Genomic DNA, 138,928 nt, shown 5'->3' with positions numbered 1-138,928 from the left:
TTAGTGTAATATCATGTTGAAACCTTTAGTAAGTAATAATTGCATTTTTTTGCAGGTATTCTTTGTGGAGGATGTATCGCATCTGGTTGACGCTGGATGTGAGGTGAGAATGTTATGTCTTCAAACATGCTTGTTTGTAGTTCAAGTCCGAAGATTTGGAAAAGGTTATTTAGTGAGTGTTATCAGCTGGGTAGTAGCACCAGTATTTTTTGTCTTATATTTGTGTTAGTCTTGTATTTGTTTTCTGATTGACACCAAACGCAGTAACTGTAGAAGACAAATCACAATAGCCATTTTTCATAATTTCCCATGTATGTGATTTTTAAAAGCTAATATATTGTTGTTTATGTTCCATACAGGATACGTTTTTCTGCAAAGTGTATGATATCTTGAATAAACATGAACACTTCAAGAATGCAATGGGAATGTTGGAGAAGAAGCTTGTGAGGAACTTGAAGATATTCATCGACAGCAAAATTGTAAGAATTCCCTTTTGACATCACATTTGTCAAATTAGAAGGTCAAATCTGTTTTATGAAGGTTTGGAGTACCACACACACTGTACCTTTAGGATAAAGAAAGCAAATGCAGCCTCAATTTAGAGTGATAGTTGAGGAACATTAATGAAAGGTTGTACAGTGAACCAATATGATTTCTTTTTGTCTTTCAGCAAAACTGTACAGAGTTACTGGAGGGGGTGGCAAAAACGGGCATCAGCAAACCAATACCCGAACTTCTGGAATCGCTCACCAAGTGTATCCAGCGCAAGAACATTAGATCGCCCTAATAAAGCACCTGCTGAATATGACCCAGACCTGCCAATCAACTGTCAGTGGATCACTTGCGTCCTTGAGTGTTAATTAAAAAAAAATAATTAAAAAATTATATTTACATTTAAAAAAGGTGACATTGATAATTACAAATAGCAAAGTATTGGCGGAGATGATTAGAGACGTTGAATGATTTGTTATAGTTTATTTTATGTAATGGTTTGTTGTTTAACATGTAAAAGAAGTTGTTACTGAAATAGTTTTTCCTTTCTTATGTTATTGACTGTTTTTATTTAGTAGTGTCTATACATACAGTACAATTAAACTTCATATTTGCTGTCCCTCTGCGCAACGCACAGCCAGCACAGTTGAAGACTAGCGACTTCATAAAGAGTCTGGGCTCATGGCGGGTCTCCAACTGCTTTCCAAGTAGAAAATAAAACATGGAAGTTATGACTCAGATCTGAGCACTATCACACACCTGCATATTTATTTATTTTTATTGTATTTAGCATAATTTAATAAGTTAAGACTGCTTTATATATTTGAATGACCTGTATTCATTATACCATGTCAAACAGCAAGTGTCCATGGAAAAATAAATTGTATGGCCCATAAATGAGGTGTGTCTGAAAATGTTTTGCATTGATTCTTGATGATGCTGTACTTTTGACACATCTTTTGTCATCTTTTCTCATTCTCTTTCAAACTACCTACTTAGAGACCTGGGTTGTAACACTGTATCTTAAAACAGAAGAAAAAAAAATGTTTTATTTAACCTTTGATCTTGATCCACATATTTTTGTACATACACAATACCAACAGCAATCCAACTTTTTTGGGCTGATTGACAAATATAGAAATGATTAGTCTTATTTGTTGGATTTTCCTTCCTTTAATACCCTTTGTATCAGATGTCATAAGCTATAAATTCATTGTTGCATATAAAGTTATAAAAACATAACAGGAGGCCAGATAGATTGATCAGCAGTTTTCTGCTCCCTCTCTATATCAACCATATATGGCCTTAGAAAAAGCTGTGTCGGTTATACTGCTATCACTTCAAACCGCTTTAAAGTCTCTCAGCAGTAGACTAGATAAAGGACAAAATGCTTCTCAGTATCCAGGAAAGCAGTACCCAGTTAGCTTTACTGATGTTTTTTTGTCGATGCTTATGATGTCTTTGTCGTTTATCAATAATAATGTATATTTGGTCAAAATAAACACTGTTACTGTAATGCAGAATTTTTACAAGAGGAGTATGCTGACAGTAGCTTATGGTTTAGAGTTAGTCAGACAACCATGCATGTTTAACTTACAACAAACTTCATGATGGTCCCACATTTGTCTCTGGCATCATGATAGGATTACTGTGCAAAGCCAGGTGACCCTGTGGCCCCAGACAACCAGGGACCTCGAATGCCTCATATTCACAGTGTGTGAGATATTTCCAGAAACCCATGGGAAGCACACTGACTTGATAAGGTTCTTTTTTTTTTTGTAAAGTACCTGCTCAATAATCTAAACTTAATTTGTGTTCTATACTATATTATTTCATCCATTCCACCAGGTAAAATGTCTACAAAAAAAATCCATACCTGTACTGCCCAAATGTATCCTGTGATCTGTGTGTTGTTTAAAGTTTCTTTGGATAACATCACAAGTCAAAAACAAAGACAAACTGATACTAGGATCAGGATTAGGACTTTTAATCAATAGCATGAACAGCTTTTGCTGTAAAAAAAAAAATATATATATATATCTCTGCTACTGTGCACTGGTTTTTATTAATATGAAGATGAAAGGTTTTCAGTAGTTTACTGTAATACATAAAGTAAAAAACTGCTAATGTAAATTACAATAGCAGCAGTGTTGAAATACAGTATAATACTTCATGCCTAGCTACAGTATTACTCTAAAACTCACATTCTGCTGTACAATACAGTAATACATTTTACAGTAATGAACTGTTATGGTGAATTACAGTAGTGACACTGCAGAAATAAGAGTATAATGTTGGCAACAACAGCTGCCAGGTGTTTCCTTTATTTCATAGTGAAAGTTGTTAGTGTTATGGATCAAGACTTTTTAATATTGTCATTTTGAGACGTGCATTGTTGCTTGTAGTCTTTACAAAATGTCCAGTAGCCATGTGGTGGACAGCAGTGGCAACAGAAAGATCTGTTCTGCTTAAAAATTCAGGGCAATATTACAATTTGCTGTTTTCTTTTCATGTTTACTCCTTTTTGAGCTCATAACGTTTTGTCATTACATTTGTTTTGAAGGACAAAGGCCTTTAGGTCATTTATGACTGTCTCTCTTTTCGCTGAGCAAGTGATTGCTTGTTAGAAAGATTTTTTTTTTACTAGTATGGAAGTTGATCCTATAGATACAGTTCATAGAAAAAATATCAAAGCTTTGGTGAATGTGCAACCACAGCTTAATCAAAAAAATCTTATCTCTCACACATACTGCAGACTCGCTGCATATTTTGTTTGAAATGAGAGGGAAAACATGGCAAAGGCGTGAGCAAAGCGAGTATAAATCTTGTGTTCTCAGCCAAGACCTCAGAACAAGCTGCAAGCACGACGATTGAGTGATAAATTCAAGGGCCACTTGAAATAGCGTCTTCCAGAGGTCGACATCCAACGAGCTAGTATCACGAAGATGATGATGCTTCTGCTGATTTCCACTGTGGCGATGCTGGCCAGCCCGGCTATCTCCAGTCCTACTCATCTCAGGCCTGATGTTAACCTTAACAATATAATTGACCTGGCTGAAAATTACAGTAATTCTGTCAGAGAGGTAAGATCTCACATGATGCACAACTGTTTTCTTGCTTGTTAACTTGTTTTTTTTAATTAGTGTAATATCATGTTGAAACCTTTAGTAAGTAATAATCACATTTTTTGCAGGTATTCTTTGTGGAGGATGTATCGCATCTGGTTGAAGCTGGATGTGAGGTGAGAATGTTATGTCTTCAAACATGCTTGTTTGTAGTTCAAGTCCGAAGATTTGGAAAAGGTTATTTAGTGAGTGTTATCAGCTGGGTAGTAGCACCAGTATTTTTTGTCTTATATTTGTGTTAGTCTTGTATTTGTTTTCTGATTGACACCAAACGCAGTAACTGTAGAAGACAAATCACAATAGCCATTTTTCATAATTTCCCATGTATGTGATTTTTAAAAGCTAATATATTGTTGTTTATGTTCCATACAGGATACGTTTTTCTGCAAAGTGTATGATATCTTGAATAAACATGAACACTTCAAGAATGCAATGGGAATGTTGGAGAAGAAGCTTGTGAGGAACTTGAAGATATTCATCGACAGCAAAATTGTAAGAATTCCCTTTTGACATCACATTTGCCAAATTAGAAGGTCAAATCTGTTTTATGAAGGTTTGGAGTACCACACACACTGTACCTTTAGGATAAAGAAAGCAAATGCAGCCACATTGTAGAGTGATAGTTGAGGAACATTAATGAAAGGTTGTCCAGTGAACCAATATTTCTTGTCTTTCAGCGAAACTGTACAGAGTTACTGGAGGGGGTGGCAAAAACAGACATCAGCAGACCAATACCCAAACTTCTGGAATCGCTCACTAAGTGTATCCAGCGCAAGAACATTAGATTGCCCTAATAAAGCACCTGCTGAATATGACCCAGACCTGCCAATCAACTGTCAGTGGATCACTTGCATCCTTGAGTGTTATTTAAAAATATATATATTTACATTTTAAAAAAGGTGACATTGATAATTACAAATAGCAAAGTATTGGCGGAGATGATTAGAGACATTGAATGTTTTATTATAGTTTATTTTATGTAATGGTTTGTTGTTTAACATGTCAAATAAGTTGTTACTGAAATAGTTTTTCCTTTCTTGTGTTAGTAACTGTTTTTATTTAGTAGTGTCTATTGTACATATTTACAGTACAACTACAAAGATTGATTTGTATTGAGTTTTCTTCAAGTGAATTAATATCTGCAGTCCCTCTGCACGGTACACAGCCAGCACAGTTCAATACTGCAAACAATGACACAATGTAATAAATACTCATTTTAGCATTTATTTACTTGTATCTGCCCGGTTAGCTGTTCATCGGCTTCATAAAGGGTCTGGACTACGGTCTGGTCTCAAACAGCTTTCCTGATAGAAAACAAAACATGGAAGTTGTTATAACCCAGATCTGAGTACTATCAAATACATTTTATTTATTTTGGGGTTTTTTTGTCATTGTATTTCACATAAGTTATGTCTGTTTTATATTTGAATGACACATTTATTGTAATTATGTCATAAAGCATTGAAATAAGTGTAAGATCTTATTGCCCGTGAATGGAGCGTGTCTGAAAATGTTTTATGCTGTGTGGCATGCTAATCAGCCTTTACAGAAAGACCCTTTTTTCACATTTATCTATATCCATTGCATTGATTTTTGATGCTGTAGTAATCTTGCCCCGTTCTTCAAACCACTTGCTTGTAAATGTACTTTATTTGTCACATACACATACATGTTGCGATATTCATCCTCTGCATTTAACCCATCTCTCAAGGGAGCAGTGGGCAGCCGCTGCACAGCGCCCGGGGACCAACTCCAGATCTTATGTCAGTGTCTGGTCAGTGACACTGACTACTTGGCTACACACGCCTTTGTTGTCTTGCAATATAAAGACAAATGTGAATGCAGCTATATGTAGTTTTACCTGTAGGCTATCTATAGTTCCAAAGTCATTTGTGTTTAATTTTTGGGTGTGTGCAGAGAATTGACCGATTTCTACTACTTTAAATACATACTATTTGTAGCATTGACCTCATTGTGTATTAACTGGCATTACATTTTCTTACTGTTAAATTTAACTAATTCACGATGTAAGGTTTAAATCAAGATGTTTGTAATCAGTCTGAAATGAATTGCAGAATGCAAAAAAATAAAAATGTGAAACAAAGGCTAAATCTCTCTTTGAATTTGGAAACCTCTGGCTGCTAATCCAGTGGATTGTTTTTTATTTTTTTTTACTGTATATTTTTTTTTACTGTATAGGGTTGGGGTTAGCCACACAATAAAACTACTTTTCGATGTGTTGTAAACCCGGTTTTTAAAATGTGCTGTATGAATAAAATGGATTGTATTCGATCTGTTGGATGTGCTGGACAAACAAGTCCGATCCATGGAGGCCCCACCTTGCAATTTAGAGGACTTAAAGGATCTGCTGCTGATAGCACAGCACACCTTCAGAGGTCTAGAGTTCATGCCTTGACGGGTCAGGGCTGTTTAGGCGGCAAAAGGGTGACCTACATAATACAAGCCAGGTGGTCATAATGTTGTGGCTGATCAGTTTGTATATAAAAGTGCTTCCAGTTAAATTGCTATCATTTCTGCTTTCAAACCACATTAAAATTTCTCAGCAGTAAAAGAGGTAAAAGACAAAATGCTTCTTAGTATCCAGGAAAGCAACACCCGGTCAGCTTCACCGATTTATCAGTTTTTATTGTGTCTTTATTATGTATTAGATTTAACTCGGATATACACTGTACAAATGTGCTGATGGTTCAGAGTTGGTCAGGGCTGTATGTGCATCATCATACATGTTTAACGTACATCAAGTTTTGTGATGGTTTTACATTTATCACAGTGTAATCATGACGATTGCCAACTGTGTGATCACCAGGAGCCTTAAATGCCTCACACTGACTGTGTGTCAGTTGGTTTGTGAAAATTTGTCTAAAAAAATACTACGGATGTGGGTGTATACCATTATCTATATCTGTTCAACCAACTAAATTATCTGCATCTGTAGATGTACTTGGAACAGGCAGGCCTTAAACCAGACATGGGCGGGACTAACTGGAAGTTGTTCATTTAAGCCTGAAATTGATATGGGTTGAAGAGAAGTTGTTATATTTAGGCTATTAAAAAAGCTATTTGCATAAGAACCTCAGAATTGAGCTTCAGGTTAATGTTTTTGTTGACAATAGTAAGAGAACTGATATGTATTATTTATTAGAAAACAAATACTGACACATTTTTCTCTGATTCGTCTACTTACAAAAAGTACATTGTCTGTACCGAAGGCGTCTTTCAGCCAAGTACCCGCTCAACCCTAGAATATACACAGTTTAGTTACAACATTGGTGATGTCATCAGAGATGATTACGGCCTAAGCGTGGTGAGTATTACCTGGCCAGTAACATTGTGTTGCATCATATGTCACTTTAAGTGAAAAAATTACAAAGAATCTGATTTGGAAATCATATAAGCCTTTAAAAAAAAAACTATTTCAGAATTGTAGCCATTCCTTTAAACTTGAACTTGTCAGCTGTAAATATTAGGATCTTTCCTTGTTTTCATGCTGGCTAAAGTGATTGTAAATTATGTAACCAGGTCTTTGAAATGGTAATTAGGGATCTAAGCAACAAAGCTGCTGGAGCCCTATTGTTTTTGTTCTCATTCATTCATTCGTTCATTAATTTTTTCTGTCTTCTTCTTCTTTCTTTCTTCTTTTTCTCTGCTTTGTGATGGTTATGTGTGTTTCAGAAAGTGTGTTGTCTTGTATGTGTGCGTACTCTCAGAATGAGTCAGTCTCCTATCTATTTTAGTTTTTCCAGGGCTGCAGAGTTAATTTACTTGTCTGGCAGGAGATGGGAAGGATTGTTTGCTTAGATGGAGTATATCCTAATCTGACATCACTCTATTTTCCATGTATATACTTGCTGATAATTTGCCGCAGACGCCCTGGGTCATCTTTGGAAACGCTGCGCTTTATGTCAAACTCTAGCTTCTTTTGTTATTGTTTCATCAGCACATGGTCTGTTGAAATGTGCACTCCCCTGTCACCTCAGTGACACATACCATATATCAAAGACAATAAGTATTAATTAGTGCCTGGAAAGTAAAAATGTGGGTGTATGATAACAATTATTTTTATGCTATGATGGCATAAACGGTATTCTCAGTAGAGTAAGTTGGAAAAGATTGACAGATTATAGCAGTATTAGTTTTCAGACGAGCGCAAGAGGATGAAATCTTATCATCAGTATCTGTGTAGTCCTACAGGTCTCCAAAAGGAGACCCTCCTCTGTCAGAGGAAGTGAATGAATGAAGACTCTATGTCACTGCACTACATTAACTAATTACTGTGCAGGTGAGGATATTGATGCATAATTAGAGGCTGGTGTTGTAAAAAATGTGCAAGGGGAAATCCATCACCTTTCTGTATTTCTTGTGTCCTCTCTGCAAAGACAAGGCATTTATGGAAATGCATTGGACTTTAAATCATCCTGTTACAGTTCATACAGGTCATTTTTGCAGATTTTCTTTGTGTTCTTTTCCCGTAGAATGGGCCGAACCATAGCCTTTTAAATGCCTCTCTTAAATTCTGTCTTTGTCCTGGTTTTCAGTCATGCCTTCTTTCTCCCAACTGCCTCATGTGCACTTTTCCTGTTTACATTAGGCCTACATTACATTTAGCTGACACTTTTATCCAAAGTGACATACAATTGCTATATATGTCAAAGGTTGCACGCCTCTGGAGCAACTAGGGGTTAAGTGTCTTGTTGCAGAGCTGCAGTCTCTATTCATTCAACTTACACTGTAAATATCCAGCTAAATTGAGGCTTATTGTTGACCCTCTTCTCTCTCTCTCTCTTGCCTGTCATTTACCGGTCTTGTGCAGATTTTGGGTGCTGACAATTGCATGCATGTCGCGATTCCTTGCGGGTCTATTTCAAGTAGCTGGCTACTTTAAAATGATGTAATATTCTTTGTGTGGTTAATCAACCTGATAAATTATCCGAAAGTACCGCAAGGTGCGGACAACTCGGCACAACACCGGTGAAGCTGGGTCTCTTCAGCAAGCACTTCTCTTCTGCCACGATACCGCACTATACACATACACGCTATGCAGGGTTGGGAGGGTTACTTTAAAAATGTAATCCGGTACAATTACTAATTACTTGCTAAAAAATGTAATCAGTAATGTAATCCAAGTACCACAAAATAAAAGTAATGTAATCTTATTACTCTGTTACTTTTGGATTACTTAAATGCCAAATAGGCAAATGAAGACAAGAGAAGTGTCAATGATGTGTTTTCTGCTCAGTGTATTTTTAAAGAAACATAGAACAACAAAATCTCCTATTCCCAAAATCCATATTTAAATGTTTTTATATGATATGCTTTGCACTATGTCACCACTATGACAGACTATCAGATAGATAGATAGATATAGATAGATATATACTTTATGTATCCCGAGGGAAATTCAAGTATCCAGTAGCATACGAAACATACATACATTAAACATACATTAAACCTATATTAAAATATAATTAAAATTAAAATAACTTATAACACAGTAGCCACAGTAAAACAGTGCAAAAACAGTAAACAGTGCAAATGGAGTGCAGATGGAAGTAAAGAGTACAGATTTTGTCTATTGTCCTCCCTGCCATGACTAGGAGCTGTTGTACAGTCTGATGGCCAGGGGGACAAAAGAGTTTTTAAGTCTGTCGGTGGAGCTGGGCTGGGACAGCAGTCTGCCACTGAACACACTCCTCTGCCGGATGAAGGTGTTGTGGAGAGGGTGGTGGGCGTTGTCCAGTATGGACAGCAGTTTGTCCAGGGTACTTCTTTCTGCAACTGTCACTAGAGAGTCCAGCTCTGAGCCAGCTCTCCTCGCCAGTCTGTCCAGTCGACCGGCATCTCTCTTCTTGCTGATTCCTCTCCAGCAAACTACAGCATAAAAGAGGAAGCTGGCCACCACAGACTGGTAAAACATCTGCAGCAGTTTTTCGCAGATGTTGGAGGACCCCAGCCTTCTCAGGAAGTACAGACGGCTCTGCCCTTTCCTGTGGAGATTGTCCATATTTCCTGTCCAGTCCAGCTTGTCATCCAGCTGCAGCCCCAGATATTTGTAAGTCCACATGGACCCCCTCGATGGACACAGGTTGGAGATGTGGTTTCTTCCTTCTGAAGTCCACCACCATCTCCTTGGTCTTGGAGGTGTTCAGCTGCAGATGGTTGGTCCTGCACCACCTCACGAAGTCCTCTACCAGGCTCCTGTACTCCTCCTCCTGTCCATCCTTGATGCAGCTAACTATCACAGTATCGTCTGAGTATTTCTGCATGTGGCAGAGCCCGGTGTTATACTGGAAGTCAGATGTGTACAAGGTGAAGAGGACGGGAGAGAGCACGGTCCCCTGTGGTGCTCCGGTGCTGCTGACCACAGTGTCTGACATGTGGCCCTTCAGTCTTATGTACTGTGGTCTCTCTGTGAGGTAGTCCGTAATCCATGTCACCAAGTGTGGGTCCCTCAGTGTCTCACAGCAGGAGCGGCCGAATGGTGTCGAAGGCGCTGGAGAAATCAAAAAACGCCATTCTCACAGCGCCGCTCACCTTGTCCAGATGTGAGTAGGCCCTGTGGAGCAGATAGAGGATGGCATCCTCCACGCCCACCTTCTCCTGGTATCCAAACTGCAGTGGATCTTGTGCATGGTGGTCTAAGGACATGTAGCAGCAGCCGTTCAAAGGTCTTCATGATGTGTGATGTCTGTGCTACTGGTCTGAAGTCACCCGGCTCCCTGGGGTGTTTTTTCTTGGGAACCGGGATGAGACATGAAGTCTTCCAGAGCACTGGGACCCTCCCCAGCTGCAGGCTCAGGTTGAAGACATGCTGGAGTGGCTCCCCCAGTTCAGCAGAACAGGCTTTAAGCATCCTTGGACACACTCTGTCCGGGCCCGCTGCTTTCCTTGGACAGAGCCTCCTCAGCGCTCTGCTCACCTGATCCGTGGTGATGGTGGTGGGGAGGGGTGTTGAACTGTCCATGTGTGTGGAGGGTTGGGGTTGTCTGCAGTCTGAGGTGGTGATGGACATGGTGGTGGCATTGGGGGAGGTGATGGACATGGGGGTGTGAAGTGGGCCATCGCTGGTGACAAACAGTGTTTTGTAGGTATTCTTGATGATATTATATTTAAGTTTGACATTTGGAAAACCATTTTACAATTTTGATTACTCATTCTGCACTTGTATTAATTGAGCATTCAATGAAACAATATGAAGCTGCTGAAGCAGAATTTTTGGGGCTGGGCTCCACTGATTAGGCTACTGTACAAAAACACAACTTTCTTCACTGACGGTGAAACTGGATCATATTTCATGGAGAAATATTAGAAACTTGCACGGGGAACGGGGGGAGAGTTACTGTTTATCATAGACTGTAACGTTATCAAGGTGTTTAAGTTACACGTGGTGCGGTGCCTGATTGGGAACCGTAGCCGGGCGAGCGGGCAACGAAACCTTGCTCAGCAGCCTCCCAGTGGGACCGAACACAGCCTCAACGACCAACAGTGAATTCAGTAACTTACTGAGATGACTTACACAGAGCTTCTGTGACAGCTTTACTTTTTGCTAAACTGCTAACTGTAGACATTCTGCCTGTATCTGTGGCTGGTTCGGTCCGTTAGCCGTGCTGCTAGCGGTCCTATAAGCTTACTCAGCCCCGGGTTGCCAAGAGCCAAACACGGTAAGAAAACCACATTCGTACTGTATCCCCAGTGGTCAAACTGGTCCCCTCGGTCTCGGAGGCTGTGCTCGGTCCTGGTCCAGCTGCGGTGTTCACTCACTGGGAGCTGGAACCAGTCCGCACAGAGTCCGCATGATGGGGTGAGAGCGTAAACACACATTCGCCGCTACTGGCGACTGTAAACGCCAATCAATGTCTGCAACATGTCCCTCCCTTGCTTTGGGTTTTTCCCATAGACTGTATATAAAAAACATACGGAGGCAAATAACACTGCGTTTTCTGTTTCATGGAAACTTTCTGCTTAAAGTAACGTGTAATCCCCGATTTCACAAATGTACCTGTAATCTGATTACATCTAATTTTTTCTCGGAATACAGTTACATTGTTTTGATATCCTGATTACATAACGCCGTTACATATAATCCGTTACTCCCCAACCCTGACGCTACGCCTACACATGCGCATAGACGATCCAGGATTGCAATTTTGGATTTATTCACGCACTTTAAAAACATTTATTGAAAGTGTTTTTCTTTTCACATGTTTATTTACAGCATTAAACGGTGAAATGTATATTGTAATAGGCTGTATATTAACCTATTGGGAGAAAACTGGTAGTTCTATGTAAAATCAGACGTTAAGCACCCCCATATCGGCAAAATAGCATGATCCTCGGATAGCAGCTGACTCAGGGCCGGATCCGCCTCCAAACCGGCACATCCGTGTAACAGTCACGCCCGTTTTACTGCCCCGTTCCAGATACGGCCCGCATGTAGTCTGTGTACACTCAGGAGGGGGCGTGAGCCTCCATCAGGCGGCGGAATCGTAGTTGTTCTGGCCCGGACTCGTCGGAACGAGCGCGCGAACTGTTTCTTTCTTTGGATCAGTTCGGACTGGAAGCTTTGGGGAATGAGTTTATAACGGTAAGTTGAACGATGTTACAGTCAAACAGTTTAGTGAGATTGTTTTTAATAGTGGTGTAATGCTTGTTAACATCATTAACATCATCACATCGGAATGTTTTGACCGGGTTTTAACTTCTTAAAATGACTAAAACTGTTGAAGAGGCATTGGCTAACTTAGCTTTTTAGCTGGGTTAGCTAAATTAACAGAATGAACGGATAGCTAAGCTAGCTAGCATTAATAAACAACTTTGTGTGCAGCTAGCATAAAACATTAATGCTGTTTAACGTTAGTTAACTTACAACGATGTTGTAACGTTAGTTTCCAACAGCACCAATTGACAGCAACTGTCTCCTTTTTAGGTTCAATCTTTTCTTCACCCTTGGCTGAGAGCCCGGGATTATAGGGTAAATTAAGTTAATTTAAGTATTTTTGGCTTTGATTTGATTATCAAATCTTGGCTATATTTAAGCAAAACGTTATAAAGTTATGATAGGTAACTTAAGTGTTTAAAAAATCAAAGCCATCTAAAGAAGTTGGAATTTTCATCTGACATTAATCAAAACGTAAATTCATTATGACAAATAAGGTCTATGGGCGGGAAATCGCATCTCTCCCTGTCTTTTCATTGACTTTGTATGAAATCACACCACCGTAATATGGTTGAGGAACAAAGAAAAGAGAAAAGAAATATTTTAAAGAAATGCTAGCAAGATCTCTTTTGATCAGTAAGTATTTTAGTATATGTATTATATGTGGAGGTGACTTGTAGATGAGAACAAATTTTTATGTAAAATAAAATATTTAAATAGTATATTTTAATATATCAGGGATGTAACTTTAAAGCCAAAAAATAAAAAATAAAAAATACTTTGATAGCAGTGGTGAAATAGATCTCAGTCATGACAGTACCGGTTACTCACATAATCACTTCCTCTTTGTAGATTTGCCAGCAAAATAAAAGCACGAGAAGCTTGTTTGCTGTAATGTTTTACATGGAGTTGAATTGAGAGCTTTTACTTATTTACTTTTTTACTAAACGTGATTCCCCTAAATGTCCTCTGCCTGGAGATACTGGGGAAATGCCAATGCCTATCCATGACCTGATACAGAATCCACACAGATAAATTTGTAATGATAAGATGCACTGAGATTTAAGGCTGATCCAATACAATCCAGATGTGATTTGATAATTGTTCAGTTCATAATCAGTATGATTTTTTAATAATTAGTTATTCATGAGTGAAATTCTATTTGTTTTGAGTTACTAAATTAAATGCTATAGAAAATTAGGTCTACTGCCACACCAACAATAGTAAGCATGGGCATTGAGTACTTTTTTTAACCCTCTAAAGCATTTCTCAAAAAAGTTGGTTATTAGGTTGGCTTACAGGTAATTTTCAAAATGTCTGTTAATGACAGCTCATCAACCAATTGACTTTCTCTCTTAACTGAGGCTGTACGGAAGAACCAAGCTGCTAGCAGCGCATCGGACAACGAAATTAACCAGCACGCCATCCGCTGGTTCAACCTGGCCTCTGACCGTGGAGGTGGCTGCAAAGAACGTGCCATGGCCAGAGAGGCATTAACCATGGTAAATCTGTATTTACCCTCTTTTTGAAATGCTCCATTTAAGCACCTGTCTCATTAAAGCCCCCATCCTGAAAAAGCCCAGTCTGCTCTGATTGGCTTGCGAGAAAAATATGCCACTGCTTTGCAAAGATGGTACTTAACCTTGAGTGGGGATACTCAGAAGGCGGTGGTTTAATAAAGTTGTATCTTATTTTATCTTATATTCTAATAAGCCTGCATGTGACATAGGAAGGAGAACCAAATCTGAATGGCTTGTTGAAGCACATGTTTTGTGATCTAGGCAACCCACAAAAATCTGTCTGGGTTTTCTTATTTCACAGTTTGATACCCAAATGGGGAGAGAAAAGGGGAGTTTTTCATGATGTCTCCCCTCTAGGGCTGGACGTCTAATTGAAGTAATTGAAACCCAAATTCCGAGCTCTAACGGCTGTAATTTTACCATTTCAGTTATTTAGTTGTTTTATTTCCTGTTAAAATGTCCCCCAGTGTGTGTGTTTATGTACTTTCCTTAAAAAACTGTGTGTGTAGTCAGTGACTCCGCCCTGTCCTGCTCAGCTCCCAGAGTCTGGAGCACAGGGAGATGTTAGCTAGTGCTAACTGCCTTCATTTTCCAGCAGCATTTATTTATGAACACACTTTGACCCACACTGATCATTTACTGCCACACTTACAGCAACCTCGCTCACTTTCACCGTCACTTTCAGCTGTTCACTCTCTCACATTTGGTCACACGCACACAACACTGTTACACGAGATTAATGCACATTGATATGAATTGATCATGTGAAATATTAGTAGCAGCTAACTCATTCAGTGAGCAGTGGCGATATGCCAAATTTAGGGGGAGTACGTCTGTTGTGTGCACTTCAACATTATCTTATCAGTTAACATTTACTTAATCGTTTTTTGACATTTGTGAGTCTAAAAAACCACCCCACCTACAATACAGTGGGGGAAATAAGTATTTGACCCCTTGCTGATTTTGCAGGTTTGCCCACTTACAAAGAATGCAACAATCTACAATTTTAATCATATGTACATTCTAACAGTGAAAGACAGAATCCCAAAGAAAATTCCAGAAAATCACATCATATGAATTTATTAAAATTGATAACCATCTGATGAGGAAAAACAAGTATTTGACCCCCTGGACAAACAGCATGTTAATATTTTGTAGAAAAGCCATTATTGGCCAGCACAGATGTCAAACGGTTTTTATAGTTGGTGACAAGGTTTGTGCACATTTCGGCAGGGATGTTGGCCCACTCCTCCCTGCAGACAGCCTCCAAATCATTCAGGTTCCGAGGTTGTCGCCTGGCAACTCGAATTTTAAGCTCCCTCCAAAGATTTTCAATTGGATTCAGGTCTGGAGACTGGCTAGGCCACTCCAGAACCTTGATGTGCTTCTTCTTCAGCCACTCTTTTGTTGATTTGGCGGTGTGCTTAGGGTCGTTGTCGTGCTGAAACACCCATCCTCGACCCATCTTCAGCTCTCTCACTGAGGGAAGGAGATGTTGGTCCAGAATTCCACGATACATGGCCCCGTCCATCCTCCCCTCAATACGATGGAGTTGTCCCGTCCCCTTGGCTGAAAAGCACCCCCAAAGCATGATGTTGCCACCACCATGCTTGACGGTGGGGATGGTGTTCTTTGTGTTGTACTCTGTGTTCTTTGCCCTCCAAACACGACGAGTTGAGTTGAGGCCAAAAAGTTATATTTTGGTCTCATCTGACCACATCACCTTCTTCCAGGCCTCTTCTGAGTCGTCCAGGTGGTGAATGGCGAACTTCATGCGGGCCTGTACATGTTTCTTCTTGAGCAGGGGGACCTTGCATGCGCTGCAGGATTTCAATCCATGACGGCGTAGTGTGTTACCAACCGTTTCTTTTGTAACTGTGGTCCCAGCTGCCTTCAGTTGATTCATCAGTTCCCCCCTTGTGGTTTTGGGATGATTCCTCACCGTTCGCATGATCAGGGAAACCCCACGAGGCGAGATCTTGTGTGGAGGCCCAGACCGAGGGAGGTTGGCGGTGGTGTGGTGCTTCTTCCATTTCCTGATAACTGCATTGACAGTTGATCTTTTCTCTCCAAGTTGCTTTCCGATTCTCTTGTAGCCCATCCCAGCCTTGTGCAGATCAACAATCTTGTCCCTGATGTCCGTAGAAAGCTCTTTGGTCTTGCCCATGGTGGTGATGTTGGATGCTGGTTGTTTGGGTGTTGACAGGTGTCTTTTATACAGGTAACAAGGTGAGGCAAGTGTATTTGATGTAGATAATTGGTTGGGATTGGGGCTGTGTCTTAAAGAAAGACTAACTGGCTTGTAGGAGCCAGAATACTTGCTGTTTGGTAGGGGGTCATATACTTGTTTTTCCTCATCAGATGGTTATCAATTTTTATAAATTCATATGATGTGATTTTCTGGAATTTTCTTTGGGATTCTGTCTTTCACTGTTAGAATGTACATATGATTAAAATTATAGATCGTTGCATTCTTTGTAAGTGGGCAAACCTGCAAAATCAGCAAGGGGTCAAATACTTATTTCCCCCACTGTATATACCAGGGTCATGGAAAATGGTTAAAATCTAAATGGCTGGCAGTAATCATCTATCAAGACAAACTTATTGCTTGTCGCTAATTAAAACGTTATCTTGTGTGTTTAGGCCGTAGAATCTTGTGTGTCTCCTGGCTTTAGCTTTATATGTTTCTCAGGGAGAAAGAAATCTTACTTTCTTACCATCATCATTATTAATGGTACACTACACTATGCAAGACTGATAGCAATGTCAATGTATTGAGCTTTTTAACTAAGCCACACTGTTGCTATTATTAGAGTTTAATACTTCTGCATTCATTTAAAAATAACACCTGTGTCATAGGTGTGTGGTTACTGTACAGTTACTAGAAACTAATTGTCACCTGTAAGTCAACTGGAGTGAAGTTTCTTGTTCCTACAGTTGTTAAAGACAGAAATGAGCTGTAAAATGTGTTTATTAGATTGATTGTTAGTTTGGCAATTATCTACTTTGTTTTAAGTTTCTGTCCTCTCTTTTTGTCTCAAACATTTTAAATAAAATTTAAAATGTGTCACTCATCCGTTCTATCACTTTCTTTGTTGAAATTCTGTGTAGGACAAATGGAAACAGTCTTTGCAACAGAGTGTAACAGTAGTTTTGACTGTCCATGCTTTTTAAATTCAAAAGAAAAAAGTAATCGAGTTTAAAATGCAAGGAAAATGAAAACGAAAGTTAAACAAGAAATCTTAGTGTACCTTAGTGATATACAAGTCACTATTTGTTATACATTATATAGACCAACTCCTGCCATAACAAAAAAATCCACATTTTTGTATATGTTTTGTGGGTATAGATCAAGGTTATGAAAGAGGCCAGAACTAATAAATGGAGCTGGCCCAGTGCCAGTCCAGATGTGAAAACCGGATCCTCAACAGTATCTTAGAGACTCTGGGCCAGATCCAGTATGGAACTGGTCCAGATCTGGCCCACATTTGGGCCAAATGACTACATAATAATTGTCATCCGTTCTGGAGCTGGAACAGTGCCGGCCCAGATGTGAAAACCGGATCCGCGCCGGCATTGGCCCGTTGTGCTAAAGGACACCGGCCCGGGTCCGTTTTACAGATCTGAACTTATGAAGGATCTGGGCCAGATCTGGGCCGCATGATTTTTGCTATCTGGATCGTTTCGCCGCAAGCTTCAACTGTGAAATTGACAGTCGACATAACATTTGCATCTGCATGGAGTTTTATGTGTTATGTGTTGCCTGTTGGTTATATTTATATTTATAAAGCTAAGGGCATAATACAATTGACTACTAGTCCTGATTCTTACTAATACAACCATATTTTGTGACCTAGAAATAGAGGATGTTTACACTTTTTAAAATCCAATTGTAGGCTACCTGATAATTATAACTGAACCTAATGTTGAACAGATGCAGACATATAAACGGATTCAACATTTATTTATTGCAATATTGTACCACTGTATATTGTACTCATTTTATTGTTTTGTAGTTTGTCATTTGAGTTATTTCCAACTTCTTGTAAACTCATAATGTTGTGTCATTAAATTACTCGTGAAACACCCATGCTATCATTTCTGTCTGACTGTCAGTAAGTGATTGCTTGTTAGAATGGTTTTGTTTCTAGTAGGCTATGGCAACTGCCCTGTATGTTGAGTTCAGAGAAACATAACTCCGTTTTGGTTAAGTTTCTCGACCACACCAAAATCAGTTAGATCTTATCTTACACATACTGACGGCATTGTCTTTCTATCGAGGGGGGAAATGTGGTAAAGGCGTGGGCACTGCAAATATAATGCTGTTCTCAGCCAAGACTGAACGACTTCTTGAAATAGCTTATTCTAAAGATCAACTAACGAGCTAGTATCATGAAGATGAGGATGCTTCTGCTGGTATCTTCTGTGGCTCTGCTGGTCAATCCAGTTATTGTCAGTCCTCTCTACATTGACAGGTCTGATATTCAGCAAAACCTTAACAGGCTATATGACCTGGCTGAAAAATGCAGTGGGTCTCTCACTAAGGTAAGAACTTACTGATAAGCACTGATAAGAACTGTATCTTGCTTTGCAATCTCGATAAATTCCATTTATCGATGCATTATGTTTTAAAAACATTTTATGTCCAAAGCTGGACCTGGAGTAGCCTACTAATTTAATTCATTATTCTGTCATGTGCAGCATAATTCCTTTGTGGAAGATGTATCGCATCTGGATGAAGGCAGATGTGAGGTGAGAAGAGTCCTACGCTTTTGAAAAGTTTTTTGTTGTGGTTCATGTTCTGGGCTGTTTGGCAAAAGAAATGTAACTGTGGCAATTATAGTCGAAAATTCCCCTCTAAAACCGGTTTCTCTTACCCGAAATCTCTCTTATAGTGTACATCGGATTTTGTGTTTACAAATTGTAATACATATTTGTGACTCAAATGTTGTGCATTTACAATGATACCGACTGACTGATTTAGCCCCATAAATGACCAAATGATCATCACTATTTGTGCAGCTTGTTTATTTTATTCATATATGATGAGTTCACAGTATAACATGAAGTCAATTAAACTTCTGGGATATTAGCCTTTCCAGTAAGCAATAATGAATCAATGTCACTTGTTTTAGTGCAAATGAAAGTGACAACAGGTGCACTGGAGAGGCAACAGCAAGACAACCCCCAAACAGGTATTGTTTTGCAGGTGGTGGCCACAGGAAATTGCTCTCTCCTTTTCCTTCCTGACTAACAGTTCTCTAGTTTTGCGTTTTGCTAGTGTCACTACTTGTCATTACTGGTAGAATGAGGTGGTACCTGCAGCCCATTCACGTTGCACAGGTAGTCCAGCTCCTCCAGAATGGCACATTCATACGTGCCGTCTCAAGAAGGTTAGCTGGGTCTCCCAGCACAGTCTCAAGAGCATGGAGGAGATGCCAGGAGACAGGCCGTTACATGAAGAGAGCTTGACAGGAACGTAAAAGGGCATCAACCCAGCAGCAGGACCAGCATCTGCTCCTTTGTGCGAGGAGGAACCGGAGGAGCACTGCCAGAGCTCTGCGAAATGACTAGCGGGCAACTGGTGTACATGTTTCTGACCAAACTGTCAGAAACAGACTCCATGAGGACCCGTCATCCTCTAGTAGGATGTGTGCTCACAGCCCAGCACTGTGGTAGCTCGATTTGCATTCACCAGAGAATTGGCAGGTCCATCATTGGTGCCCGTTCTCTTCACAAATAAGAGTAGGTTCACTCTGAGCACATGTGACAGACATGAAAGAGTCTGGAGACGTCATGGTGAACGTTACGCTGCCTGCAACATCATCCAGCATGACCAGTTTGGCAGTGGGTCAGTGATGGTCTGGGGAGGCATATTCTTGGAGGGTCGCACAGACCTCCAAGTTCTAGCCAAAGGTACCCGGACTGCTGTTAGGTATTGGGATGAGATCCTCAGAGCCATTGTCAGACCTTATAGTGCAGAGGGCCCTCAGTTCCTCCTTGTGCAAGACAATGCCCGGCCTCATGTGGCCAGAGTGTGTAGGCAGTTCCTGGATGACAAAGGCACTGCTGCCACTGGCCCTCACATTTCCAAGACCTAAATCCAATTGAGATCCTCTGGGACATTATGTCCAGGGGCTTACTGATGCCCTAATACAGGTCCGTGGGGAGATCCCCCCAGGACACCTTCCACTGTGATTTAAATTTTTTTCTCAGTTTGTGATATTAGCTTCCATTGACCGTTGTTACGTAATTTTGTTCTCAACAAATTACACAATGTACGGTAAAGATTTTGAGCTTTAAACTATTTTTGTTCTGATGCGTGATTTAAGTGTTCCCTTTATTTTTTGAGCAGTGTACTTAAGAGGACATGCACATGTATATTGTATACCAGTATATGAGATTTTTGCAGCATGTGTTTTGCTGTGGAGCCTTTGCATGGTTTCTTTTTACAAGCTAATATGTTCTTGTTTATGTTACAGGATCAGTTCTTCTGCAAAGTGCAGGTTATCTTGCTTAACCAAGAAGACTTGTGTAAAAGGGAGGACAAGGAGGTTCTTCTGAGAACCCTGCAGATGTATAATAAACGCAGAAATGTAAGAACTTGGTCTTACATTTGTAATGTGGTCTTCTAAACATGTGGGAGAAATCTGGTACTGAGGTTAAATGTTTTTTAAAAAGAGCATCCCACTGTTTCTTTAAATAGGCGAACAATATGAATTGGGTAAGAACATTTATGAAGGGCTGACCTGATTTTTTGTCTTTCAGGTAAATTGTGAAGAGACACTACAGGGGATATCAAGTCCAGGTTACCAGATTAGTTTATGCAGATTTTTGGATCACTTCAAGAGATGTGTCCAGCGGAGAAACTTCCGCGGGACCAAAAAATAGCAGCCCCTTAATACTACCCCGACCCAACAAGAATGCTATTTTTGCATTTTAACAAACTTATCCAACTTATTACTTATTATTAATCACACTTAAGTGGATAAGATGGACTTCCAACTTCCATGTGGTCTGGTCCAAATGCCATCTAATACCTGCTTGTTTATTACTTGTTTTTACTGTATTTAATATGATTAAATTACATTAAATATATTAGAATATATTAGAATATATTAGAATATATTAGAATAGAATACCACTTTATTGTCCAGCCAAGGCTGGAAAATTGTCTTTCACCAGACCTATAAAAACATAACTATACAAACATGAACATATATAAAAATAGCAACATCATATCACATCAGTGCCGTACATATGACGTATGCATTGTGATCATTAATCTGATTTACAGAAAAGCACCAGACTGATCATTTCATAGATATTTATACCTATTTATGTCTTTTGATGGCAGTACTGTTTGACAGTACTGTTCTCCTCCAAGGTCTTTGTTTTTAATAAGATGCTTATTGACTGACAGTTATGAGCTTTTTCACATGTGAAGATCCCGAATGCAATTAAAATTCACCATGTATAGCTAATTGTCTTAGTTTCTTGTATTTAACATGATTAACATGTTTAACTTGTAAAATGTACATTCTTCTATTATAAATGGCAAAACCTTTTCACATTTTATTGAATTTATTTCAAAATGGAGTATACCAAGAGTATTATAAATAGCCAGTGGTGAAAACAAAAATATGAACAATAAAAGGTCAAAATGATACTTGAAATTGCGTGCACTGCCTCTAACTTGGGTGAGAAGTTGATCATTCACTTCTCAATAGCACCAGGGGGGAACCGCACAATAAAAGTATTTTGTGTACGTGTGTGCAGAAATAGCAATGCAGAAACGTTTAGAAGTTCAAATGATTGCTCAAATATTAATGGTTCTGTAAATCATTCAACCCCCAAAGAACTTCTTAAGAACCCTGTTTTCGTGTGGTGCACTCAACCAATTGGTGCCCCCCAGAAATACATTTGTGTAGATGCTCTCTGCTTGGCTGTGGTGAGCTGGTTCCTCGACTGACTGAGGAGCTCTCTGAGAGAAACATTTTTCACCACTCTTTTCCCCCTTGCCTTGGACAATGTACCCGTCACCCAGTGACTTGATGCAATGTGAGAGCTGGGGGGGGGGGGGGGGGTGCTGGTGGTGGCGGTTGGGTCTCTGTGTTGCGTTCAGCTGTGTGTATGTGCGCTGCTGAACCGTGGCTCCCTCATTACTAAATAAAGAGAATCACTCTCCTTTTCAACAATGCTTTTTATAGAACTGTTGGAATATTCCCAATACTTTGTGTAACCTTCCCTCCCATGCTTTTATTGAAGGACTTCAGAGGACAACCAAACTCTTAGATCAGTTTAACATTGTGTAATGGGAAGATAAACCCCTACATGCTCAGTGGGTCACTACATATAGATCATAGACTGATAAGCAGTGGTGGGAGAAGTATTAAGAGGCGTTTAAGTAAAACTCGCACTGTGATGGTTAAAAACACCTAATTACAAGTAAAGCAACTCCTAAAGTACAGATGTATTATCAACAAAATATCTAAGTATTAAGATAAAACTCTGCCTCTGTCACTGTTATTATGTATTCTATAATTTCATTATTATCACTCATGCATTAACATGTAAGAAGTACTTTAATGTTGTAGCAGATCAAGATGAAGCTAACTGCACCAACTATATATGCTGATTTTTATAAATGAGAATCTATCACAATTTATAAAAACAATCATACATTTTGGATTTAAAAGATATCTCAAATACCTCATAATTCGAGACAAATGTAGATACTTTCCACCACTTCTGTTAAATGTTTGTTAAATGTATGTTTATGAGAAGGAAAATATGAACCACAAGGTCAACGTTCAAATCCCTGTGAGAACAAGCAGCTGTCCTGCTGAGGTGCCCTCAAACAGGACACTGAATCAAAATGCTTAATATAAGAAACATTCCTCTAAACGATACCTTTCTGCAATCATATCTTTTTGTGTAATTTGTGGAAAACCCTGACCAATACACTTTGTGAGCAGCATGATTACTATTTATAAAATGTAAGCAGTCATTTAAAGGAATCTACTTAACCAGTAGTGTCATGTGGCCTCATTAAAGGATAAAATAAGATTTGCTTTAGATATGTTCAGACCTGTTATCATGGCTACCAGTTCATATCCCATGTGGGAATGTGTGCATGTATGCAAATGAGCTTGAATCACCCCAAGGCAATATAACCTGACCCCTTACAGAACCACATCACACTGTTCTCCTACCTGATCCGGCAGGTATCATGCTGTCCACTGCAGAATACTCCCTGCATCAAAAGTGTCACAACAAGGTGCAGCAGCATGTAAAGATAAATCTCTTCAGGTGCATAAAATGCCACGCTGATCAGGATTAATACTTGTATTTAGAGTGGCTTGATAAATTTAATTTTGTTATGTTCTTCCCCTTGATCTGTACACGCAGACATACACACTCGGCACTGGCTGCCTCTGCTGCTTCTTTGTTGTGTTCCTGGTCGATTAGCCTCGGGGCTGTCTTCAGGGCCTGGGGCCAGTGGGAGCAGACGGGGGGAAGGCGGGTGGCTGCATCTGCCAGGGGACCTCCTTCAGGGGCCCCACTGTGGCATGGCTCTGTTTTCATGTATGTCTTCAAAAGCACAGCCCTGTGAAGGGAGAAAGAGGGAAGGGAAGGCAGTTCATTGACAGTGGCGCTGCCATTGTTTTTTTCCCGTGTGCCTTCAATTAGTATACGGGTCCAGGGTGAAGGAGCACCAAGCTGCTTTTCACTTCCTTGTGTAAATGTTTTTCACCCTCAAGGCTATTACTAGATTTGTTTCCATCCGATGTAATGATTTTTATAAGCATTCTTTTCATCATTTTACTTGATCATTTGTGACACACCCTGACCTATATACTTTGTTAGCAGCAGAATTATTATTCAGAAAGTCTTAATTATTCATTGGGGTCTAATATGACTTTTTTACTCTTATTGAGAGACTGTTTTGATATTTTGTCCCTGTAGGATTTTAATAAGTTGCCACATTGGTCAATGCAATGTGCTGTATGTTTCCATGTCCTAATGTAATTTTAATAGTGTGAATAGGGCCCGGCAAAATTAGTCATCAAAAGAGTGCCTACAAATCTTCTGTAGCATTCAGTCCATCACATTTTATAGGTTCTTCCCACACAATGTTGAGTTTATTTTAGTTATACAAAATAATTAGTCTGCCCACATATATATTGTGTGTTGTTCTCATCTGCCACCAAGTGTTTTTTTTTTATATAGCTTCTGAGGGTTGACTTGTTGGTGGGACAGTGGGTGGCAGCAATACAGCAAGGTTGTGTCTATATTTTTTGTAAATTAAAGAAACCGAAAAGCAGGCGGGGCAGATCTCGGCATGTTGTTTATTTAATAAAAAGGTTTCTGTGTTGCACACATTTAAAACAGGTGGAGTGAAGAGCTAATTAACTAGCTGTGTAAATGTACATGACTTTTGTTTGGATGATGTCCCTCCTGTGCAGGAGGGTGTAGCTTCCTCGTACCTCCTCTCCTCTTGGCTGTGGGTCCTCTGGGTGCTCCTGCTGTCATAGGAGTTTAGTGTCAGACTGTTCGGGCCAGCAGGGACGCACTCACCTTGACATGATCAACTTGGAAATAAATAAAGAACTAAATCCAGACAGTCAGGATGACAGACGTGCCAACCGTTAGGGATTTAGTCTTTCTTTGAACTCTTACTGCAATCCTCTCCTTTTTCTTTCTTTTCTTATCTCTTGCCCTCTTTCCATTCACATGTCATTGCTCTCTGGCTTCATCCATCCTTTGCTCCTTTCCTTCCTTCCTTCCTTCCTTCCTTCCTTCCTTCCTTCCTTCCACCAATGCATTCTTCTTCCTACCTCATTTCATCCCTTTATTTTCTTCCTTCTTCTTTTTTCTCCTTCCTATTTTACTTCCTTTATTCCTTGTGCATTTCCTGTCACATATTTGTGAGTCCCTTCTTTTTTCTTGATCATTTTCTTTTATCTCCTCTTTCTGGCTGTGACAGCTCTCCTTTTCTCTTCTGTTCTTCAACTCATGCATCCCTCTTTTGCAATTCTTTCCTTCCTCATTTCCTCTCTCTCCCCTCTCCCTCTCTCTCTCTCAGAGAGACACATTTTCTTGGAGAGGATTATTATGTTCACCAGACTGTATGGTGATTATATGTTCATATCATCTGAGTTTGTGTGCAGACCTGCACCCGACTAGCTAAGTGCTTTGTAGAAAAAAAAAAATCACGCCACAGTGAGTTATTTCTGGCTGGGTTAATCTTATTTCTCTGGGCACTTTGATAATGGAGAGGACTTGAATAATGAATGGGGTGTGTAATACTGTTCTTCAGGCCTGCTGAATGAATTAAACAAGTGCCTATAAGTGAGTTTCTGTGAGCATCTCTAATATAGTGTCCCTCCTTTTTCCTCTCAATTCCATGCTCTTATTTTATATTTTTGGAACTAAAACAGAAATATACACTTCAGAAGTTGAGAAAATACTGGAAAAAAATGAAAGAACACTATTAATGTATGTTAAAATATAGACCACATAATTGGCTACAGGACGAATCTCTTTCTATCGCTGTCTCTCTCTCTGTCTCTCCTTGTGCTCACATTCTTCGTGTGTGCGCACATCTGCATAATGCATGGTGTGTTAGTTAGCAGACAGCTTGACCTCACACACAGACTGTGAGACTCTAAATGTTTCTCCGTAGAAAGTTCACTAGTCTCTCTGTAGTATGTTTTTTTTTTAAACTCACAAATCATTGATTTGGTTTATGTAATGATATGTAAGCAAAAGCAACATGGGACACGCTTCAGATTCACTTATTAGTTTGGAATGAAGTGAGGAAAAGTCACACAATTATTAGAATTATTGAAAATACTCAGCAACTGAAAGCAAGTTCATTTTAGTTATGACATTGTTCTCATTGTTTAATTTTTATTCCATCGTATGTTGATTATTTATTTGATTAATGAATTTAGGCTGTAAAATGCCTATCACAGGCCCATCCTCCAGACCAAAGTGAAAAGTCCTAAAACTGTCTGACCAGCAGTCCAAAACCCAAAAATATTTCATTTATAATGATAGAACATAGAGAGAAGCAAGTATTAACTGAAAGTATTAAGATCCTTTACTTAAGAAAAAGTAATACCCCTCTGTAAAAAAAAATCCATTAAAGTGCTTTCAAAGCTGTACTAAAATGTATTACTTTGCATTATCAGAAATACACTAAGTATACAAGTACAGACTTAGCAAGCAAAATGACCTGTCAGATTTTACATCATCTGAAGAGAAACACACACATAATGTGGATTCACACACCAAAGAGAACGGAGAAGGGAACAGGAGCTGGGGATGGACAGCATCTCCTGCTATTCCTTTTAAAAGACATCCATCATGCTGGCCTCAAGTTTCCAGAGAGTAACATAATCTCACTGTGTGTGGGGGTGTGCATGCGTGCCTGTGGGTGTTGGTGTGTGTGTGTGTGGGGGGGGGGGGTTTGCAGTCTACAGGTATGCATGTAGACTTCAGCAGTAGGCTGGTCCTAAGATGGTTTGGCTTCTGATGATAATTGAAGGTGACTAATAGAGAGAGCAGAGGTAGCTGTCTTCCTTTGCTCTGGTCACATTCTCATTTGTTGCTACTGGCATTGGATGAATTATTGAGTTTGGTGTGTTTGGGGCTCCCACACCTCCCCTCACATTCCCTCACTTTTCTCGTCAAGATGACAGCCACCCGTATGTGTGTGTGTGTGTGTGTGTGTGTGTGTGTGTGTGTGTAAATGGAGAGAGAGGCTGTGTATATATGTGCATGCATTCTTCAGCAATTAAACAGAGCTCTCATCCCCATTCTGTCTTCCCGCATTAAAACATCTCAATCTCTATTTCTCTTCCTCCCTTTCCTCTCTTTCTACCAAGCTCTGTCTTTTTTTTTTATGTTTTGTCTGTTTGTTCGTGTCTCTATAATTTTCATTATGTCTCAAACCCCAGTCAAAACTCTAATTCTGGTTATTCGCAGTTGTTTAACTTAAAAAAACTTGAAATCAGTTTGCATAAGGATCTATTCAAAACGAGTTTTCATATTAGACATAATGCACAAATTGGCCCAGCACACCTCCAGTAGCTATTGCATGAGAAAACGCAATATACCTTTCAGCTGCTCCTGAATAATTGAAGTGCCCTCAGTCTCCACATGCCGCTAAGGCTCACAGGCCTTCAGCTCAACTTACCACACAGCGAGTACGTTATGATAGGCTATCAATACTGGTGTTATAAATATGAATTATTCACAAGGCGACGCGGCTTTTTTAACTGTATTTAGCCTACGCCAGAAACACCTCATCCAACACAAACATAATATGCTCTTAAGAGCCCTAATTGTTATCATTCTTAGATGGTTTGATGATATTTCTTTAAATGACCAAACCTCGGCTGAAAATATGACCAGACAAATGTGTCATGAAAGATGTGACGCAGTTTAGAAAGAGGCACATTAATGACGACAATTAACATTTGCATTTTATCTCGCCATCCCCTCTCCAAAAAAAAAAAAGAAAACTCATATTAAACACCATAAATAATAGACTGTGATTATTAACCTCTCATCATCAAAGAGAATATTAATAAGAGCCACAAACGTTTCCGTGTAATTGCAAAAGTATTGATCCCCTGGCAGAAACAACCCACCGACAGTCTCACTGGGAAAAGCACAACCGCAGGTCATGTTGACTGTGGGAGGATTCCGATGGAAGCCTTTAATTTTATTTTATTTATTTATGTATCGAAATATTTGGTTATAGGCTATTAGGAGAAAGTGGCCATTGCTGCGCGCGCATATTAAGCAGAGACTAATCAGGAATTATAGAGTAAGATTTTCGGCCTATGGACTGACAATATTACGCGGAGGAAAAAAAAGTGAATTTAAAGGTGTGCCCGTATGCGCTGAAATGAAAAGAAACATATAATATTTAAAAAATATATAGGCTAGTACACAATAGTCTACAACAAAACAGGAGAAATTACTTACTGAGTCAAACGACAAAAAATAAACAACTTTAATATCCCTCTTTCCTCAAACTGTTGTGTATCCAGTCCGTCTGTCACCAGAGTTCCCAGTCAGACTTTTAGCCAGCTCCCAACTCCTCCACATTACTTCGTTTTATACCAATATATAATTAATGTTGCATTGTCATTACTTAATAATTTCAAACCCCAGCTCGACATAACACGGTGACACGAGGGAATCCATAATTAAAACTTCCCTAATGAGAGAGGATGGGGTCATTAGCGGCGTGTGGAGGACGCACAGTCTGCGCTCCGCCATGTGAAAATTACACTGGAAATGGAGGCCCGTTATTTCCTGTGGTGCTAATATCATGAACGACAATACATATTTAATTCCTGCAGAGGTTTAGGGATTCATGACTAATACAGTCGGGCAAGTTCCCAAAAAACAAACGAAGATTTTTATCGCCCATTGGTTCATTTCAGGGTGGATAGATAGATCGTGTGATTTTTTTCAAAATTATAAATGTGAATGCCGGATTTATAGGCCTTATTAAAATAATGTATTTTAATAAAGCACAAAAATAAAGTCGCTGCTACAGAGAGATTTTAAAAAATAACCAATCATTTATTACGTTTAAACTTCACACATTGTTTTTCAAGTGAAATCAAGAGTGACGAAAAAAATAAATACTTAAATCAGGTGATGTAGGCCTATATACTGTATATATCTGGGCTACATAATAATTATATAACTCCTGTAATGCTCCAAAATACGTTCACATCAAAATACTAAAATATAGCAGCAGCCAAAGCCACACGGATGTGACTCAAACATGACGGTGTCATTTCCATTTTTCTAAATAATTCAAGATACACAGACTCAGTGTGTCATACCTTGTGAAAGTATTAGTGTTATTATTCATATTTGTGCGTAGATTACCATCACACACAGCAGATTCGTTAGCTAAAACAAAAAAAAAATCGTGGTCTAAAATGGTGGGTGAGTTTTTGAACCCCTCTTCATTACACTCACATTAGTCTGAATTTATAGATAAAAAACGTGAAAGCACAGTTAAATATATGATGGTGTAGGCTACTTGTGAGCCAGTGGTGTGGAGGACAAACTCTGATCTCAAGCTCACATCAACACAACATTACAAAAAAATATCACGAAATCATCAATTCTTTCTCTTCCAAAAGAATCCATTTAACAATTAAACAGCCTATAAATGTCGCCTCTGAACTCCATATTTCATGTTAAAAATAAAAAAGAGAAAGGAAGAAGTGAGTTAATATCCCTGAATGTGACAAACTGTCAGGGTGGATTTACTGGAAGTTCATATTTTGTGTGTGCAAGCCTACATGAGCAACAACATCAAAAGCACCCTCCTCACAAATCTATAACAAAGTCCCATATTAATAGCAAAATCGAAAAAAAGTGCAACAACGAAGAGTGAGTGACTTCAACTGGTAACAGTAGTAGAGTCTTTTTGGATATAATCCAAGATGAGACGTGAAGAGTTGTTGATAAATCCCTGTTAGTTAGGCTACTTAGGCTATTATTAATCACTCGATCAAAAATGTAGTAGGCTATTTTATTCATGATGTGTGAAACTCAGTGCACCGCAGAGTATTTCATTCGTTTCTGTTTTTGCCGCTGGTTGCAAAACCACACTCGAACCACATTCTTTTTCAGGTCCAGTTTTTCGGCGATAGCCGCAATTTTTTCCGAGGAGGGCCGAGGCTGGATGGCAAAGTAAGCCTCCAAAGAGCGCTTCTCCGGCGCGGCGATGGAGGTGCGCTTTCTTTTCCTCTCGTTCCCGTTGAAAAGGTCCGGCTTGGCGCTTTTCTCCCGGTACGCAGCTTCTGCTTCCTCCAGCCAGGCCTGGAGAACCGGCTTAAGCGCTATCATGTTGTTGTGGGACAAGGTGAGGGACTCGAACCTGCAGATGGTGCTCTGGCTCAAGGACCCCACTCCGGGGATCTTAAGGTTGGCCAGCGCCGACCCGACGTCCGCCTGGGTCACTCCGAGTTTGATCCTCCTCTGCTTGAAGCGCTCGGCGAAGGCTTCCAGCTCCCTGGGATCCGACTCCACGTCGTTGACGCACGCCATGCCGCCATGCACTGACAGAGAGTGAGGGTGGCCCATGTTGGCCATCGCCTGGTGCAACTGCCCCATGGTCTGCAGGTGGTGGTGAGGGTGCTGGTGGTGGTGCGCCGGGTTGGTCATCCCGGGAGGCTCCGGAGCCCCCATCCCAGTTACGGCCAGGCTGGTGGAGAGGTGGTCCAGGAGGTCCCCAGCCTCCAGGGTCTGTCCGAGGTGGTGGTGGTGGTGATGGTGATGGGAGGCGATGGTGGAGGGGACGTGGGAGATGGGCACGGTGGTGGAGGAAGAAGAGGAGGCTGAGGTGCAGGGGACACTGCTCATGGTATGGTAAGTCACGTCTGGTTTGAACGGGTGACTCTTGCCGTGAGAGACAATGCTGTCAGCAGCCGCCAGAGCCTCTGCCCGTGCCAGCAGGCTCTCATCAAAGCCTCCGAATATATTGCCCTGCAGCTGCAAGCAAGAGTGCGCATACTGGAGTCAGTGGGGAATTCTGTCAGGCAGCTCTCAGGATCTAAAAAACATTTTTCCAAAGGCAAGCAGCGCTGAGGAGAGGAGAGAACCCTCCTCAAAGCGCAGGTCATAAAAATTAATATGAAAGCAAGAGCATTGCTTGAATAGACATGTGGATGAGAGGGGGGAGGAGGGGAGGGGGGAGAAGGCTAATACAGACAGAGGAGAGAGAGAGAGAGCGGATAGAACAAAGTCCTGTCAAATCAACTTTACAGACATTTCCAGTGTGATATTTTCTCCCTCCTCTCACCCAGTATACTTCACAGCCATCCCCCCCCTCCACGACCTGAACGTACCTGCGGGGCGGGCAGACAGACTCTGCGCATGCCCTCCGAGCCTGAGTGCAGGCCGGGATACTTGGGCTCGTGCAGAGCCGGGTGCATGGAGAAATGCTGCTTGCCGTTCATGGTCATCATCCTCCTCCCTGCAAGCACCTCGCAAGCAGTGTGGCCCCTGACATGAAAGCCGGGGAGCGGATAGCTACACAGCTCCTCTGCTCTCCTTCGCCAGACTGAGCTGTTAACATCGGCTGCGCCTCCCGGCATCCCCCTCTCCCTCTTACTCCCCCCCTCCTCCGCCTCCTCTTTCAGCCTCTCTCCCCCTCCCCTCCCACCTGCTCCTCTGCTCAACTTACAAGTTGCAAAATGTAGGCCTCTGTGCGCAAGCGTCAAATAAACCCAACCAGCATTACCATAATATTCTAATAAACCGCCGTCCATTGATGAGCTCGCTATTAAAGATTCATGTGGCATTTTAAAAAGTGTTACGGGGGGGTTAATTCCAGGATATAAACGTTTATATTCACATCAACGTTTGTAGCCTGTGGTTCAGTACACACATCTCGACTTGCCTTATAACTCAGCATGTATTCAACATGTCTGCAATGGGCCAGTAGCTGACATACAGAGTGAATGTATTATTATTATTATTATTATTATTATTATTATTATTATTATTATTACATTAAATGTACTAAACAAGCATGAAAGATATACAAGAGTTGGTCAAAACGTCATGCCAGTCCTCCAATTGTTTCAGCACCATGGATAGTGCAGCACCACTGAGCTTAAATTGTAGCTTGCAGGCTGCTCCATGGATAGATATGTAGATTCAATATAATGTAAAATACACACACACATAAAAAAAAATAATGTTGGTGCTACATGCTTCAAACTGTATCTAAGGCCTGTAGGTTGCTGACCAGCTGACCCGAGGGCCTTGGCCTGCTCTTTCCCCCATGTGAACGCCAATCCTCGGGGCCGCTTTACAAGCTTCTCATGTGGCTGCCTGGTTTAAACTCATGAAGCCGGGGTGGACGGGCCGAAAGAGGAGCCAGACGGGCAGAGGTGCACTGATGACACAGCGGGTCCATCCGATCCTGCCGGCCACCTCTCTGGTTCCCCAGACTCTGAATAATTTAGCTGCACTGGTGGCAGGCATCCATTACCACGCTGGCATGTTTTTATTCATTACACAGATTAAAACAGCCAAGTTCTTTTTCTCACCATGCAAACCTGTTGCAGGCTGGGGAGCCAAGCTCTAAGAGCTAAATGTAGGCTGGCTACTTGCATGTGGAGAGTAAACATTTATAGGCTTAACTCGGAATTTGTGCATTTTGCATTCTCATTACCATAACACAAACAGAAGAAGATATTTAATTTTTTTTTTTAAATTTAGTTGAGATCTTTCATCAAAGATTTAATGTTTTCAGTCTTAGTAGGCATGTAGGCCTACATGAAATGTAACACTATGGGATTAATAAAATGTTAGTCTATATGTAAAAGTGATATGAGGATCCCATTGGATTTATGAGATGTTAGTCTGAATGAAGCCTGAAGTCCCTTTTCTCACCCTCACATCACTCCTCCCTTTTCTTCTCTGCTATATGGCTGGGACCATTCATAATTTAATGCTTATTGTTTACAACTCTGTCATGTCTGCGCTTTTCATATTCTGAAAATTGCATCTGACATGTTTTATAGAGAGTTGTGGTATTTCTGGCCAAATGTAACAGCAGTTCTCTTTTCACCCCCATCTGGCCTGCATACACTCCACCACATGACCTAACTAAAGTCACAGCATCCATCCCTTTACCCACTCTGAGGAGTCATTTCAATAAAAACTTGTTTGCTACACTTTTCTGTTTCTCATCTAATCATAATAGAAAATATGGGCCTGTTTCACATTTTAACAGCATCAAAAACTATAGTGTTTGTAGTACTTATCTGTATTGATGGTTGTTTATTCATAGATATGCAAAAAACTCAGACCTTTGTTGTTGATTACCTGTGGTGAATACTGAAAATTATCCCACATATACAGTATGTCCAATCCACAAACACAAATCTTGACTCACTGGCATTAGATGCTGTTTATAATTTTGACTTCTCATTTAAAAAATTTTTTTTAATTATTTTACTATGTCATAATTCTAGAAAGACTACTCATTCTACTTTGTATATATTTATACCTATATCAAAATTCAATGGAGCCCAATGCTACCAGTGCTTATTCCTTCACTTCCCAGTCGCAACGGATCTGCCCCAGGCCCCAGTTTGGCATCCCTTCCCCTGTGGAGTGCCGACAGTCCTTGTGTTAAACTAAAGAGACTCTGAGTGTTTTCACTTGACTTCCTAAAGTAAGAAACACTTGTGCAAAATTCAGAGATATTTTAATGTCGGTCGCTGGGTGCTGTAATTAAACTGAGCGTCAGAGGTCTTTCCTGTAATGTTGTGGGATTTGTTTGAGGCCATGGGTGGAAGTGAGCATCTGTGACTAACGATGGGCTTATACTCCTTCATAAGATGGACACAATGGAAGGTATTTAATTGTGCTGACTATCCCTATTATAGGTCTAAATTTGTTCACAAACTCCACATAGAATTATACTGTGATTCTAATATGTAAACATCATAGCACATAACCTTATAATAATAATAATAAGTTACACCTGACCTGACTGTGTTTTGATGGATATTTAGAGCCCTGAATTGATTGTTAGGATACACTTTATTGTACCAAGGCCACATTTGTGATTGGCCGGCTAGAGTCCATTAAAATCATCAAGACCACCAAAGTTCAGGTCAGCATAAACTTGCCATTCTAAATCACTGCACAACTGGTGAAGTACCTGAACTTTTACAAATGAAGAACATATTGAGCACAGCTTCTCTTTTTGTCTAGGGTAAGTGGCCATGGTATAAGTGCAATAATGCACTCCCAAGGTAAAATAATATATCAAAATAATGAAAGAGGCAGGGGCTGTAATTTTTGTATATTAGGACATCTCTTCTTAGAGGTTGTGGCTTATGCTTAGTTGATCACGTGTTAAATTATATGTCACACTTTGATTAGACACCAGTGATTTCCATTCAACTTATTATGAAATGACATTTGATTTCATGAAAAAACATTTGGCTGTACCAGTGATTATTTAGAGTAAAGTGCTATTTGTGCAATTATTTAGTTACTATTTAAAATGTGTACTTATGAGTATTTTCTTTTGAACATAATTACATTCACTGCCATTCCATGTTGAGGATCAATAAAATATGAAGAGGTCCAATGGGGTTAACACTTTCCAAGTACAGTTACAACTGGCCATTCTTGTGCAACCAAATGACTGTTAGATTTCAAAAGAGAAAGTGTTATATTTAGATCTATAACATAATTGGTATTTCTGCTCATATCTGAACATTTAACTAAAGTAACAGTCCTAATACTGACGTACTGTATGGCACTGTAGTAATATTTCCACCCTTTGGCATCAATTGACGTTTCTACAAGATAACATGCAAAATAAAAGGACACCACACAAGAGTTTACGGTAATATTTTCTGGAATGCTTTTGCTCGTATTTTTCCCCTTGCCAATGTTGACTTCTTTTTTGGTCAATTTTTCTTTCAACTCAAAAATTTTCTTTTTTGCTCTCCAAGATCCAATTGAAATTGTATTTTTTTCTTTTCTTCTTTTTTTTTGTTATCACCTTACAAGCTCCCCCATTCCTCCATCTTTATTGGCAAAAGCAAACATGCTAGTAAATTAGAAATCCATTTTTTACAAACAAAATACATGAAGAAAATACATCCACATCCTGCAAATATAAACAGTAACAAATCCAAAACTATTATCCAATAAACATTTTACATTTTTTACACTGTTGTGTGATATAGCATACAGAAGATAGTACAAAACTCGGGAGAGAGACCTTCCCTGAATCCTCACTTACACAAGCAAGAGCCCTGCCAGTATGTTTGTCCTTTCAAACTTCCAGTGACCTCATTTAAAAAAAAAAAAATTATTAAAAAAATAAAATAAAATCACATGGCAAAAGTCATGAACTCAGAGGTTTTAATGGGACAATGAGGTCACTGGCAGGAGGCTTCTGACTAATCAGTCAACACTGAGATATGCAATCCAAACAAGAGCGCTACTGACATTGTAGGTGGGAGGAAATCACATAATGCGTTTACAAATTGTTACTGAGGCAAGAATCTTACATGTATATTTACATGCACATTTCTATATACATGCAGATTTCTGCCTGTATGTTTGTGTCAAGTAGTAAGACTGCTACAGTTAACTATTAAGTTATTATCTCTCCTTTGTTTTGGTGCTTCAATCTGACCGGTTAGGTTACTGGATATTATCAGTTTAGTCAAGTTATGACAAGCATACATCAACCAACACTTCATTAGGCTGCATGTAAACAGTTATTTGTTTCAGGGAAGCAACAAAAGTAAAAACTTCTTAATGGTCAAAAATGTATTTTCCTTGCGTGGAGCAGGGTCCATATGAAGTTTAATGAATTTCATTCCTCCCACCCTGAGGATTCTAAAATACATTATATGTAAAGAAGGCAAACGCAAAATAAAACTTTGTCACGAAAGGTGCACATTGCAGATGCACTTAGAGTGGGTTTAGAGCACTGTCTGACAATATTCAGATGCAGGCAAAGCTGCTCTAATGCACAAATGATATTATGAGATGACTCCCAGTGCCTTTCAATAGAGTGTTTTCCAAAGCTCAGAGCAGCTCTGCAATTTTCTACTGAGATGACAAGATTAGTGAAATAACAATGTGGACTGGTTTAACCCAAATGCAAATTCCTTGCAAATAAGCAGAGACGCTAAACACTCTTGCTTGACCTTTTCTACCTGACACAACCCTGTCATTCATTTAAAATGACAGATAAAGAAACAACAAAAAACAGTACAACAGTAATTTCTCTTTCAAGCATTTACAAAATTTACAAAAGTAAATCACAAATCTTGTAAAAATTCAGCCATCCGCTGATTGTGTAAGGCAAAGAAATTATATTTATATATTAAAATCAACTGTTCAGTATTACATTCAAACACCTGTCTATGGATCTCACATTTTGAAATGGCTGATCGGATCCATGTCCTGTCAGGCCCTTTGGACGACCAGGAGACAGAATAAAACAAGTGAACAATGTTACACACTCTTTGAAAATGTAGAACACCTGTGCGGGTGTTTATATTTACACAGAGTGGCAGCGGACATTTAGTGAGTGAGTGAACAAAATACAACTGAGGAAAATTTGAATATTTACTACAAGACTGTATCTGACGTGCATGGACACAGCAATTTGTAAACATAGTTTGGATTTTGCTATTGCACTGGCTCTAATATAGTCATGGTATAGTGTCAGCACCTTTGGGTGCTGGGCTGGGGTGGATCTGTTTATTAACATGCACAAACTAGCATGTATTCATGCCAGCTTATAGAGCCACTGTAAAAAATATTTGGATCCTTTAACATTTTGGGCTTACAAAACAAACTGAGCAAAGTGAAATGGAACACCATACCATGCTGTGCCAATACGGGTACGGCACAGTGCATTTATGCAGTGGAAGAATAAATAAATATCTCTCTGGTAGCAACAGAGAACGTTCTCTTGGTGAAGGAATGGCTGTCCCTGAACTCAGGACAAGATTTTCAAAAACTGGTGAGAAAAGAGCTTAAATACAGTATGTATAAAAATACCTATTCACAGTAGACACAAATGTTGTGCATTACTGATATTAATCATCTGGTAAGCACAGTGAAACTTACATAGGTTTTTCTATCTATAAGAACAACTTAACATTTATCTCTCTCAGCAAAAGTGAGATGTTTTAAATAATTGTTTTGTCGAGGGATACAAAAACTGTCGGCCCTCTAAACTTCCTTTTCATGTACAATAAAGTAAAGATGTTTTTACTTTGATTAGAGTCTAAAATCACTTTGTTTGAAAATACTGGAAAGGAGAAAGTTCCGTTGTCTTTTATCTGCATGTGGGGCGGTGGGGGAACGGCCGATTCTGCTGGAGAGCAGGTAATGACGAATCACAGTGCCTTCATCGCCTCCAAGATCGGCTCTCATACTCGTCATCTTCGTCATCATCCTCCTCCTCCTCCTCTTCCTCCTCCTCACCAGGCAAGTAAGAACTGGCTTCCTTCTATTTGAATGGGGAAAAAACCCCAAAAATGTCATGTTTAGTTTTGAACACTTAAGAATGATGAGATTATGCGACAGATTATGTCCCATTTGCTTTACACAGCAAGCAAGACTGGAGCTGTACTCATACAGATCATTGCGTCAATGCTACATCACATGTGAGAAGGTTTCCAAATGTTTGTGTGACAGGTCATTAATAAGCTGGTTAGACTTGAGAAACGCTGCCACTGTCTATAACTGCACTCCCTAGAGAATTATTGTCTAATTTGTGGAAAAACGATCTTGAAGAGAAGATGCAGACAGTTTTGCAGTTGCTTTGTGCATTTTAAGGTTGTATTCAGGCTGTCAAACTGACTTGAAAAAAATAAAGACAGAAGGTAAAGCCTACCGATCACAGAGTAAAAGTGAACCACTATTACCTGATGATAGAGACAAAAAAAACAACGATATTAAGGATCAACACTGTTCCTGTAAAGCTGGGTAGGTCTCACTATTACTATCATTTAAAAGCAACATTAAATGATTACAGTAGTAAGTTAACTAGCGTTAGCTAACTAACATTTCATTAGAAACAATCCACAGCCTACATTTTTCTGGATTTGTTTTAAGTTTTGGAAGGGGAATTAATCGTAGTTCTCCTTTCAACCTCTCTGGGTAGTGATTGTCACTATTACAAGTGCCCCAGGAACGGCATTTGACCATGTCTTGGAAAAATACGGCAAAAAAAAAAAAAAGTTAGAAAACCACTCCTTTTGCATTAGAGTCAATGGTTGTTCATTGTAGAGTCAATGTTTTTCAGAATGATTATCAAAGACTTCTTAAAATGGTACAAACCATACTAAAGTGACAGGATCGGCACTCAGGCCATAAAACTTACTTGCACACATGGAAGACCACAACCTCAAAACATGAAAATACAGTATGTACAGGATTTCACCTGACAGTAATGCAGTTTTACTCAAAGGGATAAGATGCTCTTAGTACTGAGAGGCTTGCCCTGATTCTCTATTGGGATCTGTGGTGAAAAATTTAGAAGCACTGGAATCAAATGTACAAGTAAAATCCGTGAATGTAACTAAAACACAGAAGTTTCCCCACTTAGAATGTCAAGTTGTAATATACGTGGACTGCCTTTCCTAGTTTTTGAGTGGCTTTATGTTCCTGATGATAATATGAGAAACCTTGTTTCACATTAAGGTTTGTGCGAAATGTGTAATACCGTGTTGTCCTCATCTTTAGCCTCTTCCTCCTCTGGCTCTGTTGTAACAGAAGGCGTCTTGGGCTTGTACCAGGAAATCTGCAGAACACGACCTTTGAACTTAGCTCCCTGATTAGCTGCCTAGAAAACAAAAAACAGGACAAGTGTTGCACTTACAGCTTTTGCTGATTTTGTACTAGTAAAACAAAAACAAAAAACCCCCCAAAACATGAGGACAGAAGATAGACCGAGACCAAGAATAAGGCAGAGACAGACTGGTGTCATTTAGAGTCATGCGACTTACATTCTCTGCCTCATTTCGTGTCTTAAAGGTCATGACAACACTGTTGGCATCTTGGTCACGGACGTCCTCGATCTCACCAAATTTCTGTGATTAAAAAAACAAACAAAAAAAACACAAGAAACGATGAATTTCAGTGCAATTGTCCAATAACCAATTCAATTCTCAGTCTAACTACTGAATCTTTAAATAAAACAAAAAGGGAACAGTCCTCACCACAAAGTGCGGCATTAGCTCTTCCTTCTCCTCCTGAGTGACCCCCAAAATAGCCAGTGCTCTGGGTCTGTGGTCAACCACCATGCGGCTTCGGCCCCTGCCGCGGCCCACATGCATCGAACCGAGCTCCAGCGCCATCTTCCCTCGGCCCCGACCTCGACCCGCTTGAGGACGGATCAGACCTAACCGCGTCGCCTAAAGGAGGTCAGATTGTGAGGTTAAATGTTACAAAAACAACTGACTGGCTGCTGTTTTTTCTGTCCCCCAAATACACACAGGCAAGAATATATGGGCGCCACCTGGCTGTGTTAAAAAAATCATTAGGAACAGATGTGTAAAACTTAAAACAGACTGTGCTCCCTGATGCTGCGCTGCTGTACTTTAGAATGTCTAAACAAACTGGGAAACTACAGTGTATGTTTTTCCTGTGTCTACCAAAACAAACAGATGATCTAGCACAACTATATAATCAGAATTTAATTTATACTATAAAGAAGATAACAGAAAATCACAATAAAAACCCGTACTGCATAGGCAAAGTTTTACATATTTTCGTAGCGCTTAAACATTCTCTACATGCTCGACTCTGGTCTCCTCTGTCACTCACTGCCCTTTACCATTAGCTGGCACTACTCCATTTTTAAAAGTGACTTGCTTTCTAACCACTCCACAGCCTCACAACCACTCTCTTCCATTTTTCCCTCCCTCACTTCTCCCTCTAATTGTCATCCCGCGATTTTCTTACAAGGAACAGCGGCTCAAACTTTAATGAGATGGGAGCTCCATCAGTGTAGGACCTGTGTCTGATTTGGCTTCGTTAGTGGCCGTTCCTCTGGGCTTGCTTAAGTGGCTAAAGCTTAATGTGCAGAAGGAGTGTTGGGTTTGGATGGTTTAGGGGTGGGGGGGATATGCATTTTTAACAGCTAGCTAATTTAGGACCCACAGGGGTAGAGGGGGAAAAAACATGCAAGGCAGGGTGTTGCTAACAAAAGCCATGTTCTTGTAAGGCTGATCTTATGACCCAGTTGACCTTTTCTGTGTTTGTGTGCGCTGCTAGTAGGGGTGGGGAAAAAACAAAACAAAAAAACACAGCATAGAATCGCATTTTTGGTACTATAATAATAAAATAAGTTGCTTTTTCAGTCCAATAGAAAAAGAGTTTTCCTTTGGGGACACAATTTAAAGTTGGAAAAAAGGTTATAAATTGCAATATATCACAATATTTTAAAAATCGCAATAATACCGTATCGTGACATACTGTAAGTATGGTGATAATATCGTATCGTGGGGCCTCTGGTGATTCCCACCCCTAGTTGCTAGGTTAGAGCGGGCAGGAGAAGCAGCCCAAGTCCAAACTGACTAACAGCAGTGGAGGCAGCCAAGTGCAGGGCAACCTTCTCATGTGGGAAAAAAAAACCTAATTCTTTACATATATCATAATATCTGGGTTGATACAAACAACACTGTAAACCTAAATTCAGAAAAGTGGTGTTTTGGTATATTGCCTTGCATAATCCTCCTCCTCCATTTTCTTCTTCTTTTTGCTCATTTGTAACTTGCGTACCAATCACATTGATACCTGCACTTTAATATAATACGCATGTTTAATGAGATATCCCTGAAAGCATGATTTTTATAGGCATCTTTCAAATGCTCAGTATTACACACTAGGGCTACAACAATTAGTTGACGTAACTGACGACGCCGATTATAAAAATTCATCGATGTGAAATTTCATTGTCGACGCGTCGTTACAAAGATGCCGTTTAAGGGAGAGATAGCAATCTTCTTATTAAGACCACTTCTGGTTGTTCATTTCTAACTGCAATGCACATCATGTACTGCCGGGGGCAGTATCACTTCCACTGTCTGCCATGACTGCTTGACTAACGCCGGGAATCCACTGACTCCGGCTACAGCACGTTACGGCTGCGCCACGGTTTTGATGCGTCCACTGCACAGCGTCAAAGTCCACTGGAAGCATCTCAGAAGCTTTTCAGCAGCAGAGTATGCAGCCTGCCCCATGTTTACTTGTTATTAATTTGTCCTTTATGTGCTTCTACTACCTTCTTCACAACTCTATGTGACCGCATTTTGTTCCGTCAACTTCAGGCTGCATTTCCCACGAGGAGCATTTCAGAATCAGAGCGTTTTGTCTGCCCGACTTTGCTGACATGTTTAGATTTTGTTGATTTGGTAATCTGTTTGATTTTTGTGCTTCTACCGTGGTTAAAGGCCCATTTATACTCCAGCGTAGGGTCTACGCCATGCATTTATACTTGTGCGTAGGTGTGTCCGTCATTCTGTAATTACACCCCCAAACGCTAGTCTGCAGTAGCGCTACAGCGTCCACTGTGTTGACTTTTGCAGGCCGAGCAGGTTAACTTCCGGTTTAGCGCTCCGCTAATGTAAATGGGGGTAAAATTGTATACGTGCGGCTGGTGTAGCCTTTTCAAATGTTACCGACTGAATGGATCACATTCTGATAGCGAAACGTTCATTTCGCTCAGATTGCGACAGCCAAATATATTGATTCACTGTCTTACAGCTGCCGTTTTGGCCGCTTGTAAATGTTACTTCAAAGCGCGGGGTACATCTGGTCGGCTCGGAAGCATTGCGAGGCTACCCAGCCAACCAATCACATAGCTTAGGGTCCGCGTCGACTTGACGTGTAGTTACATTTTGGAGGAGGTGCACGTCAGGCGCGTAGCCTATGTGTAGCCTACACCGTCACCTACGCCGTTGATTTGACTCAGAAGTGCACTTAAGAAAGCTACAGTTATATTGTTTCTTTTTTGGTCTGTTTTAACTGTGTTTATTGTTGATATATGATCGGGAGTCTGTACAAGGCGTTTTATTTAGAAGCTCCACAAGCGCCCGCAAGGTTAGCGGTGCCAGCCGGTGTTCCGACAATATATGCTGCCTTGTCGAAAAATGCTACCGTAGCGCAAATCGACAGCAGAGTCTATCGAGTCGCTCTACCGATTCGAAAAAAACCTTGTGTTCCCTTTTCCAATCCCATAAAGTTATAACTCTCACAGTATTATAGGGGTACAACAACTAATCAACGTAGTCCACAAAAATGGACGTCGTTCATGACGTCATCGGGCCGTAACGACACAGTCAGCTTAACGGACTAATGTGATGTGAACAGTAAAGTTAATAAAAACAACTTCAGCCTGCAGTAACACCTTCACCACTTAAACCTCCTGAGTGTGGCAGCACTTCACTCTTCGGTCAGCCGAAAAGGTTAACTGCAGCTCTGCAAAGTTGAGCTTTCCTGGAAACACCGGAACATCTGAAGATGAGGCGCGTAACGTTGTTGCTCTGTGGATGATGAAGACTCGTCTCAGTAAGCTAGTTAGCGAGCTAGCTTCCCATTAAAGCCGTGTTACTCACGCTATGAGCTGTAAAGGTGCGTTCCCACCAAAAGCGAATCCAGCGTTTTGGGCGGCCTGATTACACACAAAGTCAATGCAAAGACGCAAATTCCTTCGAATTCGCTCCGGGCGGCGCGAATGAGGTGTTTGTCGCGTAATTCGCTGGTTTGCACGAGTTAAAATTTTTCAACTTGGGCGAGAAATTCGCTTGACGCGATGTTGCGAAAGCCTATCAGCGGTGAGATTGTCCAAACGTCACCGGCGGCTTCACTCGCGCTTGTCAGCAGCTAGCGCGAGTGAAGCCGAACTCCATTCAGAAAACACGTATTTTGAAAGTTGTCGTCCTGCTGTCTTGCTGACAGACCTGACAAAGTACACTGCTCAAAAAAATAAAGGGAACACTTAAACAACACAATGTAACTCCAAGTCAATCACACTCCTGTGAAATCAAACTGTCCACTTAGGAAGCAACACTGATTGACAATCAATTTCACATACTGTTGTGCAAATGGAATAGACAACAGGTGGAAATTATAGGCAATTAGCAAGACACCCCCAATAAAGGAGTGGTTCTGCAGGTGGTGACCACAGACCACTTCTCAGTTCCTATGCTTCCTGGGTTGGTTTTGGGCTGATCTGAAAATACCCAATCAAGGTTTTTTTTGAGGCTACGGCCAGGGTGCGACCTCCTATCCCTCGCCCAGTACGCTCCAGCGCCCCGCTCCCCCTCCCTAGTTAACTCTAGTATGGGTTGTGTTGCTGTGGAACCGCCGCACTGGACGGTCAGGGTTCCCTCTGGCTGGATGAAGTATGAGCTCTTGATTTTATGCATAATCCACGTGTTACTGCAGCTGGAGGCTCTCCGCAGTGCAGCGCAACTTACTAAATTCTTGTATCTCATAAAGAAAATAAAAGGTCAGGTTGAAACAGTGAAGAGAGGCTGAATGAAATTACCCGAACATAGCTGCAGCTATATAATATTGTCCTAGTTTTTCAAACTAAAAACCCACTAATGTTGAAGTTCAAGCTCATCTTAATTACATTCAATCATACAGAGATTGATAAAGCCTGTTATCCTGGAGCAGCCTCTCCATAGTTCTTTGCATTCTTGGTTTTGAGGTCTCATGGATGATGCTGGCTAAAAGAACGCTGTATTAGTTGTCTTAGCAAACACGTTAAGCGCAATAGTAAATCTGTGAATTATAGGGGAGCCTATCCTGTCTTCTTCCCTGGTTTCCCCCTGGCGTTGATACTAGTGTTCATTCTGAATAGTAAACCTCGTTCACTTAATGGTAACGTTAGCTAGTTAGGCTGTGTGTTGGAGATCAGTTAATTAGGGTTAGGGGGTGACAAAAATAATCGTGATTAGTCGAATATGAAAATAATCATTAGTTGCAGCCACACTGACTAACTCATTAATAAAATATACAGTTATTAGTTATATAATGCATTAAAGTCTACTGATATAAATGTAAATATAAATGCTCCGTATCTGTATAGCGCCTTTCTAGTCTTTTCGACCACTCAAAGCGCTTTTACACTACATCGCATTCACCTTTCACACATATTCACACACTGGTGGAACAGCCACCAGGAGCAATTTGGGGTTCTCTTCGGGGACACTTCAACATGCAGCCGGGAGGAGCCGGAGATTGAACCGCCGACCTTCTGATTAACGGGCAACCCACTCTACCCCCTAAGCCTTTATACATAGCATTTATACCACAGCACTTCTACACAGTACAAACTCGTTTCAAATCTCTAAATGCTCAGTACTACTACTGTATGATGACCTGTACAGTAGGACTGAACAATTAATCGAAACATCAAAATCGCAATATGACCAAGACCAATATCCAAATCGCAGGAGCTGCAATTATTTGATGTCTGTTAAATGTGTCACAACACACCATTATAAATGAAGCATGATGGTGCTACAGAGACGCCACGGCCTACAAATCATATTCTCCAGATGTAATGGGAACATGCTTGTTTGGTACATACCCCCAGCAAATATATAATAAATTACATATACTTTTTCAGTGTAAATGAAATACAAAAATTACTATTCCACCTACAACTGTGACTCTTATTGCAATATGATTTTGCTTATCGTTCAGCCCTACTGTACAGTTGAGTTACATTACAGTCTAATACTGAAGAGTTTTAAAACACCAGTTCCCTCCCACTGAATCTATAATTTAACAATTATATTCGTGTCAGTGAGTTTTTGTGTGATTAGATAAGCATCCACTGACATGCCAATTAGCATCAGTGCTTACAGCAGTAACATTCTTCAGGTAAAGATTCTATATTTCACAATCACATATCACAATTTCTTTCTGACCCAGACATGGGTGGGACTCCTTGTTCACACTCGCTCCTAACACCTTATCTCCTATAGTTATAACATACAATTGATTGTAGAAATAAAATTTAAAAAAAAGTGAACACTGATTTTAATTGTATTATTTATTACCCTCTTGAGATCAAAATTGCTTTATTCTTTTCACTAGCCACATACACAGGGCTCAAATACTGTTTGTGTGCTCCCTTTGCAGTTGTGCTTTCAATCCAGGATCTGTAAAAATGATTTGCATGTGCACGTAACTTCAGGCAGTGCGACATATCCGTCGACTATCTTATCTGCTGACTTCCTCTAAGGCACTTCTTGGTATCACATCCTCAAATTCAGCCCTCAAGAAAAAAATGCTGATGATGCATGATGTTGTATCTGTGTTTTTTTTTTTTTTTTTTTTTTACATGTGGTGTGTCTTTGCAGACCTGTTTGCAGCCGTGGTCGCTATCTTTTTAGATTGTTGGTCCATGGTTATGTACTATGGGTGGATATGCATGTTTCATGTTTTTAACCTGAATGCACACTAACCAATGGGGACAAAAATTGAGGTCCTCTTGTGTAGAGACTGCTTTTTGGAGGGTCAAGACTTGGTTTTAGGGTTTAGGTTACACTTAAGTTAGGAGTAGGGTAAGAGGCTAGGGAATGCATTATGTCAATGAGATGTCCCCATGGGGATAGAAGAACAAACGTGTGTTTGTGTGTGTCTGTAGCGTATTACCTCAACTTGTAGCTGTCCCAGTTTTCTCTTGAGGTCTGTTGTATCCTCTCCAGAGCTCATTTTCTTGTGGAAGTCCAGCTCAGCATCCAGCAATTCCTTCTGGGCCTGGTCACATATCATGTAAGATACATTTTTTTTTATTGAGAAAACATTTTGTTCTATAACACAAGAACTGACATTTTGACTGACAAATGAATAAACGGACCCACAGTGCACGGAACTTTTGTGCAACCTCTGTCTAACAGGGTCAATTATTGAAAATTCTTTTACAAAAATTCAGTCATGAACTGGTAAGGTGTTAAAATCTGCACAAAACTTGTGTGTGCACTCTGTCTAACAGGGTCAATTAATGAAAAAAAATAATTAATCATGAGCTGTAAGGTGTTAAAATCTGCACACAGTTTACAATGCAACAGTATCTATTGTGCAAATGGAGGGAAGCACTGACTGACTGTGTCTATGTAAAGGAGATGATGCACTCCATCACTCTCCCGGCCAAAAGGGCCTTACATCAGTCTTTGTCTTGTGCTGGCTGTGGTTGGGTTTGGCGCTGGAGACCTGGGAAGCAGGGTGCATTTCGTTCTGCAGCTGTGCGATCTTCTCCGTCAGCTCCTTCAGGGTCTTCATGATGTTGGCTCTCTCCTCAGGTTTCATCCCTCGGTTCTTCTCCAGGCGGTTTATCAAGGCCTGAAAGAGGAAATGCAAGCAGTGAGAGAGAAGAAGGTGTAAAAGACAGGGAGTGTAGAGATGAGACTAAAGACAGGGAAGGGGTGTAGAGGCCAGTCTTACCTTCTGACACTCAATCTGTGTCTTTAACATCTCTTGCTTCTTCTTTCTCATGTCCTGCTGGAGTTTTAATGCCTCCTAAATTTAAAAAAAAATGCATACAATAAATGAAATGCCTTCACTGGAGGTGGAAAATACACTATTATGTTGTCGTGGTCATTTCTCAATGGTAGCCTGCTTCGCACTTGTGGCCCCTGAGAGACACAAATGGTTAATCCCAGCTCTGCTATTCTCGTACCAGTCAAAATATGCATAAAAAAAAATTAAGCAACATGCCTGTTTCTTCTTGAGGACTTCCTGTGCTTCTAGTGCTTTTCCCGTTTTCCCAAGGCTCTTTGAGGATGACTTGAGGGCTGTGGAAGAGTAAGAGCCCTTCTGGGTGTTTGTCAGTGCAGGCACCACCTAAGTACAACAAACAGGGAAAGCAACAAATTTAGGTAGTCAGAATGAGCGTAGAAACAGCTCAATCAAGAAGTGTCAACAGCTCATAAATGTAACATCTCAGGATGCATGAAATGATTATATATTATCATCAATTGATTATTTATTCTCCAGTGTTCCTATTACACAGGTTTATCCTATTCTTTCTTGTATATCCTCTTAAGCTGTTTGAGACTGGATGGGTAGATGTTTCTGAGGAGACTAGTTTCATGGTGGTAGTGTTCGCCCATTTGCAACAGCCCACAATGCAGGGCTCAGTGTGGCGATCCTGATATTGGTTTGTTATGAATATTCCACACACACTGTTCAGTCTAGAGACTCTCCAAATGCATGGATACACTGACAGTCCAGATAGTATTCTATCAAAAGAAATATAATAACATCAGTGGTGGAACATTGCTGATTATGTGTGCTACAACAAAAGTTCACACTATCATTAATATCAATGGGCTAATGATTTTCACACGCACTGTGCAAGCACGGTAATGCTCAACGGTTGGCTTCCTCTCTCTCCTCATTCTTCAAATAGACATTTATGTGAAAGGTACCGTTATAAGAGTTGTGTAGCTCCTTTAAGAAACATGGTTACCTTACGCTGCACATGTCAGGTATGTAATGTGTACACACAGTGAGTGTTTGTTTGAGAGCGCGAGCAGAGGAAAAGGTTAGCAGTAAGTTGTCAGGCTGGCATTAAATTTACAATGTAGGTTACAGTCAGTGTCAGTTAATAAATTCTGTAGTTTCCTTACAGTATTATTAACTTTAAACAGCATCTAGAGCCCAAGAGGAAGACAGCAAGGCAGTGTTGACTGCTTCGTAAGGCAGATGGGCCACCACAGAGGGTGTGTGTGTGTGTGTGTGTGTGTGTGTGTGTGTGTGTGTGTGTGTGTGTGTGGAGCGGAGCAGAGCAGGTGTCCGGTGTACTCGAGTTGACGACAACTGGTTACGTTACATAATGCTGAATTTCAACTGTTGTATTCTGTCGGGAGATACAGTTACTTAAACCAACAGTTTGAGCAGAGGAAAAGTCAGCTAGCTGCTAGGATAATTTCTGCAGTGTAAAATGCTTTAGGCTTAAGCTAATAATGGTGACTAGCAAGTTGTAAAAGTTATAATCCCCTCATGTTGACTTGAGCTGAACTAAACATGCAACAGCCAGCAAAAGGTGTTTGGGCTTTAAGGGAGGGGCAGGGAGTGCCGCTGTAAAGGAAAGGGTGCACTGGATTTATAACAAGACAAAACGAGTATCATTGCAAAACAGCATGCGGCACAATAATTGTTTTATCTCGATTAGCTTGTTTTTCTAATATACTAGTATTATATGCTAATATACTATTTGTATGGTTTTGCTTGCAGCCAGACGTGTGTGCACCCCACAAAATGTGTGCACCTAAGTTAGGCTAGGCTTTTGGCTTACATAAAACTAGGGACACTTTAAGCTATTCTCATGCGTGCGACTACAGGCAGGCGTTGCATGCTCATGGAGGCAACTGCACCGCTGCTGAAGAAAGTTCTAAGGGAAACACAGCATGTAACATGTAATGGTGTACAGACATTCATGGTCCTGAAAGGATTAATCATCATGACTTTGGTGATCCTGACTTTTCCTCTAGCGCCACCATGAGTTCGGCATATTTGGGTATTGAATTGATCACCATGAAATTTGGAAAATATATTCATGTTTCCCTGAAGATGAATTGTAATAACTTTGGCGATCCCTTAACTTTTCATCTAGTGCCATCATTAGATCAAATTTTTGATTTATCTGATACTTTGGTTTATGACCAAATACTAACTAATGCCTATTAGCGTCAGCTGTACTTTGAGTTGAGTGCTATTTAGAAAAAGATAGCATGCTAATAAACTAAACTAACTAAATATTATAGTTGCTTAACATCAGCATCTTACACTGTGAGCATGCTGACGTTGGCGTTTAGCTCAAAGCACCAGTGTGTACAAGTACAGCCACACAGAGCCGTGTCATTTGAGCATCTGAATCCACTTTTCCACACAGACACAAGTGCCTGACACCATATGTACAAGTGTGGTTTTCCAAGGCTGTTCATCATTTACTTGAAAATGCTATTTATTATTTCACCCAGGTCTGGAATCGTCTGACTCACACACAAGCAAAGAGACTAAAACGTACAGTGACGGCTTCAGTGTTTGGGTTCAGGCTGTCTGGCTTGGTTGTAGCTGTGGTCCCAGCCGCTGCTAGCAGGCGGTGCTTCGGTTGAGTATTGTTCAACACGTAGGCGGCTGGATTGTGCTGCTTGATGCCCTGCTGATAAAAGAAAAGGGAGAAAAAAGTAAATACGATGAAGGTTTTCACAAACAAGACAGGGCTTTGAGGAATGTGGAAGGACTTCTAAATGTTTCAGTTGTTTACACAAACCTTATGCATGTTGCCGTGCTGTGGCGCCTGGCCGGGTGCTGACCCGGCTGCCAGGCTCCCTGAGCTCTGCTCCTGCTGCTGAAGCCCTGTGGCGTTGGCGCCCGGCTCACGGTGCCAGTACACACGGATGAAGCGGTTGTTGAGGACCGCCTCTGTGCTGGATATGGCCCGCCTGGCCTCTTCATTCTTTGTGTACTGGATCAACGCTGCCTCTGGGTCTCCGCCAAACACCACCTGAATTGAGACCATGCAGGTTACGTAAATGGTAAATGGCTACATTTATACAGCGCAATCATCCATTCACGCAAACACCACTGGCAGCAAGCTACGACGCAGGGTGCTGCACAACAGTCGGGAGCAACATGGAATTCAACGTCTTGTCCAGTGACACTTTGACATCTAGACAGGAGGAGGTAGTAACTGAACCGCCAACTAGGGCTGGGCAATAAAAAGATAACAAATGTTCAATAATTAATTTCAACCACCAACAAATTAGCACTTAATTTTTCTATTAAGTTTGTTTTTGGAGGTAAAAAAGGACTGTAAAAAGATTTTACTTAATTTAACTCATACATATTTTATCATTATACTTGTTTTGAATGTTCTACCTCAGACTGGTGGAATGATCCACTGTTTGGTATCAAGTGTTTCATCATGTTCTGACTAGGGATGGGTATCGCTACTTGATACCTTAATGGTATCGACCGAAACAGCCCAATATCGAGTAGAATCAAAACGTCTCCAGTCAAACCAGTACTTCATTCGATACTTTTTGTAACCAGATCGCGGCAAAAAATTACTATTTGAATGGTTTTGCTTGCAGTCAAACATGCAAGCAACACAAGAAGAGCACGCTTCCCCACCCCCCATGTGTCTGCACCATAAACTGTATAAAAAAAGACCTGCACGCACCGAGTCCATGCATGATTTTAACAGCCGCTCACCTTTGGTTGAGTTCTCGGGCAGGTTCGTCACTGTTGCAAGTTTATCACCACAAGCTTGGCTTTCCGTTGATTTCATCTTCTGGTATCATTTAACACTTCTCTGTACATTTTTTATTTGCTAGCTATAATTATATATATACACACATATATACACACACACACACACACATATATATATACACAGTGGGTACGGAAAGTATTCAGACCCCTTTAAATTTTTCACTCTTTGTTTCATTGCAGCCATTTTCCAAAAATCTAAAAAGTTCATTTTATTTCTCAGTAATGTACACTCAGCACCCCATCTTGACAGAAAAAAACAGAAATGTAGAAATTTTTGCAAATTTATTAAAAAAGAAAAACTGAAATATCACATGGTCATAAGTATTCAGACCCTTTGCCGTGACACTCATATTTAACTCAGGTGCTGTCTATTTCTTCTGATCATCCTTGAGATGGTTCTACACCTTCATTTGAGTCCAGCTGTGTTTGATTATACTGATTGGACTTGATTAGGAAAGCCACACACCTGTCTATATAAGACCTTACAGCTCACAGTGCATGTCAGAGCAAATGAGAATCATGAGGTCAAAGGAACTGCCTGAAGAGCTCAGAGACAGAATTGTGGCAAGGCACAGATCTGGCCAAGGTTACAAAAAAATTTCTGCTGCACTTAAGGTTCCTAAGAGCACAGTGGCCTCCATAATCCTCAAATGGAAGACGTTTGGGACGACCAGAACCCTTCCTAGAGCTGGCCGTCCGGCCAAACTGAGCTATCGGGGGAGAAGAGCCTTGGTGAGAGAGGTAAAGAAGAACCCAAAGGTCACTGTGGCTGAGCTCCAGAGATGCAGTCGGGAGATGGGAGAAAGTTGTGGTAAGTCAACCATCACTGCAGCAATCCACCAGTCGGGGCTTTATGGCAGAGTGGCCCGACGGAAGCCTCTCCTCAGTGCAAGACACATGAAAGCCCGCATGGAGTTTGCTAAAAAAACACCTGAAGGACTCCAAGATGGTGATAAATAAGATCCTCTGGTCTGATGAGACCAAGATAGAACTTTTTGGCCTTAATTCTAAGCGGTATGTGTGGAGAAAACCAGGCACTGCTCATCACCTGTCCAATACAGACTCAACAGTGAAGCATGGTGGTGGCAGCATCATGCTGTGGGGGTGTTTTTCAGCTGCAGGGACAGGACGACTGGTTGCAATCGAGGGAAAGATGAATGCGGCCAAGTACAGGGATATCCTGGACGAAAACCTTTTCCAGAGTGCTCTGGACCTCAGACTGGGCCGAAGGTTTACCTTCCAACAAGACAATGACCCTGAGCACACCGCTAAAATAACGAAGGAGTGGCTTCACAACAACTCCGTGGCTGTTCTTGAATGGCCCAGCCAGAGCCCTGACTTAAACCCAATTGAGCATCTCTGGAGAGACCTGAAAATGGCTGTCCACCAACGTTTACCATCCAACCTGACAGAACTGGAGAGGATCTGCAAGGAGGAATGGCAGAGGATACCCAAATCCAGATGTGAAAAACTTGTTGCATCTTTCCCAAAACGACTCATGGCTGTATTAGATCAAAAGTGTGCTTCTACTAAATACTGAGCAAAGGGTCTGAATACTTATGACCATGTGATATTTCAGTTTTTCTTTTTTAATAAATTTGCAAAAATTTCTACATTTCTGTTTTTTTCTGTCAAGATGGGGTGCTGAGTATACATTACTGAGAAATAAAATGAACTTTTTTGATTTTTGGAAAATGGCTGCAATGAAACAAAGAGTGAAAAATTTAAAGGGGTCTGAATACTTTCCGTTCCCACTGTATATACACATACATATATACACACACATCACTTGTCACTGATCGGTCACCGCGTCTCATCCCATCAACCAAACGCTTTTGTGGCGCAGTAGCGATCAGCTGATTTTACTCAAAGCCTCCAGCTGCAGCTGCTTCAGATGTAGTTGGTTTGACCTTCTTTAGACTCTTTAGTGTAGTTTAGTGACTTAATTTAAACAGACTTGTTACTCGTTTTACTTGTGACTGTTGTTTTTAGAGGTTTGCGACTCACCAATAAAGGAAAAAGTATTTGCCGATATATTGATCAAAAGCCCCCCTTCAGTGTATTTTGACATTTCTATGATATTTCATAGAATAATTTCCTTACAATGTTGATTACCCACATAGTTTGCCAAATATTTTTTGAGAAATAGCTTAATTTTGTGCTCAATGCTGCAAAAGTTGCTTAGTTGTTAAAACGGGGTTGTGACGTATGACTATAGTAATTCCATAAGGCATGGCTTGTTAAAAAACTGTCTTGCAGAGTCAGAGCATCAAACCGGTAAACATCGCTGTGAGCTAGCCAATTTATCATGTAATTTACTTAGAACTTACAGTAGGTATGTCTCTCTGTGTCTGATTGTTGGCTTGTTAGCTAAGTTGTAGTTAGCTAGCATAGTAATTGCAGAAAGTTAGCTAACAGAGGGTCTTCATTAAATTTTTTTAGTTTCCTTGGTTTAGTGTGCTGTTCATTTTAATTATGGCATCTGTGCATGCGGTGTTGGAGGACAGATGACAGAAAATGTGTCGCAACATGCATCATACTGCCATTTTACCAATGCATTGGCGGAGGCACCCACCACACCCCCTCGGTTAAATAAGCGCATCATAACACATAGTGGGAGTTATCATGTGCAGTGCGTGACAGGACCATCGACTGTATGATTGATAACAGCTGATACGCACATTAGTTTCTATCATGGGTAAATAATAGCTACTCCTGCCAGACAGTAAAGTGTACTAAACTTTACAGTGTAGTGATGTTAACACAGCATATGGTTAGTGAACACTCCAGCCGGTCAGTATTTGGTTGTCATGGTAATGTATTACGTCCGACTATTAACCACACCCCATTCTCTTTTTGAGAAAGAACGTTAACCAAAAACGGCAGTTAAAACTGGCTGGTGGGGGGCTTGAACAAGAAAATTTTCTATTGTTTACTTTCAACAAACGTATCAAAAATTACCTTAAATTCGTTTCCCACAACTTATTTGGTCACTAGACTATTTCACTCCTCCTCTTTCATTCAATATAAAAAAAAGCTGTAGTCTTTCCCCATATAATACTATCCCTGAAGATGACCTAATTAGGATGAGGACTGATCTGATACAATTTCCCAATGCTTTGATGTAACAGTTATTTAAAAGAAGGAAAAAAAAAACAAAACAAACAAACAAAAAAACTAATAGATAACCTTGCTTGTCCCTAACAATAAAAATAATAATAGGCTACCAATCAACTACAATGGCTTAAACAGGTGTCATTTTACTCAAGGTATTGAATGAAGTACTCTATTGGTATCGGTATCACTTTAAGGGTACTGGTTTTGATACTGGTATCGTATCGATACACAACCCTAGTTCTGACCATAAAGAATAGTTTAAAACTACAATTACCTCTCTGGTTTCTTCAACTGTTACTCAAGAGCAAAAAGCATCCTTTAAATTTGAAAGAATAATGATTTGACATTTATCTTGATAATTATTGATCGACTGATATGACTTTTTTTTTTATTGTGTTACCATTTTTGGCCATATCGTCCAATCCTACCACCAACCGTGTGATCTGCAGAAGACTTAATGTACTCTGTGACATTCTACCTGGATCATAGGCCTGCTAGTCATTTTTAAGTCAAGAGACTGTAAAGGCCTATGTGAGCCATAAATGTGAATGTGACGTCCCATTACATTTCCCCCTGCAACTCGTATGAATCCTCTACTGCATGTCTTCATTGGCAAATCAAAGTTCTCAGATTCTCACAGATACAATACTTATACTACTTCTAGTCTTGCCTGCTCTTGTCAAAATGATCCCTTTAGCAATGAAAATGGTAGCCCTTTACATGTTTGCTTAGTGGACAGCAGCACTTTATGCATTTTACCTGGATATTGACGATGGTTCCAAACTTGCTGAAGTGCTCATTGAGCTTTGTGATGTTGTTGAGCTCACGTGGGATCTTGCGCACCTCCAACTTGGTGTTCACATAGTGATACCTCTTGGGAAAACTGCTCTTATGTTGGTTGTTAAAGCCTGGCCTAAAATGAGAGGAAGACAGTGATGTTGGCATCTTAAGCTTACCACATAATTTGTTTTAAAAAGAGAAATGAATGGACAGACATGCTAAATCGACATTTTGGGCAAAATGATGGGTAATGAAATGGAATCCAGACTGATGACCTGAAGTTTATGTTTCTGCCTTCAAACTGAAATCCCTATAATCCATATAACAGCTGTACTTGAAAATAAAGACCACATTTCAACCTGCTTGACACTCATGATGGATTACAAGTAAAGCCTTTGCATGTGGAAGCATGTGGATGTCTGTATGCACCTGCTTCCTACAACTGGGACAAAAGATAGGCTCCTGACCGATGACTCACCTTGGCTTGAAAAAAGGCTCCCTTAGCAGTAACGGGAAATAGGGGGAGGCAACAATTTGTTTGATCAAATTTCACCTGGCCAGCTACTTACTTACTTCAAATGTCTTCACAAAACAAGGACCTGTTTAGTGAAGGCATACAGTGTCTATGATCACCGAGGTCTCGATGCCATTAAGTCATTGATAACATATCCAGAGGACCAAAGGCAGTGGTGCATATTTCAAAGCTCAAATAAAATAATCAGTTACTGCTCCTGTATGTGAAAAAAATGTTTTTAAGCCTGGTTTTTGCCGTGAAGATATTTGTCAAGTGGATGTCCACTTGCAGTGCTTTATTGCCATGTCAAGCAAGGACACATCATCTTTTGTTGGGAAAGTACAATTTTATCTATGTGGGTTTGAGTGATGGGATCCTTGCACATGACCCTGATTATATGCAATCCAAGCTTAAAAATGTTCCTAATAGTAAATTTCAAAATCGTATGTGTGGTTGACACTTTTCAAATGTGCCTGTCTTTGAATCCTTACTTCTCCATCCAAGGTTTTTTAGCTGCCGGTCCCTCAGCTGTACTGGGTCCCATGGTTCTCTTCCTGTTGTCCTGCTCTGTGTTGAAACGGGACATGTTACTTCCAGGTGTGCTGGCTGCAGTGGCAGGCTCTGTCTGGATCACTATGTTGGCAGCTGGAAGACGCACACACAGACAAAAACAAAGAGAAACATTAATAAACACTAGGAATTTTTGCATATCGCCACATATCAGTCTGTGAGAAATTAGGGTTTGCATTAATATTCTGCTTTTAATTATACAAGCATTCATAATTTTCAGTCAAATGACATCACTCCAGCAGTGCCCATTGACCAGGATTAATTTGGCACAGAGTGTGAGTACTAAGAAGGCCAATACTTGCTACCTCTGGAGCCTTGTCCTTCGCTGGAGGTGAGGCCAATAAGGTTGGAGCGCTGGGTCTGCACCCGGGGAATGAACTGACGGTACGGGTTACGGCCTGCTGCAGTCAGGCCTGGGGATTCTGGGTTATAGCCTTCTGGATCATAGTTATCTAATGGGTAAAAATAAACACAAACACACACACACACACACACACACACAGTCATAAAAATGTTAAAAACTAACCTAAATACAAAAAAATAAACAGTAGATAAAACAAAATTACACAATGAAACCAAGCAGTCCTTCATAAATAACTAAGTGCTGCTTGGCATTCAGTGACTTATCTAGTACACAGCTCTGAGAAGTAATAGAGAAGTAAAATTAAGTACAACTAAACTAACACACACAAAAAAAAAAAATCACAAGATGACAAAGTAGATGAATGCTAGAAGACAGCCACAGTTTACTGACAAAATGGGACCTTTCATGACTGTTGTGGTTTTGCCTATCTGACCTGAATTAAGGTCAAAAACCTGAGATATAATTAACTCAAAATAGACCCACTCCATTTGAACTAAGGCTTAGCTTTTCAGTATAACTAGAATAATTCATGAGCTGAATCATGGGAAAAGCACTCAACACAACAAGATGTAGCAGAGTTACTGCTCATAGCTACTTTGTCTCCTAGATTAGATTAAACAGTGTCACCCTCTGGTCAACAGATGTTACTGCAGCCTGGAGAAATACATGTGCATGTCACACACGTACCAATTTAAAATGACAGAAACAAAGGGTACTTAAAAGTCCACAAAAAAAAAGCAACTTTACTCTCACTAGCTTCTTCATTCTAGTTCAACTTAACAAGAAAACTCTGAGCATTAAATTCTCAATAAAAGGAAAAATCTAATTAAGAACAGCAGCAACGTCACTTCTAGACACACAGTCCCAATCTGAATAGGAAAAGCATCGCTGCTTACATTCAGACTGGACATATTGGGGACGAAGAGACACAGATGAAGACGAGGAGGGAGGAGGTGGAGGAGGAGGAGGAGGAAGAAGAGTAGGTGGCAGCCCCACACCGGGCGGTCCGATAGGAGGAGAAGAAGTGATTGCCGATTGGTGGTTGGGGGTATCAATCCCACTGGTGGCTATGAGTGGGGGTCCTGAGGGAGACACAAGCCCAAGCTAATGTCTCAGGTATATTGCATGTATGACAGTGAGTCTGTGGTCTGAATGACTAAAATGCCACACAGGTTGCTTTAATATGACAGTGAAGATGGCAGGAAATGATAACAACTGTTGCAATGCAATGCTTCAACTTTATATGTTGCATCTGAATTAGAGCAAATCATAAAAGAGAAACCTATAGTAGGAACTTAATTTCAAGAACCAGGATAATAAAAGTTATGGGCAGAAGAAGCCACAAATAAACTGCAGTCTTTCAATCATCATCAGGTTTCCAGTTTACTGGAGCAAAATATCGGTTTGCTCATTAACTCGTGTTCATGCGGCAAGAACAAACCAAGGGTCTCTTAAAAATGTTCCATCAATTAGTATTATCAGTATGTAAATACAGAATTTAGGAATTTTCACTGAAGCCATCACTGGTAATCCCTCGTTCAAATATAAGATACACAAAAGAGAACCAAGGAAAATATAATCTGTTCTTTTTCCCCATTTCCTGTGTATGTGGACGTCCCAGACATCAACCAACCTCAAAACACAGATGCTTACACTGTCCATCTCTGAGAAATACATTGAAAAACAAATGTTCTATGGTTAACACCACTATTTCACTCCATACAGTTTTTCTGCCGTGCACTAAATTTACCTGCTTTTTCCTCTTCATCATGCTTAGTGAGCATGTTTCAAATTGCACAAAACAGTGATAATCAAGAGGTTTGATTGTATATTGCTCTGTAAAAAGACGAACAGCCTCAGCCTTTTTACACATGATGTAGTCTCTACAAATTATGCTGATGAATGCTGTATAGAGCAAAGCTTCGTTTCTAGTATAAAAATGGCTACATACAAGAAAGAAAGAAATAACGGTGACAAAAACAACTGAGGTAGTGAAATTACCCCTGTATATAGAAAGTGGCTGTCAGAGGACTCTGAATCAGCTATAGAGACAGAAGCTACACTCGAAGAAAAGACTTGAACTGTGTAACCCTCACAGCAGTTAAAACATAGTACACAACATATAATCACAATGTTTGACTTAACTGATAATGGAAGGTTTAAAAATAGGAATCACTTAGCGATTACTATTAAGTGACAGGAAATGTACTTTTGCATTTATAACTAAATATATCTACTTTGAGAAATTGAATAAATTAAATAGAGCAAATTACCAGAGAAAGAGGAAAAATGTGTCTTGTGGTGCAAACAAGTGCTTAAGAGGAGAATAACTAGTAGCAGTGGTTTGTGGAAATCAGAGGTCACCAGTTGCTTTCACAATTGCACATGCCAGTGGAAATATACTACTCAAATTGAATGTTATTTCTAGAAGCGGCCTTTATGCACCAGACACACATTAAATATTACTTACCAGCCATGGGGAAGACGCCCGGTGGTGGTGGCTGGCCATAGGGTGGCATGGAAGGCATCCTTAGGGGAGGTGGTGGCTCAGTGATTGGGGGCATGGGCAGGCCGACAGGGGGCATAACGGGCGGGGGCGGGAACGGGATCATGTTCGGTAGATTGACATCATCAACGATGAGAGGGTCGTTGCCATGGTCGAACGGGCAAAGGTCACCACGGACGCAAAATCCTTTTTCTGCGTGAGGGTGTAAAAAAATAAAAAATAAAAAAAAGATATCATTCACTGATATAGGACTAAAAAGGAAAAGAACTGAAAGCGCAATGAGAATAAATAAAACAGGATGAAAGATTGTTCAAGGGGAAGTTCAAAGCAGCTAAAACATACAGTACATGTATTTACCCCCCAGTCTCATTAAGGAACTGGGTCCCTCGTGGCTATGTTTGAGCACTGTGACAGATAGCAGCGTGCTGCAGTGTGCTTCAGGGACAGGGAGTAAGTACGTGTCTGTGTATGTCTCGTGTGTCTCTGAAGAAGAGAGGGAGTGCTAAACAGTAGTGATTAGTGAGGAGACTAAACAAGGCAATCAGTAACCCTCATGGGAAGGTAATGGTAGAGTAGAGACAGAGCAAACTTTACAATGACCGTGTGCCAGGATACAAAGGCTCAACAATTGATAGGCTCTGAGATGGAGGAAGAATTGTTTCAGAAAAACAAAAAAAACCCCAACAACAACTACTGAGAGAAAGCAGGAATCAAAGGAAAGGAGGGAAAAATGATTTTGTTCAGCTCCTACCGTCGTAATCCCTGCAACGCTGCTTCAGTGAAGCAACCTTGTTGATGAACGGCTTGGCGACGCCATCTTGCCTCTGGGTGCCATAGTAGCCAGACCAGCTGTCTGTAGTGCTATCAGGCAGGTGAGCCGCTGTTGCTATGGGAACGCCTCCAGCTCCTGAGACTCCAGCAGACGATGAAGAAGAAAAGGGGTGCGGAGGTGTGGGAAGGGGCAGGAGAGGCGGTGGGTGCTGCTGCTGCTGCTGCTGCTGCTGCTGCTGGGAGCCAGATGTGGTGGAAGAGTTGTAGCAGTCCGTGTCCTTCCTTTCCAACTCAAACTTTGACTTGAAGTCTGTTACAGACAAGCACAGATAGAGGTATTTCAGCACAAATAAGCATTGCACTCGAGTAGTGGACCATAGCAGAATTGTAAAGTTTAAAAACAGATACTTCTCTCATCCTGAAAAACACTTAGAGACATAGATTAACCTTGCGGGTAAAATGCCCAATTCCAGCCTGTGTTGTTGAATCCCCACTGATGTGACTGCAAAGCTGTCCACATTATTCCTTATCGGTAACAACTCCCAGCAATACTGAACAACAATCCAACAGAAAATAATACTTCTTCTAAGTCTCTTCTTTAGAATCTCAAGCACCTCTGTGCACATCACAATCACGGCGTCTCCAGCAGCACTTATGCATCGCTAATGCACTGTTCGACTGCACTGACAGGAGCTCCAGGAACTTCTGCACTCCTGGCTCCAGTCCCCTGTGGCTGGTGTTATTGCTTGTGTGTGTGTGTGTGTGTGTGTGTGTGGTTGGGGTGGGGGGACTTTCTAACCTCTGCCTCCTCTGTGCTCCCTGTCCCTGCTCTTTCCTCGGCTGCCACTCCTGCTCCGGCTGCGGCTCCGGCTGTAGCTCCTCCCGCGGGGGCTGCCCCTGCGACGCTCGTGGCGCTCCCATTCACGGTGGGAGTCGCTGACGCTTTTCAAGTGCCTGTCGAAGTCACGGCGCTTGCGCTCATCTCGCCTCCTGTCATCGCGGCTTCTGTGTGGTTCATGAGATAGAGGGAATATATTTGAATTACTATCTTTATGCCGGTTTTAAATATATGAGTCCAACAGACATTTGTGAGAGAGCTGGATCAAATCATAAACTGTGGGTCTGACTTTATCAAATATTTTTATCTGTAACTATTAATATACACCCTGAATCATCATCAATTCTAGTGACTTTAATTTAACTGTAGTACAACAAGTCATTATTATCTTTTATTTCATAAGAATATTCAATCGTATTTTAGTAACAAGATCTGCTCCAAAGCACTGTTGCTTGTTGTTAATGAAACATTAATACTTTTCTCTCTCTCTTCTACATTAAAATTATTACAGCATTTCTAGGGGCATAACCTTTTACCAGCTGTAATAAAGACATAAGAGTAAGTCATAAAGACAGAGCAAGTGGTGGCACATTAAACAACGACTGTTGTTTTGACAACGGTTAGCGCAATGTCGTATCTGTTATTCACTAGTTGAGTTATAGACAGGGGACAGGCTTCTGGACACCTGGGCCTTCATCAAGTTAAAAGCAGGACTCAGGGGATTTCAAACTAACCATGCAATTATATCCACATGTTGAGGTCCATACACAATGCAATGCAAAATGATGGGTGTTTTATCAGCAATAAGAAATAAATGCCCTTTGTACTGAAAATGTTAGCATGAGACTTGGATTAAGGTGCTATATGTGTCACATGTCAGAAAAGTTTCTGCGTATGCTTGGTCATTAACGTGAGATGAAACACATCCCTGAAGCCACAGCCATACCTGGACTCGTTGAAGTCAGAACGGTTTCTCAGAGGACTTCTCCTCCGCCTGTTTTCTCTCTCCTCCTCTGGAGTTTCAGCCTTGAGGGGAAAAAAAAGAAGTTAACTTGACTTAAACTCTTTTTTTTAGAAAAACAAAGATTCTTTTCAGTCTGGAGAGAACCATTTTGAGTCAAGATATCTAAACAGTGTGTCCTATAATACACAATGGGATGTTTCTCAAATTCTTTTATCCAAAACCCCCTACAGACACAGAGCTATGTCTTTTGTGTTACGCTCCATCTACTCATCTACAAAAGCACTATAGAGACGCTTTAATATGCAACGAGACTGACCGTCCGAATGTAGTAAATACATTTCTTACTAATTCTTCTTACCTCCACAACATCAGATTTCACTGCAGGTGGTTTGACCTCCTCTTTAGGGGCCTCCTTGGCGGCAGGATTTCCCAGGTAGTTCTTGGTTGTCAGACATTCAAAAAGTTTATCGACAAATCCTGTTGTCTCTGCAATGATAAAAGGAATAAAAAGGAATCTCGTCTTGAATGAGTTTTGAATAATGTGCAATTTTGCACAGTCTCCCCCTCAAAAGAGCAAACTGGCCCGCGGGCATGAAATGTACATTCCTCCTGAATCACACTACATTAAAATATTGCTCTGCTCCCGGATGTGCTAAATATATCCAAAGCTTAATAAACCCCAAATGAATAACCAAGACAGAAAGAGCACAAAGATGAAAAAAGGTGAAAGCTGCTTGATAAAAAAAAACATAATAAAAAAGGGAGATAATGCAAGCTACAAAGTAATTGAAGGAGGTAATTTGAACCATTTATTTGACTGCAATCTTTAAGTATAATATTACCAAGAACATGGACTGTTATACATAAATTCTGACAAGCTTTGGACATAGTAACTTATTTTGTGGACTTGAGCTGTGCTTTTGTGCATAAATGGTCGACGCTAGGGTAGGCAATTTATTTCAGAAACATTTTTGTTACATGTGTTTAAATGCACTTATTGTGCATGGAAATTGTTTTTGGGTAGTGGTTTTGGAGGGACTTTTTTTGCTTTCAAAATCTAGATGTCTTCTCCAAGTTTCTCCAACATAACACACCTCAGCTTGAAAGCGTATAATATCAATTTCAATTAGCAAACTAAGGTGTTGTTGCAAGGACACAGAATCAAACAGTAGTTTTAAAAACTAGGAAAACATGTGATAAAGCAATTGCTGAAACATATGTACTGATCACCAACCCAATCAAACCCCCTATGAACAAAAAAAATTGTTCTTCTTTCATTATACTGTACATTTCAAGAGTCAAATGATTAAATCATTTCAGCCATGCAAGGAAGCACAACTTCACTCGAGCTAAATGAGTTGATGCTTCATGTCATGCAGGCTAGAGACAGAGAGTAAAATCCTTGAAATGATGTAATACACCCTCTGGTGGTCATATTGGGGATCCACACATGATAGATGGCAATAGTGTAATGTAAAGCAGATAGCACATCTGAATGTATAACTGATCTGGAAGAAATTTACCAAGGCACTATTCATTTCTGTGCATTTTGGCTATCTCACCACTCATAAATCTGATGCTGCATTAACATGATGTGTGCTTGAAGAATGTAAAAAGCTGCAACGATAATCGATTAGTTATCAACTATTAAATTAATCGGAAACTATTTTGATTAGGGATGAAACGGTTGAAAATTTCATTTCACAATTATAGTGACAAAAATGGTCACCGTTATCAGTATTATCACGGTATTGTAAAAATGCACCGAAAAAGATTAAAATGTTTCATACATTTCAACAAGTGCAATGAGCCCAACAACTGACATAAATAAAGAGCAGTCTGTAGCATTTCTTCTGTTCTGACACTTTTACAACTAATTTGATAGCTGTTGGATTTAAAATGAACCAGATATGTTAGTTGGTTGACTAAAACTGCGCAACGTGTTATCATGTGCAGTGAATGAATAGTCTGCAGACACTTAACGCACACAGCAGCAGAACAACGTGTAGTGTTTTTACAAGAGCACTGAGAGCTTCAGTTTACAAGCTGTTAGCAAGTCAGACAAACAAACCAAAGCTAAAAGTTAACTCAACCTGCGTTCACTCTAAGGTCATTTTCTTCAATCAAGTTTCCATCAGCACTCTCATTAAAACTAAAACATGACCAGACTTCAGAGTTCAGCTGTGCTGTCATTGACCCAAACAAACCCATGTTGCATATTGTGCATGCGCGCCTGTTTCTGGGAGACTGTTGCTAACTTTGGTTGATGCTGGACAGTATTTGCCGTGAGTTTATAATAGCACGGAAACCAAACCCGATTATCGTACAAAATGTGTACGGTAATAATAACCATCTGGACTTTTACCATGGTTTATCATTAAACCGTTAATCGTTTCATCCCTAATTTTGATAATAGACTAAACCGCAAAAAATGCAAATATTTTCTGTTTCCTCTTTGACAGTAATCTGAATATCTTTGGGTTGTGGAAAAACACACAAGATATTGGATTACGTCAGCTTGAGTTTTGGAAATCACTGATTGAAATTTTATAGGACTAAACAACTAATAAGAGAGAAAATAGAGACAGATTAATCGAAAATGAAAATAAACCAGCTTACTATGACTACCCCTTGGTAGTTATCAGTTACCTACAGGTGAAAGCCAATATGCCTTATCCATCACTCATTTTTTCTGAATGAACCATCTTCTATTAAATAATCTCTATTTTGCTTTGTTTAGATGAAGCTCTTTGTCTAACCCGATCCCCATAAATTTGTCACTATTTGCAAACAATCACTTAACTGACTGACTTAACGCCACCAACTGTAATTCCAAGAGGATTTGGGACATAAACGTTTTCTATTGTTTTGTTGTTGAATGATGGATATTTCAAGAGGGGTCCAACTGCAGACCTCCACTGTCAGGCCAGTCAGTTTTTTACATCCCCACAGGGAGTAACGTGATGCATTCTCGGTTGTTTCGCTACTCTACACATCGCGACAGCGGTAGGTAACTGGTTAGCATTATGAAAAACATTGAGTAAAGTCTGAATGCATTGCTCTTGGTATATGTTCGCCATCAATAACTACCACTGACAATATTGTACATCTAAATTACAGAATGTTACGCGTGTGTAAATTGGGTTATTTGTTGTTCTACGGTGGCTAGCGTTAGCGTTTAACAATAACCATTATTTTTAATGACAAATGTACAATATATTAATAAGATAAACACAAACACGTTTGCCAAACGAACTATGGTGCACACCGCATGAATGTCATTACGACATGATTAATAATTAATATGATACCATAAAGTGTGGATTTCGTGGTCTCTCCTTGAGCAGTAGTCTTTGTTGGTTTGTTTCAGGCTTTTAAAACTTGAACTTTGTTGCAGTATCACACACATCTGGGGCAAGTAGTGGGCTGCTGTGTGTGAGAGAATGTGTTGACCATGTAATGAGCAATGAAGTCTCTGTCCAGGCTTCTATTATTTATTTATTAAACTCTGCCGGTAACGTCCGTTATACTACAAACTCCCACGAAGCTCAAATTGTAGTCCAGTTTCCACAGTTGTCCGTTTTTCCTACTAAATTCAGCTGATTGCAGTAAAATGCCATAGTATATTACTCTTCAAAGGTAAATTATGAATGAGGTGTGTGTGTGTTTCTTTTAAGATGACTGGAAGAGAGGCTAAGTTACACTCTTAAAAAATTAAACAACGATGTTTTTCTGTGAATGGATGTGGCTAGCTGTATGGATGGAGTTAACGTCATATTTTGACAGAATAAATAAATAGTGCCTGTAAAAAAAGATGCGGTTACTACTTGAATGATTGAAGCGATATAGAGTGGGCTTTGCTGCTACATTGGCATGTTAAAAGCTAAGTAGAACAGGTTGAAATCAATATGCTATATTTAAGGAATTAGCCTGCTAGTTTCCCGTTACAATGTTGACTAAATAATTAAATATAAATCAACGACAAAAACCCTCCCCCTATGTCTACGCGATTAAACTTTGAATGAGTTTCCTGTAAATCACACGCTTTTATTTTGTAGTTTTTGCGTGCATTTCCTGTCCTGACTGGCCTGACAGTGGAGGTGGCCTGACAGAGGAGGTCTGCAGTTGGACCCTCTTGGGGATATCTCTGCTGGAGGAAACCCTTCAGCACAACTTTCTTGACCTGCAAGAGCTAGGTTCAATATCAAAACTGCAGGTTGCGCTGACTCATACTAGCAGAGTAGCTTTGTGCAGGTGGACTTCATACCTTTTTGCAGGAAGACATCAAGCTGATCAGCACAAAGTGCTTTCAGCTCTTTCTCCGGTTTGTCCTTTTTCACAAGAGCCACCACGTAGTTGGCTAATGCAGAGGGGTCAGCATCACATCTGCAGGTTAAAATATATGTATTCTCAGTTTCAGCTACGCAATATGTTACTTTAACAATCCAATGCAAAAGGAAAATGCAATGAAGCTTTTACCAAACTACTTACTACCTGAAAAAGTGGAGAAGAAACAGAGAGGTAAAACTGAGAGAGAAACCTGAATTCAAATGTATAATTAGACCAACTGCAATTTACAGTGTGTCAATGGTGTGGTGGTAGATATCCATGCATACATTTTCAAAACAAGCCTAAACATAATCAGTAGCAAGCGAGACCTGTAACAATGACTGCAGGGCAGAACATTACAACAAACACTTCAGAGAATAGCTTCCAAACTTTTAAAACAAATGAAAGAAATCATTCTTGAATATATTAAATTTTAAAAAAAGCAAGTGGTGGGCCATAGGAATTACATTACAAACACACAAAGCCTGAGGAGAACAGTGAGAACTCTTTTTGGACAGTTAACAAAGCTACCTCATCAAAATTCAACAAGTTTACAGCAAAACTGTTCTCCCGGACAGAACCCTAGCTTTAAATTTATATTGTGAAACAGTAACTTAGTTGACTGTTAGTGCATCATCTAAACAGTACCTGTGTCTACTCCACTACATGTCAAATCCTCTTTAATCACTGTTAAATGTATTTATGAGCGTTGGTAGCATCTGTGTCCTCTTGTAATTACAAAGCATGCTAATTTTACGATTTTACATTAGACAGAGGGAGAAAGAGTAAAAGAGTGTGTGTAACTATGGTTACCCAAAAAGCAAACTATTCTTATTTATTTATAAAACATATTTATAACTCAGTAACGTCCCGCTGGATGTGGTCCAACAGATTAAACGTTAACTATTTGAATCACAAGTATCGTTAGCAGTAAGTTAGGCTATCTCTTGCAGCTTTATGCCTTGTGCTAAAGTCACAGTATTGTCGGCCAACTAACTTACGTGCCTAACTACCCTAAAATAACTGTGCGACAAACGAAACTACTACACCATGCACTATTTCAATTTCTTTAGCGTTAGTTAATGCAAAGTCCTGTTGCCTCGCTTTGCTACAAAAAGCCAGCTAGCGGCAATGGTGGTTAGCTAACTCGTGCAAGAATTTGCCATCAGCTTCTAGCAAGCCCACCATTGATGCCTTGCTAACCCACTGGCTGGCTAGCTAGCTAACGTAGCTACGTAGCATGCAAGCTAAATGTCATTTCAATTCAACACTCACATCGGCTCCAGGAGTTTTGCCAGCCACGACTTCAAGGCTTCAACATTCTCTATGATCATCGTGAGAAAGACTATAATACTGTCTATAAAATGAAAGTGCGTTTTGATAACCCTACTTTCATCGTCTATAAATTTATAAGCTTTAAGGCCGTATGTCTCTCTTCACTGGCAGGTCGGGCGAAGTGTTTTACGGCATGGCAACACAAGTTCAGTTGTCGTAACGAAGGTCGTTATAACAACACCGTGGTTTTTATTCAACAGTAATTCATTAAATTCATATAAACTACCTACAGTTGTGTTTTACAATATTTGAGAATTATCAAATAACCACTACACGAATCAAGATCCTAGTTCGATACATTTTTAACGATGCGAAGTTATAGGGACTACATTTCCCAGAAAACCAAGCGAGAAGCTGCTTGTGGGTGTCATCAGCAAGGCACAGGTGGCGTGGGTCTCCCTTGTCAAACTAGAAACTATTTCTACTGTTTCTTCTGTCTAAACAATAGAATTGTGAATTGCTTGCAAGTTGGGTCAAAATGGCGGTAAGTCCAATGCTTTAATTATGTGCAGTTAAGAATGGTCAATACTAGTTTGGAGGCAGTGGCTATGCTATATCTCATGAATTTACTGTAGCTATATTAGCTAAGTTAGCTAACATAAGCTAGTTGTCGAGCCAGCTGCAGAAATAGACTTGAACGAAATCTGACTCCACTAGACCAGAGATTACAGATATTTTCATGTTAAACACGCGTTGAACAGTATGTATTCTGTTTCTATTATATTCTCGGTTCTTAACAGTTTACGTGTATTTCATGTTATGATATAATCTGTAACGTTATTAAGTGAACTTGCTGTCACTTTTACTGTTAATGGCTTTTCTGTAATGAACTATCATCTGGTTCGTCAATGTATTCCAGGAGCGGAAGGGAACAGCAAAGTTGGACTTTTTGAGAAAAATTGAGCTTGAGATCCAGGAGAAATGGGAGAAGGAGAGGGCATTTGAGCATGATGCACCAACAACAATTGGAGAAAGCACAAAGTGAGTTTCCGGTATCATGAAGAAAGACCCTGTGTTCTACGAGTGTTTTTACTCTCTTTCACACAGTTGATCCAGGAATAGTACCATATGGGAAGCAAGTAATTCACATAGATTGCCATACTCAGGATTTTTCCTTATGGAACTAGTGTTCTTAATAGGTATAGTAGGTATTAAATCATTTGTCTCCAATACATATTTTAATGAAATGTTTTTTTCTTTCCAGCAAAAACAAGTACTTTGTCACCTTCCCCTACCCTTACATGAATGGCCGATTGCACCTCGGCCACACATTCAGCTTGTCAAAGTGTGAGGTAAATTAGGGTACAAAAGCACACAGAGATGAACACTGAGAAATTAACTTATTCTGTCTGTACCTACTTGAGATACACATATTCAACTTATGCTGCTGTCCAACTTCTTTTTCTTGTAGTTTGCTGTTGGTTACCAGTCTCTGAAAGGAAAGAAATGCCTCTTCCCATTCGGGCTGCACTGCACAGGAATGCCTATCAAAGTTAGTGTTGTTGTTTTTTTTTTCATTCCATCAGCTCCTGTATGTGTTGTTACAATGTCATACTGAGGATGTCATTTTAGGTATAATAATTGTTGGTATTGCCTTGTAACAAAAATCAGTGTATATTCTCTTTGAGGACCTATGATCTGACATAATGTTCCCACTTTTCATTCAGTAAACACAATATGAGGTTCGCGAAAGTTGTCACCAACTACATTATGTTTTTTTTAAAGAAACTGTATGCAACATTCAGTGCCTCTAAATGTTGCACTAGTCACTAACATCTCAGACCGAAACAAATGGTCTCAGCAGACTCAATTGAGGAAAAACAGTAATTTTAACTCGCACACGTCTTTCAAACTGGACAGCTATAAAATAAAAACTCACCAAATCTGTCTTCCCAGCAATTTGTTTCAGAAGCATTTTTGTTACATTTGTTGAAATTCTATTTACATCCCGACAGTAATCCACAAATCAAATGTTCTGACACACACACAAAGAAATCTGGCTTGCCTACCTGCGTACACTCTACTCATGCACTCATTGCTCATGAAAATGTGTTTTGGGGAAGTAGTTTCGCAGGAGGGTGGGATTGTTTTTTGGTTGGATACTTTCAAAATATAGCTGTTTCTTGCAAGTTTCTTTGCCTGCCCAAGCTTTAATTCACTATTCTGGCTCTACACCTCAGCCGGTAGCTATGAAGCAGGCAAAACTTAATCCTTGGGGACAAATGTGCCTGTCAAAGTAACATACGTCCTCTAAAAGTGTATGGCGCTTTCAGACCAAAAGTGAAGCAGCGTTTGGGGTGGTGAGTTTACATACAAAGTCAATGCAAAGACACGTAGAGCCGCGATTTCCTGTCAGGCGGTGCGAAGGGGGCGAGACCGGCGACGCGAAGGAATTCGGGTGAGTTGAATATTTTCAACTCAAGCGAGAAAGTCGCATGACGCTTTAGATTGTCCGTACATCACCGACGGCTTCAGAGCGATGTGTGGAGAGGGCCAGGCAGAGCGGGGGATTGAAAATCTGCTGGCCGGCTGAGAGCTGCTAAACTTGGGGGAGAGGAGCAGCACTGCAACCTTTGGACAAATAAAAAGCCGTAGTTGGTCGGATTCTGCTCTGACAACTACGCCATTTACTTGCGGGAGGAGCTCATAGTTTTTGGGATTACAACGTTGATTTATCTTGACTGGAGCTTCTCAGCAGCTAGCTCCCGTGCACATCTGGTTCCAGTGATGATGTTAGCTCTGTCGGACTACGACTTCATATTTATATAAAAACCGGACAAAACTGAACATTAAGCAAGGAGGTTGAACTACCTGGTGAGTTCAGAAAATATGTCTGTAACTTTATTCCAGTTATCATTGTACTTTACTGTGACCAAGTTAGCATAGAATAGCCCTGATCGATCCAAACTCCATTCAGGAAAAAAAACATTTTAGAAGTTGTTGTCTTGCTGACAGACCTGACAAAGCATGAATTCATATGTTTAACAAATCTGCATCATGTTGTAGTTATTTCAGCATCAGTTTAATCCATTCATTGCTAATTAATCATATGGAAAAATGTTTACTTTGGGTTCATACAGTTGTAGTAATTGCCAGTTGTGTTTATTCACGTTATTGCGTTAAAATCGCCTACATGCGTTGTGTGTGAACACTTGCAGCGAATGTAAGTTACGGGAGGAAAGTGTCACAAGGAGAAAATTCACATTATGCAGCATTCAGACCAACCGCAAATTAAAGGAAAAAACATGACAACTGAAAGGATCCCTACAGAGAGAGACCTTTTTATTAAACATTAAGGTCATTTTTGTTTAATCAGAAACAGCTGTTATATTGCTCTTGCTCGCCACCAAACTCTGAAAACAATAATGATTTTAAATTGCAGGTCATCGTAAAGACATTTCATTCAAACTCAACACAAAATAAATAAAACTTGCGGAGATCGTCCTTGTCAGTCTTTCCACTGTTCCTGCAATCACCAAGTTTGGTTTGGTCAAAATCCCTAAGACACTTCTCAGCTCATTCTCAGCTTACTCTACTATATCTTTACATAGTATTATTAACAATTCATACCTGTCTTCAACCCCGCTCCCCCAACACACACACGCACACACGCATGCGCGCACGCTGCCTTTTCCTTCTTTCTGTTATTCATCCATCCATATTGTATCTGCCAGGCCTGTGCAGACAAGCTAAAGCGAGAGATGGAGCTCTATGGAAACCCTCCACAGTTTCCAGACGAGGAGGAAGAAGAGAAAGAGAAGCCACAGACATGTGATGAAATCATCATCAAGGACAAAGCAAAGGGCAAGAAGGTCAGGATCTGAGGGACTAGACTGATGACATTTTTTACATAGAGATAAAAAAAGGAATTTAGTAACTGATTAGTGTTCATTATTCCAAGTTTTCTTTGGGTTCAGGATTCACAAGGGGTGTTTCAATTTACAATATCTCTCACTTTTTTTTTTTAATCCTCTGTTAGAGTAAAGCAGTGGCCAAATCCGGATCTGCCACTTTCCAGTGGGACATTATGAGGTCTTTGGGCCTGAATGACCAGGAGATTGCCAAGTTTGCCAGTGCTGAACACTGGCTGGAGTACTTCCCTCCTTTAGCTGTCAAAGACCTCAAACATATGGGAGTCAAGGTGACTAATTACAATAATGATGACTTCTTGCGAACTACTGTCTTTGTTTGGAAATTTTGTTGAACCCCTCCCACTTTAGCAGGAAGGACAGCTGAAACATTGGACACTGAGAACAATAACATCAATATCATGGGTTCTGTATTACACTCAAACTATCATTTGCAATATTACTTTTTCAACATTAGGTGCAATATTAAATTGATTATAATATACATTATTAGAGGGTGGCGTGGTGGTGCAGTGGTTAGCACCTGTCGCCTCACAGGAAGAAGGTCGTGCGTTCAAACCCCGGTTGCCCCGGCCTTTCTGTGTGGAGTTTGCATGTTCTCCCCGTGTCTGTGTGGGTTCTCTCCGGGTGCTCTGGCTTCCTCCAACCATCCAAAGACATGCAGGCTTGGTTAATTGGTGTCTCTAAATTGTCCTTAAGTGTGAGTGTGAGTCGTTGTTTGTCTATGTGTGGCCCTGCGATGGACTGGCGACCTGTCCAGGGTGTACCCCGACTTTCGCCCGATGTCTACTGGGATTGGCTCCAGCCCCCTGTGACCCTGGACGCAGGATAAGCGGTTGACGATGGATGGATACATTATTAGTTTTTATTACTTTTCAATATAATAAATCTTACTTTTAGTGTTGTTTTATTAGGCGGTGTTAGCTTTTATTCCTTGTACACTTTATATTCATTACTCTATTGTTTTTATTCTTGAATCTAGCATTCAGTTCAGTGTGCCTTATTGGCATGAATGTTTCATTTAAACAATGTTGCCAAAGCAGTTAGCAACAAAATTTATATTTAAATATGACGAGATTAATCCAATCAAGACCATTCAATTTATCAGTTATAAATTACAAAAATAACAAATGCAGATAGAACGTAAACTATAATCTCTGGCACAAGAATTTCCTTTGGGAGTAATGAAGTTCTGTCTCTTTTATTTTTTTTTTATCTATGTATCTAAGTAATTCTATGCTTTGATGACAGTGAAATATAATCAACCATTGGGCTTTCTTTCAATGTATTTGGGCAAAATTATCAAAAAATATGTGTACACACTCGATAACCCTAGGTACATGCCCATAGGCATCTTTTTGCTTGATACCCAGAATTTACCAGAAGATATTGGCCCTGAGGACGATTAAATCAGGTTTTTAATTTTAGTCAATAATGGTGGTCATGGTGTCTGTCCTGTTATCTCTTCACAGGTGGACTGGAGGCGTTCATTCATCACCACAGATGTGAACCCCTTTTATGACTCCTTCGTCAGGTGGCAGTTTGTCACACTGAAGGAGAGAAAAAAGATCAAGTTTGGCAAAAGGTGAGATGGTTTAGATGTTTCTACTCTGTGCAACTGTGTCACTTTTTCTGTAACAATGTCCTTGCAGTGATATAGGAAAAAAGAAAATGTTATAAATTATGTAATATGATAATGTATTTCATTTATCTTTGTTGCTATCCTGATCACTTGAACTTTCTTGCCATATGGTAAAAGCGAAGTGGGTGTTTAAAATCAAGCCATTTATAGATGGCTGACGTTAAAGTTTTTTTTTTTTGTCTAAGTCGGTTTAACTTGATATTTTGGCATTTTGTGTTCTTTAAGTAATATAATGTGACTGTGTCTGACTCCTCTGCAGGTATACCATCTACTCCCCCAGGGATGGACAGCCATGCATGGACCATGACAGGCAGACGGGAGAGGTACACTTACCTGGCCCAATGAAATAATGTATTAGCTGTGGAAAAACAAAATTCTCATGATTTATGTTTGATCAGTTGTGAGTCCTACAGCAGAAATAAAAGGAGGCTGTGTGCACATTTACCACCGCTACCTCACACATCACCAACACTTTCCCATGGGATCACTATTGATTTAATTGACTTTCCATTTTTGATTATTCCTGTAGTTAAATAGTGACAAAGAAAGTTCTGTTTGATGTTAGCACAAAATCTTCTGGAAAAGCAATTCAATCCTTTAAACTGTCTCTTACTTTGAATTGAGGTATTTTGGTAGCTGTAATTTGTTGTTTTTCTTCACATGCAGGGTGTTGGACCTCAGGAGTACACGCTCATTAAGATGAAAGTGGTTGAACCGTACACAGCAAAATTTAAGTCCAAAGTCTTTTATAGCAGGTAACAACGTTTTACATTTGCTTAAGAATAATTCTCATCTTAATAAACACTAACATTTAATCTGAGACCGAAGTAAAATGCTAGTGCTATCCTCCCCACAGCGGCATGAAAGGCAAAAACATCTTCCTGGTGGCTGCCACTCTGAGAGCAGAGACCATGTTTGGCCAGACCAACTGCTGGGTGAGGCCCGACATCAAGTATGTTGCCTTTGAGACAACCAGCGGAGACATCTTCATCTGTACCAGTAGGTCTGCCAGGAACATGTCTTACCAGGGCTTCACCAAAGAGAATGGAGTGGTGCCAGTGAGCATGGAAATACTGGGACAGGTACTAACTTTGTGTCTGTCTTGCTTGTAGTTGCCAATAAATACTAATTTAACATTTTGCTTTTATTTAATTCAAACTTAATGGCATAAGGCAAACACTATTGTCTCATATGATTTAAATAAACAGTCCAGCAGTTTGTATTTACAAAAGATTAAGACTAAATAATATCATCCATGGGACACCTTGAATTTAAGAGGCAAATTAGCTGTGTTTGTGTGCGTGTGGGGGGTGACATGGTTTTATGACTATGGTACAAACAACCTGCAAAACTTATTCCTTTAAATGTATTACTTCTGCTCCGCATCATTTTTGTCTCTTTCTAGGATATCCTTGGCTGTGCCCTGAGTGCTCCTCTGACCTGCTATAAGATCATCTATGCTCTGCCCATGCTCACTATCAAGGAGGACAAAGGTATGAGTCAAGAAGTTAGTGAGAATAGCTATTCAGTGAGGTTATGTTGTTTGGTGTGTGTGTGTGTGTGTGTGTGTGTGTGTGTGTGTGTGTGTGTGGCAGAAATTTGTCACATTGGTTATTGCGTCATAGTTGTTGAAAGGTTTCTTGGCCAGTGTTGCTCCCAGCAGTCAGAATAACCTAGAGCGGGGGCACCTTTACTCTCTCTCTTATATGCGCTTGAACTTGAGTGAAATGCATCTGACCGTTGGCAAATGGTTCAAAAGAAGCTGCTTGAAATGGTTCAATTTGTTTGTCTGTCTGTATTTCAAATAAAGATAATAGATTCCAGCTCTTGTTGCTTTAGGTATTTCTTTCTGCAGAAAATCTACACCATACTATATCCCTTATTTTTCCTTGTCTTAAATATTCTTGGAGGAGCTCATGGAAACGGGAGTCTCAAAATAGCAGGCCAAGGTCACCATCTAATTTAGAAAGTGCTGTAGGGTCATGTCAAAGGATGGAAATAATGCCTGCTTTTTGTCCTTGAGGGAGAAAATTTATAAACATAATAAATGGATCTAATTGCACCCAGAGTGCCTCTGTTTTGTTTGAAGTCAGTGCTATCTATTTTTCTGGTTTGTGGTGCTTGAGGGGTGTAGTTAGTCTGTTTGCTTTCATTTGTCCTATCAATTCATTTTTGTAATAGACTTGATTTGAATTTTTGAAGGTGAAATGTCCGAATTTCAGTAAGATCGAATCTCTTGTGCCCAGTGCCCAATTACAGCATCACTGAGAAAAATATGATCTGATTTGCATAAATACATTTATGTGTTGGCCTTTTGCCTTGTCTGCGTTTTCCGCAGGTACGGGGGTCGTTACCAGCGTGCCTTCTGATGCTCCTGATGACATTGCTGCTCTCAGAGACATCAAGAAAAAACAGGTGAGGTTACAGAACTTGGAACAAAATTTCTACAATGCTGCCAAGGCTTTATACCTCAAATGAAGTCTGCTGCAGAGAAACACAGAAATCAGAGCCGATCTTAAACATTCACATGCAATTTTGAAATTAAGATTTTGATATGTTTTAACAGATTGTCCTTTTTTAAATGAGTCTTGCTTAAGTTCAAGTGAACTAAACCCCTGGTTCTTCAGGCAAAAATGAGACCATTTAAAGAAACACTCATTGTGTCTCATTCTTAATGCTTGCATTTCTGAAAGGCTCTGCGGGAGAAGTACGGCATTGAGGACAAGATGGTGTTTCCCTTTGAGCCGGTAAGCTGATCTGTTAAAGTCGGTTTGATTTCAGTCCGGTTGCATTGAACCCAGCAATTCTAGTAAAAAAAAAAGATGTGAAAAAAATTTGATCTAAATTGCTAAATGCAGCCTCAATGTGTGTGTTGTATATGTGTGCGCACATGTCAGGTCCCTATCATAGAGATACCAGGCTACGGGAACCTGTCTGCTCCCCTGCTGTGTGATGAGCTGAAGATCCAGAGCCAGAATGACAAGGAAAAGCTGGCTGAGGCCAAAGAGAAAATCTACCTGAAGGGATTTTATGAAGGGGTGAGTCTAGTGGTTAATGAGTAATAAAAAACCCCAGCTACATAGGTCAGCAAAATGCAAGCCCTCTGTGAAACCCCTGTGGATTTAACTTTGGGTTTGAAACTTGTATGATTTATCTCCCAGACACAAACCAAGAGATTCACAACTTAAAGCTGTACTAAATTATTCATTAACTGGCTATTTGCAACCAGTTAGGATCTGCCTACTGCTGAAAAATTGTGCAAAACAGCAGGCTTAGTTTGTACACAGAGGCGGGGGTTAGAATTTTTATTTTTCAGTTTTTTGCACAGACACTGTTCCAACATTATATTAGTCACGTTAAAATTTACAAATTCAGCGGCCTTCACTGTCAGCGGATTATACATCTAAAGGCAGCAGTGCATCAAGTAGAGCACATTCCATTTGTGTACACTGAGTCCGTGTCCTCCCACTGAGCAGTTTATGATCATTTGTGATTGTAGAACGCACTGCGGAGACGTGGCCTACTTGTTATTGAAAGAACTGCTAGAATTGTGAAAGAAAGGCATCAGTTTGAATGAAATGTTTCTGTGAATGAATTCCATCTCAGATCATGCTGGTTGATGGCTACAAGGGGCAGAAGGTCCAGGATGTGAAAAAACCCATCCAGAAGATGCTGGTTGAGAGGGTAAGTCATTCTTTGTTTCTAATACAAAAAGTATTTGAAGTAAAAATGAAATATATTCAAATAACATGTAGCAACTTTAAATTCAGCCTTTATCCTGGATTTTGTTTTGTGTCTCTTATGTTTGTTCACCGTTAATAGTACGTACAGTTCACAATGTGCCATGTATGATGGATGCTTGATCTTTATTCACCTGTAATGACGATCTGTACTAATCAATCACAGGGCGAGGCCATGATCTACATGGAGCCAGAAAAACAGGTCATGTCTCGTTCAGCTGATGAGTGTGTGGTGGCTCTCTGTGACCAGTGGTGAGTGCCACTTGAAATCTGTATACTATAAAACGTAAAGTGTGTTCATTAGTAATAAGAAGAAATTATTGTAAACGGACTGTACTTGTATAGCACCTTTCTAGTCTTCCACTACTCAAAAAGCACTTTACACTACATGTCACATTCATCCCATTCACATACTGATGGCAGAGGCTAACATGCAAGGTCCAACTTCTCATCAGAAAGAATCGAATCATTCACACACACAGCCTTCTAGAGCAATTTGGGGTTCAGTAACTTGCCACGGACTGGCGACCCTAGCTACCTCTAAACCAAAGCCACACTAAGTGGATCTGAAGGTGGATTGTAGTGTCATTGAAACTAGCGGAATAGAAATGAATATTAAAAAAAATATTTTTGTTTTAAGGTGGCTTTTTTTTCTTTTTCTCAAATGGGTTCATGCTCCTAATTAAACTTTGATGATTGGATGGTCTGTATTTAGAAGGTCTCATGCCATTTTGGCTTTCTTTCATTTGCGTTGTGCTGATATTGTGTGTCTTTCAGGTATTTGGACTATGGAGACGCAGAGTGGAAGCAGCAGGCCAATGAAGCCCTCAAGTCTTTGGAGACGTAAGACACTTGACCCTCTGACATACTGAATTCTCCTCCCAGACATATTTTGCTTTGTGTAGTGTTTGTCCGTGCTTGTGGGGCTTCCTGTGAAAGTCTAGAAAATCTAAAATAAATGGAATTACTTTATTGCGTGTAACTATCATGCCAAAAGCTGAAAACAAATCTTATCATGCCAAAGTCTAAACAGATAAATAACTGCAGTTACCTTCTGTGATTTTATATGTTCTATTTTACACAATTCTCTACAGATTTGGAGAAGAGACCAGGAGAAACTTTGAGGCATCTTTGACCTGGCTACAAGAGCATGCCTGCTCTCGTACCTACGGACTTGGTGAGTTATAGCCTATATGGTTTATGTGTGTGAATGATTGTGTCAGGAATGCTGTTGTGACATGACATATACAACTTTATTGCTGCCATCGTTACATGCATATTTCAAAAGTAACAGTGTGTCTTGTATTGAGATTAAATGAACTACCCTGCTAAAAGATGAACAGGGCTTAATGATATTTTAACCAGTGTATGAGTGATGTTTCTGGTCTATAGATGGAGACAGAGGACTGATGATAAAGCACCTAGCAACAGTCTGCCTCTCTGTTCATACAGGAATAGATGCAGACTGGAGGCCAGCTGGCGTACAGTGCAGGCCAGTGCAGTACAGGCCAGGCCTGTTGTAGACTCCTACTGTAGAAATCTCCCCACACATTTTCAAAACATGAAGCATAACGTTTTTACTGTAAGCAGATTGTGCAGATTTCTTTCACTTCTGTCTCACTTACAGAATCAAAAAATACTATTATACTACTATAATTATATTGTCACTGTTTGTACAAATGTAGTGATGCAAAAGAAGTTTGTATTTCGGTTAATTTGATCAGAAAGAAAAGATGTGGAATCTGTTTGTTTTTTTCATACAGAAAAACTTATGAGTCATAGAGAGATTGTACCTCGTGTTTTAAATTAATTATGTAATATATGTTATGTTTTATTTCTTAAGTCAAATAATGACAAAAAAATCTGGTATGCAAGAGTAGGAGCATTTATATTTTATTTGATTACATCAACATTTCATAATTAATGTTGCTCAGATCTCATATTTATGTAGCTACTACTTGTGAAAATTAATTACTGCTTAAGCTTGCATGTAATTTAATACGATGAAAAGCTGGTAAAAGATCTCAATCGGCATGCTCTGGAAACACAGAAACATGAGCTTAGTGCATTTGAGGCCGTTTGAGTAAATCTGTCCTTTGTAAAAAAAATTTCCCACCACACTCTTAAAATTTGAGAGAAAAAAGCAGTCGTTGACGATAAAGCTTTATATCTCAGCTTGTTTCCAAGGATTACACAATGAGACCCAGGACTTCCATTTCTGTGTGTTACTGTTTTTCTTGGCACTAAAATGTAACCAGCTTGACAAAATGGCAAATGCAACAAAAGCGCAGAGGAGACAACAATTGTCTGCCTTCATAATTTTGTGTCTCTTTCTCTCCCATTGTGTGTGTGTGTGTGTGTGTGTGTGTGTGCGCGCACGCCTCCTGGTTACCATAGGAACGCGGCTGCCTTGGGACGAGCAGTGGCTGATTGAGTCACTATCGGACTCCACCATCTACATGGCTTACTACACTGTAGCCCACCTCCTCCAGGGAGGTGTGCTCAACGGACAGGGCACCTCACCACTGGGCATCAAGTATGGAGACAATGTGTACACACACGCACACACTAGAATAAAGGATTAAGCCCGAACTGATTCACTCTGCCTTCTTATTTGCTGCCTCTCCTTCTCTTTTCCTTCTCATTCCGCCTTCAAACAGCCATAGATGTAGTTCACCTGAGGGAGAAAAGACTCAGATTTAAGAAATGTATTTAATCATTTAAAATGACAGTTGTTACTTTTCAGGCTTGTTTAAAAAAGTCGATTTGTTCTTTGGTGTAAATCCATGAAATTAATAATAAGAATTTATCAATGAGAAATGCTGCTTTTCAGAAACTGTTCATAGCCCACTGTTCATATCAAGTATCCTCAAATCTCTTCCTCAACACTGCTTGCTGAGAAGTGACATGCAGGCATTTAATTACTTCTTTTCAACTTGCTTCAACCCAATACGTCCCTCGTTCCGCCCGTGACCATTCTTGTCCCCACCCCTTTCCTCCCCCCTCTTTACTACAGGCCGGAGCAGATGACCAGAGAGGTGTGGGACTTTATCTTCTTTAAGACGTCTCCTTTCCCCAAGACCAACATCCCTAAAGAGCATCTACAGAGGCTGAGGAGGGAGTTTGAGTACTGGTACCCTGTGGACGTCCGTGTGTCTGGCAAAGACCTGGTGCCCAACCACCTGTCCTACTACCTGTACAACCATGTGGCTATGTGGCCCAAAGACAAGTGAGTTTGCCCACTTGATTTAACGTTACAGAGAGAAGGAGCAAATGAACGAAGGCAAGATTCATAGCATGTATTATGATTCATAGCCTCAAAATAAAGCTCATTCATATTTTCTAATGTTTTTTTACAGACATGTACCACTAAAGAGATTGACTTAAAAAGTAATCTGCAACTATTTTGATTATTGATTAATTGATTAATCATTCACTAGTTCCAGCTATCTCCAATTTCCTTTCTCTGTTTTGCAATGTTGTAATGTGAATGTCTTTGAGCTTTGGGCGGTTAGTCAGACAAAATCAACAAGTTGAAGATGTCATCTTGGACTCTGAGGAGTTGTAATAGGCAATTTAAACTTAATGGAGAGTATGATAGGGAGATTATTCAACAATGAAAATAATTGTTTTCTGCAGCCCTGCAGACATTGCATCTCTGTGTCAGGCATTAGCTTGTTGCAGCGTGCGCCTCGGTGATGTCCTTACATGAAGCATAGTTACAGCTTCTTAAGCCTTTATCTTGAGATGCTCAAGAAATGCAAAAATTATTATTGTTTATCAAATTTCAGAGGAATCGCGTCATGATTATATGATCATTTTGTGTCATTGTTTTACAAAATCCTCGTCTCTAAATTAACAATTCCAAGTAAACTGTAATTAAAAGCTAATTCAATTAGTTAGTGAGGTTTTGTTTTACTTGTTTAAAGAGAAAGCATAACACTGGAACACAGGAACACAGTTCTTTGCATTAACCATTTATTTTATTCATTTATATGTGATTTTGCATACATTTTGTGGAGATGTTTTATGGAGTTATAAATCAATAATGGGAAAATGTCCTTTATTCCTCCATTAATATCATGATAATGATTTTAAACATATCGCTGAGCCCTAGTGTGTATATTTATTCTGCTGGGTGTTGGATTCCAAAAAGATCTTACAAAGTTTTCAATTTGATTTTAACAAGTGAGCAGCAGCCTTGTTTTAGGGCTAACGTGATTATATTGATGATGATGATGGTGAAGGTGACACTAATGAGAAAATTTCTCTTGTGTCCACAGTGGGAAGTGGCCACAGGCTGTGCGAGCCAACGGGCATCTGCTGCTCAATTCTGAAAAGGTGTGCCAATATATATGAATGTTTATCTCTAAATTTGGTTATAATCTCAGGAGAAAGGTCCGGTCCCATCTGATGTGGTCTGGGTTTTTGACTACTGACACAACCGAAACAGTACAGTTAATTAACCATATATTATATTTTGCAGCAAACCTTTTTAGAAACTACTCTTCTTGCGTGCCAGTAATTAACTAGTGTTTGCCGTTGAGAATTAAAATTTCTGTGTGTGCTGTTGATTTGCACTGCAAACACAGACAGTCTGTGACTTGATGATTATATTCCACTATGCTTTGTAAGGAACTTGTGTGGGTGGGCATGCTTGAAAGATTCTGGCTGCTAACATCTGTTTTTCTATTCACCAGATGTCCAAATCAACTGGAAACTTCCTCACTCTCACCCAAGCCATTGACAAGTTCTCAGCCGATGGTACACTCCGTTTCATCTTGATTTATCACCCTCTTGTGTGCGGTTTATCTTTTACTCGTCTCTCTATCGTGATTTTCTTTCAACATCTATTGTCTTGTTTCATTGAAACATAGGAGGGGGAAAAAACACCCGGTGTGCATCTAAAACAGACTACAATGTGTTTTCATAGTGCATGGGCCATAACACTTGATTATAATATAAGCATATTTTATCCCGTGGTGAAGATAATTAGAAAACGCCCCATCCTCATAAGATCGCTTAGGTTTTGATATTAGGTGCTATGAGCTTTTGCATAAATCAGATCCCTTAAACTGTAAGTAATATGTTTCTGTATAATAATTTAATGCATGCTTTAATCAAAGTGTAGGGCAATGTATACATGCATGATCTCTCCGCCTGAAGCAACTAATTAATGTCCTGCAGCTTTCTGATATTGCTATAGAAATGTTCCAATCGATCATGCATTTTCATGTATTTGCCTGATCATCATTCCAGAAAGGCAGTACACACCCCCGGTTGGTCTCTCCACATGACGACAAGACGCAGTGGAATGAAGAACAGTATACAATCTAAATTGAATACTTGTAGGAACATGAGAGGAAGACGAGGCTTTCACTAATGAGTTGTGAGACTTGATGTGGCAGTGGCAGAATTAGGTTCTGAAAATGTAATTTAAAATAAAAGCCCTATGTTTGGGACTGTCTTGTTTGGCATAATTGATTATGATAATCCATTTTGTTTATCTCTATATCTTTATTTAGTTTTCTGTCTGTTTTTTTTTTTTTTTTTTTTAGCTATGGTTATCAGATCTTTTTGATCTATACCTGGTAGGGACAACTCTGGTATCCCTCCTCCCGCAATATACGTAAGGATTAATCGATCATCCTTTTTGTTTTGTTTTTCTTTTAGGATTTTTCTGCCTTCTGTTTTTTTTATGTTCTGAGTGAGCTAAATAATAGATGTGCCTGTTGTGTCTTAAGAAGCCGTCCTGCCACGGGAGTAAAGAGCTTCATGGTCTGACAGCAGATAGACGTATTAAGTTGACTTCCTGTCAAAGAGCTTAGAGGGAAGCTGGGTATCTGAAGTTTTCTTCAGACTGTGGAATTTACCACAAAGCCTCTGAACTTTACCTTGTTGTCGAAGTATTTTGGATGGAAGTCCTGCGTTCTAGGGCGGCAGCAATTAGTCGATTAATCGATTAGTTGGCAACTATTTTATAAATTGATTCATCGCTTTGAGTACTTTATTAAAGAAAAAACTCTTATTTTCTGGTTTCTTTACTTCTCTATGACAGTAAACTGGATCAAATAAGACATTTGAGGATGTCACATTGGGCTTTGGGAAACACTGGACATTTTTCACAATTTTCTGAAACAACTAATCGAGAAAATAATTGACAGGTTACTGGTTATTGGAAATAATCGTTAGTTGCAGCCCTACTGTGTTCAGTGTTTGGCACCATATCGTTAGATATTTAATTTGAGAAAATTACAAAGACAGCAGTGAGAATGGAGGTGTTTTCGCTCTGAAACGTTAACTACAAATCAACTTGAATTACATCACACCTGTGCTGTTGGTCCCTATACTTCCTGCTGCTTTAACACACCTTTTCCTTTCTCAGGTATGCGTCTGGCTTTAGCCGATGCCGGGGACACAGTGGAGGACGCCAACTTTGTGGAGACCATGGCTGACGCTGGCATCCTGCGCCTCTACACCTGGGTGGAGTGGGTGAAGGAGATGATTGCCAACCAAAACAACCTGAGGACGGGACCTGCAGACACTTTCAACGACCGGGTCTTTGCCAGGTAGATGCAGGAATGCATTAAGAGGGGGTGGTAAGGGTTGACGAGTACTCAGATCTATAGCTCACATAAATTATTTAGGAAAACCTTTCACGTCAAGCAAGGCCGTATAAATGGAGACAGGGAATACAGAGCTGAATTTTATCTTTAATAACTCGGCATCCTATAGTCGAAAAATATAGTCTGAATAATACTAAAAAAATACATTTTAAAAAAACATTTATTTATTTATACATTTATATATTTGTTAAATGAGATAGATAAATACTGCAAATGCTTACATTGGTGAAACTGAAACCTACAAATGTTTGGATTTTTATGGCAGTAAATGAATTTATTGATTAAGGGTTAATCTATTATTAAAATTGTTTTTGATTAGTTTTCAATCATTGGGTCGACAAATCATTTCAGCTCCGGTCTATATTGAGCGGAGGTAGAACATTGATACCATGTTTAGCCTCTGGTCAGATAGATTAATTTACAGATAAGGTTGAAAGTACTCTTTTGATTTATTAAAGTGAGTCTATTTCTCTTTTAAGTTGCATTGCAGTGTGACCTTGTGAGCTTAGGTGCATTGATGTTTGAAAATATGTACTTTGGCCAAAAAATTAAACCGGTCCTTCAGACTTTGGACAGTTTCCTCGGAAAATCCTGACTTATATAACTCTGTACTTTTCAGTGCTGAAAAGTGATAGGTAAACTGACTTTGCACACTGATTGAAAGGATTTTGTGTCCTGTCTAGTGAGATGAATGCAGGCATCTTGAAGACAGAGCAGCACTATGACAGGATGATGTACAAGGAGGCTCTGAAGAGTGGCTTCTTTGAGTTCCAGGTAAATAAAATTTCTTTTTATTAAAAAAAACACTGTAATACACTCTTAATCGTCTTTATATCTGAAGACAAGCATGCTTTTCATCCTCCCGAAGCATTTAATGAGATACTATTATGGATACTGCAGTGACACATTACCAATGATGATGACCTTTTAAACTGTTTTTATGTGTATGTGCAGGCATCCAAAGATAAATACCGTGAGCTGGCAATCGAGGGCATGCACAGAGACCTTGTCTTCCAGTTTATAGAGAGACAAACTCTGCTGCTGGCCCCCATATGCCCACACCTTTGTGAATACACCTGGGGTCTTCTGGGCAAGGTAAGAAACTAAGGATTTGGCATCATAATGTGGGTTCTGAGTTGCTTGTATGCTCTGACTTAGGGTTCAGATGCGACTTTCAAGTTCTCATCCCTTCTGTCTTTTCGTGTTCATCTCCCCCCGTATACTTTCAAGTAAAACAGAAACTTCAGTTTAAAATAAACATTTCAACTTCCTGTGTTCATTTACTCCATGAATACACCTGGGATCAAAACGCTTAGAAGTGTACGTCAAGGAGGCCCGTACTGGTCCCACTTCTCATTTACCTGTGTGAAATGGCTACTAACACACTCCCTCTGTTGGTGTACATATCCAGCAGAAGCCTGTCTTCACACCACAGGTTTCTTCTCGTCAGTATGAAAGGAATGCACACACTGTTTTCAAGCTCCCAAACAGCACAGAGCTGAGAATATTTTTAACACTCCAATGTATGAATATGAAAGAGTGCTGCTGCGCTGGAGATGGGTTCTTTGGTTGTCGCTTAGCAACAACAAAGGCCCCACAACTCCAATCATGTGTTCAGCGCCGCAAGCTATAGCGCTAAGAGGCACTCAGTGGACACAGAGGTACACACATTAGTCTGGAGTTCCTACACGAACCCAGTTAATACAATGCGTGCCTAGTTTTGTTCTAAAGGTGGTTTGACCTCTAGTTGTACTGTTAATTGGATTCTAAAGCTCCAGCAGACCTCAAACTTTTGTTGCTTTTTATCAATCTCCTCACAAAACACTTCCTGATAACAAAAATGCATTAACAACCATCTTTCCCTTCATTCTTCCGACATCCCTCCTTTCCTCTCTGCCTCTGCCTGATAGACCGGTTCTCTGAGGAAGGCATCGTGGCCTGTGGCGGGTCCAGTGGACGAGATTCTGATCCGTTCCTCACAGTACCTGATGGAGACCGCACATGACCTCCGGCTGAGACTCAAAGCATACATGCAGCCCCCTAAAAGCAAAGTAAGAAATGTGTTGTTTCACACTCTTCACTGCCTTTTTCCTTCACTGCTGTAATGGCTTTTTAAGTAATTGTGAAAATTAATATTGATTTCAGAATTGATTGCTTTATTTTTAATAGTTCTGATGAAATCAAACACTTGTCTCGAAGTGCATTAACTGTGGTAATTAAATTGGAGGCAGTCTTTTCCCCCTCAGGTGTTGTTTAACTGTTTCATGATTGTTTGATGGGAAGAACAATGAGGCGGAAAATAATACAAACAGCATATTAAGAGGCTTGAAAATATCAGTAAGCATGCTGAAAGTAGAGTTGGGGTTCAGTAGCATTTTATTATGGCTGAATCAAGTTTAACTCAGATCTGTTTATCTAATCTGATTTTCACATCACTTATGGAATCTATTTAGGTTTAACTAGACTATAACTAGCTAAAACCAAGAACTAAAGCTCAAGCTTTTCTGAATAACACATTTGCTGTTTAGATAGATATTGCCCTTCGCTAATTAAAAAGAGAGAGGATGGATTTGTTTGACTCTGAGCTTAAAAAATCTGTCTTTTACCTGTTTGGACCTGGATTAAAAAAAAAAAAAAAAGAGTTGCCTTCTTACTGACTGACATGAATTTTCCTCTTGAAGACCGCATACAAATTATGTTTTTAACAAAAAATTAGGTCTACTTGAAACCTGCTCTCCATATATTTAATCTATTTTTCCATTCCAGGCCAGTTTCACTGACCCTGTGTGAAGCATGCATACAAAATATGACTAACGATATTACAAGTATGAATCAACTTTTAAATGGTCCCCCTCCATGACCACACAGTTCGACAAAGCATTTGTACATTGTCTCCCTTATCTCTGCCACAGCATCCTGTACATTGAGGGTCCGAGGTTTGAGGGAGCCGTATGCTGTAAATAAAAGCAAATGTGTTATTTGTCATATTGGGCTGTGTGACTGTCACTTTGGATACACTTGAGGATTTAAGTCTGTGTTGTGTTCACAGCAAGAAAGTTAGCCTGTTGTTGTTTAACAGTTCGACACTTCGATATGTCGATGTAGGCAGCTGGAAGAAAAGCAAAACAAGTATTGACAAGAGTTGAGACAGACGATTTCTCAGGCTTCCAGGCCGCTGTTATTGATTTGCTGCAAATGTTTTGTTGCCATGGAGGCAAGATGGAGGGATGATGGGGGGAGGGGGGGGGGAGACTGGGGGGGAGACTGAAGAGGCTGACAATAATGTTTGTACCCGTTCATACATGTATGTTAAGGAGGCAGATAAATCTTGTTGGCCTTTAAGTTTCTAACCCTGTCCTCTCCATGGCTGGAGCCTTCAGAGAATATGTGACCATGATTTTACAAGACATATCATATGATTTTGTTAATGTGCAAAAGTATGGAGCCAGGACAGTGACTAGATTTTGGCATTGAAAATAAAAGGTGGCATTGGAAACAAGCCCTGAACTGAAAAAAGGGAGAATTGGCACTGAAAAAAGTTCAAATGAAAAATAAAACACAATTCCAAGCAAAATCTGGAAGGTACAAGGTAGATTTATTTATCATTTTACAACAACACAGGGTTGTATAACAAAATTAAGTTATAGTTCCCTTTTTGCTACTCACAAAAGCTTCCAATAAAGAATGAATGTTACAGGCTTGTAAATTTTTTTTTTTTTTAACCATATCTTTACACTTTCAGTCCAAGTAACAGGAATAACACCAACATTTGAGTTATGAAATGTTTCTGCAATAGCATTGAGACCGTAAAGGTTCTATGACTTGCCACTGTAAAGGTAAAATGTTTTCCATGATGTTTAATTTATAATGGTAATATACTGTCACATCAAGACTTGTTTGCGAAAACACATAGTACAGGATTGGAGTAGACTTGACAGCTGTCGCATAAAATAAGTTCACAGATTCCCGTCTTCATTCCAGAAGAACACACACACAAACAGTTTGCTTCTCATTGAGGCCACCCTCTCCCGAAATATATGCTATCACTGTACTGAATAAAAGCAAAACCATCAAAGTCTTGTGTACCTGCCTATTAAGATAAATTAACGATTTGGATAAATTTTATGCATTTTTTCCTTCAACAGAAAGGTGACTCAAAACCCCCAGCCAAACCCTCCCACTGCACTATCTACGTTGCCAAGAGCTACCCTCCATGGCAGCACAGTGCCTTATCCCTGCTCGGAAAGCACTACAAGGTGAAAAACAAATGCACAACCCATCATTCACACACATAGATTCGATTATCATGTATGTTATGCTGTGTTTCCCATGAGTTATCCACTCTTCCACTCTCTCTGTTCCCATTTGTCTGCGCATCTTACCGTCTTTTTCTTCTTGGTGTCTGCCCAGAGCAACAACGGGGCCCTTCCAGACAATAAAGTGATAGCGAACGAGTTGGGAGCCCTGCCTGAACTGAAGAAATATATGAAGAGAGTCATGCCTTTTGTAGCCATGATCAAGGTAAATCAGGTGGAAGTAGGGGTGACAGTGTAGTCATAAATATGGAATTTAATACCAGCATTCTGCACATATTTGCTTGCATAGTTCTTATTTGTGTTTATTCTTTTCTCTGCTTGTTTAAGTTGACTTTGTTTACCGCCTAAGAAGCTGTTTACCTAACTTGTCTGTAAGGCGGCTTATCTTTTGGTTTTTAAGGGTCTAAGGGTCTGAAAGATTTGTCTACGTCTTTTAAATGCTGTTTTTTTATTATTATTCCTCTTTGTGTTAACAATGACAAAACTCCCAATATAGTAAGAGTTTGAGCAACAGTGTTACATTAAAATTCCAAAGAAATTTCAGGAATACTTTCTGCAGAGTTTAATGTGTTTATTGATTGAACATGTGCAAAACACACTTTTGACAGGCTGTCTCAGCCAGTTCCTGTGTTTGTTTGCCACATTCATAAAAAATGTATTTTCTATCTTTTTTTTTTCCCCCATCTACAACTTGGCTGGAGGTCTATATGTCTTTGTCCACAATTGTTATTCCCTCCTTTCACATTGCAAGCTGCATCACTTCTAGTTAAGGTGTTCTTTTGATCTAATAGGAGCTTTTACTAAATATGCATGGCAGGATGGTAAAAATGTTAAATTAAGGTGTCACTGCATTTATTGTTTCTGTTATATCGAGCTATATATACACTTACGGTCAAGTTGCTAATGAATGATCAGAAGCACAGTGCTTGTTAAAATTGTAGTTGTCATATCCCATAGGTTCCCAGGGCTTTTTTTCAGGTGTTGCTATTTAAGTGCAGTGATCAAACAGAACAAAACTAATAAATAGTCATCATCAGCTTTGAGTTCCTCCGTAGTCTGTCTCTCAAGCTGGTCTTTCAGCTTTCAAGTTGTTTTCTCAGCCAGCTGTCCTTGTTTGATGGTTTGTTTTGGCAGCTTTTGTCGACAAAGCTTTTTTCCCATTAATAATCTCATTGTGGCAGCATCAGCATAACAATGAACTGTGTGCTTAATGCTGAATTATAAACAACAACCTGATTTCTCCAGTAGTGTGATGAAATATTGCATTTCCTTGTCTTCTTTTAACTTATGGCTTGTCAGAATATTTAGCAAACTTGAAACTTTGAAACTGAATGTTGACTTCCTGTTCAGATTGTGTATTACTTCATGTCCTTTGTGTTCTGTAGGAGAACCTGGAGAAGAACGGGCCAAGGGTCTTGGATCTGGAGCTGGAGTTTGATGAGCGGACAGTTCTGATGGAGAACCTGGTCTACTTAACCAATTCTTTAGAGGTATCTTTTGTGATTCAACATTCCTAAAATCATACAGTACATCTAAGGCCAACCCACTTGAGAAGTATCTGTCCCAGCCAAAACCCACATGAGGGGTCTAGTATTTTTGCAAGCCCAGAGGTGAACAAAGCTGGTGATGTAATACTGAATTTGTTGAAGTTATACCACACAGCAAAGACATCTTAGCTCCAGCATAAATGTCAAGCTCTAACATGCCGTTGCAGCATTTTGATTTCCTCAAAAATACCTTGACTATAAAGCTGAGTTTCGCTACTTCTGCAAAAGTCAGTTGAGACAATCCTGAGCTCAGCTGTCACTCAAGAAGGCCCTTAAATCTTTTGTCTGCACAGAAGCTTAGCAGAGTCAAAAAGTAAAACCCAAATCCCAAAGATACTTTTGTGAAATCAGCACAGATTTAACCACAGGAAAGGAGAATTCTACATAATGTACATCAAGTTAATACCCTGAATCCAATTCCCATGTTTCTGATAGATCCATAGCTAAAAATAAGCTGCCACACAAAAGGCTAATGATGCAGAAATGAGCTGTATCATGTAGGACTGAGAAACAGCGACGTATCACTTACCACACAAACTAATACTATGATTCAACTTCCGCCTTAAATCTGTCTATTGATAAAAACTTCTTTACAGTCATGTTATTCTGTGCAGTTTCAAACTGAAATGTCATTCCTGATTGGGAATGTGTGACAGATTAGTGTAAAGCCAGATGTTGCGTCTCTGATCACTGCAGGAACCTTGTTAACACCACCAGCGTTTGCCACGGGGCATACCAAACACACCTGTATACACACACTATCTGGTGGTAGACTGATCAGCTGATTATCATTCTTTTTCACATCACTCCTCTACAGCTGGAACAGATAGATGTCTTGTTTGCATCTGAGGCTGACGACAAAGTGAAGGAGGACTGTTGCCCAGGGAAGCCGTTCAGTGTTTTCAGATCAGAGGTAAATGCTTTTGGCTGTATGTTGGCTGTACGCATCCCTTCTGCTGGAGTGTTTGTGTGTTCTGTTCGTACACTCAAATTGATAATTAAGTTTCGTGTTTGTGCATTTGTGACGTGCCTCTGTCTCCCCAGCCTGGAGTGTGTGTTTTCCTGGTCAACCCTCAGCCGTCCAATGGCCTGTTTTCTACAAAGGTTGAGATCCGACAGGGGGACAGCAGAGACAATATCATCCGTAGGCTAGCCAAGGTCAACAGACTCATCAAAGGTAAGTAAAAAATCATGCCTGGGTCTAATGTCCCATATCATCTCCTCCATTTTTTTTCTACCAATGAAGGCTGATGGGAGTAGTTTGAGTGCGACAGTAATTGGAAAAACACCTACTATTAGTATTTTCTATCTCATTAGCAGTTTTTCTGTGCTGTTAATGTTAACAGCCTAATGCATTAAGTTTTACTAATTAGTCAGCTCACAAAAAGTGCTGACATCGTATCAGAGCTGGGCAGCAGCTCCTGAAATTTAGACTAGCATGGTAAAGGATGTAACAATATGCATTATGCTATGTAGAGTAGTTATTTCTACTTTATTTCAATAGCATGTGATTTAAATGCAAGTTGGGGGATGATTGCAGTTAAAGTTATAATCAATTACCTGTTTGCTACTACTTGCATACTGTGAATCCACTGCTTCCACCATTGTCTTAAAGCAATTTCGATAGGCGTCTGGCATGCAGTATCCATCCACATTTGGCTTTAACCATCATTATATCCAAAACCAAGCTACGTGCTTTATAAAATGGCAGTTTATACCCATTCTATTCTGTTAAAAACAGTGAAGGCAAATATCTCTACCAGTGTGCTGCTAGCACAACCAGCACCAGCCATCCAAGAAACTCTGCACTCTTTCCCTGCCATCATTTCACCCCTCCTGTGTCTTATCTCCACAACTTTCCCTCTTATTCTGTATTTCTTTCATCCCTTTCTCTCTTTCTTTATCTTGTCTCTGTCTGTCTCTCTCTCTCACCTCATCTCTGACCCCTCTGACTCTGCCCTTCTCCCCTCCACCAGATCTTTCCAGAGTGAAGTTGATGAGGTACGAGGACCCCCTGCTAGGGCCACGACGGGTGCCCGTCATGGGACAAGAGGAACAGGGCAAACTGCCCATCTCTAACAAATCTGTGTTCAACATCAATCTGGAGGAGAAGAGGGTCACTCTGGCTGACAACGGCCTCACTGTGGACGTCGGGGACAGTCTGGTTTATCTGGTTCATTAGAGTAACATTCGCTCGCTAGCCCTCTCACTCGCTTTCTCTCACACACAGGCAGTGAATCATTTGTGAAAGGTTCAAATACATCATGAAATATACAATAAAATAAAAATAAACAAGGATTTTGACTCAAAGCCATGAAACACTGACTGAAAAGTATATGTATGTTTTATGATTTATGTTTCTGCACCATTTGCTACTGCCCATGGTGTTAGATTTGACAGATATACAGGTTCTCACTGTTCTGTACTTTTTCACTGCAGAATGCAACATAAGGGAATATATGAAACTGATGGAACCTGAAAAGTTTGCTTCCATTTTCCTTTAAAAAACACAAACACTTGCAGTAAATTCAGAGTGCTGCGTCTTTGGTACTTAAATTCTTCAATGGTGTGAAAAAAAATGTAATATTTAAAATATCTCAAAAATAAGGATTTAGTATGTAGGAAAACACCAGAATTTGTATTCTATTCCGTCTTTTCTTAGTCTGTTAGATTAATGTCAAATCTAGTAATATTTCTTGACGAACACACTTTTCCTCTTTGATATGATTCATAATAAACAAGCAGCTATCTGTATAATAAAGCTTTCAAATAAAGTGGGGTTTTTGATTGCAAACATCCCACAATTTCCTGATCTGTCCTGGCCAACCAGTTCTTCTATGTTATTACATTGTGAGACTGCTCCTACATCTTCCTGAATTCCGGTTTTAATATAGATGGTAATGTGTCTGCTGTGCTGTTTTATACATCGAAGGTGAGGCACATCACTCCATTCATGCTTTGTCAGCCTGTCAGCTATCCTATTTTCTATCTGTGGATGGTGCTTGTCTCACTTGTGGTTTTCCAGGGAAACTATAAAACCTATGAAATATTCAGACTCCTTGTTTCTCTTTCTCTCCTCCATGCTGTTTTATTCCTTCTAAGGACATAAATAGGACGACTGTTCCCTACAAGAATAAGACTCATCTCCAGAGTGTGTAATGGTTTTGGCTAGGTTGTCGGATCTCTGCCCCTATAGTGTAGATAATCTTGCAACGTGAGCAGTCTTCTGATGGAGGATGATGTGCACAAAGTGTAGCTGCAAGGGGGTAGAGGTTGTAAGCTTATGTTCTGCCTATGTAGACTCCACCTTATTAGGGCCCGAGCACGACCGTGCGAGGTCCCTATTGAATTTGCTCGGATTATTTTTTTTTTTTTTTTTTTTTTTTTTTTTTCTTTTTCTGCAAAGTAGGCCCAAATGACATGGCCTAAACATACTCGAAAACTCACCAAAATTTGCAAACATGTCAGAACCGGTGAAAAATTTCGTATTCTACAAGTTTCGCACATGGGCGTTGCAAAATGACTCGCTAGCGCCACCTAGAAAATTAGAAAAAATTAGCCCCTCGTTCACGTTCAACCTACATCTACGAAATTTTCTGGGGACATGTATCATGTCAAGACGCACAAAAAGCCTCAAGAACCCATAGCCTAAAGTCAACAGGAAGTCGGCCATTTTGAATTTTATGGCCATTTTTGGATGATTTACACACTTCGTACTTTAACGAACTCCTCCTAGGGATTTAGTCGGATCGACGTCAAATTTCTGCTGTGCCTTCTAAAGGCATTGACGATGAAAAGTTGTGCTATTTGCGAGTTTTCGTCAATGGGCGTGTCCGTGGCGTCGATGATTCGCTATGAAACAGGAAGTTGTTGTAACTTCAGTGTACATGCTCACATCTGGACCAAACTGTACATCTAGGATGAGAGTCCCGCCCTGAACACATGTACATGCCGACATTCACCCACAGTCATAGCGCCACCTGCTGGCAATAGAAAGTGACCTTTAACGAAGCAGCCCCCGCCGCACGTTTCACCTACGTGCACGAATTTTCTGTGGTACGTGTATCTTGTCCAGACGCACAAAAAAGTCTCTTGGAGCCATAGCCTAAACCCAACAGGAAGTCGGCCATTTTGAATTTTACGTCAAATTTTGGATGATTTACACACTTCGTACTTTAACGAACTCCTCCTAGGGATTTAGTCCGACCGACCTCAAATTTGTGCTGTGCCTTCTAAAGGCATTGAAGATGAAAAGTTGTGCTATTTGCAAGTTTTCGTCAATGGGCGTGTCCGTGGCGTGGCGTCAAAGATCAACTCTTCGCCATGACACGGAAGTTGTCGTATCTTCAGTGTACATGCTCACATCTGGACCAAACTGTACATGTAGGATGAGAGTCCCGCCCTGAACACATGTACATGCTGACATTCACCCACAGTCATAGCGCCACCTGCTGGCAACAGGAAGTGACTTTTAACGAAGCAGCCCCCGCCGCACGTTTCACCTACGTGCATGAATTTTCTGTGGTACGTGTATCTTGTCCAGACGCACAAAAAAGTCTCTTGGAGCCATAGCCTAAACCCAACAGGAAGTCGGCCATTTTGAATTTTACGTCAAATTTTGGATGATTTACACACTTCGTACTTTAACGAACTCCTCCTAGGGATTTAGTCCGACCGACCTCAAATTTCTGCTGTGCCTTCTAAAGGCATTGAAGATGAAAAGTTGTGCTATTTGCAAGTTTTCGTCAATGGGCGTGTCCGTGGCGTGGCGTCAAAGATCAACTCTTCGCCATGACACGGAAGTTGTCGTAACTTCAGTGTACATGCTCACATCTGCACCAAACTGTACATGTAGGATGAGAGTCCCGCCCTGAACACATGTACATGCTGACATTCACCCACAGTCATAGCGCCACCTGCTGGCAACAGGAAGTGACCTTTAACGAAGCAGCCCCCGCCGCACGTTTCACCTACGTGCACGAATTTTCTGTGGTACGTGTATCTTGTCCAGACGCACAAAAAAGCCTCTTGGAGCGATGCCCTAAAATCAACAGGAAGTAGGCCATTTTGAATTTTACGTCAAATTTTGGATGATTTACACACTTCGTACTTTGACGAACTCCTCCTAGGGATTTAGTCCGACCGACTTCAAATTTCTGCTGTGCCTTCTAAAGGCATTGAAGATGAAAAGTTGTGCTATTTGCGAGTTTTCGTCAATGGGTGTGTCCGTGGCGTGGCGTCAGAGATCAAGTCTTCGCCATGACACAGGAAGTTGTTGTAACTTCAGTGTACATGCTCACATCTTAACCAAACTTTACGTGCTTGATAACTCTCCCACCCCGTTATGGAGGACCGATCCTGACACAGCCAGAAATAAATACAGAAATAAATAAATGCTCAATAAATAAATAAGCATCCAATTAAATACACAAAAAAATAAAGTAAATAAATAAATGTAGGTAGTAATTAAATTATACAAGGAGACATAAATGTTTATATTTTAATTAGTGTCTTTACTTATTCACCTTTGTTATAATTACCTTATTTGTTTATTCAACTTTATTTATTACTAACTTTTTAATGTATTTATTTATGTGTGTGTTTTAATATTTTTGTCTGTTTTATTCTTCCTTTGTATTTATTTACCTTATTTATTTTCACCCATGGTATTTATTTCTGCCTGTCTTTTTTAAATTTTTGTATGCATTTCTGCCTCATTATGCAAATGAGGAGGGGCTGTGTCTCAAGGGGTCATCTTCTCTGCTATTGGTGGACCAGTCAGACAGGAGAGCTCCTACTCTGCCTGCAGACATCAACGATCTTGCCCCTCACACAGTCAGATGGCTTCCTTCAGTGCGCTGAGGTGTTTAACAACTCTGAAGACAATACTACCAGCAATGTCTTCCTTCTCTTTTCACGTAGACGCTCCGACAGACAGTGCTTTCAGTTTGCTGCATGCATGGACACAGAACTGCGGTATAGGGAGAAGCACACGGTCAGCTGGCTGCAGCTAAATCTGGAGTGCACTCGTATTCAATTCTGTATGGTAAATTCAGTTTTAACGGAGCAGAGCGAGCTGACAGGCAGAGTTAGAGACTTTTTCTGTCCGTTTCTCTCTTTACAAAGACGCATGTTGCAGTCAGAGTCTTCTCTGAAGAGGGCAATGAAGTCTCAGTAGTACCCGATGCGAGCACCACATACAACACAATTTATCAAATTACACAACGGATATACAGTATGAAAATATGATTGATTGGATTATACTCACAGGAATTATCAAACCTGTTACATGCGTAACACAGTAATGTCAGGGAAATTACTTTACTTAGAATTAAGTACTGCAGTTGTACATTTGAAATACCTTCCTACCTTTCTGATAGGAAGCCTTCTTGAGGTGGTATAAAACATTTCTTCTTATATTCTGATTTGAGTTGTGGACAACTATGACCACATGAATTAAAAAAACATTTCACTGCCCAAGTCAGCTATAACACAAGTCTTGTTCATTAGACTACATGCTGTACAGTATTTGACTACAGATTTTGTCCCAGGATTTCTTATGCATTTCTTCTTCTTCGTTGCATGATTTAGAATAATAAGGTGAGAAATGGGTCTATTCTGAGTTCATCCTGCACTGCAGCAGCTAATAAAGTCCATTTAATCCCAAAAACGCTTTTCTTTTAGGCAGGCTGGAGCAGAAAACAACTCACCTTTCTCAAGTTGTACAGTAATGTCACATGTGTATGAAGGTGGATCAAACAAGCTAATCTTAAATGTCAAAGTAGAGAGGAGCCTAGTAGGCCTATTTATTTTCATTCATTACACAATATGAATAAGCTATGCAGACAGTTGTAAAGAAAGAACATCTTTTTCTTCTGTTCTCTACTTGTTATAGTTACACAGTATTAGGGGTGTGGGCTGTATTAAAAGTATCCGCTGTTCTCCCATGCTCTAACACACAGTAACGATGAAATGTGTGCTGTTCTCACATTCTTCCTCTGTATGTACACATAAACAACAAGGCAGGGAAATATAAAAGGAATTTATTTTATTGTTTGGGTACATTATTGTTCAGTGTACATGCTCACATCTGAAACAAACTTTACGTGCTTGATAACTCTCCCACCCCGCAGACATCTACACACCAATACCGATTTATATTCATAGCGGCAAGTGCTATGTATCTCCACATAGGGGACACAGGAAGTGACATATAGCACCTTCATGCGGCGTCTGAACCGCGTAGGAAATTCACAGCCGCACCGGCAGAGCTCCAGAATGTGCAACTCGGCCGGCTCACGCGCGGACGCGCTTATAAGTGCGAGGGCCCGCCCAACGCTGCTTGCAGCTTTAATTTTGTATGTTTTGTTTGTAAATATATAAATGAAAAAAAGAATAAGATATACAAGTTGTGAAAGAATAATATAGATTATGTTCAAAATGGCATTACATGTACATCAGATATATATTGTGCAAACACTTACAGTGTACTGTAAAAGATGGGAGGAGGGGGAGAGCTTTGGGGGGAATTTGGGAGAATACGTTTCCATCAGGGTTCACTGTTAGTCAAACAACTGCCAGCAATCAAATGTAAATTACTTATTACCCCAAAGACTGCATACAAATGTAATCCATTTTATGCTACAATCTGTGATGCATAGTCTACTAAGAATTATTGACACTACATATTTTCGTCATCCTGAAAAGGAGCTAAACCAAGTGAAAAAGCATTCACATTTCATGTGCTAACTACACAACTGTAATGTGCATGTGTGTGTGTGCTGTCCCCCAAACCCATGAAAGTTTTACTACATGTCCGTCCACCACGTAAAGCTCCCCTCACTTCTCTCTTTCTGTTACCCACATACACTCGGCTGTATATTAGTCTAAATTTAAAGGTCAATGTCAGAGCACAGGAAATACACCAATGCAGACAAGCCCCTCTAAAAATGAACCACTGGTGTTTCTTTGGTTCTAAAATGCATCTTTCACTTCCCAGCTCTTCTCTGTATGAGTCTGTGTTTCTGCCTTAAGGGTAAGTGTAACTGTGCATATCTGAAAATTTAATAGAAACAATGAATGTCGTGAGTTTGAATTGATTTCTTCTATTTGAGCCAATGTTTGAAATCTATAATTTTGCAAAGAATAATAAATTAGTTTGTCATTATTTAATTTCTCATGTTTGTTCATATATTTAAATGTACAGTGTACCTGTTATCAGAAATAACTACTTTTTACAAGATTTAAACTTGTTCTGACCTGACCCTGTTGGTGTGTATGCATTAATTCACATCTGATTATTTTATGCCAGACATTTGTGTTAATGCACCCTGATGTGTATCTGAGCTCTCTGCATTTGCTGTAGCATTAGCGGGGGGCACAGTAAAGTCTCAGACAGAAGACAACTACAAGACTTATCTCTGTCACACAGCTTCTGGCCGAGCCATCCAACTGCTGGTTTATCTGCTCCGACACACACCCTCTCACTGGGGAAGTGTCACTCCACCCCCCACCCCCCACCTCCTCATTCCTGCTGACTCCCTGCTCACCCTCTCCTCTTTGCCTCCTCGCCTCACCCCTCTGGATGCCAGTAGCTTCTAGTCATGGAGCAGACGACAGTCACACACCAGTAAGTGGGTTTTTTGTCCCTAACCGTACATAATGTTGTCACCACTGAGCACAATAGAATTACAGCCAATGGCTCACTTATCTTATTCTGCCCTTTTATGTTGCTGTGTTTCCTCTTAATCTTTTTCTGCTTTCTTACGTCTCTTTGATAAATTTTAATACAAACTAAACAGGAACGTTTTCCTGATTTTGCCCTCCTTCCTACTAAATTTCAAACTTATTTAGATTTTGCCTTCACTGCAATATGCTGCTGTTAAAGTGTTGCTGAAGGCCTAAAATAGTTAAAGGCAAGGATAAATGCTGTCATGTACAGTGGTAAGGTGATATTAATAGGATAAGGATGTTAGTGTAATTGGGGTGTCGTGCTGCTAAAATTTCATAAAGGAGGCCAGCTGAGTACAGTACTGTTCTAGGAAAATTCAATTAATTGAATTCCTGGTTACAGGTAAGCAAAACAGAAACTAATTTGCTAATTTGAGACTGTCTTTTTTTTAACATTAAACCTGTAGTTGAGTATCAGTGGCGTATTAGAGGCTTTACAAGCCATCATGAATTTATCAGCCATCTATCTACAGACAGATTTATTACAAATCTAATTTCAGACCAGGACTGTCAGTGAACCAAACCTCAGCATCAGCGTTTCATGAAGAGGAAGTGGGAGGCTCCACCACAGGAAGTGAAGATATCTGGGGGTCATATGATGTCCCTGCAGCGACAGACCCAGTGCTCACACAGCCCGGCCTTGGCGTCACCACGACAACCATCACCACCATCACACAGACGGGAGGGGGATGGAGCACTGGCCTGTTTGACGTCTGTGGAGACACGACTACATGTAACATGAAAACACAGTCTGAAACTGTATTCCCATAAGCACAGGCTTTTACACATGTCACTTTATGACCCTCTTATTCTTTGTATAATTTTTAACATGATGTTGCTTGAGGAAGCTTATGTGCAAACCAATAAATCATCATTCATTAGTCTAGTCTTGCATCTGACAGAATGCAATTTGCGATTTGAATGGGATTTTTGTCTGTCACAAGTAAACACACATAACTAACACACACACACACACACACACACACACACACACACACACACACACACACACACACACACACACACACACACATTGTGCTGGCCTGTGCCTGTGCTTGCAGGTATTCTTGGGGCCCTGGTGCCATGTTGTTTGGACCTGAGTTTAGCTCACCAGTATGGCGAGTGTCTGTGCATGCCTCTGTTACCAGGATCTACTTTTGCCATACGAGTTGGGATCAGGGAGCGGTACAAGATACGGGTGAGTGTGTGTATTCACATGCAAAACACTTATTTGTCAAGAGAAATTAGGAGATTTGGGCTGTTTGTTAGAGAGTGTTTGAACACACCAACAGGTCGACCTTACAAAATGGTCTTGCTTATATGTGCTAATGCTTATAATAGCATTACCACATATCCATGATGTGTATAGCATTAAAAATTGAAAATAGTTTGGTGATTTCTCAAGTAAGTTTTAAGACTCCAGAGTAAATGGAAACCCAATGGCTTTCAGGAAAGTAGATGATCAATTCAAAAACTTGATCATATATTTGTTACTAAATGCAGTCATAGGTTCACTTTAAAGTTTTGCGAGTGAATGTCTTTTCATGTACATTGTGGTTATGGACGTGTTCCTGCTGCATTCTCGTGTCATTCATGTGTGCTTCTTCTATATGCATTTCCATGTATGTGTGTGCCTTTCTGCATGTTTATCCACAGGGCAGTGTGTGTGAGGACTGGACCACAGTGCATTGCTGTTACCCCCTGGCTGTATGTCAGATGATAAGAGAGATGAAGCAGAGGATGAAGACACAGACCTATCATGTGTCCACTGCCCTCGAATGCTCCTGAAGAAACTGGAATGATTAGCACAAAGAATCAATACTACAAGGTTTTGAACTTACTTTTATATGCCCCTGAGGAAGCCTTGGAAAATAAATCAACCCTATCCTACAACATTCAAAGAAGACTGAAAAGGACAGACTTGAACAGCATAAACAATAAAATAATTATCCGAGCTGTAGGGTCTCAACTAGTGTGTAGGGCTTAAAACTTCCTTGGATGTTGTAAGAGTCTAACTGAAACGTACTTTTAAACTGCTGTTGGACTTGTTTGGAGAGGATATTATGAATAAACTTGATAACAATATACGCCTTTTCTTGCAGTTGAGTGAAATGCAGGTGGCAAGGTGCACGTTTATATAGTTTCAGTAGCTGTCACTGTCAGCAAACTGTCGCAAGTAGCTTTTTTGGGCCATATTTAAAGTCAGTTTAATGCACATTGTGAACATTTAATTGTGCTGCTCAGAACAATGAATTTAGATTTGAAAAATGTGTCTCTCTAAAAACAATTTCCCTTGATCTCTGGATATTTAATGAAGCTCCTTGGCAGCCCTTCATAAGGACACTTTCTTCAATAGAAAGTGGTACAAATTAATTGAGAAAATTGACTTCGGTGAACCAACCCTTTCATTTTGTCTCGCATGCCAAAGGTCACCAGACACATTAACGTGTTCAATCCCCCTAAGACTTGAAGGGAAAATGATGTGAAGAAACATAAAGCTTTCTAGACCTTGAGGCACAAATTGAGCAAGGGGGACATAACTCAACATTAGGGACAATATCTACAAATCAGACTAATAAATCTAATTCAGTGTCACATTTAAAACTAAATCCAAGTAAAGCCAGGGAAGAACAGAAAGGCTTAGTTCAGTTTGAAGCAATGCTTTTGAGAGTTGTTTTATTTATTTCAGAGTGTAGGATGAAACAAGTGTGCAAGTCCATTCAGTAAGAAGAACCACTTGTCTGATCTGGCAAACAGGCCACAGCTCCGATTACAGTTCAAGTACAGTCTGATGATAATAAAGCCTATTTCCATATTTCTGATATTCTTTTATCCTTCTGTTCTTTGGTTCACCTCAGGCATTCAATCATATTATTAAACCAGTCCTGATTGCTGTGGCTCCCTAAACCCAAAATGCCAACCAGCTAGAACGGATATGGAAAATGTTATTCATACACAAAGCAGATGGGGTCCTCAAAGGGCAAACGTGTAATTTGTTCACTCTTATGGATGTGGTCCCCCACTTGGCAGCTGCTTCAAATAAAATGGGGGGAGACACAAAATGAGCTTGGTGGGAAAAGGGAAAGAGATCTGAATAATAATATCGACTCATATTTTACATACAGTACACAGCACAGTGAATCTGCTGAAAGAAAGTAAATATTTTTAAATCATTTAAATTCTTTATATGTTTCTCTCTTTTTATTTGATTGTATTGTTGTTTTTGAGTGTATCGGAAAGTCCTCATCCTTAACCCGAATCACAATGACAATGCACCACATTTGTCAGTGAGGACAAATTATTTTAGATTATAGCCCTTTCACCATACAAACGAACACTGTGATGTCCATGCCTGTAAATGCTGCAGACTTTAAGGAGAAACTACCACTTTGCTTTGCATTATGGGGGTTTTCACCTACCAGTTTATGTCCCACTGTGGACATTTTAAAATCACCACTCTATGCAGAAGACCAAGAATGTCCCATAGCTTGCCGCTGCGCACCCAAGCACATCAAAGAAAAATCAACAATTCACACATTTTTTCATTTACATTTTTAGGTTTAATATGTTCACAAAATACAGCATACTCGCACAGAATCTATCCATGCTAATCAGTAAAGCTACCCAGCATGAGCTAGCAATCATAGTGTAGTGTTAAAACAATAGTTGTTGTTTAAGATTAAGATTAAGATTTAAGATTGTAAAGTTCTGTTTACTTTCTTCTTTATGTTTAGTCCTCACTGGTGTGTTGAAGTAAAAATACTTTTATTTAAGTTTCATGGCAGCTGTTAAGTTCCAGATAGCCACAGCGGTAATAAGGTCAGCGACACCTGACTTATGTTTGCATTAGGTTCCATTGTTTCCTGAGCAGCCCTGGATGGATACATCTTCCTGCAGCTCCACTGCTCTCTGCCTCCTGGGGGTTGTTAGTGAGCAGAATCTGCCTCGAGCAGAGCTGCTTCAGGCACTGAGGTAACATCTTTCCCTCCCTGTGCAGTGACCAAATGTTATTGCTTCAGCATCAATAGCTCTAAATTGGGTTAGTAAATTGGAAATCTATTTTCTTTACATATCAAATACACCCTCAAAATGTCTTACATGTTCTTTCAGACTTTATATTTATTTTATAAAAAATAAACTCTACATGTAGACTTGGCTGCAGTTTTTAATGGCTCCTTCCAAAGTAGTGGCTGTCATTACAAGGGACATTTAACTTATTTCCAACGACTTTTCCAAATCCCCATAAAAATCTAATTGTAAACATAGCACATATTTGTTTATTTGGGTTAATGCTGGAGGAAAAAAAAGACATCTGCCATGTTTTCTAGATCTGGCAACCGCCACTGTTTAATGACCTGAAAGGACCCACAGCTTACATAGTGAAAACATGATCCTCCCTTTTCTTGTCATCTAAGGAATTTAAGGATAAAGGGATATTTAGCAGAGAGAAATAAAGTCCTCTTGAGGAACATAAACTACAAAAGCAGGCAAATCTCTAGCATTATGACATTGGTTATTGAAGTCTAATTATTTCTACAATGAAATTGTCCTCCTGTCGTCATCGGTAAAATAAAAGAAGCAGAGCGGTGGCAACAAATCCCAAGCTTCCATCATCACACATACACACACAACCCAAAACAAGACAACTGCACTCAGTAGCAGAGCACACAGACTGCTGTACAAACTGCCAGCCCCCCTCCACAATGATGATGTGTGTGAGAGAAATGCAGAATGAAAAACAGAGAGACACATATGAAGGGCAAGAATTAAACAAAAGAGTATCAGAGAGAAAATGAGAAGAGAGAGCGTGAGGAAGAGTGTGTGTGTGTGTGTGTGCATGTACGTTATGTAAACCCCCAGGTGGTACTTGTTGTCCTGGATAGAAGTATCACCAGGGGGACGACTGCTCCAGCTTAGCATGACTTATGGCTAGTGTCAAAGTAAGTACCAAATTTCTAGCTTTAAAGGGTCAGTTCAAGCAAATTTCTCTTTTTGGGGTGAACTGACCCTTTAATTATCTCACATGTATGATTTACTGATGTGTCATGCAACAAATGCCATATCAAACGAATACTGTAACCTCTGCAAGTGCTCACAGTTCAACCCCAAACACCTTCACACCTTTTACATCTACTATATCACTACACACTCTGTCCGGCCTTACGTCATCTCCACCAGATTCACCTCCATGCCTGAACCATTAGGGGGCAGTGTTGCCCCAGATCTTGCACCCATGCTGTCTGTTATCAATTCCCAGGGCTGCTCAGTGGGGTGAAAGCAGTCTTAAGTGCTGATCTTGGGTCAGGGTTGTGATTTCCACAACAGTGGTAGATGTCAAGATCTGGAACAGTGGAGCTCATCCTAAGTCAGCAGTTGCACAGGGACCATAACAAGTCTCTGCTGATCTCTTTCCTGCTGTTTCAGCATGGACACGGCGCAGATGTATCTGGAAAGGCTCTTCCCATAATTGTGCTTATTGCGATCTGTTAACATTACTGGTACAGAGAAACCCCCAGTAAACAGATAAAATAACAAACGCAGCACTCGGAAAAATAGATAATTCCCTCCCAAGTTGCACATGTAACTGAATAACAATGAGCTAAAGGTGGAGTGTTTGTGCTTTCCCAAACTACACACTGATATTTCTGAAATGTAATTTCATGCATTTCGCTTCTCTCCTCCATCATTCTCTCTCTCCATTCAGCAGATACGTCGACTCTACCTCCTGCATGTGTTTCCTCTATTGTCTTTTTCTTTCTTGCCTTCCCTAGATCCCCTTTTTCTTTCCCCTCAATAATCTCCTCTTGTGTCCTCCCGCCGCCTTTCCTTCATTGCCCCTTTTATTTATTTCCCTTCTTCTTCTTCTTCTTCTTCTTCTTCTTCTTCTTCTTCTCTTCCTGACTCATGCTGGTGTGTGTTTGTGGGGAAAAATAGGAAGGAAAAGAGAGAGAGGTGTGGACCGACCTGCTAAGCTGAAGCAGTCGTCCCTCTGGTGATACTTCTATCCAGGACAACAAGCACCACCTGGGGGTTTACATAACACACACACACACACACACACACACTCTTCATATCACTTTGCCTCTGATACTCTTTTGTTTCATCCTTGCCCTTGCTATGTCTCTCTCTGTATTTCAGTCTGTCTTTCTCTCACACACCATCATCGGGGGTGGGGGGTATTTCGACTGCTGGTTAGCCTGCAGCTACAAGCCTTGGCAATTTGTACAGCAGTCTGTGTGCTCTGCTACTGAGTGCAGTTGTCTTGTTTTGGGTTGTGAGTGTGTGTGTGATGATGGAAGCTTGGAATTTGTTTGCACCGCTCTGCTTCTCAGACTAAGCAGGCAGTTTTAAAGACAGGAGGGGAATTTCACTGTAGAAATGATTTAACTTCAGTTACCAATGTCATACACGGGGATTATAATACGAGAGATTTACCTGCTTTTGTAGTTTATGTTCCTTCACAGGAATAAATTCCTCTCTGCTAAAGATTTTATCTTTAAATTCCTTGACAAGAAAGGAAGGATCATATTTTCACAATATAAGCTGTGCGTCCTTTCAGGTCATTAAACAGTGGCAGTTGCCAGAACTAGAAAACATCACAGATGCCTTTATTTCCCTTCTGCATAAATCCAGATAAACAAATATGGGCTATATTTACAGTTTGGTCATGCATCATACTGAATAATATGGTTGTAGTTTAGAAAAATTAATGTTCTGAAAACATTAAACCAGTTAATTCAGTAATACATTACTTATATCGATATTTGCAAATTAGTGTTGGTTACATGTTCTCTTTGGACACCCTATCCAGAGGTAAAGAATGGATTTGTACCATTTGAGTATAAAAACAGCTTAGTAGAAACACCAAATGGATAAAAAAATTCAATTAGAGGTACATTTCAACTTCAAAGGAAGTCTGATGTGACTGCATTTATAAGTGAGTTGAAGCAATATGAGGCAAGAAACAGAGGTCAAAAGAGGTTAAATAGGTTTCTCGCAGATAAAAAAACCAAAACTTTACTGTGAAATGAATGCAGTCACAAAAACCATGGAACATGTGCCACAGTCAGACAAAAACCCAAAACACATTTACAAAGTCAGGACATTCCAGTGGCAAATAATCCACAAGGATAAAAAAAATAATAATCAGCAGGGTAAATTCTTAACACCACAAAAGCACAACCTCAAAACGGGCTGTGCACAATTTCTTAGTTTCACCAACTGTTGCTCAAGGAAAATTGGAAAAATATGAAAAACATTGTTGAGTGTGGTAAGTCAATCCATGGCCTCCGAGCATTACAAGCATTTATTTAAAAGAAACAAACACTGGCATTTTTCAAGGTGTTCAAACAGAAATGCCTCTCTGTTGAATGTCCCTCATTCTTGTTTGAACGCCCCACAGAAAGCAAATGCTAAATGAGTTGCTTTCTTGATTTATTCTTGCCCTCCTGCATATATTTTCTTTTAACACTCATAGTTTTGTCTAGCCTTTGGGTCGTTGGGCAGGAATGCCTAAAATGCCTCCTTCTACTGCAACTGTGTGATCACTTCCTTGATTTCTCCCTGCAGACTCGGAGGACCAATATTGCATGATGTCAGTATGGAGCGCTAGCCCTAACATTTCACAGAAAACCGGAGGGGATAAACATTCCCTTTGAAGGTGTCTCGATGGCTCCTTTCTTGTGACAGCTTCAAAGTGAATGTTTAGGTCATTCCTTCAGTTTGCCAGAAGGACTTTTTGCCATTTCTCTGTGCAGTGAGAAATCTTAATATGAGTCACATCATACAGAGTCTCTTGCTTATAGGGGGCCCAAAGGTCAAGGGGCCCAGTCTGTGACTGGTAGGCTGTTCAGAAATCCATCAGTGGATGTGATGTGGTCATTGATTTCCCACTCGACACATTTGCATTGGCAGCACACTGTCTGTCAGCTGTGCTATATCTGACTGTTCTTCATAATGGTTTCAGAACCATTTTAGAGAGTTAGGTACATGTTTGCATACTCCAAGATACTAATATCCCCAAACACATTACAAAACAATTAGTTAAAAAGTATGGTTTTAAAGAGTGATGTCAGGTGTCCTTCATGTCTCCCCAGTCACCATAAACACAATTTCTATTTAAAATCTGTGAACTAGATTTCTTCCTCTTTCATTCCTCAAAGACCACTACTTCTTTTGCCCTATAAAGTCGTTCCAATATCCCACACACAGATGAGGATGTGTTTGATATAAATTCAAGTGGACTTAAATGTCCCCGGGGGAAAGGAGGCCCAACTCCTTTATAAATCATATATTTTTAGGGGTTTTGTGGTACGTCTCACGTACATAATGTTTATAATAATAATAATATGTTTAAATGTTTAAAGTAATAGTTTGACATCTTGGGAATTACACATATTTGCTCTTATGGGGATATGTGCTGTAAATATTTCTTCCAAACAGTGGCAGTGACTTCCTGGAGTCCCTGGCTCTATCTCCATTTGTAACACACAGACATGGTACTCTCGGAAAGGAAAGCAAATAAGTGTATATTCAAAAACGTCCCACAAATGTATGTTGTTTTGTTTATTTACTGCTTGTTGATCTTCCAAATTCCATATTCTATCCACATAATAAACAATTTATTAATATAACGAACAAATGTATAAAGACTTTTATGATATTTATATAATCTTAAAACATTACAAATTTCTAATTCTTTGTAATTATGTTGTGAATTGACTTTGTTAGCTCCTCAGCAACACAGCAGTTACAGTAAGCAGCAGCAAACAACATCAAAACACTGTTTCAAAAGAATTGTGAAACTTTTTGTTGCCAATAAGATGAACTGCTCATTATCCACTGTATTCACTGGTAGCTGATATGAAGAGTGTAGACGGATGTACATGCCACTCTGACAGAATGACGCTTCACTTTAGGCTATTTTCATTTAAGGCTTTCATTGTGTAATGTCATTGGGCAACAGTAGAATGCTGCTTGCTGATAAAGGTCAAGTGTGCTGCATTGACTTGAATAAATAAAGGTTTGCTGTGCAAAGTGACATCTTATTGGGCAAGCAAATCGACGTAGTGTTGGTGGGGGTGACAGTCTAGAAATTCTATAGGGTATTATAGGAATTCAGGCTGTGTGGTTCATCTATCTATATTATGAATTATTTTTATCAGCTGTCTCAACTTGTTTCATACCTATATATATATATATATATATGTATATATATATATATATATATATGTATATATATATATATATATACATATATATATATATATATATATATATATATATATATATATATATATATATGTATATATATATATATATATATATATGTATATATATATATAAGAGGGCAATGAAGTAAAGGTGCAGGGAGGACAAGAGAGGACATTATTGAGGTGAAAGAAAGGGGGAATGGAGGGAAGGCAAGAACGACAAAAAAAAAAAAAAGACAATCGAGAGGAAACACATGCAGGAGGAAGAGACGATGTATCTGCTGAATGGAGAGAGAGAGAGAGAGAATGATGGAGGAGTGAAGTGAAATGCATGAAAATACATTTCAGAAATATCAGTGTACATACATAAATCTCTTGCATGAGACAAAGACATGCTGTCACCCATCATCATCCTTTGGTCAGAGGAGACTCCTCGGGGCATTTTCAATCTGTCACTCCTGTCACATTAATTTTCCTGTACTGTTCGTCTATAATGTCTTTCCATACAAATGAACAAAATATCATGTGAACATAAGTGTTTATACTGTATGTGTGTTTAGGGTACCTTATAGCTGACGACATGAAGGGTTGTTACAGGATGGCATGTGTTGCGTAATGCTTTTATCTCTACGACACACACACTTCCACAGTCCTGCCGTTGCCATTGATGTAGGTGTTCTTTCATCTGGCACCTCAAAAGTGTGTGTGCTTGTGTGTGTGTGCTTGTGTGTGTTTGTGTGCGTGTGTTACTATGTGTCAGAAGGCTGCAGTGCCTTCGTAAGTGTGGAAAAATGTGTAGGTGTGCACTGCGAAGGCAGTTGCAATGGTGCGGAGAGGAAAAGTGAATGAGTGTGAGAACGAATGATGTAAAGTCTTTGGGATTCATCCTCTATCCTTCTCAACACTCCCTCCCTTCCTCCCTCACTCCTCCAAAGCTAGACTTGTGTAGCAGCTTCAGATATGGTCCAGAGACATATCTAATCTTAACTACAGACATATCAGCTGCAGAACACTAATGATTAAACTATAAAAGCCTCTGACTCATGCGTATCTGCAATTCCTGGCATGATAATTAAATCAGAGTTATAAAGAGTCTACACTGTAATAGCCTCAAACACACATCTTAATTCATTTGGTTACACACATGAACACATTAAAAAGATGAGTTGCTTGCTTTGGTGTTTCCATCTGCAAATAACTGAGCCCATACGACATACGTCATTCTGTCATTCACATTTTATGTCACCCTGGATTAAAACACAAGCAAAATCACTATTGTGTGAGTGTAAATGTACTACAGTAACTATCAAATAAAGCCTTTTATGCCCTTTGGTGTTTTGATCTTTTCCATCCTTGTAAGGCCAGTAAAGAATTGATTTTTCAGTTATTCACTGTCGTGCAAATTTTCGGAAATACACCAACTAACACCTCGAAAATCCACTATAGATTTTATTATATCCCGTTTGCTCAATCCTTACTCAAACAGAAATGTAAAAATGATGATCAACTACTGCCCACCTAGCACTTCTCACTTCACGACAAACCCCCTCTGACTCTGTGAAGTCACTGCTTCCGGCCAAGAATAAGTTACAGCGTACAGTCTTTATGTCTTTATGACATTTTGGGAAATACACTTATTCAGTTTGTTTCAGAGTGTTAGATGAGAAGATTGAGACCACTCCCATATTTGTCCATTAAATCTGAAGCTATAGCCAGCAGATGATTAGCTTAGCATGAAGATACCAAGGTAGTTGACGGAACAATCTGGTGAGGAGTGACTGGAGAAACAGGGTAGATATACTGCGGCTGGTGAGCATGATGAAAAGTGGATGTGCGTTATCAGAGGTCTCTACGAGAGAGAGAGTGAATCAGCACCCCGCCCACAAACACAACACAGAGACAGACAAGACAAACCCAATGGTAACAGGAGAGGGGAACACAAAACACAAAGAAACCAGAGGCCTTTACTAGAAAACAGGATTTGAGGTTAGTGAGGTAACTTAAAGCATGGTAGAGTTTTCAGCCCTACAACGGTGGTTTATCCTATTCAATAAACTTATAATTTATATATTTCTTACCGGGGTGCATCGCCATGGTAACTAATGCTGAAGGGCTAACCTGTTCCAGATAAGAGATCAACGCTATAAAAGCACCGCCTACTGACCAATAAAATTCTCTTTGAAAATGCAATCTGTAGAAGATCCCACTGACTGTTTTACAACCTATTTTTATGTTTGCTGTTTTTGTGAACACACTCATGGCTGGATTGTGAAATCTTGGGTTGCCTTACCAAGTTGATAGCTGGTGTCATGTGAACGCTTAGCCTATTTGCGATTGTTAGTTAGTGAAGCCAGATAAATAAAAGATATCCTGAACATTCTTCATAGTATAGGCCTCAGGGGTCACAGTTGTGGCCATGAAAAAGGCTGAAAACAGGGGAAAACAGCAAGCCTGGCTCTTTCCAAAGATAAGGTGTGGTATGAATTTCTTTCTAATGGAATTTTCAAAATCACAAGCAGCACAAAGTAGATAAAGTTACGTTTTCCAATGAGTACCCATGTTTTTCTGGAAATTCTCTTCTTCTTCTTCTTCTTCTCATGCCCATTATAAACAGATTGAATTTAGGGGCTTCAGATTATTTTGAGTTACTATTCACCTGTGATTACATACGACATGCATTGGAAAATGAATGAGGTGGAGCAGAACTAGACAATGGCTATGTTTACATGCACATAATAATCAGATTAAGGTCATTAATCAGAGCAAGGCATCACTCCAATTAGGTGTTTGCATGGGTTGATTGTTCGACTAATAGTCTTGTTTCCATGCAACAGACTGTGGTTAATGGCTGAAGAAGCATACTATTCAAATCTAAGTCTCTCTACAGTATTCAACCCCAAACCTAGTATTTCTCCCATGATCCCACAGGTGTGTAACCTTGTGGCTACACTCGTAAATATTGCAATATTGTTCATAGCGATTGTTGTCACCAGTAGCTTCAACATAGTGGAAAATGTACAAATATTTTTTTTTGGATAAAGACCACCACTTGTTAAATGGCACATTTTTCACAGATTGTTAGTTTGTAGCCTTGAGAGTGTTCATAAATGATGAAACAATGTAGAGTGAAATGTCCTAGCAAGCAGAACATCTTGTGCATTTGACAAAATGTGGCTAAAACTCTGAGTATTTGATTAAAGCCAAAAGCATCCTTTAATTACCTAATTTAAAAACACTGTGGATATGCTTTCCTCTGTTCTGTTCATCTTCAGTGATGACAGTCAACGTTCAAACGGCCTATTCAACCATTGCTTTTTATTTTCTGATGTGGATTTTCCCAATTAAATATTCATACAGTGTGATGGAACCAGATTCACTGTTTCTTCAAGGATTTTTTAAGAATTACCATGAGATCAAGCCGCAGGCTGCATTTTTCTGTGTTTTTCAGAATAAGGTCCTTGTTTGTTGATTTGGATTTCCTCTGGGACTATAACTGGAACATTAGTCAATCGGCTTCCACATCCAAAACATCAAAAAAATTAATTAGCAACAAATATAGTGTCTGTGCATGTTTAGACACACACAGAGAGAAATGCAGATACAAACAAATAAACACACACAAAACAAAAAGAAGAAATGCGCAAGGTGCCAAATGCTCTAGATTTCAATACACTAAACAATCAAAGTAGCTCTGTGGAACTCATTAACACACATGCGGTGCAATGACAGATGGACCATGGCTTAATTCAAAGAGTTTCAACAATAAACTAAATGTCAGAAGCCTGTAACAGGTGTATGTGTGTGACTTCCGTCTTTCCAAATGTGCAACTTTCCTGTGTGAAAAAAAGTAAATAGCCTAAATAAATTCCACATAAATTCACCCAAATGTATCCAACCACCTGAAGTATCTAATGTCTGCACATCATAGAACTGATTATTTAGTGTTTTTTTTGTATGTTTGACAAGTGTTGCTCAGAACTGAGTTAATTTCTTCAAGCACAGTAAGCACAACAGAATTCAATGTGCACTAAACCACTTTTCATTGCTTTGACACAAAATAATGGCCACATCATCTCTCACTTAGACTCGTTTGCATGTTTAAATACTAGTGAACTGTTTAATATATTGTTGGTTAAACATAACAACTTACTGGAAATTAGACTGCAATTCTTCTGCTATACCTACATCTAAAAAATAAAAAGGCACAAACTACTAATTGGGATGTACAACACTGAGTGCCTCATTTCTTTCCTTGATGACCTCTATGAAAGACTTGTTCCAGGTGAGGAAAGAGAACGGGTGAGACTGAATCCAGAATGTTTTGTAATTGTACGGGACAATCTGCATTCGCAGAGTGGTTTCCAGCCCATCCCAGGATGGTCCCACTTTTCCTTCCACCTTTCTCCTCATTCTCACATAGGATATATTTTCCTCATGGAGGTGGAGTTTATATTCATGACCACCAGCCACATGATCAGATGTCCCTCCTAGATTCAATGAATGCTGGGTGTCTGGTCTTATCTGCAGAAGATTGCCTGGAATGGATCATGCATGCAAACAGATCCTTTCCCAGGTGTCTTGAAAGGCAGGCCATAAGGTTTGACCAGAACGCAGGGTTGACTAGCATTGTTGTATTTCTACATTTTCTCTCCTATGCAATTATGTATAGTGAATATAGTTTTGTATTGCATTACTGGAATCACTTTAGTTAACATTTTGTGCACTTGGAATTACTCTGTGCAAAATTACTCTGTGCAAAATTACATAAAAAGTGGAGCTTTTCAAAGCATATTGCAGCATTTCTGATTAATTTCTGAGATATATATTGTAAGGTTTCACAATGTTAGAAAGAAGTGCCCTTCTTTTTGTTGTAATTGGATCTTGGTTTTATTATTGGGTGTAATAAAACAACCTGTAAATTAGATCAGGAACTGTTTCAGAATCTATGATTGAATTACATCACACCTACCTCCTGGCTCAAGTGAAAACATTCAACTGCTTATCTGTCTGGGGTTGGGTTTTCTTTTCGCCACCTACATATGCTCGTAAGCTGATTAATCCTTTAAATTGATTTAAAAAAAGTGTGAGTGCCTGTGAGAGAGACTTCTACAGGCGGAAGGAGTTGAAAGATGAAAGCTGGCTTCCATCATTCAGCAGAATACTAACCCCACCACTAAATGGATTACCTTATCACAGACCTCTAAATGAGTGTGTGTGTGCTTGTCATGGTTGTCACTTAGAGTTATGTCCAGAGAATTTTCCTTACAGGTTGGTGGGTTACTATAAGCTGCTCTCGTTCACCTGTCCATATCTCTTACTCTCTTCTCTCCCTCAATCTACCAAAGCGCCTAAAAATTTTCAAAAATGATTTACCGTGTTGTTTGGTTGCCATTTACAAGGAGGTTGGTTGTCTATCCTGAGACTCTTTTGAAAAATGTGCATATTGAATTTTCTAAACGGCATTTTTCAATGTTGTGAGCACCACAAATGAGATTCCTTTCACCTCTGTTGTATGAGAGTAGAAGCAGAAATCTGAGGGACAGATAACTCTAAACTTGAAGCCTGATAAATCCAAACCTATCTGCATGGCTTGATACTACAAATGTCAATCAGAAAGGCTGAGTGCAGAGGCAGGAATACTGAGTGTGGACCGAAAATGCAGACATAGACGAGGAGTTTGCTGTTCAGGGGGTTTATTCAGACTAAACAAGTCCACACAAAAGTAACAGACCATCATAAAATAGTCCAAACAAGGCAGATGATCCAAAAGAAATAATCCAACAGTCCAAACTAACATAAATACAAAAAGGCAGAAACAATCCAAATCGCTTAACCAAGACATGAAGAACAGGGAAATCCAAAACAGGAACAATCCAGTGAGGAGGAAACAAGCTCAGACAGAACAATCACAATAGATACTAACACCACAAAGACTGAACACAACTGAGGGCAATATATACAGGGGCACACCACACACACACAAGCAGTCAGGGCAATTAAACACAGGTGAGACACATTGGAAATCACGGTAGACAGTAAACACAGCTAGACTAAAACACCAAAATTACAAAATAATACAGGAAGTAAAGCTAGCGATAACTAAATACAACAGAGAACAAGGAAGCATCGATTTACAAAAGCTAAACAAGAACATAGAGATAGAGACACATAGAGAACAAATTAACAGAAAAACACCACACTCAAATCCAAGGTTGTGACACAATGGCATATTAGGACATTGTATTGGGATATTATTCCGATAGAGAGCCTAAGTCCCTCTCCTTCCGGTGGACCACCATGGGACATTACTTTGAAAAAAATATTTACGGCAGAGACAACAAATTTTTTGTTCCTGTTTGAATTGTGCTCTGAATTACACATATGATGATGGTCAATCTAAAATATACACTTCAAAGTCAAGAAAGTTGCAGTATGCCGTTGTACAATAACACTGGGTGTAAATGAGACAATTTTTTGGGGGGTGAATCGACTTAACACCTTCTATTGCCTTTTGTATTTAACCCAGTCTTTTTTATAAAGAATGAGCATACTAACAGTAATCATTTCTAAATATCATAGAAAATAAAACCTACACAAACTTAAAGGACAAGGACTTGACTATGAAGTTGAAAATGTTAATATCAGGCTATTAGCTTCATATTAACATTTAAACATCAGAACATTGTCACAGCAACAATAAGAGGGTTTCCAAATTTGGGACTGCAGGGTCATTATATTACAGCTTTTGCTCCCCTGGTACATAATACCTCCTCCAGCTCCAGCTTAGATAATGAAACTGAAACTTGAATTATTGGGCTTTACAACTGGGACCACTCTTTTTTCTGGGAACTACATGTAATTTATTTTTGTGAAATAAATAAGTAAATGCATATATTAATACATAAATAAAAATTGTTATCTTAAAATGTGTGTTTTACACATTCACTTAACATCTTAGTCACTGGGTCAGTATTTAAGTGTCATAGTAAGTCTTTTTGTTTTGTAGGGGCATAAAGAGACAGGAGGGTCAGCAGTGACGTCAGTGTCTGACTCCTTTTTAGCCACTGATGCAGCTCCTCTTATGACACCTGGGAATGTCATGAGAAGAACAATTAGATGGTGTGCCATGCCAAGATGATTCTGCATGGGGTGAATTTTTTTCATTTGTTATTTTGGATTGTGTGACTATATAATTTTTGCACCCACCTTTTGCTATAGAATAACAAACATAACTGCCTGGATTGAGAGAAGCGGCTTTCACATTTATTGTGGTGACATAATGTTTCGCTGCATAAAACTATCTTTATAGCAGTCATAAACAAAATGACTACAGGTTACAATCCCCCCAGTATGCTGAATTATCATCTAACAGTGATTATTTCATACTTACTTTACTCTTAACAAGACTACAGCCATGCCAGTGGCTCTGTAATGCTATTGTGACATCAGCATGTTACAATTTTCCCTAGACAATGCTAACATACTGATATTATGCAAGTATAATGTTCAGCATGTTCACCATCTTAGATTGTTGTGCTTATTAGCACTAAACACAAAGTACAGCTGAAATCATTCTTGGACTAATTGAAATGTTGACCTGATGAAAATTTAAGGGGTGACCAAAGTGATTACAATGCATCCTGAATGTCAGTATCATCCATTTCATCCAGAGTCCATCCAATTGTTGAGACATTGAGGCACAAATATGAACTTCTCGATGAGCAACAGAGGGAAATTCATGGGATCAACATGGTCATTAGGATTTAAGTAGTGGCCTACTTGAAAACTTTTAGCCATGTATAGTTACTATTTGCAAAGACAGCTGATTTGACTCTGCATGTTCTACCCCAGTGTATGGTGTGCTGAGCTATTAACAACAAACAAGTTGTTTAGACTTTCTTTCTATACTGGAAAACTTTCCAGAGATGATCTGATGTGTCCTGATTTGACACACTTCAGCAATCTAAGAACATTAAAACAAATACTGAAGATAATGTGTGACTGCTGAGGCCCTGATCTCCCTGTGTTAGACGTCTAATCAAAACATGGTCTCCAGTGTGTGAACAAGTATGGGGGGTTATAAATAAACCAGAACCAAACTGCCTGTCTTTCTTCAAACACAGCCCAGGATGGGATCGCGCAAGCGTGTCCAATCTAGAGTGCCTAGGCGATGCAAACATCTTTTGAGGATGACATGTCAGTCAAACGAACAGGAAAACAATGAAAAGCGATGAGGCATGCAGGATACTGACTGGTTGAGGTGTCATTCAGTGCACAGAGGATATACACACACATGGAGAAGATGCTAATGCTCACATGTGGAAATGTGCATTTTGATACCCACAAATGTATTAACGCAAGTGGTGTACATGTCCACATGCACAGAAATAAAAACAAGTATCTAAAGAATTTTACCCAGAAAAGATATCCAAGCCATACATACATGGACATGTATGCGTGAGGGTAATGGTGACTGACAACAAAGACCTGATAAATGTAACCTCTGGAAGAACACAAAATCTGAAGGAAATGGAGGAGAGAAGGGCAAAGCCACAGGGCCAGGTGAAGAAGAAAGAATATTTAAACAGACAAGCAAAGGTAGCAAAGGAGCAAACACCCTTCACAAGACAGACAGACTGTGAGAGATTGTTGCCACAATGAGAGAGAGGGAGTGAGGTACACAGTGGCAGTGGGGATTCAATTACACAGTTTTGTTTTGACTCCCACTCCCCAAGACAGCAGCAAACATCAGTCAGTCAACGGCAACAAGAGGGTGGGAGAAAAATGTGTGTTTGTGTGTAGTCTGTTTGTGCAGATGCATCTTGTACTGTACATGTATGTGCGATCTCAGTGTGGACTAGAAGCTCCCACGTTAACGTTGTCTTTGTTTGGGGTGAGTCTGACTCCTGGCAAGAAAAATAAATGACAGGCTCTATCTCCCAGCCAACACCTGCATCACTCATCTTTTCATTAGTACAGCTGAGAGCTGTACAAGGATAGAGTGCGAGACAAAGTAAAGGACAGAAAAGGGACAGGGGAGACCAAAATAATAGACAGGAAAAAAGACAGTGTTAAAAATAGCAAGACAGAAGCAGATAGAGACAAAAACTGAGAGACAAATATTTATTTAGAAGAGAGATTAGAATTGAAAGGAAAAAGAAGCCACTTCCTCATCTTCTCAGAGTTTCATTAACAATCTGAAGGACGGGGGGGGCGACATCTGTTGGAACAATGTGTAAAAGAATAAGCAGGCAAGGATGGGAAGGAAAGGATACAAGGACAGAGGTACAGACAGGTAGAGGAACAAAGACTAAACTAAAAAAGAAAGATTAAATGACAGCCAAAGTGTATGGAGCTTCTCAGATCTTATGGATGACAGACAGGGATATGACAAAACAGGGATATTAGTGTCTTTAAAGCATTGATATGTTCACATTGTTGAGTTCAATCCTTCTGCCTCCGTCTGCCGCTTTTGATGATAACAGTAACTACTGAATGGACCTTGTGGTGAGATGTCTTTTACTGTTTCCTGTATATCATATTCTACACACTGCCTTTAAAAATTACCTCCTTCACACAACTTGTTTCTAATCAGAACTGGAGTTTATGCGAAAACAAAGATGAGTGACTAACTGACTAATTTGTACTTTGAACAAAGACCCCTCCTTCAGACAAGTTCTGGTTTGGTGTGTTGACTTTTGAAAATCCTCCTCTTTAACTCCACAACTGTCAAACTGGTATGATCCCTAAGTTTATTGTGTCTCTGTGATTAGCAACATGCTGACTATGTGAGGTCCTGCTGCAGTATTAGTACTTATTTTTTGTAAAGACACTGCACGTCTAAAACAGAATTAATAATTTTTCTTGCTGACACTAAACCTGTTGCAAAGTACTGTGAAATAAAATTAAATGAGTGAATATGTCTGGAGACAGCTATTTAAAGGAATGCTACACATTTTTTCAACAAAAACAGTCAAGTGCCCATTTGAACACTGAAACAGGTTTTGCTTGCTATAATCATTTCTCCTATTCATACCGGCCAATAAAATATCCCTCCCTAATTTTTTCAAGTTTCAATGTGCATACCTGATTATTGTTTTAAGACTGACTTAATTGTTAACTTAACCTTTAAATGTGGCTTTTATTGTTGCCACACACATTTTTCATTTAAAAATCCAACACAGTTCTCTGCAAATGTACATATAAACACATATCAATATGTCTGGCCTTGCAAGGCTGCAAAACCTGCTGCATGGTCCATGACAAATGTAGCTGAATAGAGAGCACGTGGCACCAAAAGGTTTGCGCTCTATTTTCCTTTGGAGACAGCCATGCCAGAAATATGGATTTTACCCTAGTACTGCAAGGCATTTTAGACTAATGCTTCCATGAAATGCCCTATGCTCTAATTTATTACAAAGAAACCACCTTTTCCTCTCACTATGCCAAGCTGAGCGAGATATCCACAGAAGGTGGGTGAAGAATAAGAAATGGAGAAGAAAGGTCAAGGGATTAGATAAAGTTGGGAGGAAGGGATAATAGAAGGAAGGTGTAAAGGGGGAAAAAGGCTAATTGTTTAACTAGTAAAATATATGGAAATCTGCAAGCTGATGATGGGTATGTCTTGCTTGGATGTTGATATTAACAGCACAGCGTTAAGAGCACTAACAGTGCTCATTCAAATGAGCACTGACACATGTGAAGGAAAAAATTGATAACTTAAATAGTGCCTTTCAAACAAGTGTCCTTGGGAATCTTTATCTGCTCTCTTTCTGCCTGAACATGATCACTTTAGATGGGTATTGTGTAAAAGTTAAATGGCATTGTTTTTGTCTATGCTTGGTGTGTAATGCATATAAAGCATTAGCAAGTATGCACCTATATGCATGCAATTACAGCTTTGTATTTGTTATTTTTTCAAATAAAATACAAATCAGGGTGAATAGTCAGTTATAGCATCCAGAATAGATATAATGTGAGTATAAATCTCACAGGAATAGATTTAAAATATAAGTCATGTAAGAGTTGGGAAGAGTGATTTTTGGCGCACCAATTTTCTTTTATTCAGTCCATTATCTTGATCCCATTGGGCTTCATTGCAGTATTCTGTACAGCATCCAGTACCACGTACTGATTTGTTTAACTGAAATTCAAATCTTACAGTACAAGGATTATCATTCCTGTGAGATATGTTCTGTTTCTAACAGGCAGTAGGAACAAGAGTATAGGAAAATAGAGCAGAAGATATGGGGTGCAAAATTACTTTTGGTGACATGGCAAGGTGAGGGTACTATTCATTTCAGCAGCCAAGGTCAGGAATATGACACATTTTGGTGCAGAAACCTGTTTGTGGATAATGACATAATCCATCACCTTTGGTCTCTCTCTCTCTCTCTCTCTCTCTGATATACAGGACCATTTCTTGGGAATAGTGTGAATGAAATAAGGATCCAGTCATTATCTGAATATAAAGTTTTTACAACACATTGAGACTTCTCATGGTGCTGGAGACAAATATATTTAGTCTACATGATGAGTCATTTCTATACAGTAAAAATTACATTACATCTTACTTTTGTCACATTGCAAGATAATTAGCTTTAGAAAAGGTAAAGAGCAGAGCAAATGTTGTGCATGAGTCCATATTTCTATGTTTTTTTAACCTAAACGGCCTCTCATAATGAACTGAACTGAATCACTTCCTGAAATGATCTGTCAGTTGAGCTCTCAGTCAGTTGCAAGCGAACATGCAAGGATACACTCACTCACTGAGTGATACATTCGTTTGCAGGTAGGCTCACAAGAAGTAGGTTGTGTGTTTAAACCGGCCATTCGCGAGGGCACCGTTTCTGCATCCTGGGCTTGGCACTGCAAGACAATTGTGATTGGTTTAAAGAAATAAAAACAAGCCAGTGTTGCTTCCCCCTATACCAGAATAATTAGGGTTCCTTACCATCATTACCATCCTCCTTTCATCAACCAGGTGCCCTCACACTTTTCCACCTATTGCCTGTCCCAGTCACCTAACTCTCACATCCAGCCTCCAGCCCTCCAATAACTTGATCTTCCCTGCTTACTCTCTCACCATGAACTATAAACTGTTTATTGGCTCTTTCTTGGTTGGCTTTCCTGGACTATTCATGTTTATGTTTAAATGAGACTTAACCTTCTTATTTACAGCATTGTTTGTTGTCACAATCTTGAAATAAAAGATAAATCTGGATAGGAAGGTGAATGAGTAGTGATTGTCCATTATTACCATCCACTGACGCGCCCTAGAGAAAAGCATGTCAAGCCCCCCAACAGCTCCAGGTTGTACTGAAAAATTAACAAATTAGTGTAAATTTGAAATTGTGAAAAAAAAAAGAGTTAGTAAGATTCATAACAAAATTAATAACATGGCCACATCACATTTGACATAATTGTCTCTCAACTCTTAGAAAACTGAACAGAAAAGTATATCATTCTTGGAGTGGTAAAACTGATCCCATGAGCAAAGGGACGAGCAAAAGTGTATTTATCATGCAGGATTTGGACCACAAATGAACTACAAATCATTCAGTGGCTGATCAATCAGTCATGACTTTGCTACTACCAATCCTTCTTGGTTTTCTTGCATTTCTGGTTGGAGGCCTGTACCTTCTGCTGGGGGTGTTTAGACAGCGGCGACCAGGAGAACCCTCTTTGGATAAGGGGCTAATCCCCTGGCTGGGTCATGTCTTAGTATTTCGCAAGGACACAATTAAGTTTCTAGAGAGAAGTAAATCATGGCGATATAGTCACAGTACACTTGGGAGGCTTCATTCTCGACCCTTTATCCCCTGAGGCTTTTGTTAAGGAGAGTCCATAAAAAGTGGACTTCAACATGTGTGCCAGGAACCTGGCACCGACTCTTTAGTTACGATAATTGTCCACAAACTCCTGATGGGGGGCTGGACTTTAGGTGTTGACCCACGCCATGATGTCTAATTTGCAGAATGTGACGTTGCGGAACATTGGCTTATCAACAAAAGTTCAAAAGATATGGATAGAAGACAATATTATATTTTACAAGTTATGTAAATAAGACCACCTCTTACCCAATCTGGTTCATGGCTTATGGAGTCCTGCCCCCGGGGGGAAAGAATGAGGCAGAGAGGATAAAGGCATTCTGTTGGAAGGTCCTGTCAATGCAGAAGAAATCATTCTGGGTGTGGGACATGCCGCAGGCCAGACAGGAGTAGGGCATAAAGGAGTCAATGATATATTGGTACATGCTTGTGCTTTTTTGGGTCTTCCAAGGCAACACAAGGCCTTCTGTATTCTGAATCAAGCCAGAAAGTCCTACATGGCCACCATGTAGGACTTTCTGGCTTTGATCAACCTGACTTGTGACATGCTGATGAAAATGCCAGTCCTGGATAGTGCTGTAGAAGAGACCCTCATTACAGCACCACTCCTCATCAGGACAGTGCTCCGGGATTTGACTTTCAAGATGGCTAATGGTTGTGAGTGCCATATTTGCAAGGGTGACATAATGGCAGTCTTTCCTTACAGTACGATGCACACTGATTCTGAGATCTACCTTGAGCCACATGCATTCAGAATACAACCGCTTTATGAATCGAGGTGGAAGCAAGAAAACTGATTTCAACAAAGCAGGCGAAAAGGTTAGGTACTACAAGATGCCCTTTGATGCAGGGGTCTGAATGTGTCCTGGGAGGTTCTTTGCCATCAATGAGCTGAGACAGTTTATTTTGCTCATGTTGGTCTTCTTCGAGTTTGAGTTAAAGAATCCTGATGAGAAGATACCAGATACTGTCATCAATCAATTGGGCTTTGGAGCAATTTATCCCATCAGAGACATCAAGTTTCATTACAAACTCAGAACCCATGATCACAACATGTTTCATATTTCAGAGAAAAGATTTTCTGATTTTGAATTCCTCTGTAAAATTTAGTTTCATAGTTTAGTTTCTTGGAAACATGAGATTCAGAAGTGAATTTACCTCATCCTTATTAATTATTAATGATCCCATGATATGTATGTTTTCTGGTTTGTGTTTGCAATGAGTTATTTACTGCATAATCATTCATTTTGAGCTGTTGATTTACAAGTCTGAAATAGTTTTCTCCAAGACAGCTTAGCACTGTATTATTCAATTATTCAAGATTATACAGTACAGTACAGTATATTGCTATTGTTATGTGGGGATAGGGTTACACTGCAAACTTATATGCTTTAATATAACTTTAAAATCAAAAATGCATAAAAAGATGACATTTTCAAGATAAATTTTGACTCCACTGCAAATGTACTAAACAGCTGTTTCCACATGGGTTGGATTCAGCCACAATTCTTCATAATTTCTGCGTTTGATAAAACATGAAGAAAGCCTTAGGAAAAACATCTATGACATTGTTTTGTTTCGCCCTGTGCTAATTAAAAGCTTTCCAAAACTAGATTCCAGGTCAGGCTATAAATGGCAACAACAGTGCAATTATTCTTTTTATGACCCACAAATATATATTATAAGTTAACATTCTGTTGTTTCTGGTAACACTACGATAAAATGTATCACATCATATCATACGATATCATCCTATCATACGATTAATAATGTGGAGCTTAGTTGCACGACAAACAGAGCTGTTGTTTGTAATTGTGGCTTGACGACATCACTCCAGTTATAGACTGCAGATGGAACAGGTACCTGCAGCTGTCAGATGGCTGTGATCAGGGTAGATGAAAGGATAGCTGTAGTGGATGACAGATGCTGTCACTCATTAATCTTTATTCGTCTTGCATTAAAGAGCCCATAATGTTAAATGTGTTGTACATCAGAGATGTTCAACCTTCTTGTCATTTTTGGGGGGTTTGCTGTTGTGTGTTGGAATGCATCATATTCAGATTGTAATTGTTTCTGATTTCTTTCCACATCACATCCATTTACATTTACCGTCAGAAACAATATTAGGGACACTGTACCCCACAACCAGTTTGATTACAGCACATTATGTGAAATTTTCTCCTAAGTGATTCACCAGATCAGCGGTTATGTAACTTTCGTTTGGTTGTTGCCTAGAGAAAACGTAGTAATGTTGACCTCTCCGTATGTCATTTGCTTGCCCAAAAAGCTAAATTGAAGTGAAATTAATTAATTTCTAATTTGTCTAATGCATGCAACACACACAGTTGCTCATGTAGGCCTACTGGTACTGGTGTCAGCAGCCATGATCAGAGGCCATGCTGCTGCTGTGCTGGTATGACAGCTACATAATAGAAGTGTGTTGTGTTGGAAATTTGCCCACACTGTAAAAAGCTTATGCACATCTATCTAACACCTCATCTCGCACAAACCAAAACCAAACTGCTAGTGTGTTCGTTTTTACTTCAGTAAGCCCATTTTCAAGGCTATTCATAAAATGAAAATAATCTCACTCCTTGTTGTTTCTGATCTCCTCTCCATAATTGTGCTTTGTCAGATATGTGATTTCCAGCAAGAAATGTCCATAATGTCCAAAATGTCCATATACATAATTAAATATGTGATAATAAAGGAAAGAAATCCTTCAAAATAGTACATTCATTCTCAGTCATTTTAAAATCAAAGAATACTTTATATCACCTTCCTCTAATGATGACAGTGATGATAGCAAATAACACAGCGGTTACTTCAGAGGAATGCTTATGGCTAATTCCAAATCGGTTAGAACACTGCATCTGGTTCTGTGCCAGGAAAGTAAGAAGTTGTTCGTTTACAAACTTATCCAGGGGTGGATTGGTCACTGCATCCTCCCCCAACTTGGACCAATCCTCGTTTTTGCTAAAATCTGATTGGCTCAATGGTGCCGATCAAAGGAGTTTACTTTCCAGCTTGGAGTTCGATCTCAACACATGTTGTCGGGGCTGAACTCAGCCCAAGGTTGTGTGACAAGCACAACGGAGCAGGTAAGTATGTCGAAAAGAAAGAAAGAGGAAAAAGAAATGTGTGGTGCAGAGAATATAAGAATTTAGATGACAGAAATGTTGGTAGCTAAATGCGCCAAATTAACCTTCCTTGGTGAAAAGATGCTGTGGCAGATCCAGCACCCCCACACGGCCCTCGCATAAATGGCCTCTTCGTCTCAAAGTCCCGGGGTGAATTTCAGTCCCAGTACATCCCCGATCTTATCCTGTACTTAAAACTGGTAGTGTATTTGTCTGCAGTAGTTGCACATTTTCAGTCAAAAAACTGCAGAGTTCAACGGACCAACAAATTGGCCAAATGAAGCAACCAACCACTATAGATCATTTTGAAAAATGTTTCCATATGACGTCTGCTGCTTTCTTCTACTGTTACGATATGAAAAAAACCCAAACAAATGTTGTCGGGCACAGTCTTCCGTTGTGCAAAATATTGGTGGTCTGTAATTGACAGAAACAATAAACTAAGATTAAGACATTAATGTAAATAAGGTAATCTGATTAAGGTGATATCTGATGACTTCAATAATCAGAGACAGAAATCTCATCAACTGGAAAAGGTAACTGTCAAACCCGATACATTATGATACATAATTTGTTTTATGAAAACAGATGATTTTCTTTTAAATTTAAGCCCAAGGACAAACATTTCTCTCTTGGTCCATCCTTTATCTCTTTCTAACTCATTATCTAACCATCCCTATCTTAATTTCTCCCCCACTCTGCATCTTCTCCCCCTCCTTACGTGTTCTGTCACTATGACTTTGTGTCATACTCTATCGTGCTCAGAAATCATGCAGACAACCGTGTGTAATTGAAGCGGCTTGTGTAGAAGAGGAGTTGGTGCAATACTCAGCCTGGGCCTAGGAAGCCCCAGCTTCATAAGGGAAGACTCAGACTGTCAACAAAATGGGATGTTTAAGTCAGAAGACAGCAGCACAGGTGTGTGTTACTGAGAGCATAAAAATAGACTCAACAGGCTGACTGAGGAAGGGAGGAGAAAAAGGAGACATATTTAGAGGGAGGAGAAGAGAGAAAGATCGGGCACTGAAGAGAGGAAGAGAGCAGAAATGGAGGTCAGGGTGGGGGAGGAGGTGTGGAGAGGAAAAGAGTTAAGAGACTACATCATCTGCCACGGTGTTACGTGCATGTATTCAGCTGTCAAACTGTATCAGTGGACTGCAAAGCTGATAAGCGAAAGCTCTTTGCTACAGCGTGTACTCTGTATTTAAGGAGTGTCAAGAAGTGTATACAAAGGAGAAGGTGTCAGTTCCAACTTACATCCTGAGCAACAAGGCTCCAAAAAACAGGTACATTCTTATATAAGTTAATATTTACTACTTAAAATAATTAGCATGACACTTACTTTGTTACTACCTAAAACTCACTAACTCCTTCAATTATTTATTGAATTTGTATGTGACAGCCAAACACAACAAGTGCAGCACAAACACTATAAAACAACACCTGGAAAAAAAAAGGGAATTTATTAAGGAAAGAAAAGAAAAGGGTTAACCTCAATATCCATCAAAGACACCACAGCTTTTGGAGCCAAACACACTACAGCAGAGATTACGAAAGACTGTTATCACACAGCATATTTACCAACACATTTACTCATAACACACCAGTCCATGCTTACAGTTTTGAGTCAGGGCCTTGTTTAATCTCACAGTGAGACATTCATTTCATTTCTTTCTTTGAATTTCACTGCTGGACATTGTAGATTTAAAGTTTTGTACAATTTTGTCTATAAAATATTTTGTCCACACAACTTATTTATTTATATTTTGTTGTTACTTTATACTGTGATTATATCTTTAAATGTGCATTGTTTTCTTTTATATGTTGCCTAGTTTTGGAGGTACAGTTTCTTTTTGAAGAAAAAAGTAGCTTTATTTCATATTTGTATGGTGCCACTCTGTTGCGGTTTGAGGTTTATGTTTCTTTTAAAGTTTTTTTTTAAGTTTTAAACACAAGAATGTAAAAAACTGTCAAATACTGTCTCTTTAGTAATTCAAGTAGATATGAGTAGTGGAGACAGAAATGGTAAATTAATGCTATTCTAACGTGTGTGTGTGTGTGTGTGTGTGCACTTACTTCATGCCACCCCTGCATATGTCAGTGCCCCTGTTTGGCCACCCCAGTCAGAAACGTATGGACACGCCACTGCCAAAACGGCTACCAAAATTGCAGGCCCTCTTGGCATGTCTCACTTTTCTGTCTTTGTCTTGTATTTTTCCTTTTCCTGACAATGAGCCTTGAAGGAAGTGCATCAAGATCTCTACACTAAAGATCACTCCCTTCCACAATTTACAGTTGATGTTTCAAAGTACATTTCTGTGCTTTGGTACTGGCAGCTTTATTAAATTTACAGTCCAAAAATGTAATACTATAGTTAATATAGTAGAAGACCTTACTATATGTAGTATTGTTAAAATGTGCTGGTTGTGATATGATGTTTCATTGTCTTATTTTGATATTGCCAGTATTCTTTTAGCAGGCAAGCAGTAGTTTTTTAAATTGTTCTTGAACCAATTTCTTTTTTTGGCACACCAAATCTTGCCTTCCTTTAGCTGTTGTGTCGCTGTTTTAGGTCTGAATTATTTAATTCAGATGTCTTTGTGTGTGTGTGTGTGTGTGTGGTGATGTTTTATGATTATGTACAGGATTAAGAAGGAGATGGACAGACAGAATGTGCAAGCAGACAACAAGGCCAACCACGGTAAGCTGCTTTTTGTTTGGCAGAAAAAAACAGCTCTAAGAACAGGAAAAAAGAAACACACACACACATACACACACACACACACACATACCAAAACACTTCTGAGTATAAAAAAATAGCAAACTGCTTGCCTCAATGCTTTGTCTTCTAACAAGTCAAGCGTTGTGGTTCAGAGGCTTACCAACTTGGCAGTGTTTCTCTCTCTCTGTTGCTTCTTCTCTGATTTGTCAAGGATTGAGAAATGTGTCTCATGCATACAGTTTTTAATTATTGACATACATTTTGTCTACAGAAATTACAAAACAATAATTATAATAAACATTTGGTTAAATAAGAAATATAATATCCATTTGGGTTGCATCTTGCTCTTTCTGGTTATTGTCTGTCTGTTTGTATTGTTCTGTATTTTCTGTATTGAGGATTATGAAGGCTTCCTGTGGAGGTTGAAACTGGAAAAACCTGCAGCGATAAGATTCAGCAGCCTCTGCTATATTAAATATGCGGTAATGCTTGTTATTCTGCCATTTCTTTTCACTGGCATAATCATGTTGCTCATGTCATTATAAATGTACAGTGATATTCCTCTAAAGGTCATCGGTGGATTTGTTTGGATCCTATTATAGCCAGCTTTAACTGCAACAAATTTAGTTAGAAAAATCTACATCTTGTGCGCTGATGCATGCCTTCTCAATCTTCTATTTTTTGAATAAGAAAAATGTACTCTGTGCACATTTTATTCATCCCTAATGTTTTCCTTAAAATAAATAAATAAATGAAACAGAATTGCGTGTAGTGGTGGGATGGGAGGGAACAAACAGAGAAAAGTGATTTCTGAACAAGGACCCTGCAGAGAGAGAGAGTACTGTGAGTTCTTCCTAAGATGAATAATGAAAATCTATGACAGGTTGAAGCACTGTGTTAGACTGGATACATTGAATGCAGAGCCACAGGGTGTCATCTACACCATAATTAGACCAATTATAATGCTAGATGGAAAAGGGGAAAAGAGAGATTGGGAAAGACAGTGAGGGTGAAAAACAAACGTGACACCTCAGGGAATTCATTTGCAAAAACTAAATAATCACAAAGTACATTTCCAGAACTTTGCAGACTTGTTATGGTAGGTAATGTATGGCAATAGAGAGCCGGATCTGGAAAAGGTATGACAAGTGCATTATCCAAGTTAATTAATTTCTGACATCTGATTTCCAATTGACTGTGCAACACTTCTTCTTACGTGGATCTCTTCATCAGGAGCCAGTTGCACCAGATTAGCCACTTAGCCTACATAAAATATCTTTTCTTTTTGTTTCCCAAATAGTGTATTCTAGCTGAGCACCAGTAGAGGGACAGTAACAAAGGGAGCGAGTACTGAGCTAAATACACAGAACTTTGGAAGACTAAAGTAAGAACCTAGTAATGGATTTAGGTAAATCTGGTGCCACCAGAATGACTCCTGTCAAAGTTCAAACATAAAACTCCTATTGAGTGTATTAAACAAGGTAAATCAAACACCCTTGGTCAGTTAAAGCAGAAAATAATGAGGGCTCTTTGCAAGACTGTGTTTGGGATACATCACAACCCTTCTAACACATGGCAGCTGGGTTTTCATACCTGCTTACATGATTGAAAGTATCTATACAAGGAGACAGACACAAGACAAACAAATATTACTTGATGCCATTATATCAAAATATGTGCAAATGCAAATATCTGTTATCATGCATTCGGTGGTGCTGGATCCACAGCTTTTGGGCCATTATTGTGTTTATATTGGATTAAAGATTGCCTTTTTACTTGATTTCTCTCCACAGAAAACTTCGTCTTCTCAAGTGACATCTGCCTTGGCTGTTTCTGTCTCTGCAACACAGCCAGACCCTCTTGAAATGAGGGCCTCCTCTAAAGCCAAGAAAACTATTACATGGAGATTGAAGCAGCCAAATGCTGCCTCAATTTCCTTTGCTCCTTTAGTTATTTTTGGAAACAAACAACAAAAATATGGGATCTGGCACAGATTACAACAAACAAGAACACACTGACATTAAAAAATCAAACATTGTAGTTTCTAAAAAAAATATTCAAATTGTAACTGTATTTCTATCGTCTTGCCATCACCTTGCAGAACTTGACCTTGCCTGGTCATTTCCTTTCCTACTGCAGACATGTTGATACTTGTGTGCTGCTCAATCAGCTCAGGTTGCTGTGAGGATCAATGTAGTCAGTTAGCACATAGTTATCAGCCAAAAAGTTATCGGCCTACTGGGATTTTCCCCGATCTGCTATTGGATCCCTCCCTATGCAGCTAATCTGATTTATTTTCTCATTCTGTGGTTAGACTTTTCAGTCAAATAATCTGATTAGCCAGATTATCGCATTCAGAGCATGATTTTAACTCCCATGATGCTTACATTTTATTTCTTCATGGTTATTTGAAGGTGATAAAGCAAAGGTGTTCATCATATTTTTTTTAACCACTGGTAAATGTTATCAGCCTGCACAACTGACAGCAAAGATTTCTGTCACAGTTTGCCTCTCAGTCCTTTACTGAAGCCTCACAGTCTCATCCCCAGCCCTCTGCATTATTCTCTCTGTCTGTCCCTGTTTTGACCCTTCCCTGCCTCACCTTCCCGTAAGCCTTTGTACCCCCATTTTGTTTAATTAAATTGTTGAACTGCACCGATTTAGAGATGAAGTCATACACACCATCAGTTGACCAATCAGCATGATGACCAATGACAAATCACTCTTAAACAAGTAAATATGATGTTTTTTAAAAGCTCCCATTCTTTACTCTAATCATTCTTACACCCATTATTCATCCATCTTTTTAGTAACTATCAAGTACCATGTAAACCTGGTTTTGAAAAGTGCTATATATATAAAGTTTTACTTACTACGTACGGCACACTTGTCAATGATTATACTGATTTGTCTCTCAGTCGATCCATCCTTATTCTACTCAGTCAACTTACTTCTCATACTTGTATTTGTTTCTTGCTCTCTTGTTTCTTGTGTGTCTGTGGTGGTCAATTCTTAATATCCCAGTTGGTTTTAGTTGGTTTTTGCTCATGGATAGAGGTGGAGTTCATTCACAAAGCATCATGAGTAGGAGTGCAACAAGTCCAGATTCCATTCATTTAAATTGATACAAAGCAATAGAATCTGTAGTCATTTAATCAAGCAGTATTTAAAATATTTAAATAGATTTTTGACTCTGCCTACATTTGCCTGATTAAATTTGAACTATCTAAGTAGTTTAAGGGATATGTCAATTCAGAGATACTTCACTACAAATTTGCATTACATCATTGGTCTCTAGCAATAGTGTGTCAGTTCAATACCCAGGTTCAACTGTAATAAATTATGCATTTGACTGTGACATCTTTTATTATGCAAATAAGACAGATTTGCCTATTTCAAGTTTGGCTGACACATTTTTACATGACAACGTCACAGTGGTTTTGAATAGAAAGATAAAAATAATCCCTGTCAAAACTGAATAAATACATGGGTTGAATGATAGATCTATCATTTGGATAGAACGAGTCCCTTCTTTTTGTTTGGAAATTGAGCGTTTCAATTGACAGATGCAAATACAGTTTGTTGTCATGGAGATGGTTCAGTCATCATCACATAATCTAAGTCAATTCGAATTAATTCAGTCTCCTGTCCAGGACTGTGTTTGAAATCACTCACTTCTCACTATATAGTCCACTATAGTATAGGTCACTAACCAAGCCGTATATACCATAATGCATTGCGCTGAGGGAAAAATTATCCACCAACCAATGCTGATCTAGCGCACCTTAATTGTGTTTCAACATTACTCAGAATGTAAAGACAGAATAGTGCTACGAAAATCTACCAGCTGTGGTTTCCTCTGCTGCTGTCTCTGGAGTTGTCTGCTGGTTTGGCTGCAGTGGTCTGTGAGACCAGAGGGGTCTGTGAGCGTGACTCTCGCTAACTTCCCCCTGGGGTTGGTTCGCCAGCTTCCCATGCCGGCACTTGAGGAGCTCCTTAACTCCAAAAATGTTTGAACACATTTTCAATCCACCATCAATTTTCGTAAACTGCCAGTGTTCGAAATCTACACAGTTGATTTCTCGACTCAAAACTTCTCAGAAGTGTAATATAACACTGGCCCCCATCTGGCTTGCTCAATGATGACGCAGTAAATAATGACAATTCTCTCTGACGAATCAGTAGTCTGCAGTGTTTTCACGTCACCTTTCACTATCGCCTCAGCTCGCTTGCAACCTCAAAGGAGGTAATACGAAAAAAACAAACAAACAGGTAGCAGGTAGCAGGTTTTTTGTCCAATGCAAAACCAAAAAGGGCGAGTAGAACTGGTACCAAGCGTTGGAAAACTGCCATTAGTTTCTGTTCTGAGAAGTTGGGCTAAGTGTATGAATGGGTGATTGTGACGTATTGTAAAAGCCCTTTCACTGGTCGGAAGACTAGAAAGGAGCTATAAAGTACACAGCCCAGGACTCTTGCTGTTTCATCGATGTAGTGGTCCCCACAGCTGTCACATGGGATGCATAACTGGAGTTTCCCTCTCTTGTAGCTTGTATGTAGGGTGTAGCTGCATTGATATTAAAGCTGGAGATATATTTGCTTTTAATTACACGTTGTTAGGAATGTGGTTTTTGTACTCTGGTTTTTTCCTGTTTAGTCTATTTTCATGGGTTTGGTTTTGGGTTCTGTAAGCTTTATTTGATCTTGTAATGTTTAAGTTCTTAGTACTGCGCCCTAGTTCTTAGTCCTGTGCCTTAGTTCATGTCCTAGGGATACTCCTGGTCTGTGTACTTCGGTGTTTGTTATTATTTTGGTCTTGTCTATTGTTTCATCCTAGTCTCTGGCTTTCTGTTTGGTTGTTAGATTCTGTCTGCTACCCTTGATCACTGTGCTCTGTCTGTTCCCTCCTTGTATCTGTGTCTTAGTCCTTAGTCTTTTGTCTCCATATTTGTGTAGTCTTGTTTCCTGTTTGGTCCTGTTTCTGTTCCCTGCCCTGGTTTTGTTCTGTCATACTGTTGTTCCCCCGTTTTCTGTTGTACTTTGGTAACTCTGTCCTTGTGTGTTCGCAATTGCTTTACTTCCTGTTTTATTTTGTAGTATCTCTCTCATATCTCGTATCTCATATGTTCTTGTTTAGCTATGTTTCTTGTTGTTTGATTACCTCCCTGCTCGTTTGCCTGTGTACTTAAGCCTTCAGTTCTGTTGAGTCTTTGTGACATCCTTAGTCTAATGTTGAGTGTTCTGCCTCGCTTGGTTCCTAGTTCTTCATTCTGTGTTTTGGATTACCCCGTTGTCTTTGGATTACCTTTCCTTTGGATTGGACTTTGCCTTGAGCTCTGTGGAAGCCTGTGCAGTTACGTTTCGTTAAAATAAATATTTTTGTTGAACTGAATCCTCCTGCCTGTGTCTGTGTTTGGGTCCACACCTAAGTCTGCACTCAGCTGGGATGGGTAACCTGGAACCAAGGTGGAGAGCTTTTCTGATGGCTAACATGGTTTTCCTTACAGACCAACAGGTAAACTGAGAGGAATACTCCTGAAGCTGATACAGTAGGTGGTTGTCAGACCCGGGCTTGCTGCTCTTAGCAGAAAAGAAAGTAAGAGGTCTTTGATTTTGCCACTATTTCCCAGTATCACAAACATCACTATTCACTCTTCTTCTTTGGATTATGCAGGCCAGTGCAGGATTTCACATTCTTTCCTCTGCCATGGTGCTTCTCAGATATGTTTTAGTAATTTCAGTTTTGAGCATTGAAACGGAAAGTAGGAGTACTGAGTGGGATGCAGCACCACGAGCGAGCGAGAGAGAGAGAGAGAGATTTCTTTGATCATGAAACGTAATGTTACTCTACAGTTCTGTGGTTTGTCAGTGAAGTGTAAGAACTACACTGCAAACTCGAGTCTCTGTTAACTGTGACAGACAGATCCGCATTATATATGCTATAAAACATCTGTATCCTTGCTTCGCTGCATTACTATAGGGTTTTAGTTCGCATCTCTCAACCACGTCCAGGCGCTCTCTCTGTTCATCTTGCTGGGACCTCACATATGGGAAAAAAGAACATGGTTTGTTAGTACTGCTGGCTCATTGAACAACAATCATTGTCATTGTCACATGAGGCCAAATGTGAGTGTTTGCTGAATCTCCTTGGAAGGGATGAAAGGACAGAATTGTAGGTGAGGGATAAGTGGTTTCACAGGATTCCACCCCACACTGAGATTATTTCAATGACTATGCCAGTTTGGTATCTTGGTGAATCGTGGTGTGCAACAGTGTTCTTAACTTTTGCTAAAACTCAAAAGCCAAATAGTTAAAATAGCTAAGCCTAACCCTTTGTTCGCACTAGCTCTTGGCCAACTGGAATTCATTTTCACAAGCTATTTGAAGATTTCCAAACTGGCCTTGAAACAAAATCATACTTTTTACAAAGCATAGTTAGAGTATCTTCTGATCCCTGCCAGTTCCCTGCCCTGATTCCCCTACTGCTGTCCCCATTCTCATTTTGGCTGAGATTGAGATTGAGTTGCCTGACAGAGTCATGCATCATTTTTTCAGAGAGACTGATATCTGAAGATGATAGTAGAGAGTGGGTGGAAAGGGCACAGATGGAGGCCTCAAGTTTCGACATGGGCTTAAGGGTTTATAAGAGCCGAACATCAAAACCACCACCACCACCACCAAGATACAGATTAGAATTAAATGAGATAGAAAGCAGTCCCATTGGGATATTAAATATTAACTTGACTGTGACTTGCAACATCTCTCATTTGATAGGCACTGTAATTAAGATAATACAGTTTAAATACATTACTAGTTCTATTTAAAACATTGCTGCTTTGGAACAGATTTAAGTGACAGTCTTATCTAATTCAGTGTTGAAGCTTCCAACTTTGTCGTCACACCCATTCGTTCACTTGGACAACTTATGCAGTATCATGTACTGTATGTAGTATAAAAACTGTATGTACATTTTTATTAATATATATATAGTATGTAAATATATCGTGTACGTTTTATTAAGCTGGATGGCTTTTTGTGGCAAGGTGAGGTGATATTTGGTAATCATCATTTTGTGGTGAACAAAGTTAGTCTGTCACTTTTGATAGCCACAACATTTTTGGTATTTAGTAGTGTCAAAAGGGCTACTTGTGAATTGTATTGCTTTTTGTTTATGATCTGATGTATCATCTCTGCTTTATTGTTGGCTTCAGACAGTCAGTAAACACTCTAGAAAGCCATACTTACTTCAAATGCATTCTTTACTGCAGACATCCATAGATTCATCTGTAATGCAGATTCTTTTAAAAAAGATGAAATGTCTTGCTCAGGGTTGAAATGTTTATTTAATATTGCTCTGACATTGTCCTCCCAGGAAGATCCAGTTGCATGGATGTTGCTGAAGCAACCCTAACATGGTCCTAAGCTCCCCCCAAATAATAATAAGAAAAATAATTATTATATTTAGATTTTTTTTGTTTGTTTTTACAGTGCAGACATGTACTCAACAAGGAGAAGCAAGAATATGGATAATATTATTATTATATTGATAAATACTATAGAATAATACAAATATAATTTGTATTTATTGGCTTAAAATAATCGCTCTGCCCAGCTACAAGCAACATTACTACACCTAGAGAGAGACACACAGACATGGTGAAGGAAGACTGATTCAGTGTAGTGAGTGATACAGAGTGAAACTGTAAGTTGTTGTAAGTGACTGTTACTTGCTGAACTTAAGCTACATTTACTTGAGGTAAAGGAAAGGAGATATTTTAGGTAGCTATGGAAAACACTAGTGTTGATAATGTGAACTCCATTAATATTACCTATATCTAGTAGCGTATTTCAAAATAATATCAGTCCCCATAGAATGTTGTTGTCAGTGAAAACTAAATGTTTTACTGTCCTCGCAATGAGCTGCATGTTTTCAATGCTAGACAGTTGCTAGACAGTAGACAGTGCTAGACAGTAACTGTATGAAGTCCTCCAATAAAATCAAGGCATAACTTTTCTTGATTATTTAATGAAGTATCACATACTGTAAAACTGTAACAAAAGCACAAATGGTAAACAGAAATTAGAATATAACCAATACACAAGTAAGACACAACTATGCTAGCTATCAATGTTCTACTACCTAGTGTTTAGTTTTCACAAAACAAAGCATCATCACTGTATTTATAGTAGTAAAGGCAAAAATGGTGATAAAATACTTACAGACAACAGTAGGAAAAGGCAACAACACTCCACTGTTTACCTGGCTTACTTGGCCTTGTGGAAATCCCCTGTTCTACAATCACTGCTCCTGACTAACACTGCAGTGCACTAATTTGCTGAACAGTCAACTTTACTCAATAGAGGGCAGTACAAACGTTATAGTGTCCCTGTTAATGCTGTTGTATATCCTTCCCTTCATTGTCCATATGGATATTGAAGATATTTTAGGAGAGAGAGAGAAGCAGGAGATTGTCAGGGCAGCTGATTCTAAGGTCAGTAGTGATCTACACGTCTAAGGAAATGTGGGGTGTTTTGTTTTCTTCTAACAATAGGCATTTGTCTATGCACCAAGGCAAAGCCTAAACAAATTATTTCATGATATATATTATATTTGCTATATTCTGACCCACTTAACGTTCTGCTTTTATTGGCTGTAATAAATTAAAATATGTAGATGTATGTAGATGGCATGCATACAGTACATGTATCCACACACATAGTAATTATTTTTCCAGATCTTTTATTCCTTCCACCATCAGGTTATTAAGTTCAGACAGAAGCCACTTTAAATAGGGTCCTTATCAATAACTTACGTATGTATGCTTGTATGCAAGCCAAACTACAGAGCAAAATCACACTCTGATTGAACCAATCCACAGTGCAGTAACAGTACTTAGTGCAATTAAACAACATTCCTTGGACCTACAACTTAGAGAGAGAGGAATTAGATATGGTATTGCTTTATCACACATTTACATGAGCAGCTGGGTAGCATTTAAGTCACAGCCTACAGAAGAACTCAGTCTGGCCTAAGTGAATTTCCCCCATGCGTTGATGTGTCTAAAAGCATTGTATGTAGGTGGGACAAGACCCACCCACTTTTTAAGACCAATGTTATTGGACCCACTCACTTCTACTGTCTGAAATTCTGTGCATCTGTTTTTCACTTTTCAAAGCGTTGTCAATCAAATCCATTCCACTTGAGGATTGCAGTAATTAATTAAACTCCATTCTACAACCGTCACTTTCACTCTGCTGCTTCTTCAAATCCATTCCACTGGACTCATTTAGAGTCCATATAAGTTAAACTCCATTCCGTGTTTTTACTACTTGCGCCTGCTGCACTGCCGCAACACAGCGAGGTAAACAAAGCATTTTAGGATACTTGCAGCTCAGGAGTGTCTTTGTGCTCACAGACTGTCACTAGAAAAGACGCTTCATGTAGTCTTTGTTGCAGCATTGAATTACAGTTACACTTACGCTATGTTGTTATAACACTTATAACAGAGTTATCTGACATTTTTGTTAGGCTAGCTATCTACAGTTAGCAACCAGAGTTAGCAGCTCTTTGAATCTTGGTCAATGAGAGAAGCTAGCTGTGGTACCAGTGCCAAATCTGATTCAAAAATGGACTGGACAAAATTATAGTTTTTTCATCTGCATGCGTGTTGAGTCAGCAGGGATGATATTACATGAGAAAGTTGTACTACAGGAGAAACATATCTGAAAGCAACACAGAATGACTTAGAGCTGCACTGCACTGACATTGAATTTTCACCTGCCACCATCCTGTTTTTGGCAAAGGGCAAAACTAAAACATCATCTCATTGTTTAACTATTATAGAATTTTATCATAATTTATGAACTTTATGAACTTACCATGAAAAGCACATGGATAATTATAATCCATATAGCTGTAAAAGGGGGAATAAAACTACAGTGAGAAGGAAACTTGTAAACTAGATGAACCACATCTTTTCTCTTTTTTTTATCTGTAAGACAAATATGGTCTTCCAGATTCATCTGTAGCATCATCAATCCCGCCTTATCTCTTGGTTTCTTCTCATAGTTCCATCCATCTCTTATTCCCCCTTTCTTTCCCCCTCCTTCCTCTAATACAAAAATAGGAGTTTGGTGCTGAAATAGGCAGAGAAATAGAGGGCATAGAATAGTAGTGGTTTACATTTAATATGGTAAAACTCTTGACTTTGTTTTGTGGTAAATACCAGGCAAGTCTTACCACTTTGCTGAAAGTGATAATTCATCTTTCGAAACTCCTTTTATGACACTGAGTAATTACATCTTTCCCCAGAAATTTGGCTTCCACATGCCTACAGGATAATGACCGAAATGGAAAGATTTAAGCCAGTGTTTCTGACTGATCTCTGTTCCATTGTTGCCTGAAAATAGGTTCTGCTGATATGAGAGTCAGTCAATACTGCTCCCCTTGGGAGGGTGTCAGAAAAAGTACAGGAAAAATAATGAGTAGGTGTCTTTTAAAAGTGAGAGTTTCACCTTCCTTTTTTTGTGTGTTCAGAGAGAAAGGAAGACACAGAAAGAAGAGGGAGAAGAGTACAACAGAGTTTACATTACATGCAACATGTAGACATGGGTGGCAAGGATGTATGCTTTTCCCAGGCCCTCATTGTGAGACTTGACAGGTGTGATACACACACCTGCTTAAGGTACTATTGGACCCATAGGGTGAATAAACTTAACACACATGTACACTTCTATAAACACAAAATGACTAATATCATGACAACCCGATCGCATCTCATGCGTTACATATACACGCTTTGGAAAAGCCGTGTCTTTTGTATGCAAAACGGTGATTTTGCGTGTATATGATACGCTGCAGCACGTGAGGCCGATGTGTACAGCTGTAGGGTTAGCCAGTCAACATGCATAGCTTTACTCACTTAGGTTTAGGCACTAACTAATGCCATGGTTGAGGTTAGGGAAGTTGCCTCGGGGGGGCTGTCAACTCCTTAAACAAAAACATCGCTAGCTAGCTAGCTAGTTAGCGAGTCACCCCGGGGCTTCACATGCACACATGGCCTGGACGCGTCTCATACACACATTCCTGGGGGCGTCCACTATACACGCAAAATCGCTGTTTTGCGTACAATAGACATGGCTTTTCCAAAGCGTGTAATAGTGACGCCTGAGCATGACAACAGGCTGATCATGAACTTCCACTGATGTTATTGTAACGTAGGATGTGGTACAGTAGCTGCGGAGGGTTTGAGGCATAAACAACTGGGAGCATGTCATCTATTTGTTGGTATATAGTGAAAGATGAACAGAAGTAGATTAAAAAGATTTAGAGTGGAGAAGCATGCATTATCATGCTCATACCTAGTTCATGGATACAGTATATGATTGATTGACACATCCACAAAAGTTAGCATAGATGTTGCATCTGGCCATCTGGGGAATAAACCAGATAAATTTGTGACTCAATGAGGCTTGTCTTGCACACTTGTGTCCAAATGCATCACCGGCACAGTGAAACCAAAACTATTATTTCTCAGTTTCTATCTGTACCATCAGAGCACTGAAAATAGTTTAGCTGAAGACCTATAGCTAGCAGAGAGCATGTGCTGTACCTGAGCACTGAAGCTCGTTCAGGGGGGAAATTGGGGAGAAAAGAATATACATGAACTGTTAATATGAAGACACAGAGAGACAGATTTATAGTGGCAATCATTTAAACCGAAAGCCACAGGAATCCTGGCACATGGAACGATTCCTTCACTGCGATGCACCCAAAACAATTTCTCGCTTGAGTGACCGTACTTGTTTGTTCTGCAATCTGATTAAGCAGAGTATCAGTCAGGGTGGAGACAAAACAGGTCTCTTTCTGCTTGCAGTAGTCTCTCTCTCTGCCTCGCTCTCTTTTTAAACTACCCATTTGCTCTCAGCTTAATAACAGTCATCTGTAAGGATAATTGTAAGATTGATCTCGACATGCATGGGGTTAAATGCATCCATTTGTTAGATTGGTGTTTGTTCTACAAAATGGCCTCTTGAAGATGCAGAAAACGTTGCCACTGCCATCAGCAGTTTCAAAACATGGATAATAACATTTTGCAAAAGTCTGCTAATTGAATAATTCAAACACTGTATGTATGCATTTATGGACCGGACAGCACATACATATTTAAACAGGCGCTCATGAACACAAAACAGACACACACACACACACTAAGTGACACACATGCACACAAAAGTCCATGTACACACGATGCCAGGGTGTGACTTCACATTGACTCGTGAGAGAGTGATGCACACTTCAACTTCAGCGCTGGAACTCATAGATGTGATTGAAATCTTAAATTAGTCTCTGAACTGGTGATAAAATGATGCTCAAAAGGGAGCTGAGTGCATGAATCATACCCTATTAGCCTTAATAAGAGTCAGACAGGCCAATTCTGGAACTGACAAAGAACAAAATCTGTGTGTATGTGATGTAATGTGAGTGATACTTTTGTATGATGAAATGTCTCTATCCTTTGGCTTTATTAAATGACTGTTTAATAAGTTGTTTGCTGGGAAAGTATGCTAATAAGAGACAACAGTTTCATCATTTCACAATGTCATGAGTTACAAACTATGAATGTGATGTGATGCGATGATTATTTACTGTAAGTTGAATTGACTCATGCTTCGGTATATAACTCAGTAATGACTAAAGGTAAGTTAAAGGATAGGTTCACATTTAAAACAAAATCTGTCTTAAAACAACACTCATGTGATCAAGTGAACATTAGAAGTGTTATTGATGGATCAAATCATTCCTCGTCTCTACACGTCTAAAAAAGATCTCTTTCTAAAGTGTTTTTAAAACAAGTGATGGGGGACAAAATCAACAGTAACATTTCTGTGTGAAAATATATTCCTAATTTCAGCCGAAGCTATTATGACGCTTCATCACTCTGAGTTAGATGAATCGAATGGGTATCTTCCAAAGTGCCTCTCAAAGTTAGTCTTTTTAGTTCAAAAGTCCTGTTATATTAGCCTCAGCTGAAGTTTTTAATTATTTTTTTGGACATGAATGAGGACTGTGGCTTTTGTACCTATCACATACATTGAAACTGAGTTGGAAAGTGAACTATTTCTGGCCAGTATGCACAGGATGAACTATTAAAGTGACAGATATATGTTTAGTTTAAAAACAGTGCTTTTAATCTACATATATGGGCATGTGAAGATTTTTTAAGCCACACTTGAAAGAATGTGAACATATCTTTTAATATTACTGTGCCACATCGTGAGTCTTTATGTTGTGTTTAATGTGTAGTAACCCATCACTCTAAGTAGTAGGTAATTGCACATTAAATACACTGTTAAAAAACGGAAATATTCCGGCAGCTGGGGCGCCAGAAAAATACCATAAAATAACAGTAAATAACCAACTCGTAAAAATACGGAAATATTCCGGGAGATGGGGTGCCAGAAAAATACCGTAAAATAACCCACTTGCAAAAATACAGAAATATTCCATAATAACAATACGGTCTGTAACTTTAATATTACATAAAATCTTGTGCAATTTTTGGGGCTTTTATTGTTTAATTAAGAACATATACACCTGTAAAAACAACTAAATAACTTTTAAATAAAGTTGAAAACTGCTATAATACAAATAATCAGGCTTAAAATTTATAGTAGAGTGCTTTTAATTGAGTTTTATTATATAATTTCACATAAAAATCTTGTTAATGTAATCAATATATTGTAAAAAAAAAAAATGATACAGCACCTGCAAATACTAGATTTTCCTTTAATGAAAAAGTCAAAATACTCTTCTGAAGTGTGTGTTCATTGGACTTTTGGACCATTTGTGAGGTCAGGGACAGATGTTGGATGAGAAGGCCTGGCTCGCAGTCTCCGCTCTAATTCATCCCAAAGGTGTTCTATCGTGTTGGGGTCAGGACTGTGCAGATCAGTCAAGTTCTCCACACCAAACTCACTCATCCATGTCTTTATGGACCTTGCTTTGTGCACTGGTGCGCAGTCATGTTGGAACAGGAAGGGACCATTCCCAAAATGTTTCCACAAAGTTGGGAGCATGAAATTGTCCAAAATGTCTTGGTTCCACAGTTCCACAGTTCCTTCACTGGAACTAAGGGGCCAAGCCCAACCCCTGAAAAACACCCCCACACCAAACTTTACATGCTTGGCACAATGCAGTGAGGCCAGTACCATTCTCTTGGCAACCGCCAAACCCAGACTTATCCATCAGATTGTCAGACAGAGAAGCGTGATTCGTCATTCCAGAGAACACGTCTCCACTGCACTAGTGTTTAGAGGCGGAGTGCTTTTCACAATGTACCCAACGCTTTGCATTGCACTTGATGATGTAAGGCTTGGATGCAGCTGCTCGGCCATGGAAAGCCATTCCATGAAGCTCTCTACGCACTGTTCTGGAGCTAATCTGAAGGCCACACGACATTTGGAGGTCTGTAGCTCTCGACTCTGCAGAAAGTTGGCAGCTTCTGCAGATGCGCTGACCCCGCTCTGGGTTTTTATGTGGCCTATCACTTCAAGGCTGAGTTTCTATTGTTCCAAATCGCTTCCACTTAGTTATAATACCACTAACAGTTGACCATGGAATATTTAGCAGTAAGGAAATTTCACAAATGGACTTATTGCACAGTTACCAAGCTTGAATTCGCTGAGCTCCTGAGAGCGACCCATTCTTTCACAAATGTTTGTAGAAGCAGTCCACATGCTTAGGTAATTGATTTTATACACCTGTGGTCATGGAAGTGATTAGAAAATCTGAAT

General features: G+C 39.7%; 4 protein-coding genes and 1 pseudogene across 8 annotated transcripts; 3 read left to right on the top strand and 2 right to left on the bottom strand.

Annotated features, from left to right (window-relative positions):
- Nucleotides 1-29,411: 29,411 nt before the first annotated feature.
- Nucleotides 29,412-30,829, bottom strand: pou4f3 (POU class 4 homeobox 3). The gene is made up of 2 exons (XM_038709509.1): nucleotides 30,710-30,829; nucleotides 29,412-30,353 (listed from the first exon to the last, which is right to left on the bottom strand). Exons 1-2 carry the CDS (start codon nucleotides 30,827-30,829, stop codon nucleotides 29,412-29,414), a joined length of 1,062 nt encoding a protein of 353 aa, XP_038565437.1.
- Nucleotides 30,830-34,233: 3,404 nt separating this feature from the next.
- Nucleotides 34,234-65,908, bottom strand: rbm27 (RNA binding motif protein 27). Of its 5 annotated transcripts, none has more exons than XM_038707534.1 (21): nucleotides 65,702-65,908; nucleotides 64,365-64,483; nucleotides 60,456-60,583; nucleotides 60,080-60,159; nucleotides 59,095-59,300; nucleotides 58,276-58,605; nucleotides 57,489-57,716; nucleotides 55,915-56,100; nucleotides 54,960-55,106; nucleotides 54,576-54,729; nucleotides 53,550-53,703; nucleotides 48,670-48,903; nucleotides 48,424-48,558; nucleotides 46,110-46,235; nucleotides 45,837-45,911; nucleotides 45,558-45,734; nucleotides 45,048-45,152; nucleotides 38,591-38,785; nucleotides 38,378-38,461; nucleotides 38,095-38,214; nucleotides 34,234-36,876 (listed from the first exon to the last, which is right to left on the bottom strand). In XM_038707534.1, the coding sequence occupies exons 1-21, from the start codon at nucleotides 65,758-65,760 to the stop codon at nucleotides 36,775-36,777; spliced, it is 3,144 nt and encodes a 1,047-aa protein (XP_038563462.1). In that variant the 5' UTR covers nucleotides 65,761-65,908; the 3' UTR covers nucleotides 34,234-36,774. The 5 variants fall into 5 exon arrangements, with proteins under 5 accessions (XP_038563462.1, XP_038563464.1, XP_038563465.1 ...); XM_038707536.1 differs by having other exon boundaries at nucleotides 34,234-36,873; XM_038707537.1 differs by having other exon boundaries at nucleotides 45,606-45,734.
- A 179-nt stretch (nucleotides 65,909-66,087) lies between these two features.
- lars1b (leucyl-tRNA synthetase 1b) lies at nucleotides 66,088-90,554 on the top strand. Its single transcript, XM_038707533.1, has 32 exons — nucleotides 66,088-66,245; nucleotides 66,621-66,742; nucleotides 66,966-67,053; nucleotides 67,173-67,253; nucleotides 69,436-69,573; nucleotides 69,741-69,902; nucleotides 71,103-71,215; nucleotides 71,532-71,595; nucleotides 71,939-72,027; nucleotides 72,129-72,354; nucleotides 72,678-72,765; nucleotides 73,611-73,687; nucleotides 73,966-74,019; nucleotides 74,170-74,310; nucleotides 74,879-74,956; nucleotides 75,179-75,264; nucleotides 75,790-75,855; nucleotides 76,107-76,189; nucleotides 77,410-77,548; nucleotides 78,029-78,241; nucleotides 79,296-79,353; nucleotides 79,713-79,776; nucleotides 81,398-81,581; nucleotides 82,322-82,412; nucleotides 82,593-82,733; nucleotides 83,549-83,689; nucleotides 85,784-85,894; nucleotides 86,049-86,159; nucleotides 87,340-87,444; nucleotides 88,319-88,414; nucleotides 88,546-88,678; nucleotides 89,478-90,554. The coding sequence occupies exons 1-32, from the start codon at nucleotides 66,240-66,242 to the stop codon at nucleotides 89,681-89,683; spliced, it is 3,555 nt and encodes a 1,184-aa protein (XP_038563461.1). The 5' UTR covers nucleotides 66,088-66,239; the 3' UTR covers nucleotides 89,684-90,554.
- A 4,348-nt stretch (nucleotides 90,555-94,902) lies between these two features.
- Nucleotides 94,903-99,046, top strand: plac8l1 (PLAC8 like 1). Its single transcript, XM_038709713.1, has 5 exons — nucleotides 94,903-95,536; nucleotides 95,933-96,130; nucleotides 96,732-96,964; nucleotides 97,293-97,429; nucleotides 97,888-99,046. The coding sequence occupies exons 2-5, from the start codon at nucleotides 96,105-96,107 to the stop codon at nucleotides 98,017-98,019; spliced, it is 528 nt and encodes a 175-aa protein (XP_038565641.1). The 5' UTR covers nucleotides 94,903-95,536; nucleotides 95,933-96,104; the 3' UTR covers nucleotides 98,020-99,046.
- An 18,976-nt stretch (nucleotides 99,047-118,022) lies between these two features.
- Nucleotides 118,023-119,383, top strand: LOC119895559 (annotated as a pseudogene).
- The last annotated feature ends 19,545 nt before the right edge of the window (nucleotides 119,384-138,928 follow it).

Source organism: Micropterus salmoides, unplaced genomic scaffold, assembly GCF_014851395.1.
Source record: "Micropterus salmoides isolate LMB-PRFRI ecotype aquatic unplaced genomic scaffold, ASM1485139v1 Ms_hic_scaffold_9, whole genome shotgun sequence".
Taxonomy (NCBI): Eukaryota; Metazoa; Chordata; class Actinopteri; order Centrarchiformes; family Centrarchidae; genus Micropterus; species Micropterus salmoides.
Note: the sequence above shows the minus strand (reverse complement) of the source record. Positions and strands in the feature narration are given on the sequence as shown.

What these genes read in the sequence shown, in the direction of transcription:
- plac8l1 (XM_038709713.1), top strand. Translation starts at nt 96,105, where the DNA reads ATGGAGCAGACGACAGTCACACACCA. An exon ending in CAGACGACAGTCACACACCA is followed by an intron (nt 96,131 to 96,731) that starts GTAAGTGGGTTT and finishes ATCTAATTTCAG; the next exon opens with ACCAGGACTGTCAGTGAACC. An exon ending in GGGAGCGGTACAAGATACGG is followed by an intron (nt 97,430 to 97,887) that starts GTGAGTGTGTGT and finishes GTTTATCCACAG; the next exon opens with GGCAGTGTGTGTGAGGACTG.
- lars1b (XM_038707533.1), top strand. An exon ending in CCTGGGGTCTTCTGGGCAAG is followed by an intron (nt 82,734 to 83,548) that starts GTAAGAAACTAA and finishes TCTGCCTGATAG; the next exon opens with ACCGGTTCTCTGAGGAAGGC. An exon ending in TGCTCGGAAAGCACTACAAG is followed by an intron (nt 85,895 to 86,048) that starts GTGAAAAACAAA and finishes GTGTCTGCCCAG; the next exon opens with AGCAACAACGGGGCCCTTCC.
- rbm27 (XM_038707534.1), bottom strand. Translation starts at nt 65,760, where the DNA reads ATGATCATAGAGAATGTTGAAGCCTTGAAGTCGTGGCTGGCAAAACTC. An exon ending in GCGTTGCAGGGATTACGACG is followed by an intron (nt 57,717 to 58,275) that starts GTAGGAGCTGAA and finishes ACCCTCACGCAG; the next exon opens with AAAAAGGATTTTGCGTCCGT. An exon ending in CAAACACTGAAGCCGTCACT is followed by an intron (nt 46,236 to 48,423) that starts GTACGTTTTAGT and finishes TGTTGTACTTAG; the next exon opens with GTGGTGCCTGCACTGACAAA.
- pou4f3 (XM_038709509.1), bottom strand. Translation starts at nt 30,829, where the DNA reads ATGATGACCATGAACGGCAAGCAGCATTTCTCCATGCACCCGGCTCTG. An exon ending in TCTGTCTGCCCGCCCCGCAG is followed by an intron (nt 30,354 to 30,709) that starts GTACGTTCAGGT and finishes TCTTGCTTGCAG; the next exon opens with CTGCAGGGCAATATATTCGG.